Source organism: Hyla sarda, chromosome 6 (assembly GCF_029499605.1).
Source record: "Hyla sarda isolate aHylSar1 chromosome 6, aHylSar1.hap1, whole genome shotgun sequence".
Classification (NCBI taxonomy): domain Eukaryota; kingdom Metazoa; phylum Chordata; class Amphibia; order Anura; family Hylidae; genus Hyla; species Hyla sarda.
The window spans coordinates 261,928,905-262,047,264 of record NC_079194.1 but is presented as its reverse complement, the minus strand read 5'-3'; the positions used below and the strand labels follow the sequence as shown (position 1 = coordinate 262,047,264).

Genomic DNA, 118,360 nt, shown 5'->3' with positions numbered 1-118,360 from the left:
ATGAGTTGGTCACTAGGAGGCCACACCCCTCCTGTTAACCCCTTAAGGACCAAGGGCGTAAACTTACGCCCTTGGTCCCGCTCCCGTGATATAACGCAGGGTTACACGGTAACCCCGCATCATATTACGGCGGGCCCGGCGTCATAGTGAAGCTGGGACCCGCCGCTAATATCGCGCGGCACCGATCGCTGCGCCGCGCGCTATTAACCCTTTAGCAGCGCGCTCAAAGCTGAGCTAAAAGTGAAAGTAAAATGTGCCGGTTAGCTCAGGGAGCTGTTCGGGAGCGCTGCGGTAAAATTGCGGCATCCCGAACAGCTATACTTCAGGAGGAAGGTCTCTTACCTTGCTTCCTGAAGTCCGATCCCCGATTGAATGATTCAAGCCTGAGATCCAGGCTTGAGCATTCAATCGCCGAAAACACTGATGCATTTCTAAGGAGATGCATCAATCATTGTTAAAGATCAGTACATGCAATGTTATAGCCCTCCCTAGGGGCTATAATATGGCATAAGAAAAGTGTAAAAAAAATCACTAACCCTTTCAATGATCCCTTCCCCTAATAAAAGTTTATAAATAAAATATCCTGCTTTTTAAACCGCACGTTCAATGGTGTACGCGCAAAAAAATTCCAAAGTCCAAAATAGCGTATTTTTGGTCACTTTTTTTATATCCTGGAAAGAAGAATAAAAAGTCCGATCAATGCAAAAATGGTACCAACAAAAACTTCAGATCACGGCGCAAAAAATTAGCCCTCATAGCCCCCTGAACATGGAAAAATAAAAGTTATAGGGCTCAGAAAATGACAATTTTAAACGTATACATTTTCCTGCATGTATTTATGATTTTTTTTCAGTAGTAATACAAAATCAAACCTATACAAGTAGGGAATCATTTTAACCGTATGGACCTAGTGAATAAAGATAAGGTGTCATTTTTACTGAAAAATGTACTACCTAGAAACGGAAGCCCCTAAAAGTTACAAAATGGCATTTTTTTTCCTCAAGTTTGTCGCACAATGATTTTTTTCCCCCGTTTCGCCGTAGATTTTTGGGTAAAATGACTGATGTCATTACAAAGGAGAATTGGTGGCGCAAAAAATAAGCCATCATATAGAATTTTAGGTGAAAATTTAAAGAGTTATGATTTTTTAAAGTTAAGAAAAACGGAAAAAGCCCTGGTCCTTAAGGGGTTAAAGGGGTTATCCACCATAAGGTGATTTTAGTACATACCTGCCAGGCTATCTGGGTATTTCCTGTTGGAGTTTGGTCTCTTAAACTACACATCCCATAGTTCCATGCTTGTAAGTGTGAAGTTACATTCCTCCCTCCCACACATCAGCTACCACACCCATTACAGCATAAAGAAGCTCAAAAGATCAGTGTTTTCTAAACAGGGTGCCAACAGCTGTTGCTAAATTATCTCTATGTTGCTCCACCCTTTTGAAGCAGGACTGGCTCAACTGACTAGTGATGTAAGGTCTCAACTTACTGCAACCTGGGAAATCCCTAAACATGAGTAATTTGGGGGCGAAAATCGCATAATTGCGAGACCACCGTCACACACAGGTACATTATGAGCTACACTAACTTTACAGCCCCTGTAGCATAGTCATATAAAAAAAATCATAGAATACCCCTTTAAGCCCCATCCAAGTGCCAGAAGAGGGACAAAGCTTGCAAACTTTATTGGAAAATGTGCAACTTTTGTTTGCCAGGAAAGTGATGTATATAAATTCCCCCATTTATTGCACTCTAAGTAGTGATAGGCAATTGTGGAATAATAAAATCTACACCCCACACCTATCACACTCCTAAAAAAAATTGTGCTTTTTTTTTTTTTTTTTACATATTCTACTTTGTTAGTGGTAAAATTTTGTCGATACTTGCATCATTTCTTGGTGAAAAATTCAAAAATTTTATTAAATTAGCTTTTTTTTTTTTACTTTAAAGCTTTCTGCTTATAAGGAAAATGGGCATCCCAAATAAATGATATATTGATTCTCATATACAATATATCTACTTAATGTTTGCATCATAAAGTTGACATGTTTTTACTTTTGGAAGACATCAGAGGCCTTCAAAGTATAGCAGCAATTTTCAAATTTTTCACACAATTTTCAAAATCAGAATTTTTCAGGGACAAATTCAGTTTTGAAGTGGATTTGAAGGGCCTTCATATTGTAAATACCCCATAAATGACCCTATTATAAAAACTGCACCCCTCAAAGTATTCAAAATGACATTCAGTAAGTGTGTTAACCCTTTAGGTGTTTCACAGGAATAGCAGCAAAGTGAAGGAGAAAATTCAAAATCTTCATTTTTACACTCGCATGTTCTTGTAGACCCAGTTTTTGAATTTTTACAAGGGGTAAAAGGAGAGAAATCCCCCCCCCCCCAAATAAAATGTGAAACCCAATTTCTCTCAAGTAAGGAAATCATGTTTATATAAAGTGTTCGGCGGGCACAGTAGAAGGCTCAGAAGGGATGGAGCAACAATGGGATTTTGGAGAGTGGGTTTTTCTGAAATGGTTCTTGGGGGGCATGTCACATTTAGGAAACCCCTATGGTGCCAGAACAGCAATTTCCTCCCCCCCCCCTCCCCCACAAGGCATACTATTTTGGAAACTACACCTCTCAAGGAACATAACAAGGGGGTCCAGTGAGCCGTTACACCCCACAGGTGTTTGACGACTTCTTGTTAAAGTTGGATGTGTAAATGAAATTTTTTTTTTAACTTTTTTCACTAAAATGCTATTTTTCCCCCCAAATTTTACATTTTTACAAAGGGTAATAGGTGTAAATGTCCCACAAAATGTGTAACCCCATCTCTTCTGAGTATGGAAATACCCCACGTGTGGACATCAAGTGCACTGCTGGCGCACTACAATGCTCAGAAGAGGAGTCACATTTGGCTGTTAGAAAGCAAATTTAGCTGAAATGGTTTGGGAGGGGGGGGGGGGATGTCACATTTAGGAAGCCCCTATGGTGCCAGAACAGCAAAAAATAAAAACAGAGGCATACTGTTTTGGAAACTACACCCCTCAAGGAAAGTAACAAGCAGTACAGTGAGCCTTAACACCCCACAGGTATTTGATAAATGTTCATTAAATTGGGATGTGAAAAGGACATTTATTTTTTTATTTTTTTTACACTAAATAGCGGAGGTTATCCCAAATTTTTCATTTTCACAAGTGGTAATATAAAATAATTTCTCCGTAAATTTGTAAATGCATTTCTTTGGAGTAAAGACATACCTCATATTAGGACTTAAACTGCTCTGCAGGTGCACACCAGGTCTCGGAAGAGCAGGAGCGCAGTCAGGGGCCTTGAGCATTTACTGAGCTATTATGGAGCCAGAACAGCGGGACACCCCCTCAAGGAATGTTACATGGGGTACACGAAGTTAGTAAAGTGGAGTACAGTGGGTCGTAAAATGACAAAATAGGTTATGTTCCCAGAATGATGACCCAGAGCATAGCCAAAACAAAAAAATATGCCCGCCCCAAACCCTATGCTCTGAATCATCATTCTGGGAATGTGATGTGTGTGGCCGTCCCTAACCTGTTGCCTCAAATGCACACCCCGCTCAGGTGGAGAGAGAGCACTGCGCATTTGAGGCAGGATAAAAAAAAGTCCCCGTTGCTAGTGACTCAGAGGTCTTATCAGGTGTTTTTGTTTAAAAAAATTTTTATGAAACTGTTTTTTGGGCAATTTAGTTGTTTATGGGGTAAAATTTTGGAATGTACTCTGGACTTGGTACATTTGGGTCAACTTGTGAGAAATTAAAATGAATAGGGAAAATTTAGTGCTCCATGGAAGTGAAGCAGTTTTAATGCAGAGGCCCGGATCATCGGGACAAGTGTCACATAGAGTGGGGGTATCCTTCTGTATCCCCCTCTTGTGACATATCTGCATTTTTTCTGGGATTGTCCCTTCTTTCCAGTGTGGGGGACCTCACCTGGAAAGTGCTGGCACCTATAGCTCCTTGGGAACTCCGGCCTGCTCTTTCCCGGTCGCCAAAGACCAGGGCCTTTGGACTTCTTCTTGGAAACCTGTGTCAAAACTATCAAAAGCTGTGTATAACATACACACCTACACTGACTTTGATAAATGTCCCACATAGTGTTCTAAATAATGGGGGAGATTTATCAAAACCTGTGGAGAGGCAAAGTTGACCAGTTGACCATAGCAACCAATCAAATCGCTTCTTTCAATTTTTCACAGCCCTTGTAAAGAATGAAAGAAGCGATCTGATTGGTTGCTATGGGCAACTTTTCCTCTCCACAGGTTTTGATCTTCTCCATAGTCTCCCTTGGAGGGAGATTGGATGGGGACCGGTAGGTAAATCCCCACATTAGGAAGGTTCCACCAATAGGTAGATAATTCCCACCCCCAATAGATAGATGTATTCATCTCCCGATTAGGTAGATTCCCTCAGTAGGTACATAATTCCCCCTTTATTAGGTTAATTCCCCCAGTGGGTAGATACACAAAAGTTTGAGCCCCTAAGAATTTTTTTTATTTGCTAACATCTCTTATAAAGAAGTTTATATATCAACTGTAAACTTTGCCAGAATCTTCACATGAAGTTTCTACATTTTCTTGAAATTTCAATGTTTATTTATTAATTTGTTTATTTTTTGGGCAAATTTGCCATTAAAACAGGATGCAACAGGACTTAAAATGATGGATCCTGTTTGTGTTTTTTTTTCACTTAGAGATAAATGGCTACAGGATACATTTTTTCCTCTGGAGTACCCCTTTAAAGTGAACCTATTACCTTACTTTGGAACACTAAGCCACCAGCATGCCTTCATGCAGCTGAGGTTTTAGTGTCCCAAATCTGTGTCTTTTAAGCCCTCCTGATCCAGCTATCTTACAGTATTTAACTTTAAAATCACCAGGAAGTGTGTCCCAGATTTGCATCCTGTGCCTTCTAGCACATGCATATTGCACCGCTCAGGAGAGTACACAGGAGTAATAAAGCGCTGTGCTTCTATGCTTCTCGTGCATGTGCTGTAAAACATGGAATGGGACACTGGTCCAGTGAGATAAAAGTTAAGTACTGTAAGATAACTGGACCAGAAGAGAGAGGGGGTGGAGCATGTGAGCGGACTTGTGTGGCGCCGCTCTGTTCACCCGGCACAGCCAGCCTTGCTCTAACACGGTGATCCCGTGTACCTGAGGCTGAGTGCGGCTGCGAGGTCTGTTGAGTTTGGGAGGAGGTCGTGGTTGAGGAGGCAAGGTCCCTGGAGGGGGCTGGTGTGGAGGCTGAGTGGGGGAGACGTGGACGGTAGCCCATTAGGTGGCGGAGATACGGAGGGAAGGTGTGAGGAGCAGATCAGCCGGAATGGAGGAGGCTGTCAGACACGTGGGACACCGGGCTTCTGCTGCAGAGTGTCGGGAGCGGTGAGAGGAGCAGAGCTCCAATGTAGTGGTAAAATGAAGTGGTGCCTGGGACTTGGGATAAGTGAAAGTAATTGAGCATCTGAAGGTTTGGGAGACTGCTCGTTTGCTGCTTTTATTCTGAGGAATTTGAACTGTGATGGTGATAGGGATGACCCTTATGTTTCTAATGACTGATATATATATATATTAATATTTAAATGCCATTGCTGCTGGAAAAAATCTGTTCCCTTACCCTTTAACCCATATAAATCAGAATGTTAAATGCAAAACATTTCATCTTATCGCTTTGCCTGTAACTAAGACTAGAGCCTTGAGATGGAGACTATGGATACAAGACGTCTAAACATTGGACTTTGGAACATTGGACTTGATGCTGAAATCTTAAGCTAAGAGGACTTGCAAGATAATGACCAATCAGCATATAGAACGATGCATAATTTTACCTTGTACCCTCCCCTTTTTCTCAGTTTGTAAAAACCAAATTTACTTCCTGTAATAAACAGAACTCTTTTGGGAGCAGCAAAGCTTCATGCTAAGAGAGTGTATACCAACATACCCTGTGTGGTGTATATCTTTTTGTGTCGACACTTGGCAAAGTATATAGCAGCACAGTCAATCACATTTGAAAGACCCCGCTCGATCGATCCTTGACAATGGGATCCTGTTGAGCAATTTCGTGGTTCAAAACTGTGACTGTGTCCCTCCACTGCTAACAATCTGCATTAATCATTAAGAAACGCTCTCGATACTATTATTAACCTGCTATTAACCATTTAGACACGCTCTCGATACTATTAACTTGCTATTAACCATTTAGACACGCTCTCTCTACTGCTATTAACTATTAAGGACCATTCTCTCTACTGCTATTAACCTGCTATTAACCATTAAGGAACATTATCTCTACTGCTATTAACTGGCTATTAACTGGCTATTAACCATTAAGAAACGCACTTAATATTGCTATTAACCTGCTATTAACCATTAAGAAACGCTCTCTATACTGCTATTGACTCGCTATTAACCACTAAGAAACCCTTTCTACTGCTATTGACCTGCTATCAACCATAAACTACCCTATTCAGTTATAAATTGGAAGGGGGGTCCCATCTCATTGCTTGGCTTGCACCTAAGAGACTCTCTTGCTGTGTCTTTTGAGAGGAGAGAAGGGGTAGCGGACTCTGGACTCCCCTATTGAACTCTGGATAAAATAGACTGTTCTATTTTGTTTGATTATATCAGTGCATTGATTGGAGAAATCTCTCAATCTTCATAGTAAATTGTGCTAGTTAACCAGCATGGAAAATATTTTATAACCACGTGCAAAAGTTTTCAGAGTCTTTTTGAAACTAAAATCCCTGAATTGAAGGTTGTAAAGACTTTTCACTATAGCAGTACAACAGTTATCGTCACGGTAGCTCTGGCAGTTAGGAAAATGGGAGGTAAAAAAAAAAAAGACGATTTGGTGTCCTACCGCACGTCAGGTGGTTGGACATCGACACGCCAGAAGGAGAAGGGAGGGGGGCGGCAGGTGGAAGTTCAGTGGAATTTTTTTGTTAAATCCCCACGGGCTAACGAGGGGAAAGTTAATCAACAAGAATCCGCTGTACAAATCACTAGTCAGACCACACATAGAATACTGTGTACAGTACTGGGCACCAGTGTACAAGAAAGATGAAGTGGAGCTGGAGAGGGTTCAAAGACGGGCAACCAGAGTTAGGCTGGGTTCACGCTACGGTTTGTAACTACGGTTCCCGTATATGGCTAGGAGGAGGGGGTGGGGCTTAATCGCGGTGCCCGCACTCAGCCGTATTCGGGAACCGTATTTAATGCATGTCTATGAGCTGACCCGAGTGAACCGCAGTCTCCGGTCGGCTGCTTTTTCGGCCGTATGCGGTTTCCCGACCGCAGGCAAAAACGTGGTTGACTGCATTTTTGCCTACGGTCGGGAAACCGCATACGGCCGAAAAAGCAGCCGACCGGAGGCTGCGGTTCATAGACATGCATTAAATACGGTTCCCGTATACGGCTGAGTGCGGGCGCCACGATTAAGCCCCGCCCCCTCCTCCCAGCCATATACGGGAACCGTAGTTACAAACCGTAGTGTAAAAACGGGAATTGGGAGGACTACATTACCCAGAAAGATTATCAGAATTAGGGTTATTTAGTTTAGAAAAAAGAAGGCTTAGGGGAGACCTCATAACTATGTATAAATATATCAGGCGACAGTACAGAGATCTTTCCCATAATCTATTTATACCCAGGACTGTATCTATAACAAGGGGCATCCTCTACGTCTAGAGGAAAGAAGGTTTCTACACCAGCACAGATGGGAGTTCTTTACTGTAAGAGCAGTGAGACTGTGGAATTCTCTCCCGGAGGAGGTGGTCCTGGTGAACTCTGTAATGGAGTTCAAAAAGGGTCTGGATGTATTTTTGCAGAATAATAACATTGCTGGTTATGTATATTAGATTTATAGGGACAGAACGTTGATCCAGGGATTTATTCTGACTGCCATATTTGGAGTTGGGAAGGAATTTTTACCTTTAGTATGAGGGTTTTTTGCCTTCCTCTGGATCAGCTCAGTAGGGACTCATTAGGGATATAGGTTGAACTTGATGGACTCTGGTTTTTCAACCTCATGAACTATGTTACTATGTTACTTAAAGGAATAAAAAATATTTTTTTTTTCTGGGGAGGGTTGACAGAAGGGGGGCTGGGTATATACATATATATATATATATATATATATATATATATATATATAAACACCCAGCTTCTGTCAACCCTCCCCAGAAAAATATATATATATAAATTTTTTCTGGGGGGGTTGACAGAAGGGGGGCTGGGTTTTTATATATATATATATATATATATATATATATCTATATATATTATATATATTCTTTCTTTTCTTTTTTTTCCAGACACCTGAATGAAGGTATTGGTTTGGAATGTATATATAAACCCAGCCCCCCTTCTGTCAACCCTCCCCAGAAAAAATAATATATATATTATTTTTTATATATATATATATATATATATATATATATATATATATATATATATATTCTTTCTTTTCTTTTTTTTCCAGACACCTGAATGAAGGTATTGGTTTGGAATGTAAGGGGGCTGGCGGATAGGGTGAGATGAACGGCGGTATATAAAGTAATTGAGAAACACCTACCAGGTATTATTTGTCTGTTAGAGACACATTTGACAAAAGATAAAATACATATTTTGCAAAGGAAGTGGGTTGCAAAACAATTTCATTCAGTACATACTTGCTACTCTAGAGGGGTAAGTGTGCTAATTCAGAGGGTTGAAGGTAGAGGTGTTAAATTTAAAAATAGACAAAGAAGGAAGGTATGTATTTTTGGTGTTAAATTGGGAGGGAAAAAGACTGATGTTCGCTTTCGTCTATGTGCCCCCCCCCCCCCTCCCTTTTCATTAGGAATATTTCAGGAATTATATAAGTTTGCCAATGATGAAGGAGGTATCCCAATTATGGTGATGGGGGATATTAATGCAGTAATGGATGAAATGAAGGATAGAGTAAGGATAGGAAGGCCAAATCTGAATGGTGGAACAACAGGATTAAAGAGAATGGTGGAGAAATTAGGATGGGTGGATTACTGGAGAGAAAGAAACCCAGAATTAACATATTTGTGCTACAATAAATCTAAGGAAACATTATCGCGCATAGACACGATAATAGGAGATAGAGATTATGCCATGGGTAAAGGGTATAAAATACGAGTCCCGGAGTATGTCTGATCATACACCAGTAATGCTCCAAATGGTTAATAGAAAAACACACCAGATAAGTATGAGAATAGATCCAATATGGATAGAAGTATGGGGGGAGGATAAAAGCATACTTTGAGATTAATGATGGAATAGCTTCGGAGGGGATGGTTTGGGATGTTTTCAAGGTGGTACTGCGAGGTATTTGGAAGGAGAGAATAGTAAGGATGAAGAAAAGATTAAAGAAATAGGAAGAAGAGATGGTAAAGAAAGTAGAGGAAGCAGAACAGCACTTTGTAGCAACAGGGTTGTAAAAAGACAGAAAAGAATGGGAGAAGAAAGTAGAGAGGTATAAAGAAATATTAACATCGGGAGCAAAGAAGACACTGTTCCAGGCAGAAAAGAAGAGATATTTAGAAGGAGGGAAGCCAGGAAGGTGGTGGGCTAGGTTTGTAGAAGAAGGAAAAGGAAAAACGTTAATAGCAGCCGTTAAAGATAAAAAGGGGCGGATAGTGAAAGAACAGAAAGAAATTGTAAAAGTTTTTCTAGAATTCTATAAAGTTATATACCTCACAGGTAAAAGTAGGGGAGGAAGAAATACGAAAATATGTGGAGGAATGTGAGCTACCAAAACTAACAAAGGAAGCAGTAGAGATGTTAGAGGGGGAGATTACAGAAAGTGAAGTATGGAAGGTGGTAAAAGAGGCACCCAGATCAAAGGCTCCGGGCCCAGACGGGATACCATTTGAGTTGTATAAAAAGTATGCGAGTTTCTTAGTTCCTAGCTTAGTGAAACTATTTAAAGACATCCTAAAGAGAGGAATATTGCCCCCTCAATGAAGGAGGCAGTAATAGCGTTAATTCTTAAACCTGGAAAAGATGAATGTGAGCCGGACGCATATAGGCCAATCTTGCTGCTAAATACCGATACGAAGATATTGGCAAAAGTTCTAGCAGTGAGGTTGGCGAAGGTAATGCCCTTATTAATCTCGAAAGATCAATGTGGATTCATGAGTGAAAGAACTATGGCAGATAATGTGAGAAGATTGTTTGGGAATCTGCAGATGAGAGAGGAGGGGGGGGAGGGGGCTGCTCCATCCTGTCACTGGACGCTGTTAAGGCCTTTGACAGGGTGGTCCTACCTCTGGACAGTAATGAGGTGCTATGGGTTTCGGGAAAGATTTATGAAGTGGATAGGAATTTTAGGGAAGTGGTTCTAATAAATGGTGTGCAATCGGAAGGATTTCAATTGACCAGAGGAGCCAGACAAGGCTGTCCTCTGTCCCCCCCCATATCTTTGCCCTATATATTGAGCCATTGGCAATATGGATTAGGAACAACGAGAGGCTAGAGGGGTTTGGATGTCGGGGGACAGGACAGAATATCACTCTTTGCGGACAATATATTCCTTTATATTCAGAACACGCATCAGTCATTGAAGGAGATTATAGAGGAATTCGGGAATAAATCAGCATTAAGTATAAACTGGAACAAAACTGTATTAATGCCATTAGACAAGCAAATGTCCCATGAGAGACTTAAGATAATAAGAGATTGAGAAACGTTTAAGTATTTAGGAATAAATGTAGGAAAGGAAGTCCAAAAATATGCGGAACTAAATGTTTGGTACATCTTGAGAAAAATCAAAGTAAAAATAAAAATCTGGTTAGGTTTACCATTTAGTATGGCAGACAGGATCGGCCTATTGAAAATGATCATTTTACCTCAGCTACTGTTTGTGCTGACCAATAGCCCGGTGTGGTTAGGAGAACGAATTTTTAAAGTAATTTAAACCATGGAAATAGAACATGTCTGGAGGGGGGGAAAAACAAGAATGAAACTAAGCTATCTAAGTAGAAGGGTGAAGGATGGAGGACTAGCCGTTCCAGACTTTAGACTATATTATATAGCAGCACAGTTGAGGTATGTAAAGAAATGGAAAGAAACAGATGTTTTCCTGAACATGATAAAAGAAATAAAAGATGAGTGTGAGGATATGGGAGAATTCCGAGAATCCAAGTTGGGCGGAAAGGATCCCATAGAGAAAATGGTGGATAAAGTATGGGAACGAATGAAAAAAGTAATGAATGTGAAAGGTTCATTTGTATATACAAGATTATTTAATAACAGAAGAATTAGAGGGGCAGGAATGGCGGTTTTGGAGTAAATATAATTTGAAATTTGTAGCACAATTTTTTGAAGAAGAGAAACTCAGATCGTTTGAGGATCTGAGCGCACAGTATAAAATTCCTAGCAGTATGATGTCACTATTTAGGTATGCACAGTTAAGAGAGGCAGTCAAAAAAAATAGATAAGAAAGAGGAATTGAGAATTAATGACTGCCCGATAATGAAGGTGTTAAGGGAAGGCACGGGTACAAAAAATAATCTCTAAGATGTATAAAAAATGGTGGATGCTAAAAATAAGAGAGAAAAACATAACAGAAAGGGAATGGAGGGGGGTTTGGAAAGAAAACTTGAATATTATTAAAAATAGTTTACATAGAGTTACACAATTCTTTATAACACATAGGTTATATACATACCGCAACTGCTGGGGAAAATAGATAAAAGTAAAAAATACAAATGTCCAATATGTGAGAATGAAGGAATGGGGTTCTTTCATATGTATTATGAGTGTCCTGTGCTTAAAGAATTCTGGATAAAGGTGGTAAGAAAGATAGAAGGAAGGCTAGAACTGAAGGAAGGAGATAAATTGATATCTTGGTTATTAGGGAGAGAAAGAACAGCAGGAAGAAAGATGGACAAGATTCTAAGAGGGAAAGATTACTGGTGGCAAGAAAATGGATGTCTAAAGAAGCTTCCAAATATTGATGAGCTTAAAATTACAGTATGTAAGATGGTGAATTTTGAGTTCTGTTGGGCAGTTAAGGCTGGGTGCTTGGCTAAGTTTCACGCAATTTGGGATAAGTGGATTGAAGGAATGACAGACCGAAAAAGATTGAGTCTGGTGGAGAGTGTTTGTTTGATAAAGGTATAGGGGTGTAAGATGAAAAGGAAAGAAAAATGTTCTCATTTTACATTTTTTTTTAACCCCCTTCTGCCAAGGGGTGGGATAAGGGGGGGGGGGGGGGAATTATACATATTTGTAAGGGGAGGCGTTCTTTCCGACCGAAGCCAATAGTGAATACAAGATGGGTAGGTTGTACTGTCTTTTTTTCCTTTTTTTCTTCTCTTTCTATTTTCTTTCTTTTCAGTTCTGCATTTTGTTATGAGTTTTTTTTTTGCCCCCCCCCCCCCCCCCCCCGCTTCCCTTCTCTCCAAGTTGGAATGGAAACTGGGTGATTGAGAGTCCTTGCATTGGGTTAATTGGATCGAGTGAAATAATCAATTATGAGTGGTTTTCCTGATAAACTCATTTAAAGGATAATAAAAAAAAAGGGGGGTCAAAGTAGTTCTTTAGAAGTCCTCCCTAAAATGGTTGACCCTGTACTGTGCGTAATAAACACATCAGCGGTGGAGCACAGATAGTCAGGGAGGAGTGGGGTGTGAAGGTGCGGAGCTCCACGCTGGCAAGGGGAGGAAAATTGTAAATACTAAATTAGTGGGAGGGGGAGGTGTAAGGGAAAAGAAAAAAAAGGGGTGGGGGGGGTGGAAGAGAAGAGGGAAAAAGAAATGGGCGGAAAGGGTAATTGAATAAAGATATGTACGGTCGAGACCAGGAGAGAAAGCGAGGAAACGAGTAATGTGGCTGGGGTTGGATTGAGGGTTGGATTCAGAGGAGGGGAGGAGCCAAAATATCACTTTTCTATTTTTGTTTGGTTTTAGAGATAGGAAGATTTAATTGGGGGGGGGGGGGGAGGGGAAGGGGAGGAGAGATGGTCTTAGATAAACCAAAAGGTATACTTAGATGGCGATGGTCGGAAAGGGCACTGGAACCAGATTGGAGAGCTGTATAGAGGGGAGGAAGGAGGGGTAAAAAGGAAAAACTTTCAGACATATTGATGATTGATAAAGAAAAAATGGAAATGTGATTTTATATGGAATGTACAATTTTTGCTGGGGAAAAAAATCTAAAAAATAAAAAAAAGATAACTGGACCAGAGGCAGTTTTAAACCCCTGCTGCATGAAGATGGAGGTAGATAATGGTTGAAAGAAGGATCATCTGAAAATTGCTTTGCAGATGCAGCCATACACATTTTAGTCTACATTGTTCATTAAAGTTGTTTTAACTGGTCAAACACAATCATGGAAGAACAATGTTTCTGGAAATATTTTGATAACATTCTTTACCAAAATGTAAGACAAAACCTTTCTTCTGACTATTGGCTGAAAATGTAAGAATTTCTAGCTAATAGCTCAGGTAGGTAGTTAGGCAGCCAGGTATATAGTTATCTGTAAACAAATAGAAAAAAGAGAGAAGGCCCAAGGAGGCGCCTAGTGCATTACCCTAAAAATTTATACAGAGACCCACGTAGAGTGGGGATACGTAAGGGGTCTAATGAATGGCCGCTCACCTGGAGCGTATAATAATACGCATATAACCTCAGTCTGAGGTAATGAAGGATTCCGTGCAAGCCTACAGGTCTTCAGGATGGATCCAATAAGGAGATCCTGTGGGTGAGCTTAATATTGGAAAAATTGACCTGGCATCAGGCGCTTGGGGATCCAGAGAGATCTCACAACCAGTTCATGGAGGTGGATAGGAATTCAAGCTTTATTAGTATACAACAACGCGTTTCGGGGTTAGCATACCCCTTCTTCAGATTGACAGATTTGTACAGTACAGTGCAACAGAGAGCTTTTTATACACACATTGATTGAGAAACAAAATGGTGGCAAGGTCACAGGTTCAGGATGGGAGGTACAACAGTAGCAATAGAAGTGCAAAAAAACTGGGAACTTTATCTTTAGATTGACTCTTGTACTTTATACCTATATATAGGGATAACAGTAACTTCAAATAAAGAAAAGGAAATGTGCTTTATTAGATAATGTAAAGCAAAAGTGTAATACTTGATCCGGTTCATGTGTTAGATAGAGGCTTGATGCGCACTCGTTGTGAACATTGCCGTGCGCTCCACGGCTTGTAAACAACGGCCGCATGTCGCCGCTCTGTTTATAAACAGAGCGGAGATGCGGCGTGTAGGTTGCTACGGACGCGTCGCTGGGGAGCGGGTCCGGAAAGATGATATGTTACAGAGCAGGCGCATGGTTTAGCGCTGCTCTGTGTATGTCAGGTAAAAGGAAACTATATATGTGTGGAGCAAGGTTTTAACGGCACAGTTTTGCTAAATATATATAGAGATGAATGTATTACATGAAAATTTAATACATTTTTAACAAAATATTTTATTATAGAATAAGTTTGTATCAACAAAAATCAAAAGGGTGCATATGTAAATTAAAATGGGATGAATCAGTTAATAGGATAACGAGGGCTGGAAATATACATGCAAATAAATAAATAAATAGATAAATATTGTAATATATTTAATATGTAAAAATAAATATGTATAAAAAGTGATGAATAATGAATAAATAAATGGTATAGGAGACTTCATGTGGAAATGTATGAGAATATGATAATATGATAATATGAATATATAAGAAAATATAAAATTCTATAAAAATCTATAAAAACCACACATTAGTCCAATATATATATATATATATATATATATATATATATATATATATATATATATCACATAGGGTACGGAAAAACAGAGGGGGTTTTTATATATATCTCTCTACTTCCGCACAGCTATACTCACAGGTTACTCTCAATAAATTCAATAAATAAATTCCAAGGGGCTGAAGTGTGCGTAATTTGAATATCCAAAAATTTTCACGTTGCCTAAGTGTATTAAAACGCTGGGGAACATCTTTATTGATCTGTTCTATGGCAAATATCTTGAAGGCCGAAAAATCGCCCTCATGATATAGCGAAGCATGGCGTGACACACTGTGAAGCTGGTACTTGAGGGTTACATTGCTACGGTGCTTGTTGATCCGGTTTCTCAAACACTGCGTGGTGCGGCCTACGTATTGCAGGCCACACGGGCACTGTAAGAGGTATACAACATATTGGGAGTCACAGGATATATGTGATTTAATAGGAAAGATCTCTTTGGTGACCGCAGAGTGAAACTCTTTTGCCATATGCGTTAAATTTACACAGCATTTACAGCGCGCATGGTTACACTTAAAACAACCATTCTTTTGTAAAAAGTTGGAAGATTTATTTTGTAGAGTTTTTAAATTACTTGGGGCGAGTATGTTTTTTAGGGAGCGTGCTCGCCAAAAAGTGACTTGTGGTTTTGGAGGAAGAATTTTTTGTAAAAAAGGATCATTTAAAAGAATATTCCAATGTTTGGCAAGTATAGATGTAATATCTTTATTATTATTAGAAAAGGTGGTAATAAAATTACAACATCGTTTATCTAATGATGTATCTACTGTCAAAATTTTTTTGGTAAGACAGTCAGATTGTGTCAGTTTGTTTGCTCTGGTTTTAGCAGAAATTACGATTTTTTTCGGATATTTCTTTGCTTGAAATCTACTAACCAGTAATTTGCTCTGTTGGACATAGTCTGTATTTAAGGTGCAATTACGGCGGATGCGCTTGAATTGTCCAAACGGTACATTCTGGAGCCATTTCTTATAATGACAGCTTCTAAAATCTAAGTAACTGTTGCTGTCCACCTTTTTAAAAAAAGTCTTTGTATTGAGAGTGTTATCTTCAGTATAAAAAACGCACACATCTAAAAATTCTGCATGATTGGAGTAAGATTCATGTGTAAAAGTGAGTCCCCAATTGTTATTGTTGAGAAAATATAAAAACTCTGAAAGGTCAGAGCGAGAGCCATCCCATATGATAAAAATGTCGTCAATGTAACGTTTATAATATATGCAGTGGCTAAAAAGTGGATGTGTGTACATTTCAGTTTCTTCAAAGCGTCCTACAAATAAATTTGCGAAACTAGGCGCGAAGCGCGTGCCCATTGCGGTGCCTCTCTGTTGTAAATAGATATGATTTAAAAAAGTAAAATAGTTATGAGTTAAAATAAACTCTATTCCTTTGAGTATAAAAGTTTTTTGTTCGGCCGGTATAGTTATATCGTTTTCCAGATAAAAAGAGATGGCATTCAAACCTAGTTGGTGATCAATGATTGTATATAATGAAGAGATGTCCATTGTCACAAAAATAAAATGTTTTTGCCATTTTAGTGGTAAAATGGAGGAAATGAAGTCTGTTGTATCCTTTAGATGGGATTTTAAGGTGATGACATATCTTTGTAGTATGATGTCAATATAATGCGACAGGTTTGAGGTAATGGAATTAATGCCAGATATGATAGGCCTTCCAGGAGGGTGAACTGGGTCTTTATGTACTTTTGGAAGGTAATAAAAGATAGGGAGGGCGGGTTCTGGAATTAAAATGTACTCCATCTCTTGCTTGGTGAGAATATCCTTATCAAAATAAAAAGTAACTAGGTCTTTTAATTCGGCCGTAAATTTAACAGTAGGGTTAAAAGACAGTTGTTTGTAAAAATTAGTGTCTGCTAGTTGTTTTAGAGCTTCAATAATGTAATCGTCTCTATTTAAAATGACGATTCCACCCCCTTTGTCAGCGGGCTTGATAACTATATCATTGTTGGTAGACAGTTGTTTTAGGGCATATTTTTCTTTTCCAGAAAGGTTGGGGTTGGTATTTTGTGGTTTTAATTGTTCAAAGTCTTTAGCTACTAATGAAAAAAAGGTATCAATATAATTACCCCTATGATGGAGGGGATAAAATTTAGATTTCGGACGTAAATTGGTGTTAAGAGGGGGAAGTGAAGGGTAAATGTCAGGAGAACGGGGGCTCGATTGAGGAGATTTCGGTGGATTGGTTTGTTCTTCCATATTGAAATGGCACTTGATAGTAAGTTTCCTATTGAATGAATGTAAATCCAGGAATAGTTGGAATTCATTCGAATTATTGGTGGGGCAGAAGGAGAGACCTCTTTCTAATACCATTCTTTCTGTAGGTGATAGGGAGTGGGAGGATAGATTGAATATTTTAACTGTATTTAGGTCAGTGGGTTGGGTAGAAGTTTCCTTATTCTTTTTTCTTCTTTCTCTACGGGCTTGTCCGCTTCTACATCCTCTCTTTCTGAATTTTTTCTTTTCATTTTCGTTTTTAGAGCAGGAGCTATGTGGATGTGTTCTGTTGTAGTCAGAGTTTGGTTGGGCTGGAAGGGAGATGTTATCGTGGGGGGCAGGCCTAAAAAAACTGTGGTATCTATCATATTAAAAGAATGATCGGGGGGAATATTTGAAGTAAGAGGTGTGTAAAATTGATGATCCAGAGGTTGATTAGCAGTTGGAGAGATGGCATCATGGATGGTAAGTAGGGAATCTTCTGAAGATAATTCTGTGATAGAATCATATCGACCAGAGGGTAAAGTAGGTGGAGATGGTTTATCTTCTAATAATGCCAGTAGGTCTTGTGGAATGATTTGGGGAATGGGGTGAATTTGTACGTGGTGAGTAATAGTACGGTTTGGATGTGGCATGGTTATAGGTGTGGAGGGAGGGTGGGAATTGTGGTTTGTAATGGGCAAAATGTAAGACAAAACCTTTCTTCTGACTATTGGCTGAAAATGTAAGAATTTCTAGCTAATAGCTCAGGTAGGTAGTTAGGCAGCCAGGTATATAGTTAGCCAGGTAGGAAGATAGGTTGTTAGGCAGCCATGTATAAAGTTAGGTAGGTTGTAAGGCAGCCAGGTATATAGTTAGCCAGGTAGGTAGTTAGGTAGCCAGGTATATAGTTGGCCAGGTAGGTAGATCTCCCCACCCCTTTAGCGCCAGGTTTAATAGGGGAAAAAAAGAGAGATACTCCCCTGTCTCATGCATCGAACTCCTCTGCACTTCCGCCGAATGCATCCTTCTTCCTCCACAGTGCAGGCGCCAATGCGTGACATCATCGGCCCCTGCACTGCACATTGGGGGGCAGCTCTCACGTCTCCTGTCAGTGTAGGCTGCAGATGCAGCTCACACGGAGAGGAGGTTTTCAGCTGTATGCATGTGAGCTGTGCATACAGCTCAAAGCAGCACTTGCCTGCCTGGGTATCCGGGACAAGTGTCTTGGATCCCCAGTAGCAGTGGTGGGCCCTTTAACCGGATGACTCCTTGGAACCCGTCCGTACGGGCCAGCTGGTCAGTCAGCCCCTGCCCATATGTCAACTAAAAATATAATAAACCTTGAGTGTGAATCCAGCTGTTTACCCCCTGTGGATTGCTGCTGCGAGCACGACACAGGGAGAACAGCTGGAGGCACATTCTAGGGACAGGCAGTAGCACATCTGCAGCATCAAATACACAGCGGATGCACTACGTGGGACCCTACCCTAAAAAAGCTAAGACAATAGTAACTGATATATGGGCGGCCCCCAAGTGTTCAGGTTAACAAGAGGAACTCATTGCAATCCTGTATATATATCCTCTCACCCAGGGAAAATGTATAAGGGTAACATAGCAGGTACTGTATAAGCTATGGATGTATGTTAGATAAAATTGCAAGTGCAAAGCAACTGAAAACCATCTGTACAAACAACAGTAATACTCACAGTCTGGAGAAACCTGAGGAATGAAAGGATGTCCCTGTCTTTCCTCAGTTTGCTCGAGCTACAGCATCTGCATATACAGTAAAAAAAATGAGCCAGAAAAAGACAGCACAATACATAGCATCCGAGTTGGGTTACTGTATGGATTGGTCACTGTTTACTACTCCTAACCCCTAACCTGCCACCCTAAACAAACACTAAACAAAATGCTTAAAGCATAACTCTGGACCCTAATACTATACACTACCACCCCTTATTGTGTTTAGCCCTAGGTAGACTATAGCAGCATTGTCAGAAGAAGCATAATGAGCAGAACAACCATTGATTGCTTCTGCCTGTGATGATGTCAGTTTTTGCTAAACAGAGGGGAGGGGTGCGTGTGCTCGTCGCTGCGCAGTAGCACGTTGAACTGATTTTCCGATCCCACACTGGGTGCTGGTTTTTTGGGCTCCCACGAATAGATATTGATGGCCAATCCTGAGAATTTGCTGTTAAAAAAAATAAAAAATATAACCTGTTTAAATAAAGATAAACTATTGATATGCCAACATAGTATAACTGTCAATAAAAACCTTTTATATAATGTAGATAATAGCATTATATGTATATTTGTAATATACTTTGGTTAAAATTGTGTACATTTTTGGGTGAAAAAATGCTGTCCTTGCAGCTATTGCCTGTGTGTCTCTGTGAGGAGTCCAAATACAGGATGTGAGGACAGGACAAGCAGGGCTCTGTGCAGGCTCCTGGTTTCTCAATCATACTGATGTGTGAGCTGGGAGCGTGTTACAGATCCTCACTGCACAGAGCCCTGCTTGTCTTCAGTGCACCGACCCCTGCTTGTCCTCAGTGCACAGAGCCCTGCTTGTCCTCAGTGTACAGAGCCCTGCTTGTCCTCACCACTGCACAGAGCCCTGCTTGTCCTCACTGCACAGAGCCCTGCTTGTCCTCAGTGTACAGAGCCCTGCTTGTCCTCAGTGTACAGGGCCCCGCTTGTCCTCAGTGTACAGGGCCCCGCTTGTCCTCAGTGTACAGGGCCCCGCTTGTCCTCAGTGTACAGAGCCCCGCTTGTCCTCAGTGTACAGAGCCCCGCTTGTCCTCAGTGTACAGAGCCCCGCTTGTCCTCAGTGTACAGAGCCCCTCTTGTCCTCAGTGTACAGAGCCCCTCTTGTCCTCAGTGTACAGAGCCCCTCTTGTCCTCAGTGTACAGAGTCCCGCTTGTCCTCAGTGTACAGAGCCCCGCTTGTCCTCAGTGTACAGAGCCCCGCTTGTCCTCAGTGTTCAGAGCCCCGCTTGTCCTCAGTGTTCAGAGCCCTGCTTGTCCTCACCACTGCACAGAGCCCTGCTTGTCCTCACCACTGCACAGAGCCCTGCTTGTCCTCAGTGTACAGAGCCCCGCTTGTCCTCAGTGTACAGAGCCCCGCTTGTCCTCATTGTACAGAGCCCCGCTTGTCCTCAGTGCACCGAGCCCCGCTTGTCCTCAGTGCATCAAGCCCCGCTTGTCCTCAGTTCACCGAGCCCCGCTTGTCCTCCGGGCACGGAGCCCCGCTTGTCCTCCGTGCACGGAGCCCCGCTTGTCCTCCGTGCACGGAGCCCCGCTTGTCCTCCGTGCACGGAGCCCCGCTTGTCCTCAGTGCACGGAGCCCCGCTTGTCCTCAGTGCACGGAGCCCCGCTTGTCCTCAGTGCACGGAGCCCCGCTTGTCCTCAGTGCACGGAGCCCCGCCTGTCCTCAGTGCAAGGAGCCCCGCTTGTCCTCAGTGCACGGAGCCCCGCTTGTCCTCAGTGCACGGAGCCCTGCATGTCCACCCTCACTTCCTGTGTTTTGACTCGTCACAGAGACACACATGCAATAGCTGCAAGGACAAAAATATACACATTTTTTAACCAATGTATATTACAAATATACATATAATGGTATTATCTACATTATATAAAAAGGTTGTGTTGATGACAAGTACACTTGAAAAAAGAAAATACATTTACATGGTGTGTCCTTACTTTGCCTATGACTGGAATATTCAATGTACATAAAACTATATAAAAAGTAATACTCCTTCGGCAGATGAAAGTGGTAAAAGTCAATGCAATATAAAGACATCCTAGCTTGGGGCGAACTCAGCGACTGCGCATTGAGAGGTTTCCGGCATCTTAGTTACTATGTGGTAAGAAGAAGGAGGATACAGGATTTAGAGAGAGGAACTGGTATATCTGAAAAAACCACAGTGACACTGTGAAGAAGTATCATGAACAGAGAACATAGGAGAGAGATTGACGACTGAGCAGAGGGAAATGTGCATGCATGAGGAGTCTAACAAACTACAGAAGAGATAGCAAGGAGATCTGATAAGTTCTATTGCAAGGCCTAAAACCTGGAAGACATGGATGGCCAGAAGAGGCCAACCATTGACCATTTAATGGATGGAGCATTGGTCACATGGGTAAGAAAGACTCTACGTCTATTACTGTGTGCATGTGAATTATGAGCATGGATTGTTGTAAAGAATCATACATGTTCTAGATGTAAGCACTGCAATATCCATATGTTACTCCTAGATGTCTAGCCGTATGTCTCTAGAATCACCAGTGCACAGCGCAACAAGTGTTGAGTAAATTATTGAGAAAATCCATGTTGTAATTCTCAGACTTCAGCCGTTTTTACACATCAGCCCCTCCTTCAGTACATTATACAGCCATGTAGTTTATCAGCCATCTATGCATCCAGATGTTAATCTCTCAGTTATCTGGAAATACTGTATACCGTCACTGAGCTAAAAATGGATTGTGACTGTGTAACAGGCCAAACTTTGTAATGCAGTTTTCAGATGTAGCTGAACTTGGTATGTGCCGTGTAATCACAATAAAGTATTTGTGGATTTTCATAGGACCCTAGGTAAACCTACTGTATTATCTAAAAGTGAACAGTTATGACAGTACACAGAATTAACCATTACTGACAGTACTTGTCCATATGTATATCCTTTATCACGTTGTGTTTTTCTGAATAGACAGAAAAGCACTATGCAGCATCCCTTATCAATGGTTGCATAACATAATGGTTGAACAGATGACTTTACTTCTCTCGCCAAATGCTTGGTCATTTCAAACTACCCTGGGTGGTACAACATGCTTGACACTTGCAGAACTATCTATTAGAGCTCCAACCCTGTATATGTGACAACATTCTGGCACTTTTGGACCGCTGGGTCTCAGGGTTCCTTTCAGGCTCCAAATATTTTGCTCCTGCTTTCCTGCTGCTTTGAACCCATTGGCACACTGTTCAATACACAACCTCAGGCCTACTTACTACTTAGGCTATGTGCACACCTCATTTTGTTCAGTATTTTTACCAAAACTTGTAGTGGAACAGACACAGACAAAAACTATAATGGAAAATTTGCAGCTTCTTCTGTCTATGAAACTCACTTCTGGTTTGGGTAAAAATACCACAATGAGGCCCAAAATACTGTGTACACACATGCTTTATCCTCAGACCAACAACAGAATCATAATGCACCTAATGGGGTCTCATGCTCTCTCTGACCTAATATAGACTCCTTCCTGATTTACTAACACTGTCCCATACTTTTCACACTGCAAACTCATACAGTTTTCAAATGTGCCTGATTTATCAAAGTGTCTTAGGCTGATTGATTTATCTGTAGAGTGTCTGGTTTAAGTTTACACCAACTTTTCGTTGGCATTTTTCACACCAGAATAATGGCACATTTTGACATATTTAAGCTATATCTTTTTTTCCCCCCTTTGTCCCCTTTGTCACACCTGGCAGAAAAGTGTCAAAAAAGTGTGTAAAACTCATCGTAAATCTAGGGAAAAGTAGAGTATTAGACACTTTTCTACCAGGGTGTAGTCTAGATATAACACTGATCACTGAATTCCAGTGCAATATTCTGGTGCAGTTTAAACCAATTTATGATTGGTCTAAAATTAAAGTAGACATTATTCAGATATGCAACACTAATAAAAGATCCGAAGCAGCACTGCAACTATCACTCCAGCGGAACACAGCAGGTAAGACTCAGGCCAAGAATGCGGACTATCAGGATGAAGAGACTCATGGTGGCGCCTGGATAAATCCCAGTGACACAACTTAGGCAATATACAACTGTAGAAAACAAAAGAATCCTGCACTCATCGCATCAGTAAAAGTCTCACGACTCCAACTTGGATCCCTCAGTGGACGGGAAGGCAGGTCTGGCTTGGGGTGCTCAGAGGCTGACCCACACCAGACCTGCCTTCCCTTCAACTGAGGGATCCGGGTTAGAGCCTTGAGACTTCTGCTGATGCAGTGAGTGCAGGATTCTTTTGTTTTCTACAGTTGTACTGTATATTGTTCAGATATGTCAGATTTATGAATCAGCTACAGCCACTCTGATAAATCTGGAACATTTAAAAACTGTCTAAAAGTTGACCAATTGACCAAAAATAGTGTATGTGAACCAAGCCTTACTAGAACCTTAGGAAATACATAATGCAGGTCTTGACAAATTTGTTAAGAATCTAGCAGTCGGCAAAAAATTTAGGAGCGGGGATGCCTCATGTAACGTGCCGTTATGGCAGATTATATGATCAATTATATATAATTTGCCATCAATAACAAATCCTACGCAATCAAGTATAAATTAATTCAACAAAACATAAGCGTAACTGGATTAATCAGAAACAAAGTTTATTAAACATTTATGCAACACACACACATTTAAAAGACATGGTTAAAATCACAAAGAGAAACTTTGGCGCAGATCACCAGCGCACCATAACAGACAGGCAACTTGGAGCATGAATGCAGCTCTGCCCCTTTTGTCCTCTGCTACCGCTCTTTAGCGCTCCTTACCTGAGGACTCCACCAGTGCACTATTGTAACATAAGCAGCTCGGAGCAGGAATCTAGCTCCTACCCTTTTGCCCACCTCTACAGCCTCATAGTGCTCCCATTCTGAGTGCACATAGTAGCGCTGACAGCCGCGCTTTCAGCTACTGGTGTCATTGTTCACTGCATGATAATAGTGTACTATATAAAGCATAAAACTGTTTCTTTCTCACTAAGACTACTGCTTCTTTCCACCCCCTTTGAATGACCTTTCCACTATATAGCGCCCATCTATACCATTTGTTTTTTAACCTGGAGTGGTTATGTCATTTACCTAACAGCTGTTTGGGAATAACCTAATCCTAATTGATGTAACTCCTGCTTGCAATGAAACCCTGTGTGTATTTATTGTCTGTATCAGCACCTTGTCCTAACGAAGGGCCCACTCCGGGCCAGAAACATGTTGATATGTGCTTTCAATAAATTATATTTCACTAATCCTGTTTACAATCCTGTTGAAAAAGTTCAATTTTCTTATTTTACTTGTGTGTGGCCAAAGAGAAAGGTATGACCATCAAAGGTAATTGGCAGTATGAAGCTTGAGAGGTCCTGAGGGACAAGAAAAATTTAGATAACAGGCAAAAATGCAATGTTCACTAAGTTTACAAAGTGTTACTCATAGTGAGTACAGCCTAATAACAAGTAATAGAGATCCAAGCCACTGCTAACAAGTATAGCAGGACTTGAACTCACAGTAAAGCCCAAAGAAAATACATAGGCCTCAACAACACAACGTTTCGTCTGAATGACTTCTTCCGGGGCGTAGTCTTTTCACCTGACAGAGGACGGAGTCACGTCTGACGACTGACGGTGTCCTAAAATGGACACCGTACATGCGTCTGTTGTCGCAAGTGACGCTAGAACACATCACATGACGAGTGCGTCATGGACATGTACAGCTCCGCCCATCGGTAGATGTCATCAGGCATCAACGATGGGAGGGCCAAATCGTAGCTTGAACTGGGAAAGCCGGGAAGGACAGAAATGAGTGAATAAAACAACTGACTGTTGGATGAAGACAGGCCCAAACAGCCAAAATACAGATCGTAATAACAGAACAATTGATCCTATCAGGAACCTAAGTTAGTGAAGTAAATACCCAAATAAAAATATAAATGTAAGTGTATGTGATGGAATGAAGAGATCAATGTGTGAAAAAGGGGATGGGGGAAATAAATGAGTAATGTGGGCACAGTGATATATATGATGGGGACAAGAAAATGTGTATGGATGTAAATTGGTGAACCAAGAGCGTATATGCACATAACATCATAGTTTTTAAAAGGAGAGGGAGGTGGAAAGGGAAGGGAAGAAAAAGGGAGGGGTACAACATAGTACCTGCATGATAAAAACAAACATGCAGATACTATGTTGTACCCCTCCCTTTTTCTTCCCTCCCCTTCCCCCCTTCCCCATCAGAATCCTTACCCTTTTCAAAATTGATGAGGTTATATGCATATACGCTCTTGGTTCATCAATTTACATACACTTTTATCATACACACATTTTCTTGTCCCCATAATATATAAAGTGGGGGAAAAAAGTATTTAGTTAGCCACCAATTGTGCAAGCTCTCCTACTAAAAAGATGAGAGGCCTGTAATTTTCATCATAGGTATACCTCAACTATGAGAGACATAATGAGGAAAAAAAAAATCCATGAAATCACATTGCTGATGGAAGGAGGTTTTCACTAAAAATCTCCCGATACATGGCCCCATTCATTCCTTCCTTTACATGGATCAGTCGTCCTGGTCCCTTAGCAAAAAAACAGCCCCAAAGCATGATGTTTCCACCCCCATGCTTCACAGAAGATATGGTGTCTTTGGATGCAACTCAGCATTCTTTCTCCTCCAAACATGACGAGTTGAGTTTTTACCAAAAAGTTTCATCTGACCAAATGACATTCTCCCAATCCTCTTCTGGATCATCCAAATGCTCTCTAGCAAACTTCAGACGGGCCGGGACAAGTACTGGCTTAAGCAGGGGGACACATCTGGCACTGCATGAGTCCCTGGTGGCGTAGTGTGTTACTGATGGTATCCTTTGTTACTTTGGTCCCAGCTCTCTGTAGGTCATTCACTAGGTCCCCCCATGTGGTTCTTGGATTTTTGCTCCCCGTTCTTGTGATCATTTTGACCACGGGGTGAGATCTTGTGTGGAGCCCCAGATCGAGGGAGATTATCAGTGGTCTTGTATGTCTTCCATTTTCTAATAATTGCTCCCACTGTTGATTTCTTCACACCAAGCTGCTTGCCTATTGCAGATTCAGTCTTCTTAGCCTGGTGCAGGTCTACAATTTTGTTTCTGGTGTCCTTCGACAGCCCTTTGGTTTTGGCCATAGTGGAGTTTGGAGTGTGACTGTTTTAGGTTGTTGACAGGTGTCTTTCATACTGATAACAAATTCAAACAGGTGCCATTAACCTTTTAAGGACACAGGGAGTACCTGTACGTCCTGAGTCCGCTCCCTTTCTATAAGGCGGGGCCACGGCGTAGTGGATCGGGCTTGGCCTCTATCAACTGCCTGGACCCGTGGCTAATAGTGTGCTGCACTGATCGCGGGGCCGCGCTATTAACCCTTTAGACGCCGCATGAAAAGTTGATCGCCGCTTCTAAAGTGAAAGTAAACTACTCCCGGCTAGCTCAGTGGGCTGTTCGGGAATCGCGGTGTCCCAAACAACTGGAGGACACAAAGAGGGTCCCTACCTTCCTCCTGCGTGTCTCATCGCTGATTTTTTCCAGAAGTAAGACAAAATCTAACCGATATAAGTAGGGTATCATTTTAATCATATGAACCTACAGAATAAAGAGAAAGTGTCATTTTTACTGAAAAATGTACTGCATAGAAATGGAAGCCCCCAAAATTTACTAAATGGCGTTTTTTCTTAAATATTTTTGCACAATGATTTTTTTCCGTTTTGCCGTAGATTTTTGGGTAAAATGACTAATGTCATTACAAAGTAGAATTGGTGGCGCAAAAAAATAAGCCATCATATGGATTTTTAGGGGCAAAATTGAAAAAATTTGGATTTTTAAAAGGTAAGGAGGAAAAAACGAAAGTTCAAAAAGGGAAAAACCCCGGGTCCTTAGGGGGTTAAAGGGGTTATCCACCATAAGGTGATTTTAATACGTACCTGCCAGACAGTAATGGACATGCTTAGGAAGGATCTGGGCTTGTCTTGGGGCTAAATGGCTATGTTGTGAGATTACCATAACAATGTGGCTAGCTTTTGTGAACTGGTATTTCCTTTTTGAGCTTTTCTTTTTTGACTACAAATCCCATAATTCCATTTCTTCCCTCCCACACCCATTGAAACATAAATGAGCTGCATCCATTCAAAAGACCTGTGGTTTTCAATCAGGGTGCCTGCAGCTGTTGCATTAGTTGCAGATTGATCTCTCTCCCACCAAGCGATCCCTCCACCCATTGAAGCAGCCAGGCTCCCTGTCATCAGCTGACTAGTGAGTCAGGTCTCAGCCACATTGCAACCTGAGAAAAATCTGAGACAACAGTCATTTTGTATGCTAGTAAAGATATATTGGGGTGAAAATCACATAAGAATTGCGAGAATCCATCACACACAGGTACAGACACTATATTATAAACTACACTAACTTTTCAGCCCCTGTAGCATAGTCAAATAAAAAAATCCTGGAATACCCCTTTAATACAGATAACGAGTGGAGGACTGAGGAGACTCTGTGAGGGCCAGAAATCTTGCTTGTTTGTAGGTGACCAAATACTTATTTTCCACCATAATTTGCAAATAAATTCTTAAAAAATCAGACAATGTGTTTTTATAGATTTTTTTCTCATTATGTCTCTCATAGTTGGGGTATACCTATGATGAAAATTACAGGCCTCATCTTTTTAAGTAGGAGAACTTGCACAATTGGTGGCTGACTAAATACTTTTTTGCTCCACTATATCACTGTGCCCACATTACTCATCTATTTCCCCCATCCCCTTTTTCACACATTGATCTCCTCATTCCATCACATACACTTACATTTATATTTTTATTTAGGTATTTACTTCACCAACTAGGTTCCTGATATGATCAATTGTTCTATTATTACAATCTGTATTTTGGCTGTTTGGACCTGTCTTCATCCAACAGTCAGGGGGATGAGGACCAATCCCAGTACTAAGTTGACACTATTATTGCCCCTGTTATACATATATTGTATGTTGGTGGAGGTCCCACATGCACCACTTGGTAAAATCGTTCACCTATGTATATTGTTTTTGCATACCTTAATGCCTATTGCTTTTCTTTGTGCTTTACTGTCAGTTCAAGTCCTGCTATACTTGTTAGCAGTGGCTTGGATCTCTATTACTTGCTATTAGGTTGTACTCACTATGCGTAAACTTTTTTCTTGTCCCTCAGGACCTCTCATGCTTCATACTGCCAATTACCTTTGATGCTCATACCTTTCTCTTTGTGATTTTAAGCATGTCTTTTAAATGTGTGTGTTGCATAAACGTTTAATAAACTTTGTTTCTGATAAATCCAGTTACGCTCATGTTTTGTTGAATTAGATTATATGATCAGTCATTGTGTCCAAACATCTTTTTGTGTCACAATCATTTATGTCCCCTCACCTCCCCCTGTTTCTCAATGTCAATAATGTCTCTTCATCTCCCCATGTGTCAAAGTAATTACTGTCCCCTCACCTCCCCATGTGTCACTGTCATTACTGTCCCCTTAACTCCCCATGTGTCACTGTCATTACTGTCCCCTTATCTCCCCATGTGTCACTGTCATTACTGTCCCCTCACCTCCCCATGTGTCACTGTCATTACTGTCCCCTTATCTCCCCCACTGCCTTCCCTTCAGTCCAGGCCTGCCCCTAGGGCCCAGCTTCTGCCTACACATTATACTGTACAAACACTGTAGGATAACAATGGCCATCAGGACAAGTGACCATAGTGTGCTCAACCAGATTGCAGTTGCAACATCGGATTATCTCCATCTGTGTCTCTTCCTCATTTTTCTCCTTCATTGTGTCACCAAAAGCCAAATGTCAGAATATAATGCAGTATCCTGTGGTACACAAACTATGAATCAGGGTCAGGCACATCTGCTGACATAACTGGTGCCATTTGTTTAAATTACATGAAAATATACAATTCTGTCAATTCCTATGATATGTTAATAAAAATACAGTGATCCTCGTGTTCCTTTTAGTCATGCTGGGAATTGTAGCTGAAAAATAGCTGGAAAACCTCGGGTTAGATTAGTGTTGTAAAGCATGCGAGAGACACATATAACATTTCATTTTATTTAAGATATAAAAAGCAAAAACTTAATATTATCATACTCAGTTTGATACATAATTCCACATTTGGGAAGCCCTCTTAGCACTATTTATCCCAACACACTTTTAACCCCTTAAGGACGCCTCTTGTTTTTACCTAAATGACCAAGCCCAATTTTTCAAATTTGGCATGTGTCTCTTTAAATGGTATTACATCTGACATGCTTTTACTTACCGACACGATTCTGAGAAAGATTTTTCGTGACATATTGTACTTAATATTAGTGGTAAATCTTTGTTGATTCATACAGCATTTTTTGCAAAAAACTACAAAATATCTGGCTTTTTTTAAATTATTTTTATGGCATTCACTGTATGATAAAAATTATATAATTTTTATTCTGTGGGTCGGTACAATCATGGCGATACCCAATTTATATAGCTTTTTTTTTGTTCTTTTTCCTTTTCTTGACAAAGTCCCTTTTCCCCCTTTTTTGTGTTTCCATGTTCTGACAGACATAACTTTATTATTTTTTATCAAACACAGGACTAGCTGTACATTTTTTTGTGATACATGCTCTTTTTTTTCTTTTATTCCAATTTTTTTTAACCAAAATTAGCGACCAGGTTGCCGTTTCAGCTGCCATGGCAACCAATGGGACCCCGCAACCGCATGGCGGGACCGACATTGGTGAGCAGGGGGAGCCCCCTCTCAATCCCATAGATGCTGTGAACCTGGTGATGGCAGCTGGGGCCCCGGCTGTGACGGACATCGCGATGAGCAGAAGATCGCTAGGATGTATGCATTTCGTTCAGTAACATAAACATGTAGGCAACTGGGACGTATGCATACGTCTTGTGGTGGGAAGGGGATAATGCCCATTACCATTAATGTCTAAATCTTTGCAACAAATGTGAGTACACCACTAACTGGAAATGTCCAAATTAGGCCTAAAGTGTCAATATTTTGTGTGGCCATCGTTATTTTCCAGGACTATCTTAACCCGAAGCTTCTTCCACTCCTTAAGGATGAGATCACGGAGCTGGTGCATGTAAGAGACCACCTGCTGTTTGAGAATACCCCATAGATGCTCAATCGAATTTAGATCTGAAGACATTCTTGGCCAGTCCATCACCTTTACACTCGGCTTCTTTAGCAAGGCTGTGGTTGTCAGGAGGTGTGTTTGAGGTCATCATGGTGGAATTCTGCCCTTTGGCCCAGTCTCCAAAGGAAGGGGATCCTCTGCTTAAGTATGTACATGTTGAAATTCATGATTCCCTCAATAAACTGTAGCTCCCCAGTGCAAGCAGCACTCATGCAGGCACAGACCACAACACTCCCACCACCAAGCTGGACTGTAGGCAAAACACACTTGTCTTTATGGTTGCCGCCACACACACTTGACTCCATCTGAACCAAATAAGTTTATGTTGGTCTCATCAGACCACATCAGACATGGTTCCAGTTATCCTTGTCATTTGTCTGCTTGTCTTCAGCAAAGTGTTTTCAGGCTTTCTTGTGCTTCATCTTTAGTAGAGGCTTCCTTCTTAGACAACAGCCATGCAGACCAATTTGATGCATTGTGCGGTGTGTGGGATGAGCACTGACAGGCTGACCCCACCACCATCACCACCATCCTTCATCCTCTGCTGCAATGCTGCACATACTCATTCGTCTATTTCCCAAAGACAACCTGTGAATGTGATGCTGAGCATGTGCACTCAACTGGTTGACCATGGCGAGGCCTGTTCTGAATGAACCTATCCTGTAATCGCTGTATGGTCTTGCCCACTGTGCTGCAGCTCAGTGCCAGGATCTTGGCAATCTACTTATACCTTATGTCGTCTTTATGTTGACCAACAATTCTTTTTTTCCGATCCACAGAGAGTTCGTTGCTATGATTTGTCATGTTGAACTTCTAGTGATACTAGTTTAATACCTTAACACATCTTTAAGACACAGGCTCCCTATTCACACCTGAGACCTTGTAACACTAATAAGTCACATGACACTGGGAAAGGAAAATAGCCTTCCAGAAAAATGTTCCTTAACCTCCTGAGCGGTAATCCCGAGCGTGACTCAGGGTTAATTTTCCCTGCCAGGATCGGTAACCCCGAGTCACGCTCGGGGTAGAATTGCAGAGTTCCCGGCCGGGCTGCACGATATATCGCAAAAGCAATGCGATATAGCGATGCGGCCCCCCGGGAAAACATGCGATTATCTGCTCTGGTCGGCTCCCGTTGCGGGGGCCGGCCAGAGCAGGTAAAGAAAAATACTAAAAGTCAGTGTTTCCCTACCAGGGGGCCTCCAGCTGTTGCAAAACTACAACTCTCAGCATGCCCGAACAGCCAAAGGCTGTCCGGGCATGCTGGGAGTAGTAGTTTCACAACAGCTGGAGGCCCCCTGGTAGAAAAACACTGAGCTAAGTGTAAAAGGAAGAAGTAGTAAAATAAAAAAACCTTTTGCTCACCTAGTCCCGGTCCCTGCAGATGCCGTTCCCCTCCGTGCGGTCCGGGGTGTCCTCTCTTCACTATTCATCTTCTAGGACCTTTCACTTTTCAGCCAATCACAGGCCGCAGTGGTGTAAAGCCAGTGATTGGCTGAAGGGGAAAGGGCTTGTTCTGCAGGAAATAAACTAGGTTTGAAATCTGCCGGCAAACCTAGTGTATTTGCTGCAGGACAAGGTGAGAAGGGGGGGATGAATGTGACAAAGGGGGGAATGTGACAGGGGGGGAATGTGACAGGGGGGAATGTGACAGGGGGGGAATGTGACTGGGGGGGAATGTGACAGGGGGGGGAATGTGACAAGGGGGAATGTGACAAGGGGGGGAATGTGACAAGGGGGGAATGTGACAGGGGGGAATGTGACAGGGGGGGAATGTGACTGGGGGGAATGTGACTGGGGGGGAATGTGACAAGGGGGGAATGTGACAAGGGGGGGAATGTGACAGGGGGGGAATGTGACAGGGGGGGGAATGTGACAAGGGGGGGAATGTGACAGGGGGGAATGTGACTGGGGGGAATGTGACTGGGGGGGAATGTGACAAGGGGGGAATGTGACAAGGGGGGAATGTGACAAGGGGGGGAATGTGACAGGGGGGGGAATGTGACAGGGGGGGAATGTGACAAGGGGGGGAATGTGACAGGGGGGGATGTGACAAGGGGGGAATGTGACAAGGGGGGAATGTGACAAGGGGGGGAATGTGACAGGGGGGGATGTGACAGGGGGGAGGGGAATGTGACATGAAGGGGGGATGTGACAGGGGGGAGGGGAATGTGACATGAAGGGGGGATGTGACAAGGGGGGGGGATGTGACAGGGGGAGGGGAATGTAACATGAAGGGGGAGAATGTGACAAGGGGGGGAATGTTACAAGGGGGGAAGAATGTGACAAGGAGGGGGGAGAATGTGACAAGGAGGGGGGAGAATGTGACGGGGGATGTGACAAGGGAGAGGGGAATGTGACGGGGGAGATGTGAAATTCAGTTAAAAAAAATTGTACCGCTTTTGGTACACATTTCCAGACAGAATCATACCGCCAGGGAGGTTAACTTGTTGATGGCAGTGACCGGGAGCAACATGCTGTTAGGAGCTTTTACCCTGTGTAATTGCTTCCTTGTCCTACTGGGGGAAGAGATGACTGCTATCAGTTCCCTTGGGGAATGTTTAAGTTGCTGCCCACCGTCCTAATATGCTGCATTTCCTCTCCTGTGCTTAGTACTGGGAAAATAAGATGTTTGCTTCCATTCATCTTTGATAGGTAGGAGAATGTCTTCTATCTGCCCTATCTCTCTTATCTATCTAACAGTAGACATGGAAGAATCACTTATTGTGAGATAAGATGAGTAGCTTTTTTCCACACAGTATATACAGATATAGTATTAGTAGTTACGAATGTGGTGATACCTATGATGTATAGGTTTGTTTTCATAATAATAAAGGGCTTTGTTGGGAATGTAGCATATATATTTTTTTTTCACACTTTATATTAAAAAATATTTTCCTGTCAGTATACACTGTATCTCACAGGCTGCCTTACGTTTTAAAGATACAAACACTGGATCCGGCTGGGGGGAGTGAAAACCGGATGCTCTCATATCCCTGCTGGACATACAATGGTTTTAGGTCTGGTCACGAAACCAGATACGGGGCAAAAAGGGACCAATCAGAGTCACTATCTGACTCCAGTCGGCTCATTCAAATGAATGAGATACAGGCCGGGTCCGGCTGGGATACGGGAGCGCCCAGTTTTCACTCCCCCCCCCCTTCGGGATCCGGGACCGTATCTTCAAAACGTAGTGTGAACCCACCCTTACTTGGCAGACAGGTGGCTATCATCTGACCTCCTGCTGCCATGGCAACTATTGGTGCGATTGGCAGGGATGAGATTGTGGGGTTGCTAATGGGGGACAAGGGAGCCCCCTTCCATAAACCTTTGATTGTGATGCCCGTCCCCTGCAATTGTGGGACTTGGACATTTAAATCTTGGCGCATTTTCTCTGTGAATCATTCTGCCTGACGAAGAATCCGGTCCGGATTCGAAACTTTTATGTTGCACTATTTCTAATAAAATTGCCTTGTTTAAACTCACGGCAATTTGGAATCATTCAGGAAGGCGCCATCGGATAGTCTCTCACCTTTTGCTCTTTTATACTTCCATAAACCTTGTCTGAGACATGGAACTCTAGAGCAAGATGCTACACTTGGGTACATTGAGTACAGTTTTGTCTCCTTATTAATTGCATAAAAAACCCATAAAATCTGGAGTAACAGTTCCTCATAAGGTGCATTAATAGAACAGACTGGCAGAAGTAGGCCATTTTCCTCATTTCTCTAGCTCAGTATTTGTTCTGTAAATGTCCTCCTAATAAAACAATTTATTTACACAAGTTGTGGCGTCTGACAAAAAACCAAAACTGTTCCATATCTCTGTACAGAGTAGTCTATAGACAGACAGAAACACTTGTTGTTGTTATGGGTTGAGGAATAGTTATTTTAATTGCCCTATTGAAATAGCGCCATTTTCATTCATTGTTATCAGCAATAAGATCTACTGAAGAAATTGGAATTGTATTTATTGCTTCCATAGTGCAACATATGCTATTATTGGAAAACAATGTAGAGGTTGTTTTATATGCCCAGTGTATATATTGGCCCTCATTTACTAAGAGTGTTGTGTAGGTTTCTTTGTGGGTTTTAATTCCCTACAATTTATTTTCTGCGTCATTTACTAAGGTTTCCCTACATTTTCCACTTTCCCTACACTTTGCTTTTTTTACACATGCTCTGATCTGTAGGGTTTTCCTCAGCTCAAATCCACCACATTTTATGTGGAAACCTAGTAAATATGTTGGGTTTTTGTGAAAATGTCGGGAACACACCCCTTTTCGGAGACCATGCCCCTTTCCCATCGACCACGCCCCTTTTTCGGGTTTTCTTAGCAAAATGGAGAGTTAGTCAGGGTTTTTTCAATTCTGGCGCAAATTCGACAGAATCTGGCGCACAACCAGACAAAACATTTCGGGTTTGCAATAGTAAATGAGGGCCATTGTGTATATATATATATATATATATATATATATATATATATATATATACCTTGTGTGATTGCAATTCCACCACTGAAACGATTTCCTAATGTTGCTTTAATTTCCCATGAATCCTCTGGCTTTGGAGAGAGGGGGCATATGAACCTGGTTATCTAATTAGGCTGCCAGGTGATCTAATTAGACTCATAAGTGGGTTGAGGTCAGTTCACATTATGTGCAGTTTTGATGTGTTTTTTTTTTTTTTTTATCCAACTGGCTTTTAGAGAACTTCTATCAAACTTCCATTGAATGTAATACACTTGGAGCATACTGCCATTGTTTTCAATGAGATTCTGCTCCTCTGTTCACACATCCTACACACGTTCATTCTATTGATGCAACTTATTCGATAAAGCATTAGTCAATGGGACTTTAATTTCCAAAGCTTATTTCTGTGGTAAAATTCTGCATAAAGAGCAGATTCCTGGTGGCGCAAATCCGCTGAGGAAATGCAGCAGGGAAATTCCAAGCAGCATTTCCTCAGTGTATATGTGTCTTCACTGCTGTTCTCCTTTGTTTCTGATTGGATTTCCTAAGAAACTGAAGCTAGTGGTGTATTGGCTCATACATCGAATAGGATAGCATAAACCAGTGACATATTCCCCTTGATATATACATAGTTTGTAAAGTTAAAAAAGACAGAGTTTACCAAGCTATACCTAAAACCCTACTGTGTTGATCCAAAAACATGAACATAAAACCCCCCATGAGTCTGATGTCAATTGCCCCATAACAGAGGAAAAATTCCTTCCAGACTCCAATACGGCAATTAGCATAAATCCCTGGATCAATGTTCTATCCACATAAATCTAGTATCAATAACTTATAATAGTATTTTTTAAGAAAAACATCCAGGCCCCCCTTGAACTTGTTTATTGATTCAGACATCACAACATCATGTGACAGAGTTCCATAGTCTCACTGCCCTTACAGTAAAGAATCTCCAAAGACTTAGGGGGAGATTTATCAAAACCTGTGCAGAGGAAGAGTGGTGCAGTTGCCCATAGTAACAAATCAGATCACTTCTTTCATTTTTAAAGAGACCTGTGAAAAATGTAAGAAGCAATCTGATTGGTTGCCATGGGCAACTACACCTCTCTTCCTCTACACAGGTTTTGATAAATCTCCCCCTTAGAGATTACCCCCTTGTCATGGTTACCGACCTAGGTGTAAAAGATCCCTAGAAAGTTCTCTGTACTGTCCATTAATATATTTGAACATTTATTTGTATAAGGCTGGGTCCACACTACGTTTTGTCCCATACGGGAGCGCATACGGCAGGGGGGAGCTAAAAGCTCGCGCTCCCGTATGTTACCGTATGCGCTCCCGTATGTCATTCATTTCAATGAGCCGACCGGAGTGAAACGTTCGGTCCGGTCGGCTCATTTTTGCGCCGTATGCGCTTTTACAACCGGACCTAAAACCGTGGTCAACCACGGTTTTAGGTCCGGTTGTAAAAGCGCATACGGCGCAAAAATGAGCCGACCGGACCGAACGTTTCACTCCGGTCGGCTCATTGAAATGAATGACATACGGGAGCGCATACGGTTACATACGGGAGCGCGAGCTTTTAGCTCCCTCCTGCCGTATGCGCTCCCGTATGGGACAAAACGTAGTGTGGACCCAGCCTAAGACATATTTTCTCCAAACAAAATTATTAATACAGAGGCAAAACTATGTTCTTGTCACAGGCCTATATGACTCTCCTGATACATCCCATGACTTTGTTGGCCTTGGCAGCAGTTGCCCAGCACTGGTCACTGAAAGCGTACCTCTCATCAAACAAACTTTTGATATATTAAAGTTCATTCCCTATTGAATCATTTTCTAATTGGTTTCAATAAAATGTTGCCTCCTTTATGGTGTATTTTAACTGTAAAACATCAACCACTAGGGTCTCCCTAGCAGTCCTGCTGCAAGCCTTCTTTATTGATTTCTGACTCATGCTGGTCTGGCATGAGTCCAAAATCCCAGTCCACGTGACTAGCTCAGCGCAGCTCCCCGCCTGTCAATCAGACAGGCGGGAGCGAGCACTATGCTTGTTTCCCAGCAGGACGCGCTCCTGACATGGCCATATGTCAGTGCAGCGCTGCCTTGCTTACCCCCACCAGTGAATAAGCCGCAGCTGCCACTCCGCTACAGTAGAGCCAACGCAGAACCCTTGTCTCACGGGATACCTGTGGTTTTTCTCTCCCCCCCTCCCTGTGTGGATATCCTCCTATTTTAATATATATTATATATCAATAAAGTACGTGTATTTTTGCAAATATTCTTTTGAATGACTACAGTTTTTTTTCTGTGTACATATTATCATGAGGAGATCATAGAGCATAATGAATTTGGGGTGTTGTTATGTTTACTTATAAGAGCTTATCCATTACATTTCCACCCCTGTCAATCCGAGATATAAAGTGCTTATTATCTCTTATGTCCCTAGCCCTGCTGTTGATTTGAATTCACTTTGTATCTGTGTTTGCACATGCACTTTGTATTGCCATGGCTTTTTGTCCTGTTATATTCTGATATTCGGGTTTAGCCTGTCCCTCTGGTATCTTGTTATTTGTTCTCTGTTGGTGTGCGTCTTGTATCATGACCCTTTTATCATGACCCTTGTTCAGACATGTTTGTGCTTAGTGCGTTTTTGTGTCCCTCCATTATTGGGGTTTGTAGTTTTATCTAGTTCCTCCTAGTGTTAGTTCAGTTTTCTGAGCTTTGCCTTGTCCTTAACATAGGAGTCAGTTTGTTATGCATCTAGTGTGTATTAGTTCGGTGTATCCTGTTCCTTTTTACTGTAAACCTCTGTGACTTCCAATGACTCATACAAACAAGTATATAGACATGAAAATACCACAAAAGGTTATTGTCCTTGTAGCTCTTTTTTTTATGTATAATTTTTAACTTATTTTTAAACGGATTCAGTATTAAGATCATCCAATGAGAACAATAGATAAAGCAATAGATGATGTCATACATTTAGGGAGTGGTGTGCGAGCAGTTGAGCTGGTCATACACATAAGAAAAGCTGTCAATATTGACCATCAATATAATGTGTATGGGGGACTGCTGACTGTCCCCCACTGCCTTTTTGCAGGAGATGAGATGTATTCCCTTCTTTACAATTAAATAAACATGAATGCATGGGTTGGCCAAAATGGCTGTCCGTATGGCCTGCTGTGCTTTTCTGTGTCACTCGAAGAGCATGTCAGTGTCCTGATAGTTCAGAAATACAATTCACCCTTCTGGTCATAGGAAAACAGCTCCATTCTCTTATAACTTTACTGATCTGAGTGCAGATCCTAAAAAATAAAGTGAGCACCATATGATGTCTGTTCATATGTATCTTAATTTTATGAAAATGAGCTATTTGCACTGCTGAATTACAGAGATACTATGTAAGAGACAGAGATGAAGCGGAGATTGCCTTGGGTTTTATTGCAGGCCTTCTGCAGTCTGACTATGTGGGCCTTGGACCCTGAAAAGGTTGTGTACCCTGATACAAGGTGTTGGTAAAAATGAATGTCTTTGCTTATTATGAACAATTTTTTCTGTGCATTCATCGTCTATTTACCATGCAAGCTTGAATTTTAGGATCTCTAATTTCCTCATTTTAGATATCACTGGGTGGTTTCCATGTATGAAATCTAATAGCTATCTACCCACAGCCATCACAGGATTGTTACATAACTAGTTAGTTTGGTTGAATAAAAACAATAGCCAGATGGTTTGGCTCCTTGCCAATCCAAAAACACTATGGGGGAGATTTATCAAAACCTGTGCAGAGGAAAAGTGGTGCAGGTTGCCATCGCAACCAACCAGATTGCTTATTTAATTTTATTAAAAGGCCTCTAAAAAATAAAAGAAGTGATCTGATTGGTTGCTATGGGCAACTGCACCACTATTCCACTACACAGGTTTTGATAAATCTCTCCCTATATTCACAACCAACCCTATGTCAAGGCTTCTGCTCACATCTTCATAAAAGATAATTAGGTTGGTTTGATAACTTGTATCCTTAGTAAAACCAAATTTTGGGATTCCTTACACAGTTCAAGGCCTGGGCCCAACTTGTAGTTTGCAGACGATTACTCACTAGTCCTCCTAGTTCCTTTACACACTCCTCTAGTCTTGGCGCACACAGACATGTCAGTGACATAACGTGCCTATGTGCGCTGCCTCTGGTACGTCCTTGGTCCTGCTCTTCTGATATAACGCGGGGTTACACAGTAACCCCGCGTCATATCATGGCGGGCCCGGCGTCATAGTGAAGCCTAGACCCGCCTCTAATAGCGCGCAGCGCCGATCGCGGCGCCGCGCGCTATTAACCCTTTAGCCGCGCGCTCAGAGCTGAGCCGCGCGGCTAAAAGTGAAAGTGAAAGTTCCCGGCTAGCTCAGTCGGGCTGTTCGGGATAGCCGCGGCTAATCGCGGCATCCCGAACAGCTGACAGGACAGCGGGAGGGCCCCTTCCTGCCTCCTCGCTGTCCGATCGCCGAATGACTGCTCAGTGCCTGAGATCCAGGCATGAGCAGTCATGCGGCAGAATCGTTGATCACTGGTTTCTTATGAGAAACCAGTGATCAGCATAGAAGATCAGTGTGTGCAGTGTTATAGGTCCCTATGGGACCTATAACACTGCAAAAAAAATGTGAAAAAAAAAAGTGAATAAAGATCATTTAACTCCTCCCCTATTAAAAGTTTGAATCACCCCCCTTTTCCAATAAAAAAAAAACACAGTGTAAATAAAAATAAAAATAAACATATGTGGTATCACCACGTGCGGAAATGTCCGAATTATAAAAATATATCATTAATTAAACCGCTCGGGCAATGGCGTGCGCGCAAAAAAATTCCAAAGTCCAAAATAGTGCATTTTTGGTCACTTTTTATATCATTTAAAAATGAATAAAAAGTGATCAATAAGTCCTATCAATGCAAAAATGGTACCGTTAAAAACTTCAGATCACGGCGCAAAAAATGAGCCCTCATACCGCGCCATACACGGAAAAATAAAAAAGTTATAGGGGTCAGAAGATGACAATTTTAAACGGATAAATTTTCCTGCATGTAGTTATGATTTTTTCCAGAAGTCCGACAAAATCAAACCTATATAAGTAGGGTATCATTTTAATCGTATGGACCTACAGAATACATATCAGGTGTCATTTTTACAGAGAAATGTACTACGTAGAAACGGAAGCCCCCAAAAGTTACAAAACAGCGTTTTTTTTCAATTTTGTCGCACAATGATTTTTTTTCCCGCTTCACCATAGATTTTTGGGCAAAATGACTGATGTCATTACAAAGTAGAATTGGTGGTGCAAAAAATAAGCCATCATATGGATTTTTAAGTGTAAATTTGAAAGAGTTATGATTTTTTAAAGGCAAGGAGCAAAAAACGAAAATGCAAAAACGGAAAAACCTCCGGTCCTTAAGGGGTTAAAGTGGCTGTGGGCATGAGGTGGAATGACCATACTTAGGGCCGGACTGGGACCAAAATTGGCCCGGATATTTTAGCATAAGCAGCACATTTCTTTGGTAGGGGTCCAACTGCTGGGACCCTGACCGATCACCTCATTTCTAGTTGCTCCTGAGCTGTTGTAAAGTTACATTTCCCATCATGTCTGGAGAGCCTGAAGCATTATTACAGTTGTAGTTTTCCTACAGCTGTAGAGCCACGAATAGGGGTGCAGTTTCACTAATCATAACCGCATAATTTACCAGTAACTACAGCTCTGATAGGACAGTCAGGAGAATAAACAATAATATCAATGATCTGAGTGATGTCTTCTCTGTTGGTCCAGGCACCAGGACTTCTTCCAGCTACATCTTCTCTGCAGTGTCTGCAGGCTCCTCACTCTGTCAGCAGATACTCATCCTCTATATAAAGAAAATAATTAATATAACACTTCCAGACACTATCATACTAATCATCTAATCATACTAATACTGTCACACACTGTTTCTTCTCAGTTTGCCTGACTCCCACCCTGGCCGTGTCCTCTTCCAGACCCCTCTGTCCTCCTCCTCAAGACCCCTATATCCCTCCCAGATCCCTCGGTCATCCGCCCTTTCCCAGTTCCTTCATCCTTTTCCTCCCCCAGACCCCTCTGTCCCCCCCCCTAGACCCCTAAGTCTTCCTACCAGCTCCTCTCCCGCCCTCCCCGTCCCCTAAGTCTTCCTCCCTCTGTTCCACCGGAATGTCATCCAGGCTCCCCTTACCTTCTCCCCCAGACACCTAAGTCCTCTCCAGGCTCCTCTTCCCACCTCCCCCAGAACCCCTAAGTCCTCTTCAGGCTCCTCTGTCCCCCCTCCCTCAGACCCCTTAATCTTATTTTTGTTTTAGGCTTCCCTAGACCGACCCGTACCCAATTTCCCCCTGGCCCCCCACCCCACGCATTGATGTAAAGTATAAGTATGTATGATGGATGTGTATGATTGGTGTATGTATGATATGTGTATGTGTGTATGTATGATAGATATTTGTATTCATTATAGATGGATGTGTGCATGTATGACAGGTGTGTTTGATGGATTGTCATACATATCACACATCCATCATACACACATATCTGTCATACATACACACATCCATCATACATACAGACACCTCTCATACATATCCACATCTCTTATACATACACACACTTATCATACGTAAACACAAATCTATCATTTACACTTCTATCATGCATACACACGTCTATCATACACACATGCGCGTCTATCATACATATACATACCCACCTATACATATACACATCTATCATACATACATACACCTATCCGACATACAAATACACCTATCATACGTATACACATCTATCACACACATCTATTTTTTAAACCTCTATCATACATACACACGTCTATTATACAAATATCTATAATTTGTACACATACCTATCATACATATACACATCTATCACACACACCTGTCATGCATACACACACCTATCATATGCACATCTATGATACACACACATCTAACATACATACACACATCTATCATACATACACAACTCTATCATACATACACACAACTATCATACATATACGCCTCTATCATAGATTAACACACACACACACCTATCATACATATACACATCTATCATACACACACATTTGTCATGCATACACACATCTATTATACATATACACACACACCTATCATATACACATCAAACCCCCCCATCCATCCTCGGCCTTCCCTCCCCCCCCCCCCAGTCCACTCACACTCCTGACCTGGGGCCGCCACTCACACTCTTCACCTGGAGAAAAGCACCGCAGCCCGGTGCAAGCGATGAAGCAGGGTTGGGCAGTTGAAGGCAGAGTTAACCAACAAGGACACACGGCATTTAACATCCATTCGGTGCCGGCATTTGCAAGCAGGGACACAACCGTGGCTGGAAGTAGACATGTGTGCCTGCGCGGGTCATGTCTGCTCCAAGCAGCCACTGTGCCTGCCAGTGTCCCTGCAGAGCAACTGGAAAAGGGGCCAGAGCCGGGGATCTGTAGATGACACTGTTATGGGGGATCTGTAGATGACACTCTTATGGGGATCTGTAGGTGACACTGTTATGGGGGATCTGTAGATGACACTGTTATGGGGATCTGTAGGTGACACATTGTTATGGGGATCTGTAGATGACGCCATGTTATGGGGGATCTGTACATGATGCAATTATGGAGATCTGAAGCTGACACACTGTTATGGAGGATCTGTAGATGACATTGTTATGTGGGATCTGTAGATGATGCCATTTTATGGGTGATCTGTACATGATGCAGTTATGGGGATCTGTAGATTTCAATGTTATGGGGGATCTGTAGATGACACTGTTATGGGGATCTGTAGATGACACACTGTTTTGGGGGATCTGTACATGATGCAGTTATGAGGATCTGTAGATGACACTGTTATGGAGGATTTCTGGACACTGTTATGGGGTTCTGTAGATGACATTGTTATGGGGGATCTGTAGAGGACATACTCTTATGGGGGATCTGTAGAGGACACTGTTATGGGGGATCTGTAGAGGACACTGTTATGGGGGATCTGTAGAGGACGCTGTTATGGGGGATCTGTAGAGGACATTGTTATGGGGGATCTGTACATGATGCAGTTATGGGGATCTGTACATGACACTGTTATGGGGGATCTGTAAATGATATTGTTATGGGTGATCTGTAGATGACACTGTTATGGGGATCTGTAGGTGACACTGTTATGGGGGATCAGTAGATGACACTGTTATGGGGATCTGTAGGTGACACATTGTTATGGGGATCTGTAGATGATGCAGTTATGGGGATCTGAAGATGACACACTGATATGGGGGATCTGTAGATGACATTGTTATGTGGGATCTGTAGATGATGCCATTTTATGGGTGATCTGTACATGATGCAGTTATGGGGATCTGTAGATTTCATTGTTATGGGGGATCTGTAGATAACACTGTTATGGAGATCTGTAGATGACATTTTTATGGGGATCTGTAGATGACACACTGTTTTGGGGGATCTGCACATGATGCAGTTATGAGGATCTGTAGATGACACTGTTATGGAGGATTTCTGGACACTGTTATGGGGTTCTGTAGATGACACTGTTATGGGGGATCTGTAGAGGACACTGTTATGGGGGATCTGTAGAGGACACTGTTATGGGGGATCTGTAGAGGACATTGTTATGGGGGATCTGTAGATGACGCCATGTTATGGGGGATCTGTACATGATGCAGTTATGGGGATCTGTAGATGAAGCTGTTATGGGGGATCTGTAAATGACATTGTTATGGGTGATCTGTAGATGACACTGTTACGGGGATCTGTAGATTACACTGTTATGGGGTATCTGTAGATGACACTGTTATGGGGTATCTGTAGATTACACTGTTATGGGGGGGATCTGTAGATGACATTGTTATGGGGATCTGTAGATCACACACTTTTATGGGGATCTGTACATGATGCAATTATGGGGGTCTGTAGATGACACTGTTATGGGGGATCTGTAGAGGACACTGTTATGGGGGATCTGTAGATGACACTGTTATGGTGATCTGTAGATTACATTGTTATGGTGATCTGTAGATGACGCCATGTTACGTGGGATCGCTACATGATACAGTTATGGGCATCTGTAGATGACACTGTTATAGGGGACCTGCAAATGACATTGTTATGGGGGATCTGTAGATGAGACTTTTATGGGGGATCTGTAGATGACAAACTTATGGGGGATCTGTAGATGACACACTGTTATGGGGGGATCTGTAGATGACACACTGTTATGGGGGATCTGTAGATGACACACTGTTATGGAGGATCTGTAGATAACACACTGTTATAGGGGATCTGTAGGTGACACACTGTTATGGGGGATCTGTAGATGATGCCATGTTATGGGGGATCTGTAGAGGACATACTGTTATTGGGGATCTGTAGATGACATTGTTATGGGGGATCTTTAGATGACGCCATGGGGATCTGTACAAATGCAGTTGTGGAGATGTGTAGCCAGGATGTTGAAAAACTACAAGTCCCAGCATTCCCAAACAGCTAAAGGCTGTCTGAGCTTGCTGGGATTTGTAGTTTTGGAACATCCTGGTTGGGAAAGACAACTTCACACAGTGTTGCCGCTTCATACCAGTGTTTCAGAGTTGTTCCAGATGATGCAACCCTGGTTGTTCCAGATGATGCAAAACTACAACTCTCAGCATGCCCCGACAGCTTAAGGCTGTCGAGGCATGCTGGGAGTTGTAGTTTTGCAACATTCTTGTTGGGAAACACTGTGATGGAGGGGGGGGGGGGAGCAGTGTTTCCCAACCAGGATGTCACAAAATGACAACTCCCAGCATGCCCAGACAGCCTTTTGCTGTCTAAGCATGCTGAAAGTTGTAGTTTTGCAGTTAGAAACACTGCAGCTATGGAAAACTGTTAATTGGTACTGGAGCCCCGAAACCATTGTATTCTTAGTCCATAACGTTATGGAAAACTGATAATTGGTTCCTCAGCCCCAAAATGTCAACTGTACAAATAGTGCAAGTTTCTCAGCAATGTAGGTAGTCAGGTAGGTAGGTAGCACGCTAGGTAGGTAAGTAGCTAGGTAGCCAGGTAGGTATTCAGGTAGGTAGGTAACTTGCTAGGTAGGTAGGTAGTTAGGTTGCTAGGTAGATAGTTAGCCAGGCAGCCCCAGCCCTAGGAGTAGTCAAATATGTATAGACATAAATCAGCTTATAAAATAAAATACGTAATTTCACGCTGTGTGAACCTAGAAATGACCAGATCCAACAGCCTATGATAGCTTGTTGGGTCCTCCACAAACTGGCCCATAAAATTATCCTGCAACAAATTAAGATATTTTTGCCCCGATAAGTATCTGGATAGTTAAAATCTCCCTTTATTATCACTGTAACCACCTGCAGCCCTCACTATTTCTGTATGCAGCTGACCTTATTATACCGAAATTTTTTTTTTCACTTTTTACCTCCCTTTGTAATTCTATCGACAATGATTCCACACCCTAACAATCATCACCCACTATTAAATCATTCACACTGACTTTCATACCACTTCTAACATACAGACATACTCCTCCACCTTTCCTGTTCACTCTATCCTTATAAGACAGTGTAAACCCCTGCAGATTGACAGCCCAGTCATGTGAGGAGTCCAGCCATGTCTAGTGGCACTAACTTCATCAATGTAATTCTCCAGTATCAAGGCCATAATATTCATTTTCCTTACTAGACTTTTGGCATTTGTGAACATGCACTTTAAAGGGGTACTCCACCCCTAGACATCTTATCTCCTATCCAAAGGATAAAGGATAAGATGTCTGATCGCTGGGGTCCCACAGTATATTTAGAATGCTGGGTTCCCGTGGCGGGGGTCGTGACGTCACACCATGCCCCCTCCATTCATGTCTATTGGAGGGGGCGTGATGTCACGACCCCTGCAGTGGGAACCCAGCACTCTAAACATACTGTTTAGAATGCTCGTGATGCATGGAGATCACGGTAAAATCTAGGGGCAGAGTACCCCTTTAATTTGCCATCTAGTTTTACACTTTCAATATTAGTAATGTGATTTATTGAGTTATTATGGGTACATTTGTTTACACTGATGGTTTGTAACACATGGATCTCCTTATCCACTGCTCTTACCTACCCCCACAGGACTCTTCTCCACCCACCATTATATTTTGGCCACTCTATAACCTATCTGCATTTTATTATCTGCTTGATTTTCTGCTCTGTCCCTCCTCCACATCCGTAGTTTAAATACTCTGCCACCCTTCCAGATTCCCCCCTTCCATTCAGAGGCATATTATCTGCAGAACACAGTTTGTACCCCAATAAAAATTGTACCCCAATTTTGAGTGGAACCACAGAGTAACCTTCCTTTTTTGAAACCCGTTCTAGTCCCTCTAACTACATTATCCAACCTACTTTTCTGTTCCTCGTGATGGATGTCTTCACCCTCCATGTCTACCCCACTAACTGAGCAGCATGCTCTTCTCAAGACTGTCAGTAGCCCCCAGTGTTGCATTTTTTTTCCTTCAGATGTCTAATGTAAGCTTCTGTATACTCACCATGCTTACAGCCACAGTGGTGACAGGTTCCCTTAAAAATGGTGGTGGGTTCCATTGCTTACAAGAGCCCCATTGCAATATCATATATGGCTTGTGAGCCTGATAAAATTCCAAACAGCTCTGCAGCTGAATATGTATAACTCCAAAAATGACGAACAAATGGTATTTATGACTTCTAGATAAGAAATGAAATCAGGGCATTCACCGCAGTCAAGATGATATTCTTCTTTATTTCATACATAGAAAAGCATTAAATAACAGATAAAAAACGTCAACTGTCGCGCAGTGGAACTACCCCCGCAAATGCCTAATCCTGTCCGTCCCTTATCTGTTATTTAATGTTTTTCTACGTATGAAATAAAGAATATCATCTAGACTGCGGTAAATGCCCTGGTTTCATTTCTTATCTAGGAGTTATTTGATGGACTTACAGTGGGGATCAAAAGTTTGGGCACAGTTTGGGTAACCCCCCCCCCCCCCCCCCGCGTGGATTTCGAGGTGTGTTTAGGATCATTATCTATTTGTAGAAGCCATCCTCTCTTTAACTTCTGCTTTTTCACAGATGGAATCAAGTTAGCATCCAAAATTTGCTGAAGTTTTATTGAATCCATTTTTCCTTCTACTCGTGAGATGTTCCCTGTGCCACTGGCTGCAATACAACCCCAAAGCATGATTGATCCACCCCATGCTTAACAGTTGGACAGAGGTTCTTTTCATTAAATTCTGTTCCCCTTCTTCTCCAAACGTACCTTTGCTCATTCCGGCCAAAAATTAAAATTTTAACCTCATCGGTAGAGATGAGCGAACTTACAGTAAATTCGATTCATCACAAACTTCTCGGCTTGGCAGTTGATGACTTTTCCTGTGTAAATTAGTTCAGCCTTCAGGTGCTCCGGTGGGCTGGAAAAGATGGATACATTCCTAGGAAAGAGTCTCCTAGGACTGTATCCACCTTTTTCAGCCCACCGGACCACCTGAAAGCTGAACTAATTTATTCAGGAAAAGTCATCAACTGCCGAGCCGAGAAGTTCATGACGAATCGAATTTACTGTAAGTTCGCTCATCTCTACTCATCGGTCCACAGAACTTGTTTCCAAAATGCATCAGGCTTGTCTATATGTTCATTTGCAAAGTTCAAACGCTGATTTTTGTGGTGAGGACGTAGAAGAGGTTTTCTTCTGATGACTCTTCCATGAAGACCATATTTGTACAAGTATCTCTTTATAGTGGAATAGTGTACCACAACTCCAGTGTCTGCCAGATCTTTCTGGAGGGATTGTGCAGTCAAACATGGGTTTTGAATAGTTTTTCTCACAATCCTGTGAGCTGTTCTGTCTGGTATTTTTCTTGGTCTTCCAGATCTTGCTTTAACTTCCACTGTTCCTGATGACTGCCATTTCTTAACTACATTCCGAACAGAGGATATTGACATTTGAAAACATTTTGCTATCTTCTTATAGCCTTCTCCAGCTTTGTGAGCGTCAACTATTTTCAGTTTCAGATTTCTAGACAACTGCTTAGAAGAACCCATGGTGCAGATTAGAGTTGAGTGAACTTACAGTAAATTGGCTCGCAGTGAACCTCGCAGCTTGGCTGTTGATTACTTTAGTCTGCGTAAATTAGTTCAGCTTTTCAAGGGCTCCAGTTGCCTGGAAAAGGTGGATACAGACCTGGGAAACTTAAAACTGTCATCCCGGACTTTTCCAGGCAACCAGAGCCCTTGAAAAGCTAAACTAATTTACGCAGACTAAAGTAATCAACAGCCGAGCTACGAGGTTCGCTTCGAGCCAATTTACTGTAAGTTCGCTCAACTCTAGTGCTGATTGTTGGGGCAAGGTCAGATGAGTCTGGGCATTTATAACCTTTGAGATTTACATCACCTGGTCTTCCTATATGATGATTGAGAACAATCCATGACACTGGCAGGTCTCAGCTTTGCAAAGGGGGCAGTGCATGCCATAAATTTTGCAGGGTGCTCAAACTTTTGCAGATGCCATTTTTTTGTTTTCTGTTATTTTGAAAGTGTAAATGATGGAAATAAAATCTAACTTTTGTTGAATGTCTAATCTGTAATTTGATGCCTTTTGGAGATTTTTCCATCTTTCCTTGGCTTCTTTATGCACATTAATACAAATTTTTATCAAACTTTTGATCCCCACTGTATGCTATGTACCAGCGAGCACCATCAGTCTCTATTTGCTGCGTTGAATAAGAAATACGCTATCGCTCCAAGAGGGTATTAACTGCATTCAGCTGTGCCGAGTGATTCTTGTGTGTTGGAAATGGTATTTATGTATTTTTTTTAATAGAATTCATTAAACATTCTTCGATTAAGACCCCATTAATTCAAAATAGTTTTCCAAAGTATTTTACAGCATATGTTCAGTCTATTTTTCTAATTGTATACTTTTTTCCTCAGGACTTATAAGCATGGTTTAGTGAGCATTTGGTTGCCACAAAAAATATATATATTTTTGGAAAACAAACTAAATGTAGTCACTACTAGTTTTACAATAAATTGGCCTGCCATGCCATACACCAGGATACCCTTTTTAAGGTATTCTGAAGTAGCACCAAAATATGATGTCAATGGGGCCTAAGTGGCATCAACTTAAAGGGGTACTCTGGTGGAAAACGTAACTGGTGCCAGAAAGTTATACAGATTTGTAAATTACTTCTATTTAATAATCTTAATCCGTCCAGTACTTATCAGCTGCTGTAGACTTTAGTTCTTTTCTTTTTTAATTTCTGTCTGACCACAGTGCTCTCTGCTGACACCTCTGTCCATGTCAGGAACTGTCCAGAGCAGGATAGGTTTGCTATGGGGATTTGCTCCTACTCTGCACAGTTCCTGACATGGACAGAGGTGTCAGCAGAGAGCACTGTGGTCAGACAGAAAATGATAATGCCCCTGATGCCACTAGAAGGCTGCAGCAATCTCATTCCAATATGGTGCATTGTTGCTACTGTAATGTACATAAAATTTGGCATGCAACCATTGGAGCATTGCCATTGGATCAGTGGAGGATGTATTTCTCCTGCAATTATTCTCTCTCAGATAACCCCTCTAATAATGTTATTATTTAATAACCGTCATTTTATTCTTTTCTCAAACTTCAGATTCGAACCTTCGAGCAATCTCGAGCGTTTGACTGTGGACCACCATCTCCTATGAAAGATCCCCTTAGAGAGTACATGCAGTTGACTACAGGATGCTCCCTGCACTACATCATGAGTTATATGTAAGAGATGCAGCCATAATGTTTTTTTTCTATTCAATGTAAAAAATAGAGCTTTAAAGGGGTATCCCGTGGAAAACTTTTTTTTTAAATCAACTGGTACCAGAAAGTTAAACAGATTAGTAAATGACTTCTATTAAAAAATCTTTTCCAGTACTTTTTAGGGTCTGCATACTACAGAGGAAATTTTTTTCTTTTTGGAACACAGAGCTCTCTGCTGACATCATGACCACAGTGCTCTCTGCTGACATCTTTGTCTATTTTAGGAACTGTCCAGAGCAGCATATGTTTGTTATGGGGATTTTCTTCAGCTCTGGACAGTTCTTAAAATGGACAGAGATGTCAGCAGAGAGCACTGTGGTCATTATGTCAGCAGAGAGCTCTGTGTTCCAAAAAGAAAACCATTTCCTCTGTAGTATTAAGCACAGCTAATAAGTACTGGAAGGATTAAGATTTTTTTAATAAAAGTCATTTACAAATCTGTTGATAGATAGAATAATACTAGCGCTGGAATGGTTCCCTTAAAGGCCACCTAGATACACAGCTGTGGATCCTGGCTAGTCTCCATCCAAGATATATAAAACTAATACAGAGAAAAAGCGTGTGTATCGGCGCACAATAATGAGAATGAAAAGTGGGTTAATGTACTTACAACTAAGGTATTCGAGTAGGTGGATTAATGATAGTAGGATATTCGGCTGCAGTGGGTACTCAAGAAGATACACAGATATAATAGGCTTTGTTCAAGTAATAGTCGTGGTAAAGGTCTCCTTTAAAGTACAGATAACGATAATAATAATGATGATGAGCGTGAAGTAATTCTACAGTACACGTGACACTCGATATAGTTGATAGATACAGAAACGCGTTTGATCATTGTTTTGGCCCCTGTGCCCTGCTGTAATCCGTGACGTCACGTAGCAGTCCACAGACTACAGTGAATTTTGAACTACCTGACAGCGTGGTAGCACCGGTGAGACGCTTCCGGCCGGAGCAGATCTCCCGGTGCATACACCCGCTGACTATCCGGACATCCACTACCATCTCCTGGAACTCTGCTATCAGGATATACCCCCGCTACCCCCTAGGACCTCTACTCCGTGGGATCGTAGAACAGGAGGGACCGCTAAGCAGAGCGACTAGAACCAGATATCGACACAGTGTGCTCAGTGAGAGCTGCCCTGAAGGATCTCCTATTTACTGCTACAAATCGTGGAAACACCAATAACGCTATATTGTATCAAATCGAGCTTTTGAAGCCTGTGGTACAACATTGATAAGGTAGGAAGAATATAACAGTATTCTGCTTTGATGTGAGTTCTGGATCTATCAACTACATCGAGTGTCACGTGTACTGTAGAATTACTTCACGCTCATCATCATTATTGTTATCTGTTCTTTAAAGGAGACCTTTACCTCGACTATTACTTGAACTAAGCCTATTTAATCAGTGTATCTTCTTGAGTACCCACTGCAGCCGAATATCCTACTATCATTAATCCACCTTCTTGAATACCTTAGTTGTAAGTACATTAACCCACTTTTCATTCTCATTATTGTGCGCCGATACACACGCCTTTTCTCTGTATTAATTTACAAATCTGTTTAACTTTCTGGCACCAGTTGATTTAAAAAAAAAGTTTTCCACGGGAGTACCCCTTTAAGATTACTATACCAATTTGGTGCAGGAGCTATGTATTGCACCACAACACCAAAATAGAAATGTTGGACAGGATCTAATCATAACAATCATTGTCTCTTTATTAGTGACTCCCGTCTGTACCATGGAAATGTTGATCTCCATGGCCTGAAAATGAGACTGCGATCTTATTATGAGGTAGGTGAACACGGAGGGGGGTAATAGATGGAAGGGCAAGGGAACTTTTTGCACTATTATAGTGGTACTCACTGTTGTTGTGCATCGTCCATTGGGGGAGATAAGCATTTGTATCCCACTGGACTGACAGAAGAAAACCCCCTGGTTCACTCAGAATATTTTTAGCAAATACAAAAAAGAGCAATGAGTCATAGGGTGGGTCCTAAAGACAACAGTATGATGTGCGAAGAAGTGATGTTATGTAGACTAACACAAATACATGATGTATGTGGAATGGCTGCTACAGTACACTCCTGTATTGCACACATCATACTGTATGTACTACACATGACCATTATTATTTGTTCTAGGATGAACTTCAGCAACTGATCCTTATGTCACTACCAGACACCCATCTCATCTCCCAGGACCCGGTTTCAGGTCAGTTGGCACTCTGCCGGTCTTAGGAACGTAATATACATAACTATAAATTACCAGTACTGTATATAAATGTATACAATATGTACTACATCTTCATGTAGATGCCTCCATACAGGAGATGGAGAAGATGATATCACTGATGCTTGGAGCTGCTGTTCAGGTAACTAAAAGCATTGAGACAGATTGATTTAAAAAAAAAAATTTAAACAATGTTTTATTAAAGTTTTCATATAAACAACAGAACAATGTACATACAATACAGCAAAGTCACTGAGCAGAGCAGAACATCACAAAAGTAAAAATAGTAGTCGTAGCACATCAGTAGCAGCAACAAAACATTTCTAACACATATTCAGACACAGAATTGCATGTTAGGATACGATGGATCTAAGCCTATGACTCATGGAATACAGCGATATCTTCTTCGAGTCATGGTAAGCCCATTGGTAGCCATTTGTTAGCCCGATAGGCTGGTATCATCAACTAGACAGTAGCATAACGCCTCAGTATCAATGTAACAAATATATCCCGTACTAATACAGGAACATTTCAATCCATGCCTATACAGGATATTAGTCGCTGCTCCGCGAGCTCCCTAACCACAAGAATCTCCCCACTCAGCCATGTCGAGATCGTTGGACCTCATGTACCAACTGAACTACAACAGACAACACTATAGACAAACATCACAAGCAAGGGTAGAAATAAGATCCCATGATGAACATAGAACAATTACCTGGGGAAAAGAGGTAGAAAAGAAGTAGCGAAAAAGAAAGAAAGAAAGCAAAGAAAAGATAGAAGAGATGAAGAAGAGCCTCTCAGCACGTCCGCCCCGCCCCTCCACCGACTATGTAACTTTAAGACCACCCAGCGAGCCACTAATGTTTGCCCTGCAATACCATGAGGAGTCTACAAACTCCTTCATCAGATCAGGTAGCTCACTGGGTGCGTAAGCATACTCCATGAACAGTTGCCAAGTTTTGAAAAATTTGCCTGCTCTCTTTTCCGTATCCCTCAGTGTATCCAATCTATCAATAAACAATAGGATCTTCATAATTTCAATCACCTGCGCAAGCGTCGGAGGATCTCTCAGCAACCATTTTCTCAATAAACTTTTCACTGTGGCCAATAACATAAGATGAACCCCTCTGATTGCCATTATCGGACCCCCAGAGTCCTCTTGAGATGAAAGAGGCACATAATGAAATATCATAGCTAAAGGAGTAAGGGCGATATCTACATTCCAAACTCTCGCAATATAAGCCCTTACTTCTTCCCACAACGTTGTCAAGAATGAGCACTCCCAAAGAGCATGTAGGAGAGAGGCCTTGGCCAGACCACATTTGGGGCAACTTCTAAGATAATGTGCAGGGGCGTCACTATACGAAAGGTTAAAGGCATATGTAGCTCTATGTAAAATGCAGAAATGCATCTCCCTCCAGGACTCATTTAGAATTGCTCTCCTTACCTGCGTCAATCCTGCCAACAATTTATGACGTGCATCAGTGATGCCAAGTTCCTCCTCCCATGCCGTGAACAAGGAATTGGCCAGAGCATGTAAGGAGGCCTGTTTGAGTGTGAGGTATAATGTTGACAGAGAAAGTCTGTCCGAATGCAAATTCAGCAAGGTACAGAATACCGCTTCCCTGGATATATATTCCTCACTCCTGGGGAGGTTGGTCACATAGGAGCTCACCTGGAGATACTGCAAGTAATGCCCATGTGGGAGATCAAAGCGATGTTTCAGGGCCTCCCATGTGAGCACACCTCCTCCGTCATCAGAAAACAATTGATCCACAAGCGAAATACCCTTAGTCTTCCATACCTGAAAAGCGCCTCTGCCCACACCCTGAGGGAATGAAGGTGAGTCCCAGAGAGGCAATAGGCTGGACATAATGTAGGGAAGGGCGTATATTTTTCTGATCGCCTTCCATGCCGCGACAGTGTCTTTGAGGAGGAGATTTGTCTTAATTGGGTTCGGGAGGGCTGAGTATGGTACATGCAACAGAGCGCTAAGATCCCAAGGGGCCGCCAAGGCCCGTTCGAGTCTCATGTTAGAGAACCAAGATGTACCCTGTAGCCAGTCTCTGGAGTGGCGCAACAACGCCGCTAGATTGTATAAGCGCAGATCGGGCAACTGGATACCTCCTTCATGAAGTGGAAGGCACAACTTTCTAAAAGCTATTCGCGGTCTTTTCCCCCTCCAAAGAAAATTAGTAAAGGCTGACTGCAACCTGGATACGTCCACATGTCTAAATAACAGGGGTATCATTTGTAAGGGATAGAGCAATCTCCCGAAGCTCACCATCTTAAGGAGATGAGCTCTGCCAAAGAGGGTTAACGGTAGAGATTGCCATCTAATTAGTTCCTGCTCTATACGTTTAAAGAGAGGCATATAGTTTAGTTTATATAGGGAAGACGGATTATTACCTACCTTAACCCCTAAATACATGATGTAGTTATGCGCCACTTCCACCCCCAAATCACCCGTAGATTTGTGATTGCCCGTTCTCAGATACAATAACTGGCACTTGGACGCATTAACCTTATAGCCAGAGTATCGGCCAAATTTGCGAAGAAGATCCAGGACCTTCCCTAGTTGAGAATTGGGGATCCCATAAATAATATCATATCTTCAGCGAAACACGCTAATTTCACCTCTTGATCACCTACCCCCAATATCTGTATAAACAGTGGACTGCATTAGATAGACTGCCAATGGTTCTAGGGCCAGATCAAATAAAAGGGGCGACAGGGGGCGCCCCTGTCGAGCCCTCTTCTCTAACCTGACATTATCAGATAGAAAACCCAGTGTGTAGATTCGGGCCCGGGGTTCTGCATATAAAGAAGACAAAAAGGTACTGAATGCCCCTCTAAACCCAAATTTATCAAGAACACTGTCCAGCCACGCCCAGCTGACATTATCAAATGCCTTTTCGGCGTCTATGGCTAGGAGATCGGGCGGGTCTGGACAATATCTCCTCCTATGTGTAATTTCCAATGCAGCCAAGACAGATCTGATATTTGCTACCCCCGAACGGCCCTTAACAAAGCCAGTTTGGTGTGAGCCTAACAAGGAGGGCAAGAACCGAGCCAGACGGTCCGCCATTATCTTCGCCAACAGTTTAAGGTCTTGGTTAATTAAAGAAATGGGTCTGTATAAACCTGGGTTCTCTGGGGGCTTGCCTAACTTGTAAAGGACCTTTATATATGCAGTATTGCTAGACGGAATAACGGGATCTCCCCCTAAAATAGCATTAAATAAGGAGGTCAAAGGTTGAGCAGTGTCATCCACTAACGCCTTATAGAATTCTCTGCCAATACCATTGGGTCCTGGGGCCTTGCCACTTTTCAGACCTTTAATACAAGCAACAACCTCCTCCTGGGTGATGGGTGAGTTAAGCACTTCATTATCCTCAGAGGACAGATTAGGTAGCTGCAAGCCTGTCAAGAATCTACAGCCGCCTTCATTATCAGTATCCTCCCTGGCATATAAGTCCGCATAAAATTGCTGGAGGACAGAATGTATCTCCTTGGGTCCCGTCTGTAGCTGTCCCTCTCCGTCCGCCAGCGATTTTATATATTCGCCCTGCCTATGTGGCCTGGTCAATCTCGCTAACAGCTTCCCGGACTTATTCCCAAACTTAAAAAGGTCCACCTTCTTCTGATTCCTATGAAGAATATCCCATGGCTCCATGCTAGCCTCAAAAGACTGTTTAGCTGCCACCCAAGAGTCCTTATTAAGCTGAGAGGGAGACTGAAGAAACTCATTATAAGCCGCCCGCAGTCTATGGGAGTGTTCTGCATAACTTGCCCTGCCGACACATAGGCTATGATTCTGCCTCTGATGACCGCCTTGGCAGCATCCCAAAATAGCGATGGCCTATCCAGCGAATCAGCATTGGTCGCTGCATACTCTATCCACCACCCCCTCAGATTGTCTAGAAAGTCTGCATCTGACGCCAGGGAGCCCGGGAAAAGCCATATAATATCTGAGCCCTTAGGAGTGACCTCTAATAACGTCATACACACTGGGGCATGATCCGACACCACTATGTCTTCTATACTGACGTCTTCCACCCTAGCCAGCAGCCCCCGGGATATTAAAAAGTAATCTATACGGGACCATGCTTGTTGTGAATGTGAAAAATGTGTGAATTCCCTGCCCATCGGGTTAAAATATCTCCAGACTTCTGTCACAGCCGTGGAAGCAATCATGTCACGTAATGTGTGTACCTCTCTGGTGCCATCAGGATGTGGGCAGCGAGTACGCCTCCTATCTTCACTCGTGGACACCACCGTGTTCAGATCCCCACCAACCAGGATGTTGGGAGAGTCATCCTGTAACAATTGCGATTCAAGGGAGGAAAAGAAAGACGTATTAGAAGCATTAGGGCCATACACATTGTAAATAGTCAGAACAACAGCAGGTGTGTCCATCACAACTCTAAGAAAACGTCCCTGTTCGTCCGCCTCCTGCGACAGTATACTATGCTGCAAACGCTTATGAATGAGCAGTAAAACCCCGGCTTTCCCGTTATCAGCAGGAGACCCCATAACCTCGCCAACCCACATCTGTATCATGTGGATAAAATCATTCTCAGCTAGATGTGTTTCCTGCAGTAATGCTATATCAACATCTAGCTTCTTAAGGTGCTTCAGGATCATCCGGCGCTTCGCTGGGGACCTAAGTCCCTTAAGATTCCAGGACACCAATTTCATACTGGGTACAATTTGTCATGTGATATGATAGCAGATGTTATCCGTGGGGAGCGTGCGGAGCAGAGACGCCCAGAGGCCAAGAAAAAAACTAGCAGTAGAAGCAGAGAAAGAAAGAAAGAGGAAAAAACACCAGACGAGACTCAAGGGGACAAACAGACAGAAAACAAACATAAAACAAAACTATGTATTAGCGAAACCTATGTATTAGCGAAATAGTACACTCAAACCCCACCTCCTCCATCATAGTGCTAACACCCCTCTCTGGACTTCACTTCTTCCGCGTATCAATGGAGGCGCACTAACCCTCCCTATCCAACAGCCGCTCCCGAACCTGAAGATCTCCGTCCCTCCCTCCCCACCCCCGCTACCCCCTTAGACAGGTGTAATAGAACCTGCAAACCTCCCCCCCCCCTCCCCCACAGACTAACCAACCCAACTGTGTAATAACACATAACCGCCCTGGTAACATATGGAATAGCAGGTTCCCACCTGGCACACATGTAAATCCGAACAGGGGTACCTTATGCCAGAGCATAATATCTGTGTACAGCAGAAGGCAGTAAAAGTACAATATAACATTCCTGACTGCTATAATGAAAGTAGCAACTGCAAAATGCTGACAAGTACTATATACACAATAGAACCTATGTCACGATGCCGGCTGGCAGGAGGTGGATCCTCTGTGCCAGAGAGGGATTGGCGTGGACCGTGCTAGTGGACCGGTTCTAAGTCACTACTGGTTTTCACCAGAGCCCGCCGCAAAGCGGGATGGACTTGCTGCGGCGGTAGTGACCAGGTCGTATCCACTAGCAACGGCTCAACCTCTCTGGCTGCTGAAGATAGGCGCGGTACAAGGGAGTAGACAGAAGCAAGGTCGGACGTAGCAGAAGGTCGGGGGCAGGCGGCAAGGTTCGTAGTCAGGGTGGATAGCAGTATTACTGGTACACAGGCTTTGGACACACAAAACGCTTTCACTGGCACAAGGCAACAAGATCCGGCAAGGAAGTGCATAGGAGGAGGTCAGATAAAGGCAGGGAGCAGATGGAAGCCAATTAAGCTAATTGGGCCAGGCACCAATCATTGGTGCACTGGCCCTTTAAGTCTCAGGGAGCTGGCACGCGCGCGCCCTAGAGAGCGGAGCCGCGCGCGCCAGCACATGACAGCAGGGGACGGGAACGGGTAAGTGACCTGGGATGCGACTCGCGAGCGGGCGCGTCCCGCTGTGCGAATCGCATCCCCGACGGCCATGACAGTGCAGCGCTCCCGGTCAGCGGGACCGACCGGGGCGCTGCGGAGAGAGAGACGCCGTACGCGCTCCGGGGAGGAGCGGGGACCCGGAGCGCTAGGCGTAACAGTACCCCCCCCCTTAGGTCTCCCCTTCTCTTTGTCCGGTAACTGCCTCCCCTCGGATGAGGACACCGGGAAAGGATGGAGGGATTCCTCAACGGCAGGCAGTACAGCAGGAGTGGGAATGGGGAGGGAGGGCAGAGGGCGAGGCCTGGCACGGGGCAGTGTGACACCAGGACGAGGGCCATGAGGAGGCACCGAGGCTTGCCTGACTGGACTGGGAGGGGGGGAGAGGCACTTCTTAAGGCGGGCAGAGTCCATAACGACCTTAGGGAGACCGGATACAGGAGGAACCACAGGGTCACGGCAGGGAGTACTGGTAACCGGTTTAAGGCAGTCATTGAAGCAAGAGGTACCCCAGCTCTTGATCTCCCCTGTGGACCAATCCAGGGTTGGGGAATGGTGTAGAAGCCAGGGTAGTCCAAGGAGAACTTCAGAAGTGCAATTGGGGAGGACCAAAAACTCAATTTTCTCATGATGAGGTCCGATGCACATTAGGAGGGGCTTCGTGCGGAAACGCACGGTGCAATCCAACCTGGCTCCGTTGACCGCGGAAATGTGGAGTGGCTTGACAAGACGGGTCACCGGGATGCGGAATTTATTCACCAAGGACTCCCGAATAAAATTCCCAGAGGCACCAGAGTCCAGGCAGGCCACGGCTGAGAGGGAAGAGCTGGCTGAAGAAGAAATCCGTACAGGCACCGTGAGACGTGGAGAAGCAGAGTTAGAGCCAAGAGACGCCACACCCACGTGAGCTGGGTGCGTGCGTACGTTTCCCAGGCGTGGAGGACGGATAGGGCAATCCACCAAGAAATGCTCGGTACTGGCACAGTACAGACAAAGATTCTCTTCCTTACGGCGATTCCTCTCTTCCAGGGTCAGGCGAGACCGATCCACTTGCATGGCCTCCTCGGCGGGAGGCCTAGGCGCAGATTGCAATGGAGACTGTGGGAGAGGTGTCCAGAGATCTAAGTCTTTTTCCTGGCGGAGCTCTTGATGCCTCTCAGAAAAACGCATGTCAATGCGAGTGGCTAGATGAATGAGTTCATGCAGGTTGGTAGGAGTATCTCGTGCGGCCAGAACATCTTTAATGTTGCTGGATAGGCCTTTTTTAAAGGTCGCGCAGAGGGCCTCATTATTCCAGGAAAGTTCAGAAGCAAGAGTACGGAATTGTATGGCGTACTCGCCAACGGAAGAATTACCCTGGACCAGGTTCAACAGGGCAGTCTCAGCAGAAGAGGCTCGGGCAGGTTCCTCAAAGACACTTCGAATTTCCGAGAAGAAGGAGTGTACAGAGGCAGTGACGGGGTCATTGCGGTCCCAGAGCGGTGTGGCCCATGACAGGGCTTTTCCAGACAGAAGGCTGACTACGAAAGCCACCTTAGACCTTTCAGTAGGAAACTGATCCGACATCATCTCCAAATGCAGGGAACATTGCGAAAGAAAGCCACGGCAAAACTTAGAGTCCCCATTAAATTTGTCCGGCAAGGACAGGCGGAGGCTAGGAGTGGCCACTCGCTGCGGAAGAGGTGCAGGAGCTGGCGGAGGAGATGGTTGCTGCTGCTGTAGCTGAGACTGAATCTGCTGTAGCTGCGACTGGAGTTGCTGAGTCATGGTGGTCAAGTACGACAGCTGGTGATCTTGTTGGGCAATCTGTCGGGCTTGCTGGGCGACCAGTGTGGGGAGGTCGGCGACAACAGGCAGAGGAACTTCAGCGGGATCCATGGCCGGATCTACTGTCACGATGCCGGCTGGCAGGAGGTGGATCCTCTGTGCCAGAGAGGGATTGGCGTGGACCGTGCTAGTGGACCGGTTCTAAGTCACTACTGGTTTTCACCAGAGCCCGCCGCAAAGCGGGATGGACTTGCTGCGGCGGTAGTGACCAGGTCGTATCCACTAGCAACGGCTCAACCTCTCTGGCTGCTGAAGATAGGCGCGGTACAAGGGAGTAGACAGAAGCAAGGTCGGACGTAGCAGAAGGTCGGGGGCAGGCGGCAAGGTTCGTAGTCAGGGTGGATAGCAGTATTACTGGTACACAGGCTTTGGACACACAAAACGCTTTCACTGGCACAAGGCAACAAGATCCGGCAAGGAAGTGCATAGGAGGAGGTCAGATAAAGGCAAGGAGCAGATGGAAGCCAATTAAGCTAATTGGGCCAGGCACCAATCATTGGTGCACTGGCCCTTTAAGTCTCAGGGAGCTGGCGCGCGCGCGCCCTAGAGAGCGGAGCCGCGCGCGCCAGCACATGACAGCAGGGGACGGGAACGGGTAAGTGACCTGGGATGCGACTCGCGAGTGGGCGCGTCCCGCTGTGCGAATCGCATCCCCGACGGCCATGACAGTGCAGCGCTCCCGGTCAGCGGGACCGACCGGGGCGCTGCGGAGAGAGAGACGCCGTACGCGCTCCGGGGAGGAGCGGGGACCCGGAGCGCTAGGCGTAACAACCTAGATGTAAATATGAGGCCTATCCCAACATAAATGACATATAACGGCAGTATATATGTAAAACAACCGTGGAACAATAACTCCCAGCGTCCATGGATCGAACTGGAGCGGAAAGAATCCCATGACCCCACTAACTCTCTACGGGGCCAGTCACTTCTCCTAAGAGACATAGAAATATAAACCTGGTGCACCATTAAGTGGCTAACAATGGTACATCACCGGAAAAAAAACCTTCGCAAAATAGAATAACGATGAAGGAATTCAGGTCGGTGGGTCAGGAACACTGCTATCCTTGTCCGTCCTGCGCCTCTTCTGCTGAGGGCGTGGACTGCCGTCTTGTAGCTGTAGGGATGCCAGTTTCGCAGCAACAACTTCCGGTGAAGAGAAAGTCTCCAAATTTCCATTGGGGAAAAATATCTTGAGTTCTGCAGGATACTGGAGAATAAAGCGGATTTGTTGTTGCACCAGGGACGAGCAAACAGCAGAAAAGGCTTTACGCTGCTTCGCCACCTCCATGGAATAGTTCCCGAATAAGAGCACCTTGATACCCCTGATCAGCAATGGAGATTGCGCTTTCTTGAAGGTACGGTGAATCACCTCTTTGTCGGCATAATTAAGGTATTTGATTATGACTTGTCGGGGTTTCGATTCCTCCATAGGGGACTGCGCAGACAAATGTAGCGGAGGGACAATTCTGTGAGCCCTTTCAACAATGCAGGGCCCCGGCAGCCCTAGAGCTTCTGGCAGCTCCCTGGCACAGAATTGTGACAACTGATTAGGCATAATGGATTCAGGTAGTCCCACAATGCGTAGATTGCTCCTCCTGGAGCGATTTTCTAAGTCCTCAACTTTCTCTTTAAGGGCAATATTAGATCTGGTAAGTGATCGTACTGTTGCATTACTGGCACCAACTTCATCTTCCAAGCGGCTCACTCTCTGCTCTAGCTCTGTGAGCTGTGAGGCATGTGCTGTGACCACCTTCTGCAACTGCTACACGGTGCTGGATATGGCCGCCTCCACTGAGGCTCAGATCTCCGGCAGGAGAATGCGGGCAACAACTGCAACCATGTCAGTATACGGGACCCCCTCCACTCCCCTCTGCTCAGGTAAGGATGCCTGCTCCTCCATTTCTACCGGCCCCTCAGTCTGCCCGCTGACCTGAGTCTGTGGTAAGTCCTGGCCATGTTCAGGAGCCGCCGCCATTTTCTGGGACGCCATGTGCTGTGAGCCGCGTGAGGCAGGGGGGTCAGGTCCCGGGTCTCCGCTCCGGCGGAGAAACTTCTCCATGTGCTGCTGGTATACTCCGACACCGGGGCGCAGGTTTTGCCCTCCGTGTCCTCGGTATGGAAGCGGTGAGGGAGAGTTGGTAGCGGTGGGGGGGGCGGAGCTCTCCTAGGTGCGACCGCTCATACGCGCGCCGGAACCGGAAGTCGAGACAGATTGATTATTACCGTCTTATATTTATTGTCATTTGAAAATGGCTGAACAAACTGAACCTGGGAACAAACAATGGAGAAGCTGCATTTTTTCCTCTCAATCCTAAGGGCGTACATACCATCGGGGCAGACATGCAGCTGCTGTGGGGCTCTTGGAGGGAGGCCGGGAGGGGTTCTTATTTTGGTTGAACTTCCGTTTTCTATTGGTAAGAAACTGTGCAGAATTCCTCTCTCCAAGAAACTGCATTGAAGGGGTACTCTGGTGGAAAACATTTTTTTTGTAAATCACTGGTGAATGTTAGAAAGATTTGTAAATTTCTTCTTTGTAAAAATCTTAATCCTTCCAGTACTTATCAGCTGCTGTATACTACAGAGGAAGTTGTATAATTCTTTTTTTTTTGTCTGACCACAGTGCTCTCTGCTGACACCTCTGTCCACATCAGGAACTGTCCAGAGCAGGAGAGGTTTGCTATGGTAAATTGCTCCTGCTCTGGACAGTTCCTGACATGGGTAGAGGTGTAAGAGAGCACTGTGGTTAGACAGAAAAGAAATTAAAAAAGAAATGAACTTCCAGTGGAGTATACAGCAGCTGATAAGTACTGAAAGGATTAAGATTTGTAAATAGAAGTAATTTCCAAATCTATGTAACTTTCTGGCACCAGTTGGTTTAAAAAGTGTTTTTCCACTGGAGTACCCCTTTAACCCCTTAACGACGGATGTATATTTACGTCCTCCGCCGGCTCCCGCGATATGCCGCGGGGTCAAGCGGTGTCCCCGCGTCATATCGGGTTGGTCCTGGCGGCTATGAACAGCCGGGACCCGCGGCTAATACAGGACATCACCGATCGCTGACCGCCGCCTCTGAAGTGAAAGTGAAAGTAACCCGGCTGCTCAGTCGGGTTGCTCGGGACCGCTGCGGTGAAATCGCGGCTTCCCGAACAGCTTACAGGGCACCGGAAGGGACCTTACCTGCCTCCTCGGTGTCCGATCGACGAATGACTGCTCCGTGCCTGAGATCCAGGCAGGAGCAGTCAAGCGCCGATAACACTGATCACAGGTGTGTTAATACACGCCAGTGATCAGCATGAGAGATCAGTGTGTGCAGTGTTATAGGTCCCTATGGGAGCTATAACACTGCAACAACAAAAAAAAGTAAAAAAAAAGTGTTAATAAAGGTCATTTAACCCCTTCACTAATAAAAATCACCCCCCTTTTCCCATAAAAAAAAATAAAACAGTGTAAATAAAAATAAACATATATGGTATCGCCGTGTGCGTAAATGTCCGAACTATAAAAAAAATCATTAATTAAACCGCACGGTCAATGGCGTACACGTAAAAAAAAATTCAAAGTCCAAAAAAGCGTATTTTGGTCACTTTTTATACCATTAAAAAATGAATAAAAAGTGATCAAAAAGTCCGATCAAAACAAAATGGTACCGATAAAAACTTCAGATCACGGCGCAAAAAATGAGCCCTCATACCACCCTGTACATGGAAAAATAAAAAAGTTATAGGGGTCAGAGGAGGACATTTTTAAACGTATAAATTTTCCTGCATGTAGTTATGATTTTTTCCAGAAGTACGAAAAAATCAAACCTATATAAGTAGGGTATCATTTTAACCGTATGGACCTACAGAATAATGATAAGGTGTCATTTTTACCGAAATATGCACTGCGTAGAAACGGAAGCCCCCAAAAGTTACAAAATGGGGTTTTTTCTTCGATTTTGTCGCACAATTTTTTTTTCCGTTTCGCCGTGAATTGTTGGGTAAAATGACTAATGTCACTGCAAAGTAGAATTGGTGACACAAAAAATAAGCCATAATACGGATTTTTAGGTGGAAAATTGAAAGGGTTATGATTTTTAAAAGGTAAGGAGGAAAAAACGAAAGTGCAAAAACTGAAAAACCCTGCGTCCTAAGGGGTTAAGCAATGAGTCATTGAAAAGGGGGAAATAATGAAAGGCCCATTTCATTATTTGTATGGGCTTGCTTTCTTCTATGTACGCTACTGTTCCAACCCATGTAAAACATGAAAGTTAAATGCAAATTATCTGGCAAAAATACAAACAAAATCACTCAACAACATTTAGACAAAGACAGACGAGATGCATTAAACATAACTGACCATGATAAGAGCTTCGGGTTATAAGAATTCTTATTGTATATTAAGGTGAAGGTGTATTGAATATTATGTGTCATTCTTCAGATGTATCTCTAGAGATCACGGTCCAGATTTATCAAACTGTGTGAGAGAAAAAATAGAGAGATTTTCCCACAACAACCAATCACAGCTCAGCCAAGGAGCTGTGGTAAAGTGAAACCTGAGCTGTGATTGGTTGCTGTGGGAAAATCACTCTATTTTTTTCTCTCACACAGTTTGGTAAATCTGAGCCCACGTTTATCGACCTATTTGATCTTTATGTTATTTATTCCATTGAAGTCTTCCAACATTCTTCTCTTGGTGTCTTTAAAGGGAGAGGGTCGTGAAGAAATAATAAGTGGAATTCGTAGTCTAAGTCTTGATTTTCAAACCAACTTGGCAGCGAAAATTCAGGAGGTAAATTTGCTATATTTTTTAGGGTACTGTTTGCCTTTCACCTGATGATCTCCTTATTTGTGACCAGTTTCTTTACTCATTCTCTGCTGATACTTATTTTCTTCTCCCTTCGTAGATGACCCAGGACCCTCAGAAAATATTCTCTCTGCCAGGGCCGGAGTTGTGTCAGCTCTCTCATTCTGACCTGGCAGACCTGGTTCATGTGTTATCTGCTCACTTGAAGGACATCTTGAAGCAGAGAGATGATGCTCTGGATGTAAGACTAATGCTATTTGCTTGTGTGTAGTACAATAGTGTTCATCCATTTTTAGTAAATGGGAGGAAACCTATGAATACCTGTATAAGCAAGGCTGTAAAAGTGGACTAGAATTAGAGATTGAAAGTGTAGTGAGTACCGTATATACTCGAGTATAAGCCGACCCGAATATAAGCCGAGGCCCCTAATTTCACCCCATGAACCCAGGAAAAGTTATTGACTCGACTATAAGCCTAGGGTGGGAAATACATCATCCCCCCCATCTCATCATCCCTCCCTGTCATCATCCAGACCCCCGTCATCATCCCCCCCCCCTTCATCATCACCGCCATCGGCTGTCCGGGCATGCTGGGAGTTGTAGTTTTGAAACCTCTGGAGTTCTGCAGGTTGAAGACCACTGCGGCCTTTGTCATCATTCAGACACCCCCTTTTTAGTTTTCTATTCACCTCCCCTCGGTGGGAAGGAAGGGTGAGCTGGTCCCGCCATCTATGCTGCAGGGACCTTCCGGTGGGGAGGGCAAGTCGTAGGTGTCTGAATGATGACGAAGGCTGCAGTGGTCTTCAACCTGCAGACCTCCAGAGGTTTCAAAACTATAACTCCCAGCATGCCCGGACAGCCGATTGCTGTCCGGGCATGCTGGGAGTTGTAGTTTTGCAACATCTGGAGGTCCGCAGGTTGAAGACGACTGAGAAGGGATTAACCAGCGGAGAGTTCACTCGAGTATAAGCCGAGGGGGGCATTTTCAGCATGAAAAATCGTGCTGAAAAACTCGGCTTATACTCGAGTATATACGGTACATACATATCCAAGAGCTGTGTAAGAATAATTTGTAGTCATGGGAAATCTTACCTCTGTAACCAATGTCGACATATTTATAGATAATATATATTTGTTTGGAACCAAATAAAGGTATACTTACTGCTAACACTGCTGACAAGGATTAATAAGATATCTGATCTGAATAAGAGTCCAGTGAAAGATAAATTCTCAATAAAAGAGACACTAAATGAACCCGTAGTACCACACTTTTTTTCTAGGACTTTTCACTGATGACCTACCCTAAGAAAAGATCATCAATATCTGGTCGGTAGGGGTCCGACACTTGGCGCCCAGCCAATCATCTGTTTAAATTAATACATATGAGGTTAAAAAAAAAACTATAACCCTACTGCACTGATCCAAAGAAAGGCAAAAAAAGTTCAGCTTCCATTCACTTTATCAGCCACTACACAATGTACAGAGCTGTCTGCCTCTATTCTCTGTGTATGTCAGTGAGTGGCTTTGGCAAACAGCTGATCAGCAGGGGTTCCTGATCCACACTGATATTGACCCTTGAGATATTGATATCCTGAGATAAGCCAACAATAAAATAAGGCCCTGAAAACCCCTTAAGTCCTATCAATGCAAAAATGGTACCCCTAAAAACTTCAGATCACGGCGCAAAAAAAATGAGCCCTCATACCGCCCCATACACGGAAAAACAAAAAAGTTATAGGGGTCAGAAGATGACAATTTTAAACGTATACATTTTCCTGCATGTAGTTATGATTTTTTCCAGAAGTACGACAAAATCAAATCCATATAAGTAGGATATCATTTTAATCGTATGGACCTACAGAATAAAAATAAGGTGTCATTTTTACCGAAAAATGTACTACGTAGAAACGGAAGCCCCTGTTACAAAACAGCATTTTTTTAAAAATTTTGTCGCACAATGATTTTTTTTCAGTTTCACCGTAGATTTTTGGGCAAAATGACTGACGTCATTACAAAGTAGAATTTGTGGCGCAAAAAATAAGCCATCATATGGATTTTTAGGTGCAAAATTGAAAGAGTTATGATTTTTTAAAGGCAAGGAGGAAAAAACAAAAATGCAAAAACGGAAAAACCTTCGGTCCTTAACCTCTTAAGGACCCAGGACGTATGGGTACGTCCTGGGTCCCGGTCCTGCGATATAACGCGGGGTCACACGGTGACCCCACATCATATCGCGGCGGGCCCGTCGTCATAGTGAAGCTGGGACCCGCCTCTAATAGCGCCCGGCACTGATCGCTGTACCGCGCGCTATTAACCCTTTAGCCGCGCGCTCAAAGCTGAGTCGCGCGGCTAAAAACGAAAGTGAAATTTGCCGGTTAGCTCAGGGAGCTGTTCGGGATTGCCGCGGTATAATCGCGGCATCCCGAACAGCTGTAGCACAGGAGGAGGTCTTTATACCTTCTCCTGTGCTGTCCGATCGCCGAATGAATGCTTCAAGCCTGAGATCCAGGCTTGAGCATTCAATCGCCGAAAACACTGATTGATCCATTCCTATGGAGATGGATCAATCAGTGTAAAAGATCAGTTAATGCAATGTTATAGGCCCCTATAGGAGCTATAATATTGCATAAGAAAAGTGTAAAAAAATCATTAACCCTTTCAATTATCCCTTCCCCTAATAAAAGTTTGAATCACCCGGCATTACCAAGAATAAAAAAAAACACAGTGTAAATAATAATAAAAATAAACATATGTGGTATCGCCGTGTGCGGAAATGTCCGAATTATAAAAATATACTGCTTTTTAAACCGCTCTTTCAATGGCGTACGCGCAAAAAAATTCCAAAGTCCAAAATAGCGCATTTTTGATCACTTTTTATACCACAAAAAAAGTGAATAAAAAGTGATCAAAAAGTCTGATCAGAACAAAAATGGTACTGCTAAAAACCTCAGATGACGGCGCAAAAAATTTGCCCTCATAGCGCCCTGAACACAGAAAAATAAAAAAGTTATAGGGCTCAGAAAATGACCATTTTAAACGTATACATTTTCCTGCATGTATTCATGATTTTTTTCTGAAGTGATACAAAATCAAACCTATATAAGTAGGGTATCATTTTAACCATATGGACCTACAAAATAAAGATAAGGTGTCATTTTTACCGAAAAATGTACTGTGTAAAAGCGGAAGCCCCCAAAACTTTACAAAATAGTGTTTTTTTCATCAATTTTGTCGCACATTGATTTTTTTTCCAGTTTCACCGTAGATTTTTGGGTAAAATGACTAATGTCATTACAAAGTAGAATTAGTGACGCAAAAAATAAGCCATCATATAGAATTTTAGGTGAAAATTTTTAAGAGTTATGATTTTTTAAAGTTAAGGAGGAAAAATTGAAAATGAAAAAACGGAAAAAGCCCCGGGTCCTTAACCCCTTAACGATGCAGGACGTATATTTACGTCCTGCGCCGGCTCCCGCGATATGAAGCGGGATCGCGCCGCGATCCTGCATCATATCGCGTCGGTCCCGGCGCTCATCAACGGCTGGGACCCGCGGCTAATACCACACATCGCCGATCACGGCGATGTGCAGTATTAACCCTTTAGAAGCGGTGGTCAAAGCTGACCGCCGCTTCTAAAGTGAAACTGAAAGTGACCCGGCTGCTCAGTCGGGCTGTTCGGGATCGCCGCGGTGAAATCGCGGCGTCCCGAACAGCTGACCGGATACCGGGAGGGCCCTTACCTGCCTCCTCGGTGTCCGATCGACGAATGACTGCTCCGTGCCTCACGCCAGTGATCAGCATAGGAGATCAGTGTGTGCAGTGTTATAGGTCCCTATGGGACCTATAACACTGCAAAAAAAAAAGTTAAAAAAAAGTGTTAATAAAGGTCATTTAACCCCTTCCCTAATAAAAGTTTGAATCACCCCCCTTTTCCCATAAAAAAAATAAAACAGTGTAAAAAAATAAATAAATAAACATATGTGGTATCGCCGCGTGCGTAAATGTCCGGACTATAAAAATATATCGTTAATTAAACCACACGGCCAATGGCGTACGCGCAAAAAAATTCCAAAGTCCAAAAAAGCGTATTTTGGTCACTTTTTATACCATTAAAAAAATGAATAAAAAGTTATCAAAAAGTCCGATCAAAACAAAAATCATACCGATAAAAACTTCAGATCACGGCGCAAAAAATGAGCCCTCATACCGCCCCGTACGTGGAAAAATAAAAAAGTTATAGGGGTCAGAAGATGACATTTTTAAACGTATAAATTTTCCTGCATGTAGTTATGATTTTTTCCAGAAGTGTGACAAAATCAAACCTATATAAGTAGGGTATCATTTTAACCGTATGGACCTACAGAATAATCATAAGGTGTAATTTTTACCGAAATATGCACTGCGTAGAAACGGAAGCCCCCAAAAGTTACAAAATGGCGTTTTTTTTTCGATTTTGTCGCACAATGATTTTTTTTCTGTTTCACCGTAGATTTTTGGGTAAAATGACTAATGTCACTGCAAAGTAGAATTGGTGATGCAAAAAATAAGCCATAATATGGATTTTTAGGTGAAAAATTGAAAGGGTTATGATTTTTAAAAGGTAAGGAGGAAAAAACGAAAGTGCAAAAACGGAAAAACCCTGAGTCCTTAAGGGGTTAAGGGGTTAAACGGGTGGAAAACTTTTTTTTTTTTTTCAATGAACTGATGCCAGAAAGTTAAACAGATTTGTAAATTACTTCTATTAAAAAATCTTTACCATTCCAGTACGTTTTAGCAGCTATATGCTACAGAGGATATTCTTTTCTTTTTGAATTTCTTTTTTGTCATGTCCACAGTGCTCTCTGCTGACCCCTCTGTCCGTGTCAGGAACTGTTCAGATCAGCATAGGTTTGCAATGGGGATTTTCTCCTGCTCTGGACAGTTCCTGATACGGGCATCAGGTGTCAGCATAGAGCACTGTGGACAAGACAAAAAAGAAATTCAAACAGAAATGAATTTCCTCTGTAGCATACAGCTGCTGATAAGTACTGGAAGGATAAATATTTTTTAATAGAAGTAATTTACAAATCTGTTTAACTTTCTGGCACCAGTTGATTTAAAAAAAAATAAAATGTTTTCCACCGGAGTACTCCTTTAAGGTTGAAAAAAGACCAGATTCCATCAAGTTCAACCTATATATAATATAACAATAGCGCTAGAAGTGGATGTGGAAAAAAAGCCCAACTGAGCTGCTGTGCTGAAAGTATGAATTCCTGTATATCATAAAACATTCTAGAGAATATTTAGAAAATATGTATCAGTAAGCGCTTGAATGGGACTTGTGTATGACACAGCGTAATTTAAAATACCTGTGTAGTAGATTAAAAGAGTGTCACATATTAGCAATACGGATATTCACAGGAACGATGCATAGGCTCTGAGTAGGGGATGTGGGTGAGGAAAAATAGAAGAAGAAAATGGTAGTATGACTACTAAAATCAAAAATGTGTTCTTTATTCCATACATAATAACTTAAGTATTTCTTATGCATGGAATAAAGAACAAGTTTTGGAGTTTCCTACTCTATTAGGTACTGGAATGTAGTAGTGGAAGGAAGGTATCCCGATGAAATGGTGCAGTCAGCGGCGCTCTCCTCTCAGTAGGGAAGGGTTAGTAAATAATACCCGGCAAGGTACGGACTTAATAAAACAACAAACAGTTTATTTTACAAAGGCATGCGAACAACGCGTTTCGAGGGGCGGGACTCCCTCTTCGTCAACCTGACGAAGAGGGGGTCCACTACTTGATTCTACCTGACCGTCTTTCACCTGCTGGACACGGGATCAGTGCAGGCTGAACTCCTCCATACCACTCACTGTGGGAACAAGCGAGCTGTGGTGTTGTGCTCATAGCGCAACACATATAGGTGAGCACATTTAGACCTATTCCTCACTCCTTCTCCTTTAATAAGGATTAGATTGCGCATCGGTCTGTCAGTCTTTGTGTTTTTCATAATACTAAGTACTGGAATGATGCCAGAATTTCGGTTTGAAAGCGCTTGCTTTATTTCTTTTGACCTTATACTTGCGCAGTCTCCAGTGGGATATACTTTGCAAAGCTCACACATATTCAAACTTGTATATGATGTACACAGATAACCCATAACAATATGTATTGTATAGCTGTTCCAAATCCTCAATAATAAGCTTTATGTAATTTCTTTACAGCAACTATCAATCATCAAATGTGACCAAAAGACCAGACCAACTGAACCCAAGTCTCAAACAATGTTTCAAAATGTAATTTCTGACCCAAATGCTTGGCAGAATCACTCCCTGCGCATTGCTGATCTACAGAGCAAGCTGCGCCGTGTACGCCAAGAGTTGTAAGTCATGTGTAGAATGTAAGATCTTGTGTGCATCCTCTGACACCGATAACATGGGACCACATGGACCAACTCTGATAAAAAGGTTTTGGTAGCATTGTAGCCTTGCAACACTGTGAAGTTGTATTCAAAGTGTAGAATATCTGCAGCAAGTATTTCTGCTTGTTTGGGTTTTCTTTGTGTGTTCTTTTATCACAAGAAAATGCTTTACCATTTATGACCACTTGGTGGCCAATACTGAACTCTCTCATGCAAACTGCACAAAGAAATATTGTATCATGCAATGCTTGTTTCGGCAAAGGGTAAAAGTCTTATGTATGTTTCTGTGATACGTAGCTTGCATAATAGCCGTAAGGGATGTAGCACTTTACAGTATGAACAAAAACTGTGCTTGTGCTTGGGATACCTAAAAAAACATAAACACTGCTTTAGTGATCAGTGGGGGGTCACTTACCCATGCCTTGCAGCCTCTTAGTAAATAAGGCCACATGCAGCATTTTATGCCAGACAGACTCTACTGCAGCAACAAATGTCATTTTTTTCTTTTATAAAGGTGAGTTACCTTGCATCTAGAAATCAAATAAACAAGAAGAATACTTTGTTCTGCTATAAAAGCTGATGCCAAAGGGAAACGCAGCTTATTCCCTTCTCCCTACTGAAAAGAATACAGTGTGTATGAGCGGACTATCATTGAACAGATGTAGATAATCTTGTGACAACTGTAGTTGCTTATGTTGTTTGAGTCTCAGATTCACATTAGCCTAAAAAAACATTACACCTCTTATCACCCAGTTATCACCCAGATTTGAAGTTAATATATATATATATATATATATATATATATATATATATATATATATAGGCAGCTCAGGTTTCAAACCAACCCAATTGGCCATAGGTCCTCTTTAAGATGACCCCAATCTCATATAACAATGTAAACCTTCATATTACAGGTTTAGCTACTATGTGTGAAAATGAAGTATATCATTTCAGGATTTTCTCTTTGTGCTTTTCTTTGTGATTTTTTAAGGGAAGAGAAATCAGAAGATTTACTTGACAGTCAACAACAAGTTCAAGTGCTGGAGGTGGAGCTAAGAAAAATGCATCAGCAGGTGGAGTACAAAATGTGAACCGTTTTGTTTTACACTCACTATGATTTCCAGATGACTAAAAATTGTATGTTATAGAGGGGAGGGTCCCCCTTTATTAGCCAGAGGGGAGAGTGTCTAAAATCAGCACGTCTCTATTGAAATCAACTGGTCTGTTCACATATAACATGGTCACCCAATAATTTGAATTGCCATCCTTGTGATACTAAATTCCTCTGATGATAAAAGGCATTTAGAACCCATTTAAAGGCCCCATTTACACCAGGGTAAAGGTCCAACTTACACCACATTTTTGCATCCTTTTGAAAGGTATTGAGTCTTTTTTTTGATGTTTAGAGAAAAGGTACTTTTAAACAGGATGCAACAAGATACATCCCGTAGCTGCCGCCGTTGACTATGTCGTCTGGATCTTGTTTTGTTTCGAAACAGATCCTTTCAACAGTTTACATAAATGTGGTGAAAACCTAACCTCACTTGCTCCAGGACTTAAAAACAAATATTTTATATTCAATGGTACAAAAGATTTGAGGGGGCATTTATCAAGACTGTGCGGGTCTAAAATGCCACACCAGTGCACAGGTTCAATGTATTCAAGTGGAGGCGCAATAAAGTGTAAACTGCCATAAATCTGGTAAGCGGGATGACCATGCCCCATCACCAAACCCCACCCCTTTCCACTAAGCCCTGCTCATTAGTGAGCACTAGCGAAAACTGTCAATATTCATACAACATTTAGAGCTTGTGTAAAAATTGGGCGAATATTTGCTGTATTTTCTACTTAAATACCCCTTGAATTTTAATAACAATTTTCAGTGTATATCAGTGCTCAAATAACCAAATTCTTCTCTGTTCTCAAGGTCCGTGAACTCTCCCAATTGGCTGCACAGTCTCGTGGATATCGTGATGAACTTGATGCGCTAAGAGAGCGTTCACGACGCTCTGAAGGACAATTAAATTCTCTCACTGACAAGTTACGTGGCATGGATCTTGTCCAGCGAGCTTTGCAGGTTTGACTTCTGCACATATTTTTAAGGCTACATTCAGATCCCCGATTTTGCAATACTGTTATGTATCAATTTTTTCCCCCAAAACGGGAAGCAAAAACCTGACAAAACTGTATGCAACATTGTATATTATGAAAAAGCCATTTCACAGCCGCCAGCAGATCAATATAAGCAATAACTACTAAACAAGAGACAAACAATACTGCCACACTGTGACTACACATTACCCCCCCTCCCCCCCATAGTGACTGGGGAATACTATCATACTGATACTAAAGAAGAAACAGTATACACAGGCCAACATTACCCGTAGTGGATGTATGGAGAGTCATTCACTTTCCTTTTCTTCTCTATCTTGCTCAAACTGCCATGAAGATTTTTTCCAACCATGATTTGTCTCAACATAATCTGCCAGACAAACATCTTAGGGTCTGTATATTCCAGTGTATTCGCACCATTCTTCCCTCGGTGCCCTGCAGAGTAAGTTGAGGGGGTGGGCATAAGGTGGGTTAAATGGGTGTGGGTTTGTAAGTCACCCCAGTAGATAAATTATCCCCATCAGATAGATCCCCCAGTGGATAGATAATTTCCCCCATTATGTTATTGACCCAGTAGGTAGGTAATTTCCGATGTCCCCAGTAGGTAGGTGAATGTACCCATTAGACAGGTCCTCTCCATATGGTAGATGCCCACATTAGGTAGATGACCCCATTAGACAGGTTCCCACTTCTCACCAACATAAAAAAAAAACCTCTTCCTCCAATCCTACAGAAGGCTAGGCCTTTGTGGACAGGCTGCTCATAATGAATTGCGCACAATGACCAACGGCTCGCACCTCAGCCCTGCACTTCTGTAAATATTGTACAGGATCAGGGATCCCGGAAAGTAGTTCCTGCCCCTGTAGGTACAATCAGTAACACGCTAAGTATTGTAGTGCACTAGAGTTTACTTCCAGACTTCCCCCTCCAGTATAATACTGAGTGATGACTTTACATTCTCAGGGCACAAAACTGATGATCATCTGCTCATCAGACATTACACTTCTAGGAAATTTGTGCTCAACCACCACCCTGCACCCCCCCCCCCACTCTACTCCACCGTATACAGTATATACAGGAAAGTCATGAAATATTCTAATTTGATATATACTTTCAGGAGGCAAAAGAGTTTTCACAAAGTCTGTTGGAAGATAAAGAAGTGTTAGAACATCAACTTTCTGCAGAGAGAGAACGCTCAGAAAGACTGCGAATGTGCGAGAGGGAAAAGCAGTTACTTGAAGAGAAACTCAAGAGAGTTGAAATGGTATAAAATAGATCTAACAGCAGCTTTTTCTCTGACAATCTGTCAGTATTTCAGAATATTATGGTATAGAAACCTTTATGCCAACTGCTCAATTTACCATCTGTTGTTCTCTGTCATATAACACTGACTTAAGTTCCTGCATATGAATCTTTAGTTAAATAACAACAATATATTTAATTGGGTATTTAGTTAGAACTTGAAATCTCTTTAACATGTTGAATTTCTTTACAATTGCATGTTATTTTTTCTTACCCACATGTTTGCTGGTGTTTGTTCCATCTTGCCTGTGACTGTGCTGTCTCTTTTTAGGAGAGAGACTCAGACAGCCAAAGAGTGCAGAGTCTGCTCCATGATAATCTTACTCTCGCTGAAGAGATAAGAATGCTTAGGGAAGAAACATCTCAAGTTTGGGAGAGAGTGTATGAAACCGATGATGATACCATCCCAAAGTGGGAAATAAGACCTGTGATTGAGAGAGAGCAAAGCTGGAATAAACAGGACACTGAAGCTGAATGTAAGTATTTATATATTACTGTGAAATCTATAAGGAAGATAATCAAAAAGCGCCAAATAGACAGTATAAACTAAGATCAGGAAGTCTAAGAAAGTACCAGTGGGAGTGCGCTTGAGTCTCAAGCCCTCTTTGTCCCCTCTCATGACAAAATTTATACAGGAACTGAAAACCATAGGTTCTTTATGATGTGGTTGCTTAGGATTAGTACTGGATAAATATACAAAAAACCTCAAAGGAATAATGGATCCTACACCAAAAAGTACATCACCAACAAAACCATGCATATAAAGATAAAAAATGTAATCTAGTTTTATTAATATGAATGTAAAATACAATACATTTAAAACATGTAAAATAAAAAAGAGGGTGTACATAATCAAGAGCAACACACTGCTAGATAACAGAGCACAAAGGGGGTTCCTGGTGATGTTGCACATATTGACACAGTTACATTACAAATTGATGAAAATTAGTATAGTATCTCATGAAGACATCAGAAAAAATGAAAGTCGGCACTCACCACGTCTTCAGAGTATCTTCTTTTATTTAATACTCACATTATCATAACAGGACGGGATGACATGTAGAGGGGGGGGGGGGGGTACCACAAGGCGAGAGCACTGGTTCACACTCCTGCGTGCCTTGTGGTACCCCCCCCCCCCCCCCACATGTCGTCCTGTTATGATAATGTGAGTATTAAATAAAAGAAGATACTCTGAAGATGTGGTGAGTGCTGACTTTCATTTTTTCTGATGTCTTCATGTAAGTTTAAAGAGCACTATGATACGCTTCTTACTAATATAGGCATATTGTCCATTTTTGGCGCACAGGGTGTCCAAGGGTCATAGTAGTGCTGGACTTTATCTCTTGTTTGTATGAATATAGTATCTCACATAAGTGAGTTCAGACCTCACGTTTTAAAATATTTTATTATATCTTTTCATGTGACAACACTGAAGAAATGACATTCCGCTCCAAGAATACTGCACAGCCTGTATAACAGTATTTCATGTTGTTGTCCCCTTAAAATAACTCAACACACAACCATTAATAGTCAGGGTATCTACAGTTTTCCCTGCAAGTTCCCACCAAGCCCACCTTGCAGTACCAGGAGGTACTGAGGAGGTCAAAATGTAATGTTGATCCAAACATGCAATTATTTATAAATGAAAATCATGGAAATTGTCAGGAACGCCTAAACTCTTGCATACGACTGTATATAAAAGTCACACATTTTCTCAAATCTGTGACTTTCGACTAGAAAAGTGGCAGTAGATAGGAGGTGGCGTTACAAAGTGATGTTCTAAAGTCATTTATTGTTTTTTGCTTATGGGAGCCACATTTATCAAATTCATGTGATAGTATGATAAATATGTCACACATACTGTAAGCAAAACCAAAGCAAATAAATACCAACAATGATAAATCTCCCAAAGAGTATACTACAGTAAAATCCCCCTTAGTGGACACCTCCCAATAAGGGGCACCTCCCAATAGCGGACAGTTTTAAATTCCCTGGCAGAGTCCCATAAGACTTAATGAATTTGCACCCTCTGAATAGGGGACACTCCCAATAACAGTCATGGACACACCCAATAGGAGACAAAACACTCCCAATAGGAGACAAAACACACCCAATAGGGGAAAAAAGAAACCCAATAGGGGACAGTACTGGACAAAACACTCTTATTAGGGGACTGAACACTCCCAATAGGGGACAACCAGGCTTGTGTGCCGGCCTTACCTTGTACACAGGACCGCTGTCATGGGGTGCAGCCAATACCCCAGTAAGGGGCCCAGGCTCCCAGGGGCCCAGACCCCGATGCACCACCCTGCAGAAGCCCCAGCACAGAAGCAGAAGACCGCTTTTTAAACAGTGGTCTCATGCTTCTGTACATCCACCAGCCACATCATTCACCCCTCTTCTTTCCTGATCCCCTTGTGTTACTTCATACCCCCTTTTTTATCCTCTGTTTCACATCATTTCCTTGTGATCCTCCGATGTGTATTTCGTTTTCCCTTTATTACCCTCTGTGCAAATTCATTCACCCCCTCTTTACCACCCCCTGTGCCATTTCATTCCCCTTTATCCCCCTGTGTCACTTCATAAAGAGGGGGGTGATGAATTTACACAGAGGGTAATAAAGGGGGAATTAAATGGCACAGGAGGATCAAGGGGAAATTATGTGGCACAGGGGGTAATGGGGGGATAACTTGGCATAAGGCACAGGGGAATAAGGTGGGCCTTTTTTCCCAATAGGGGACATCTCTAAATAGTGGGCACTTTTTTATTCTCCGTGAGTGTCCACTATTGGGAAATTCTACTGTATTCACATCTATACATGGTTAAACGACATGGTATATCATACCTAATGGCAAAGATAGTTACATAGTTACTACGGTTGAAAAAGACATACGTCCATCAAGTTCAACCAGGGAATTGAAGGGTAGGGGTGTGGCGCGATATTGGGAAAGGGATGGGATTTTATATTTCTTCATAAGCATTAATGTTATTTTGTTCCAGGAATGCCTCTAACCCTGTTTTAAAGCTGTAAATTTTTCCTGCTGTGACCAGTTCCTGAGGTAGACTGTTCCATAAGTTCACAGTTCTTATGGTAAAGAAGGCGTGTCGCCCCTTGAGACTAAACCTTTTCTTCTCCAGATGGAGGGAGTGCCCCTTTGTCCTTTGGGGGGGTTTAACCTGGAACAGTTTTTCTCCATATTTTTTGTATGGGCCATTAATAAACTTATATACATTTATCATATCCCCCCTTAAACGTCTCTTCTCAAGACTAAACAATTGTAACTCCTTTAATCGCTCCTCATAGCTAAGATGTTCCATGCCCCATCTTAGTTTAGTCACGCGTCTCTGCACCCTTTCCAGCTCCACAGTGTCCCTTTTATGGACTGGTGCCCAAAACTAAACAGCATATTCCAGGTGAGGCCGTACCAATGTTTTATAAACTGGAATTCCCATTGCTCTTTATTCAGGCCATATTCACATTGTATTTCTGCTTCCCTGGTTGGTACTGAATCCTTAAGTCTTAGGGCTGCAGGGCAAGACTCCATCTCAGGAGTCGACCATTGTCCCCAGAGACATGGTAAAGCCATATAAGAGGGTTGTGGTCAGTTAGCACTGTAAAGGACTGCCCATATAGATATGGCTGGAACTTTTTAAGGGCCCAGACCAGCACCAGACACTCCTTCTCCAAGGTTGCATACCCTTACTCCCGAGATAATAGCTTGCAGCTAATGTAAATCACCGGATGCTCACAGTCATTGTCATCCACTTGGCTTAGTACTGTTCCCAGTCCAAAAGCAAAGGCATCTGTGTGAACACAAAACTGTTTGGTGGGATGAGGTGCAGTCAGTATGGGTTCAGTAACCAGAGTGTGTTTGAGTTTCTGGAAGACAGCTTCACACTCTGGAGACCACAGGACTTGTTTAGGCAGATTTTTCTTTATTAGGTCAGTCAGGGGCTTGGCTATGAAGCTGTACTCAGGAACAAATTTGTGGTAATAGCCAGATGTACACAACAACGCTAGAACCTGGGTCTTGGTGGGAGTGATGGGCCAGTGGGAAACTGCCTCTACCTTTGTTGGCTCTGGACGCTGGCACCCACCCCGTGCCCGAGATATGGGACAACCGCCACCCGGGTCCAAAGAAATCTGCCAGTACCCCTGTAGAGATTTAAGGTGGTGAAAAACTTGCCCCTGGTAATGCAGTCTAACAACTCATCGATTCGGGACATGGGGTAGGCATTTGTATTAGTCCAGGCATTGAGTCTACAGTAGTCCACCCAAAAACGAGTTTTCCTATCTTCCTTAGCTACAAGTACTACTGTAGAAGCCCAGGGGCTCTTAGTTGCTTTGATGATCCCTAAATCGAGCATCTCTTTAATCTAATCCCTCCAGATGGTACGATACCAAACCTTTTGTTGACTCTGGGATGCCCGGAGGTTCTCCGCCACAGATGCAGTTAGCTCTGTCAGCCAGTCCCTGAGATTGAGGACATACTGATGTAGTGGGGTCCTTTCCCCCTCCCCGTCTCCTTCTTAGTGGCCTTGAACCAAATCTAGGGGTGCTCTAACTCTTCTCCCATACAATTGCTCGAAGGGAGAGAATCCTGCAGACTCCTGTGGCACCACCATGTAAGCGTACAGGAGGTTGGACAGGAACGTCTCCCAGTCCTGGTACTGCATCGCAAATGTCCGAAGAATTTGCTTCAGGGTCCCATTGAAGAGCTCACAGAGACCTTCTGTGGTTGATAGGGGGCCATAAGCAAATTAGATCTTACACAGATCCCAAACCTGCTTGGTCAGTTCAGCTCAGAACTGAAACCCGTGGACCGAAAGCACCTCTCAGGGAAACCCCACTCTGGAGAAAATTCTAAACAGTGCAGTGATATCATTTGACAGGACAGAATTGGTAACAAAGTCTACGACTATGAGGATGAACTTTTTCCCGGTGTGGCTGGGCTTAGCGAGGGGCCCGCTAATATCAGCTATGAGGCTAAAGGGGTCCTTGATAATTGGTAAGGGGTGCAATTTAGCCTTGGGGTTGTCGCCTAGCTTGCTTGCTCGCTGGCAGGCATCACAGGTGCGCAGGTACATTTTCACATCCTCAGATAGCCATTGCCAATAAAAGTTCTTAGTCAAGCGATCCATGGTACTATTTATTCCGAGGATGCCAGCCAGGAGAATATCATGGCTTATCGTTGGCCAGAAGCACTTCAGCTGGCAACTTCTGCATAACCTCAACTCGGACCTGTTGGCTCATATTGCCCCAATCCATTTCAACTTGGGCAAGGAGAATCCAATGCACATTTCCGCAGGCCACTTGTACAGCCTCCATGTCTTGTAGCCCCTCAGCTTTCTTGCCATTGACCCACACATACTGCCAGTGGTGCTCCCAGTTATCTTTGGAGGCAGCTTGGACTGGGTCCACCTCATGTAGGTTTTCAAAGTCCTTCTCAGTTTCTAGGTAGAGGACCAGAGGTTGGACAGAAGGGGGGGGGGGTTGTTCTTGGGGTGCCAAGTGTTGGTGCAGAGTAGCTGGAAAGCTCCCACTAGGTCTGGGAGGGTTGGTCTTACTCAGGGCACATCTATTCTCAGAAGCCGGTGCCTGGTAGGGGGTTCTGGCAGATGGTGGTGAGTAGGATGGTCCGGCAGCTGTGGGAGCAAGCGTTGTGGGCCTGGGTCTGGGTTGGAACAGGGTTTGGGCTGGAGTAAATCCAGTACTTTATTTATTACTCTATTATTTTTGATCTGCTGGTTGCAACGGGCGTCCAAGTACTTGTCCACAAGAACTTCTGGTTCACCCACTGTTTTGAGTTCACGGTCTTTCACCCACTCGGTGACCACAGGAGAAGCAAACTCATAAACCTGCTCCAGCATTACTACTAACTGGATAACAAATTTTTACTCGGTGAGCCTCAGGGGTTCTTCCATAGCAGGGGAGCAGCCACTCCTTTAACCATTCATAGTCCTGACAGTCATTAGTGGGCATGCTCTCACAGGCAGTCAGTGCTCAGCTGGCAAGCTTACTCACCAGCATGGTGACCCACTCATCCGGCTCTAGACGTAAATTCCCACCCTGTCGTTCAACTACCTCAGTAACTTGTCAATATCATTCGATTTCTCTTTACATTCTTGGAATGCTCCTTATGGTAGCTTTTCCCTCCCTTCTAGGGGCCGGGGCTACCACTTCCTGTTGGCTCGTCCACCTTTCCCGCTCCAGCTTGTGCACATGATCCAGCACACAGTCCACCTGCTTAACAGTGGGTGGATCTCTTTAAAGGGCAAGTCGCCACTCTACCTGCTTCAATGTGTCCCACTGGCCAGGAACCTCAACTCGGACTTCTCCTTGTTGCTGGTCAAACTTGTGCAACTCCTCAATCATCATGGTTTTGGTCTTACTACTGGACATCCTTCCTCGAGCAATCAGAAGGTCTTTCAGAGTCTCCCTCTTTAGAGTTTCATAGTACCACTCCATGCTTACAAAGTGGGGGTCCCAGTTGGTGATTTATACATCACCCTAGTAGTGTGATCAATCCCACCTCTGCCAACCACCCTTGTACCCCAACTAAGTAGCTCTGTGGTGTCCCGAGATCATTCTTATGTCCCCTTTTTTCAGAGAAGACACCACATACCTCTGGTTCATGGGAACTCAGAACAAAAGCTGATCTATTGAGGTAAAACAACAGCTTTCATATCCTCCTCCCCAAGGTATAATGTAAAAAAAAGTTTTGAATCCCCTCTGCCTCAGGGAAGGTCACATGACATTCTCACATTCCATTGCCCTTATAAGGCTTTATAGGTAAACAACATCAAGTGCTGTTAGTCTGTTGTTGCCGGGCAGAGTCTCCACAGGGGATGGTGGGAGACGTTCAATTATGACACAGAACCATGGTACATACTCTCCTGATGCCATGTAACAATATTTATCTACCTCTATGCACTAGTACCTTTCAGTGCTGTTGTTGTTGTCACCTTACTTTTGGGCTGATCTTTTGGGTAGGCTAGCTTACATGCATTTTCATCACTTTGTAATATCATGTAATTCTGTTGGTCCCTTTGTGCAATATCACCAGGAACTTCCTTTTTGTGATCTGTTATCTAGCAGGGTGTTTGTCTAGATTATGTACACTCTTTTTCTGTATTTTACACGTTCTTAAATATATTGTATTTTGAATTTGTGGTGTCCCGGTGGGGAACACTGTTGTCCACTTGCCCTGTCAGGTGGATGTCACTTTATGGTGTCTGCTCCGGCCTCCAGCTCCAAGCTAAACTATCTTATATTTTGTGATTTATTCTGAATGTATTTATCATTGTTTAATGCAATTTTATTTTCTCTACCATGTCAGGAGTTAAGTGTATCTTTGTAGGAGGATTCATGGGGAATCACATGTGCACTTTGGCCAAGTAGGGCCTTCTGCCTTTCTCCACCCAGGACTGTCTAGATGGGGAAGAGTTAGTGTGAGTATGGAGAGGAGAATGAGCGTACGTCCAGTCCAGACCGCTGCTGTATGACCTGTTCTTCACCACATGAGGACAGGTCCATAACGACATTACTCTTCACTAGGATGCCGCCAGCCAGGTCGTCAGTCCTGTCAAGTCTAAGCTTTGGGGAGAACAGAAGTCTCACAAGCCCCATAGCCAAACCACAGAAAAAGTGAGTGAAGATCCTTCTGGGACTCCTGTCCACTAAAGTCCACCCTGGCTGCAACCACCTACTTTGGATTCCACACAGTAAAGCAGCGAAAGGAAGTGATTGTCAGCTCCCAAGTCAAGTGAAGCTTAATTCAGTTAAGTCTGAATCAGTCTACTCTAGTGATGTCAAGGCTAGGTAGTCAAGTCTGTCCAATTTAAGTTCAGACAAGTCTAGGTCACAATTCAGTTGGAAAGAACAACAAGTCCCAGATGGCTCATTGCTGCAACTGTGGTTCCCTTCTGCATCCTTTAGCCAAATTACACTACAATTGAACTGTACTGTCTGTACCATCTTGAGACAATTCCTATAGTAAAGTTACAATGTGAATTCAAGAAGAGAAAACAGATATGTTCGCACATCCACAATTTGTATTTTGATCTACTTGCTTCTCAGCATGAATCCAAAAACTAACAGGTTGTTAGTATACATTTTGATCAAAAGGTACAAGCCCACTCGCCACGTCACGGCCACCTATTTAGAGTGGGTTCCTAACGTCCCTAGCATAAAATGGCGTAGCACTTCGCGGCGACCGCCACCGCCGCAACACCAGTGCCCACAGGGAAGTGATTTTCCTAACCTTGCATTTGAGGTATTCTTTACTTGGAGCTTGGCAATGGCAACCACTTACCCTTGAAGTGTGGTGGGTTAACACTCCTGGGATCACAAACTCTTATTGTAGTCCCCCTACACCACAAGTCTACATACATACCACCCCGCTCACCACACATTTGTGTTACTAAAAGTGGATATAATTTTTGATCTTCATACACATGATTTTAAAGGATAAGTTAGAATAGTAATGTACATGACTCTAAGATGGATGCACGGAAGAAAGGGGTAATCCAGGATTAGAAAAACAGAGCTGATTTCTTCTTGGTATTGAAGCTTAGTGAATGGAGCCAAGTTGTAATACCACATTCAGCCTGAAGACATGTGTGGTGCTGCTAGTAGAAATAAGATCTGATTTTCTATTCCTAAATTAGGGTGCATACACAACACGATTCATTAATATGGTCACCGGATCCTGCTGGGGGATGTGAAAACCGGGCGCTCCCATACCCCAGCCGGACCCGGCCCCATCTTATTCATTTGAATGAGCCGACCGGAGTCAGATAGTGACTCCAGTTGGCTCATTTTTGCCTCATATCCGGTTTTGTGACTGGACTGAAAACCGTGGTATACTACTGTTTTCAGCCCAGTCACAAAACCAGATACAGGGTAAAAATGTGCCGACCGTAGTCACTATCTGGATGCAGGCCGGGTTTGGCGAGGGAACGGGAGCGCCCGGTTTTCACATCCACCAGCCAGATCCGGTGACAATATTAACGAATCATGGTGTGAATGCACCCTTACCCCTTTAATAAGTTCAGACAGGTGTTTTTCTGAAAGAATTCCTTAGTATTCAGGTTTAACTGTTATAATGTAATTTACACAGCAGTACAGCTCTGGAGTATTATACAGGAGGTAACTCAGGATCAGTACAGGATAAGTAATGTAATGTATGTACACAGTGACTCCACCAGCAGAATAGGGATTACAGCTCTAGAGTATAATACAGGATGTAAAAAAAAAAAGCTATTTTGTTTATGTCGGTTTGTATTATTTTTATATATATATTATTATTATTGTTGTTGATATTATTAATTTTGGTAGTTTGGTTTTGCTTAATTATTTGGGTTTTGGTATTGCAACTGAGCCAGGGAATTCACATTTAATATTAGTGTATATAGTTTATTAGTATGTTATGGTTATTATAGCAAAATGTCTGTAAATTTAGTATATATTTGTTTGTATGGAGGAATGAGTGTGGGGTTGACTGGTGTTGTATTTTATGCTATGGTGTTGGTTTTATGATTCATTATATTGATATGTTCTGTCAGATATGGTATGTTTCTGTTTTGTACTTATTTATTGTTTTGTTTAAAATTTTAATAAAAGATTTACAGGATGTAAATCCGGATCAGTACTGGATAACTAATGTAATGTGACCTTGCATCCACTGCAATTGATAGAATCCGGCACCCTTTCCGGCAATCTAATCTTTGTAGTGAACGCAAGATTGAATTACATTACTTATAGTGGAAGCAGCAGGTCTCTCAAACACTTACGGTCTCACCTAGTCACCTAAGGGGACTTTGAGAGTTGACTAATGTGATGCTCCAGCTCTTAGGCAGCCTTATGTCAGTGGTGCCATGTGGCCACCAGACAGCAGTGTAGGTGCTGACCCTGGGACTGAGCCTGGGAAAGCCTATGGCTCGTGTGCCAGAAGAGAGGCCCCCCACATGCCACAGGTTCGCCTTTGCTGTTATTAAGTCTCCTAATTTATTAGATGCATTCTTGTGTTCTTTTTTTAAACTGCTTTGTGTCTATATAACTAATACTGTATACGTGTGTACTGTGTATCACTCTTATTTTTTTCTTTATCTTACAGTTTTGGACTTTGGCACAGAGATGTCACAGGCCTTCCTTTGTCTGGAGAAAGAAAATCAGTACCTAAGAGAAAGACTGAAGGTTCTGACTGGAGATCAAATTGAACTGGAGAACACAGAACATCCTATAGAGCAAAAAAGGCAAGAAGATCGTATCTCAGACAAACTGCGGGACTTGTGTGTCAGAGAGGTGAGACCCCTGCATTAAAAAGAAAACTAAAATGGACAAATTGGAAGTTGCCCAAATTTTAGATGATATAAAACAGTACTTCTACATCTTGAGATGCGCCTTAAGATGGTGATACATGGTAGATTGGTAGATTGCTCTTGGCTATAAGCTATAACTTCCAATCACTCGACCTAGAATGCACGTTTTTTAATTGTGAACAGGGGAAAAAGCTGCTGCCAAACACCTATGATGTTGTTGTTTTTTTGACAAAAAAGGGTTGGGCAGGTTGACATCTAACACACAACTTTTAGCGGGTTTAGCTGACTATAATTTACTGTGTATGGCCAGCTTTACTACTGAGGAGTAGCTGGAGAACCAGTTTGATTTGTCTTCTTAACTGGTGTAAAAATAAAAAAAAGTGTCCAAAGATGAATTAAAATAAATGTTTTAAATATTTGACATTACTTCTATCAATGTGAGACCTAGGCTTTACCATCATGTAAGACTACTAAGTAAAAGTAATTGTCAATGGTTATTCTGCACAACATAAGAAGTCCTTGACCAGGGTACACTTGAATGTGGTTGTACAGAATCCAGACAATAAGTTCTTTTATAGCACATGGTTGCAGAGTTCAAGTTCTTTAGGATTGATGTGTTTAAAGGAAATCTGTCATCAGTGTAACCTGCACTAACCTGTTGGTACAGGCAGATAGTTTAGGTGACACTGATGACAATGACAATACTTACCTTGTCCCGTTCCGTGCTGTGGTTCTCCGGCTATCCTCTTCGCTATCTTCCGTTCCAGGCTTGATTTGGAGTGTGGGTGGAGCTTAGCTACATCACTGCTGCTGTTCTCTACTGGGTGCCACTGCTAGCAAACAGCAGCAGTGATGTCACTAAGCTTGTACTGACTGAACGTCTCTAAATATGCTTTAAAGGGGTACTCCGGTGGAAAGCTTTTTTTTTATTTTTTTAAATCAACTGGTGCCAGAAAGTTAAACAGATTAGCAAATTAGTTCTATTAAAAAATCTTAATCCTTTCAGTACGTATTAGCGGCTGTATACTACAGAGGAAATTATTTTCTTTTTGGAACCCAGTGCTCTCTGCTGACATCTCTGTCCATTTTAGGAACTGTCCAGAGAAGCATATGTTTGCTATGGGGATTTTCTCCTACTCTAGACAGTAAATTGAAAGAGATGTCAGCAGAGAGCACTGTGTTCCAAAAAGAAAATAATTTCCTGAATTTGTTGTAGTCAGCAGCTAATAAGTACTGGAAGGATTAGGATTTTTCAATAGAAGTAATTTCAAAATCTGTTTAACTTTCTGGCACCAGTTGATTTAAAAAAAAAAAAAAATTTCCACTGGAGTACCCCTTTGACCCCTTCCCGCTATAGAATGCGGGGTCACGCGCGGACCCCGGGTCATATCGCGTTAGTCCCGGCGGCCATCAACGGCAGGGACCCGCGGCTAATATCGGACATCACCAATCGGGTGATGCCCGGTATTAACCCTTCAGACGTGGCGATCAAAGTTGATCACCGCGTCTAAAGTGAAAGTTAACTTTGACAGTTAACTCAGTGGAGCTGTTCGGGACAGTCGCGATGAAAGCTTGCTGGACAGCTGGACAGTCCCTACCTGCCTCCTCGCTATCCGATTGCCGAATGACTGCTCCGTGCCTGAGATCCAGGCAGGAGCAGTCGAGCGGCGATAACACTGATCAATGCCCAGCTATTGCCTGGCAGTGATCTGTGTAGAAGATCAGTGTGTGTAGTGCTATAGCCCCTTATGGGAGCTACCGTATATACTCGAGTATAAGCTGAGTTTTTCAGCACAATTTTTCGTGCTGAAAACGCCCCCCTCGGCTTATACTCGAGTGAACTCTCCGCCTGTCAATCCCTTCTCAGTGGTCTTCAACTTGCAGACCTCCAGATGTTGCAAAACTACAACTCCCAGCATGCCCGGACAGCCATCGGCTGTCCGGGCATGCTGGGAGTTGTAGTTTTGAAACATCTGGAGGTCTGCAGGTTGAAGACCACTGATGAAGGGATTGACAGGCGGTGATGATGAAAGGGGGGATGATGACAGGGGTGATGATGACGGGGGTGTTAATGATGGGGGTCTGGCTGATGACAGGGGGGATGATGACAGGGGGGAATGATGTATTTCCCACCCTAGGCTTATAGTCGAGTCAATAACTTTTCCTGGGTTTTTGGGGTGAAATTAGGGGCCTTGGCTTATATTCGGGTCGGCTTATACTCGAGTATATACGGTATAACAATGCAAAAAAAGGGAAAATAAAGTGTTAATAAAGATCATTTAACCCCTTCCATAACAAGCCAGAATCACCCCCCCTTTTCCCAATAAAAAAAAAACTGTTTAAATAAAAATAAACATATGTGGTATCGCCGCGTGCGTAAATGTCCGAACTATAAAAATATAATGTTAATTAAACCGCACGGTCTATTTGAAAAATTCCAAAGTCCAAAATATTGTAAAAAGCGATCAAAAAGTCCAATCAAAACAAACATTATAATGATAAAAATGTCAGATCACGGCGCAAAAAATGAGCCCTCATACATCCCCATATGCGGAAAAATAAAAAAGTTATAGGGGTCAGAAGAGGACATTTTTAAAAGTATACATTTTCCTGCATGTAGTTATATAGGTTTGATTTTGTCGTACTTCTGGAAAAAATCATAAGTAGGGTATCATTTTAATCGTATGGACCTACAGAATAAAGAGAAGGTGTCATTTTTACCGGAAAATGCACTGCGTAGAAACGGAAACCCCCAAAATTTACAAAATGGCATTTTTTCTTCAGTTTTGTCACACAATTATTATTTTTTCCCATTTCGCCGTGGATTTTTGGGTAAAATGACTAATGTCACAGCAAAGTAGAATTGGTGGCGTAAAAAATAAGCCATACTATGGATTTTTAGGTGCAAAATTGAAAGCGTTAGAATTTTTAGAAGGTGATGAGGAAAAAATGAAAATGCAAAAACGGAAAATACCCTGCGTCATTAAGGGGTTAAGCACTTTTGTTGCTTGTGGTGATGTCCACAGTCCAATTACGTTATACTCTGCTGTAGCCTGCCTACACAGGTTGGTTCACTGTGGTGAGAATACTTGAACATTTTCAGCCCCATTCTCTTTTGCAAGGTGTATGCTAAAGTACCGTATATTGTATCACATAGCCAGACTCTGACTTGATGTTGACACTTCTCTGGCCAGGGTCAGACTAAATTAGGATAGAAAAATCCAGTCCTCTGGGAAGGGGGGGGGGGGGGGGGTATTTGACCTTGGATTGTAATGATTGGTTCTAACCCAGGAAAAAGGGTTATTTCAGGGAAAGACTCCTCCCACGGAGATTAGTAAAGATTTCTCTGAGAAACTATGTGGATAAGTCAAGTGACCAATGATGACATCATTTACAAATGCAAGAGTGCAGAGACAGGAATGCCACATACAAAATGACGAGTAATCAAAGTTAAATAGTTTACAGTGACCCCTCGACATACGATGGCCCTGACATACGATCATTTCAACATACGATGGTCTCTCAGAGGCCATCGCATGTTGAAGGCAGCATCAACATACGATGCTTTTTTATGTCGGGGCCATCGCATAAGCGGCTATCCGGCAGCACTGACTGCTTCAGCTGCCGCCGGGTAGCCGTTTACGGTGCCCCGTGAGCTCCGATGATGGTCACTCACCAGTCCTCGGGGCTCCGGCGCATCCTCTTCAGGATCCTCTGCATCGTCGGCGCTCTCCATCGTCGTCATCACGTCGCCATGCACGCCGTCCCGTTATCCAATAGGAGCGACGTGCGTAGCGACGTGATGGCTGCGACGGACAGCGCGGTTGCCGGGAAAGCAGAGGCCTTGCCGGAGCATCGGGGACACCTCGGGGATGCGGCGACAGCGATGGACGGCAACATCCCCGGCAGCGGTGACGGTCCCGAGCGGCGGGGACAGGTGAGTACAACTTTCTCTAACAGTGGTCTACAACCTGCGGCCCTCCAGATGATGCAAAACTACAACACCCAGCATGCCCGGACAGCCAACGGCTGTCCGGGCATGCTGGGCATTGTAGTTTTGCAACATCTGGAGGTCCGCAGGTTGTAGACCACTGTCCTATACTTTACATTGCACGGATCCCTCAACATACGATGGTTTCAACATACGATGGTCCGTTTGGAATGGATTACCATCGTATGTTGAGGGATCACTGTATAAGGTTGGAAAACACAAATGTTCATCAAGTTCAACCTACAACTCTACTGTGTTGATCCAGGGAAGGCAAAACCAAAAACAAAAAAACCCTAATGGAACCTTATGCAAATTACCCCATACCAGGGGGAAAATTCCTTTCCGACTCCAATATGGCAATCAGAATAAATCACTGAATCAACCTGTTTAATCCTGCAGAAAGTGCAGCGCTAGATGGCCCAGATGACATCCATCCCAGAGTTTTGCAGGAATTGGGTATGGTGCTACCCTTATTCCTTATATTTACCTATATTATATAATGACAGGGATTGTTTCACAGGACTAGCACCTACAAATATGCTGTCATTATTCAAAAGGGGGTCAAAATGGGATCCTGGGAACTACAGGGGTAGTAATTAAAGGGGTATTCTGGTAGAAAACAAATGTTTTCAATTCAACTGGTGCTAGAAAGTTATACAGTATTGTAAATCACTTGCTTAAGAGTAAGTTGTGTAGTTCTTTTTTCCAGTCTTACCATATTGCTCTCTGCTGCCTCCTCTGTTCGTGTTGGGAACTATCCAGGGCAAATCCCCATAGCAAACCTCTCCTCCTCTGGACAGTTCCTGACATGGATAGAGGTGTCAGCAGAGAGCACTGTGGTCAGACTGAAAAGAACTATACAACGTCCTCTGTAGCATACAGCAGCTGATAAGTACTGGAAGGATTAAGATTTTCAAATTAATTTAAGTAATTTACAAATCTGTTTAGCTTTCTGCCACCAGGTAACTTTCTGCTACCAGTTGATTAGAATTTTCTTTTTCCATCGGAATACCCCTTTAAGTTTCTCAACTCAGCATATTTGAAAGTGCCATATAGAATAGAAGGTGGGAACTGCCATTAAATTAATCATTGATCACTTGATTTCCAGCTAAAAAATATTGAATATCATTAAAGTAGTGGTCTCCTACTTCTGTATTCCAGTTGTAAATCTACAACTCTTACCATACTTAGCATTATGAAACAGCTGGTTGAAGACTACTGGATCAGAGCTCACATTGAACATGAACTCAAGAGTAGCATCATTCATCATAGATTGTTCAACTTATAGACCTATAAACACAATATGCCCTGCTATGGAGAGGGATCAGATAGTGGGGTATCCTCTTATGAATAAATTGTAGAATACAACAAGAGTATGAACCCAATGGCACAGGAGGAGTTAATTGCACAGTTCGTTACAGCGAGGTAAAGCCTTGGGTCTCTATGGGGTGCTACCATGCTAGGAAGTGCAGTGATATAACAAAAAATGTAAAGAAAGAATTCATGTAGGGTGAACCAGTGCACAGGAGAGATGAGACGTCTCAACTCTCCCCTGCATTGGTTCACCCTCCCAGCAACTTGGCCGCATGGTATGGTGTCCGCTGTGCTAATTAAATTATTCAATAAAAGACAAAAGTGCCCAGGCCTTTATCATAATATGGTTAGTGCTATGTGAATTCTTTCTTTACATCCATTGAATAAATTGTAGTCCATCTGTAATTTCGATAGTGCTATAACATAACAAAAGGTGTACTGTTAATACTTTACAAATCTTTATATTTGTTTTCATTTTTTGTTTCTGTTTATTTTTTCACTTTTTATTAGTTGTGTTGTATATAAACAGTAATTACATCATTATGATACATCACATATATCATATCACCCTAAAATCCCACCCTACCATACCCCACCCCATTAATCGAAAGATGTTTATTGTTTATTTTACTAGGAGCCAGATGGTGGCAGCTTAGTGGATAAATGTCATCTACCTGGAAATGAAGACAGGGATAACAAAGAAAGAGAAAAAGCAGAGGGCGATGTTGTAAAGGGACACCCAAAAAATACAGCAGAAACTAATTGTGAAATATCAGTCGAAGCGAGCAAAGGCATGGATCAATCAAAGCTACAAACTGGAAATGATAAAGAAAGTAACAAACATCTCAGAGACATTAATCATGTAATCCAAAGTCATGTAAAAGGCACTTCCTCAGAAATTCTACAGTCATCAAAGGAATTTTCAGATACTTCAAAAACTATAAATTTAGAGGAAAGTCAGAAAAAACTGTGTGATAAAGATATACAATCCTTAAAGATACAGCTGATAAAGAGCACTGAAGAGGTACAGTCATTGAAAACTCAGCTGGAGGCAAGTACAGAAGAAGTGCATTCAATAAAGACTCTGTTAGAAGTGAGTGCCGGAGAGATCAACTCACTACAAGATCAACTCACCCTTAAAAATGGAGATGAGCAATCTCTAAAGGCCAAGCTAGAGTTACATCATGAAGAAGTTCAGACATTAAAAACACAACTGGAATTGAGAACCATAGACGTACAATCTCTGACTGCACAAGTGGAGTTGAGTACTGAGGAGTTACAGTCATTGAAGACTCAACTGCAACAGAGTGATGGAGACATAAAGTCACTGAAGGCACAGCTAGAAAAGAGCACAACTAAGGAACAATCTCTGGAATTCATATCTGAAGAGGTAAAAACACTAAAGACACAGTTGAATCTAAGTGTTGGAAAGGCAGAGTCACTGAAAACACAATTGGATATGAGTGTTGCTGAGGTACAATCCCAGAAGAGTCAATTGGAGTTGAGAGCTGCAGAGTCAAGATCCCTTAAGGCACAGCTGGAGCTGCATACTGGAGAGCTCCAGTCACTGAAGACACAGGAGAAATTGAGTGCTGAAGAGGTACAGACACTGAAGACGCAGCTAGAATTAGGAACTGCTGAGGTACACTCCCTAAATGAAAAACTAGAATTGGGTACTACTGAGATACAGTCATTAAAAAGAGAGGTGCAAGAAAAAGCAAATGAGAACACAGTGTTACAGAGGCAACTCCATGAGAAGTCTGTGGAGATAAAATTAATAAATCAACAATTATCTGATATGAGAGACTCACACTTACTTAAGCAGCATCTGCAAGAAAGTTCAGAGGAGATGCAATTTTTAAAAAGGCAGTTAGCAGCCAGTACAAGAGACATGCAATCCATAAAGATGCATCTTGAAGAGAGAGAGGAACAGTCATTAAAAAAGCAGTCTCAAGAAAGCACAAGTGAAATAGAGATATTAAAGGGACAGCTGGATAAGAGAACTGAAGAGGTTCAATCTCTTAAAGAAAAGTTAGACAAAAGAGAGGAAGTAGATCAGCTATGGAAGAAGCAACTGGAGGAAAAGTCAGGAGAAATGCATCTGCTCAGGAAAAACTTAGAAAACAGAGAAGAGTTTGAACATTTGGTTAAGAGGCAGTTGGAAGACAAAACAGCTGAAGTGCAGATGCTGAAGAAAAACTTAGAAAAGAGAGAACAAACAGAGCAAATGCTAAAGAAGCTGCTTGAAGAAAGAAACAGTGAGACAAAACAACTCACAAGGAATTTGGAAAAAAGAAATGAGTTAGTGAAGTTAATGGAACAACAACTGGAAGAGAGAACAGGTGAGATACAGATACTTAAGAGAAGTTTGGAAAAAGAAGATGAACTAGAACAACTATTGAAAAAACAGTTGGAAGAGAAAACTAGGGATGTAAAGGAACTAAGGGAGAAGTTGGCCATAGAAGGAGAATTTCAGCAGGTCGCAAAAAAAAAACTAGATGAGAAAACGGGTGAGGTACAGGAACTTAAGCAAAACATGTCGAAAAAAGAAGAATTATATGAGTTAGTGAAGAGACAGCTGGAGGAGAGAACGGGAGAGGTGCAGGAACTCAAAAGAAACTTGGAAAAAATTGAGGGCATAGAACAGTTAGTAAAGAAACAACTGGAAGAAAGCAATGTCACCATTCAGTTTCTTCAAAAGCAGTTGCAAGATAGTTGTAGTGAGGGACAATTGTTGAGAAGACAGATTGAGCAGAGTCAAAGAGAAAAGCAGATAGAGTGCATGAAAGTGGAAGAAAGTAACCAGAAAGTGAAGAATCTAAAGGTACAGTTACAAGAAAGAAATACCTCTGTGCAGTCATTAAAGATCCAACTCAAGGAAATGAAGGAAAAATGTATCGAGCAGCTTCAAGGAAATGCAAATGAGACTGATGCAGTGAAGACTCCAACTGCTGAATCAACATCATTGAAAAGCCAAATAAATGAAATGTCAGACCAAATTGAAAGTCTAAGTAGAAAGATACAACAAAGTGAAGAGAAAGAGGGCACTTTACTCCGAAGGATTAAAGAAAGAGAGGCAGATATAGATGCCCTGCAAAAACAGCTTGAAGAAAGAGAAGAACACATATTATTCCAGAGAAGGCAGCTAGACCAGAGCACTGGGAAGCAGCAGTCTCTAAACCAAAAGTTGGAAGAGAGTGACTGGGAGTTGCAACTTTTAAAAAGACAAATAGAAGAAAATGAAGGGAGGAAAAAAGTGCATCAAAGACAGCTAGAGGAGCATGCAAGAGAAAGACAGTTGTGTCAAAGTCTTTTAAAAGAGAACGAAGAACAAATACAGTCTCTGATAAGACAGTTGAAAGACAAAGAAATACTTGAGGTTTCACTAAGGAGACAGATTAATGAAAACGTAGAAGAGATAGAGTCCTTAAAGGGTGAGCTTAAAAAAAGTGTAGAAGAAATAGAATTTCTTAAGAAAAACCTAGAAGAGAGAAGTGGGGAGAATTTTATGCTCAACAGACGTTTGGAGGAAAGAGAGCAGCTATTAAAGAGACAGCTGGAGGAGAACAGTGCAGAACTCCAGTTCCTAAGAAGACAGCTGCATGAGAGTGCTGAACAAGAAAAGTCATGGAAGATTCAAATGGAAGAAAGGGAAAGAGAGAAGCTGTCTTTGAAGCGACAATTAGATGAGAACATTTTGCAAGCTACTGAGAAGCTAATACAAGACAGTACAGAGATTCAAACGCTGAGAAGACAGCTGGATGAAATGACCAGAGAAAGACAATGCATGGCCAGTTCGAATAATGAAGTCAACAAGAAAGACGAACAGACGAAATGTCTAATGAGACAACTTCAAGTAAGTGCTGAAGAGGCAGAAACTTCTCAGAAACTACTGCAAGAAAAAGAAACAGACATACAGACACTCAAACATCTGTTAGAGGAAAGCACAGGTAAAGAGCATTCACTAATAAAACAGTTGAATGAAAGAGAAACATATGAGCAGTCTCTAAAGTGCAAACTGGATGAGAGCCAAAAGATGGCAGAGCTTCTTCAAAGACAGTTGCAAGAAAGTACTGAAGATATCCAGGTTCTTAAAGGTCAACTAGAGCAGAGAGATGGAAAAAAGACATCCTACAAGAGAAATGCTGAAGACAATAAAACGCACAGCAGTTTTCAAGACACAGAACCTCGGAAAAGGCACTTGGAAGAAAACTCTGGTGAAACAGTTTTGATGAAGAGATTGCTGAAAGAAGGTCAGGAGCCAAAATCAAGCAATCTACTAGAAGAAAACATTCCCCTAATTCCACAACCATCAACTGTTTGCAAATCTGCTTTTATTTTATGTGGTCTTGAAGCCAAAAATATTCAATCATCTTCTTCAATTCCCAAGAGTCGACCTTCTACCCTAGAAGCAATAAACCTTCCTGGATCGAACCTCGCCACTTTATCATCTACTCAGGGGACCTCTACCACAGATCAACCTTCCAACTCTGATCCCAGTTCTGCTTATCTCCCTCTTTCGGCAACAGAATCCCCAATGTCCTTGCTACTTATAGAACTGCACGGTGTACGAAGAGAGAGATTGGAATTGCAAGGACGTTATGACTCCCTTCTAAGAGACCTACAAAGACACGAAGGAGAGCTGGAAAGGATGCAAAGAGAACTAAGACGAGGTCGAAATGCCATGAGAGTTCTGAAACAAGAACATCGAGACCTACAGGAGAGGTAGGACAATATCTGTATAACTGACTCTAAAAGTGTAACTGTCCCTTCAGAAAACTTGTGACATGACAAAAGTTTTAATCGGTGGAAAGTTTGTGTTGATGCCCCATTGAGCTCTAGAACAAAGTGAGAAAGGCGATCAGCTGAGCTGTCTCCACGCTTCTAAATATGGGCTCCATAGAAAGTCTCCTAGAAAGGTTTACTTACTGCTACTGAAGTGTACGGTACTGTACATTACATATAAGCTCACCAGTGGAAACTATTCTAATACTGCTTTAATGTCAGTTGTTGTGATGGGTCCCTTTATCACACTAGAACTTGAGGCCATACAGACCCTCCTAGACTACGGTTTGTTTACTAGAATATACACATTATTATGAAAGGGTGTAGAATCTGCATATGATTTGCTTTGCACCTTTATCTGGTAGGTTTTCTCAACTGTCTATACAAGGGGAACAGATCCAGCAGGAACAGCAAAGAAAGTTGCAAGAACAGATGGATAGAGCTCAAGAATTTCAGATGGAAAACCAAAGACTACAAGATGAGAACAAGAGGTGAATGTATTAGAACTTTTGCTTTATACAATTAAATTCCCCTATTAGGCATTTTTTTTTACTGAAAAGGTTTTATTATGTGAAAAAACTTTTTTTTTAGTTAGTTTTTATTAAGAATTTTGAACAAATTAGGTTTTGCAACTTTCACATGTCACTGTACTTATTAAGCTTCAGAAGCACATTTACAATGGAATCAGAGACAGTCAACTTTGATTTAGAGCAGTCAACTTTGATTTAATTGTAGCTTAAATAATAAAACAAGCAGAGCAACCTTCTAAATCCTCTACAGAGGATTCAAGCTAACTTTCAAGGACTGCAATGTTTTATGTCAATGAATGACATGCAGTATGGTAACGGCTCTATTGACAGGAAGAGATGTCCATTGTCCCAAAAATTCATTTGATGATCAGCTTTACACATACTTTATATATCTACATGGAACTGATATTCACAGGATATATTTAGGGAAAAGTCATTGGCTGTCTATACCTCCCACCTCTCTTCTCACCACTTGTATTAACAAATAGAACTTTCCCTTCCAACTTAGACTTCAAGAGGAACTGTCTCGATTAGAAAACAGTTATACTGAAAAGACTTCAGAGCTAAGAGAAATGAAGAGACAGTTAGGAGCTGAGCAGAGACAGCGAGAACAGCTTGAGAGAGAGCGTATGGAGTTAAAGGAATGCGTACAAAGGCTGGAGATCAGCAATACAGCTCTGTCTGAACAGTGCCAGGTTGGTTTTGCTGTGTACTTATTGATGTCCATACTAGCCTATTATATTCAGACTAAAAATGACAGTAGAGCATTGAAAAGTAATAAAGTTTCATGCTTAGGGGAATTAAGTAAGTTTTTGTTGGTATTGTCATATAGGTCTTGTCCCAGGTGAAATTTACTATACAGGAGCAGAATAATAATTTGCTGTCTCAGATTAATACATTAACCCAAGATAATCGTGAATTATTGGAGAAAAGTCTGGAAAGTGGAGCTTTGAGGCAAGAGGAGGAGAGACAATACCGGTAAGGCTGTCTTATGTAATAACTAGCTGAATACCCGGCATTCCCCGGTTTTTCCTTCCTAATGCTTGTTGGGGAGGAAAATAAACAAAGGAGGAAGCTTTTGACTTCATATCCCGTCCTCATATATTGTTGTCATATCCCAACCCCATATCCTGTCCTCATATCCTGACCTCCAATACCGTCGTCACCGTCATCATATCCCAACCTCATACCCCATCCTCACATTTGCATGGGACTTTAAACAAAAACCCCGACCCTCACAAATGGGGGTAGTTAAGGGTTAAATTAACTATCCTATATTTTAAGTGGATATATAAGTAACATGTGACCAAGTATTATCAAAATATCTCCAGTCGTTTGGAAGTTATGGGTAACTTATAGTTCCCATTGACTTGTATGGGACTTTAAACATAAACCCCACCACTGGCAAATGGGGGTGAGTAAGGGTTGAATCACCTATCCTATGTTTGTTGTTGACATATAAGTAACATGTGTGCCATGTTTCATGTTAATATCTTTAGCCGTTTGGATTTGATGCTGGAACATACATACATACATACACACACACACACACATGTTGAGTTTTATATATATATATATATATATATATATATACATATATATATATATATATATATATATATATATATATATATACATATATATATATATATATATATATATATATATTGTAACAGTTCTCCAGCAATACACTAAGTACATACTTACTTTTTATACATACTTTCTTCATATGTTCTGAAAAGAAAAAGGGTTTATAATTTGTCATTGTTTCTATGAATACAAAATTGGAAGAGAATGGGGACATAATCCAAATCAGCACATGCCATCAACTGTCTTTACAAATAGTTGCTAAATAGGTTTCATGATCTAGAATATTAAGGAAATATTGATTTGGAATTTGAGCAAGTGAGCACATCCACTTATATTAAGACAACATATGACATATAACTGATATATATGATATTTGTTTTGTGATTTTCATGTGTAATTGACCTTCTGTCTCAAATGATGTTCTCCTGTCTGCATATTGTCTGCTAAATGACATCACTTGTGGTCTCAAAGTGACAAAGAACTGTCCTGGTCAAAGATATTAAAGGGGTATTCCCATCTAGGACATCAATGACATATCCACAGAATATGCCATAAATGTCTAAGAGGTGCAGATCCCATTAAGAGAACATAGAGGCTACACCCATTAAGTCAGAGGCACTTATAAGGAATGGCTTCTAGTCCTGGGCTAAATTATGAAAATGTATGTTTAATTTAGGAAACCTGGGGCAATGTGTCTCCTTGCGGAGGTTACCAACCTGGTGTAGGAAGTTCTTAAGGCCAGGCAATGCTCCTTAGTAAAAAGTATGCTAAGGAGCTTTCATTTAGATGGAAAATGATGTGCTCCCTAGTGCCATCTATTGGAGGTAACTTCCCAAATTATTGACCCCTTGAGCCTTGAAATATAATTAGGGATTATCAGACAGACCAGAATCTTCTCCATTGGAAAGATGCCTTTAACATGGGTCTTAGGGAATCATTGCATGATTTCCATATACCAGATGAGGACAATTTAGATCATTTATAGTCATATTTAAGGCTATTTACGGGATTGACAATTGTTTTACATGGAAGCTATATCCAATAGGTTGCACTAAAGAGGAATCTGTTTTCCTTATAGAAGTTATTAGATGGTATAAATAGTGTAGAGAAAAGCTGGTAATCTGCATAGAACTAGGGTTTCTATGACCAGGCACCACCCTTACTGATCACACAAAGATACAATATCAACAAGTTCAGATTCTTATATTTGTTACATGATATTTTGCTAAGGGTTATATCTGCAGAGAAATGCCATGTTTTTTAGGCTTTGAGAGTATGCAGCATGTTTATTTTTATGTAATGATATAAAATTTAATTTAAATAATAAAACACCACAATAACCTCACTTTACTTTGATCTTTAGAGAGAAATTGACAGAGTTGAAACATGAGAAGCAAAAACTACTTGACAAGATCATGGATCAGTATAGAGTACTGGAACCAGCTCCTGCAGTGCACAGGTACATTCTTATTCATTCGAAAATACAAACATGTTCATTTCCAGTTAACACATTTGCGCAATCACAGATATCTAAGGTCGCCTGCACAACCGTAATATTGCCTCCATAGTAACTCCATGTAAGAGAGGAATATTTACATCTCATGAGATCATAAAAACTCTTTAGGGAATAATATCCTAATATCACAGAATGGAATCAAAGCCCATACTTGGCTCTGGATATAGGACATCTGCATACACCAGTCTAAGGCTGGGTTCACACCACATTTTTGCAATACAGTTCCCATATACATTTTCAATTGTAAAACCGTACGGAACCGTATTGAAAACTGTATGCATTGACTCTCCATTGAAAACCATATGCCAAAGGATGCATGAGGTGGTGTCTGTTTTGCATCCTGTACGGTTTTGTCAGTTTTTTTCCTGTACCCAAAACCGTAGCCTACCACCCCTGAGAGAGTGACGGAATGCGTGAAGTCTTCTCTATGGACATGGGCTGACCAGGGTTGTTTTTCCTCCCTTCCTCTGTCTTTGGTCCCTGTTCACAGTGGGGGTAGTCCAGCAGATCTTGTGTTTATAATTTATCATCATGATTGTCATTTATATCATATGGATTTACTAATATTGTTTTGGGTTGACTTTTTCAAATCTGAGATCTCTAGCGCAATATAGGCGTTCCTTTTCTGGTATTATTACATTGCATTGTGCTTATATACATTGTCCATCATTAGGGATGAGCGAATTGAATCGGACAAATCTGAATTCGTTAGGAATTTCAGTTAAAATTCATTTTGCAACAAATGCGAATATCACCACGATTCTATCGCGCTCATAGCTTCATTAACCCCTTAAGGACAAATGACGTACTGGAACGTCATGTGTCCGCTCCCGATCTATAACTTGGGGCCACTGTGTCATGTCGGGCCCGGCCTCTAAGAACGGCCGGGACCCGTGGCTAATAGTGCGCGGCATTGATCGCTGTGCCGCGCGCTATTAACCCTTTAGACGCGGCGTTCAAAGTTGAACGCCGCGTCTAAAGTGAAACTCAAACCCTGCCGGTTAGCTCAGTGGGCTGTTCGGGAAAGCCGCGGCGAAATCGCGGCATCCCGAACAGCTTACAGGACAGCAGGAGGGTCCCTACCTGCCTCCTCGCTGTCCGATCGCCGAATGACTGCTCAGTGCCTGAGATCCAGGCATGAGCAGTCATGCGGCAGAATCGTTGATCACTGGTTTCTTATGAGAAACCAGTGATCAGCATAGAAGATCAGTGTGTGCAGTGTTATAGGTCCCTATGGGACCTATAACACTGCAAAAAAAAGTGAAAAAAAAGTGAATAAATATCATTTAACCCCTTCCCTATTAAAAGTTTGAATCACCCCCCTTTTCCCATAAAAAAAAAAAACAGTGTAAATAAAAATAAACATATATGGTATCGCCGCATGCGGAAATGTCCGAATTATAAAAATATATCATTAATTAAACCACTCGGTCAATGGCGTGCGCGCAAAAAAATTCCAAAGTCCAAAATAGTGCATTTCTGGTCACTTTTTATATCATGAAAAAATGAATAAAAATCAATAAGTCCTATCAATGCAAAAATGATACCGTTAAAAACTTCAGATCACAGCGCAAAAAATGAGCCCTCATACCGCCCCATACACGGAAAAATAAAAAAGTTATAGGGGTCAGAAATGACAATTTTAAACGTATTAATTTTCCTGCATGAAGTTATGATTTTTTCCAGAAGTATGACAAAATCAAACCTATATAAGTAGGGTATCATTTTAATCGTATGGACCTACAGAATAAAGATAAGGTGTCATTTTTACCGAAAAATGTACTGTGTAGAAACGGAAGCCCCCAAAAGTTGCAAAACGGCGTTTTTATTTCAATTTTGTCTCACAATGATTTTTTTTTCCGTTTCACCGTAGATTTTTGGGCACAATGACTGACGTCATTACAAAGTAGAATTGGTGGCGCAAAAAATAAGCCATCATATGGATTTTTAGGTGCAAAATTGAAAGTGTTATGATTTTTTAAAGGCAAGGAGCAAAAAACGAAAATGCAAAAACGGAAAAACCCCCGGTCCTTAAGGGGTTAAACTCCATTTAGTGCGGTCCGGGCTCCAGGGCATCTAAAATGGTGGATCCACAGGGATAACCTTGAATCACATGCAGGATGCAGCCTATCAGCAGCCAGTCATCCCTGTGATGTCTTAGCCCTATTGCGGCCAGTCACTTCAGCCTTTCACTGCAGAGAGATAGATAAGGACAGACAGTGCTGTGTTGCACAGAAAAGCTTTTTTCAGCAGCGATTCACCTCCTAGTCAAGTCAGCGTTCTGTTGCACAGAGAGAGGGACAGAGAGCAGTGTGTGTTTCACAGAAAAGCATTCTTACTGCAGCGATTTACCTCTCAGTCACTGTCTACAGCGTTCTATTACAGAGAGCAGTGTGTTGCACAGAAGAGCAAAATGGGGGCCTTTTTTACACCCAGGAGGGAGGGAGGACAAACTGACCGACTACAGAGACATCCTACGTAGTCAGTTGGCCGATGCATATTGGCGCTGTCGTCCATGCTTTCGCAGGTCTGACTTGGGGGGCCCTCTGCACTCACCTTCCACTGCCATGGCTGCTGGGGAGGGGTGGCAGGAGCAGTACCAGCTCCAATGGCAGCAACCTGAGTCCACAGTTGCTGGTGAGTAGCTTTCTTCACCCGCATAGTGAAGAAACTCACTAGGTAGACCTGGAGCAGGACCTGAACCAGTAGGTGGTGGCATACCTTGACATGACCATGCCAACACACCTTGAAGATCCGCTGGACTTCTGGGCAGCCAAACTTGACTTGTGGCCGCAACTAGCAGAATTTGCCCTGGAAAAGCTGTCCTGCCCGGCCAGTAGTGTGCCATCAGAGCGGGTGTTTAGTGCGGCAGGAGCCATAGTCACCCCAAGGAGAACTCGTCTGTCCACAAAAAATGTGAAGACTGACCTTTGTGAAGAGGAATCAGGCATGGATCAGCCAGGATTTCTACCCACTGATGCCTGATGCATCAGAGTAGATTGACCATGGTGCCACACCAACACTTCACAAATATGGATAGTGCAAAACAGATTTAAGGCGCTGCTCCACAGTTACAAACATTCCTCCACATCAGACCTTTTTTCACCCACCTTCATCACCGGGTATTGGTATTGCCACCCACCGCACCACTCTGTAACTGGGTCACTTTCAGGACTCCTGATGCTGCTGCTGACACCTCCAGGCTGTCTCATTCAGACACCATATGGTCTCCTCATACTGCCGCCAACTCCAGGCTGTGTCATTCAGCCACTATACGGTCTCCTCTTGCTGCTGCCTATTCCAGGCTGTGCCTTTCTGCCACTATATGGTCTCCTCTGGCTGCCACCAACTCCAAGCTGTGTCATTCAGCCACTATATGGTTTCCTCTTGCTGCTGCCAAATCCAGGCTGTGCCATTCAGCCACTATTTGGTCTCCTCATTCTGCCGTCAGCTCCAGGCTGTCATTCAGCCACTATATGGTCTCCTCATGCTGCCGCCAACTCCAGGCTGTGTCATTCAGCCACTACATGGTCTCCTCATGCTGCTTGTACATTACTTTAAGTTTAAAGAATTTTCAAATTTAAAGTTAAATTTGAAAATTCATCTATTTATCTTAGGGATTGTGAGGCAATATGGTCTCCTCATGCTGCTGGGACATTACTTAAACATTTTTATGGTAGCACTAACTACCTTAAATCTTCAATTTAAATCTGAATATTCATCTTTCAATCTTAAGGATTGTAAGGCCCTATGGTTTCCTCATGCTGCTGGGACATTACTTAAACATTTTTATGGTAGCACTAGCTACCATAAATCTTTAATTTAAATTTGAAAATTCATGTTTTAATCTTAGGGATTGGGAGGCCCTATGGTCTCCTCATGCTACCGCCAACTCCAGGCTGTGTCATTAAGCCACTATATGGTCTCCTCATGCTGCTGGTGGTAGTACTAGCCAGGGGCGTATCTAGAGCATTTGGCACCCGGGGCGGACCCTTTGTTTGACCCTGTACTCCCCTCCACAGTACAGGCGCTGATGAGTGACGTCACCGGCGAATGTACTGCGTGGGGGCGGAGGTCACGTCTCCTCTGTGTAGCTGCAGATGCGGCTCACACAGAGGGGACGCCTTCTCCTGTATGTGCGTATATCGCGCATACAGGAGAAGGCACCGCTGTCTGCTGGGGATCTGGGAAGAGTGTCCCGGATCCTCAGTAGTGGTGGCGGTGGGTCAGTCCGCCCTGGCACCCCCCTTGTGAGCGGCACCCGGGGCGCCCCCCCCCCCCCCCTTGGTACGCCACTGGCACTAGCTACTATAAATCTTCAATTTAAATTTGAATATTCATTTCATAATCTTAGGTGAGGCCCTATAGTCTCCTCTTGCTGCCACCAATTCCAGGCTGTGTCTTGCGGTAATAACTCAATTATGAATTATGGTCATTTAAAAAAAACATTAATTATGAAAAAAAATTCAGTTTGAAAATTATAAAAAATATCAAAATTATGAGCTGCTTAATTATAAACAAAGCCAATCAATACAATTCACATCTGAGTCGGACCATTTCCTCAGATATCAACAAGTTCTTTTTATGATAGAGAGGCTCCTATTGACCTGGCAACCTGAGACTCAAGCTGCCCAAAATAACACCTGGTGCCAAAAAATGTGAAATAGAATACAGAAATTGGGGCTCAGAGTTGTGAATATTAGGATAACATGTTTATTTCAGTATACAATGTATAAAGTTAGTATACTTGTGAACTGTGAATCGCAGGGCCCTTGTGAATCAACAGAAACACAAAATGGCTGTTCAATGGTTAATACAATAAAATTAAAATCATGGCAAATAAAAAGGGTTATTACAATAAAATATGGCTTATTTTTTTTTATTTTATTTTTTAGTATTTAAATTATTTTTTTCCCCACAAATAAAGAGAATAAACAGCTAGGATGGTAGAAATTAAGAGCTCTCATGGACAGAGAAAAGCATATCAACAGTAGGTCGGTAAGGTAAACTATCGCATGACTGTGAAATGTGGTGTATGAGCCGCGAGAGAAGGCTCACATCAAAATAACAAACAACATGAACATATACGAAAGTGTATCCGTCAGCTAGCATGCAAAACGAAAATAAGCAAAAGAAGGGAGATCGTAAGAACAGCAAACAAAAACGGGGGGGGGGAGTTCTGCAGAGGGGGGGTAACAAGGGGGGAGGGGTGGGAGGAAGGTGAGGAGGTGTTAAGAAAAAGAGGGAAAGGGGGGGGGGTCAGAATATAGACAAGTAAGGCACACTAACCTGTATCTCCTGGGCCGCCACCCACTCCCGACAACCGCGTCCACATTCACCCGCCGGCATGAGCAGGCCATGAAGCAAGACCAGGGAAAGCAGCATATGACCGTGAATATGATGGGAAGGCTCTAACTTCCGCTATAGACAGGGTCTCGATGAACTCCAACCAAGGGCTCCAGATCTTAGTGAATTTGTCAGTAAGTCCTGAGGAGTCTGCCATGAGTTCCTCCATCCGGTAGATAAAGAGGATCTCAGAGTACCAGTCTGACAGCGTCGGGGGTTGGACAGTTTTCCACCTCCTAGGCAAGACTGTGCGGGCTGCCATAAACAAAAAGTGAGCTAGTCTCTTCGATGGAGTTTTCCTGGACAGTGGCAAGATGGTAAGTAATAAGACTTTAGGGTCATTGGGGTACCTCACACCCGCTATTAGCTCTATCTGGGAGACCACTGACTCCCAGAAGGAGGTCAGTAAGGGACAGGACCACCAAATGTGCAGCATGGTCCCACGGTCCGAACCGGAGGACCAACAAAGGTCAGAAACCAAGGGGTACATTCTATGCAGTGCCACCAGTACCCTGTACCAGGAGGACAGAAGCTTGTAGTTAGTCTCCTGCGCCTTGCAGGAAATGGATAATTTATGACAAAGGGTAAAAGCTGCCGACCAGTCAGCAGGGGCGAAGGATGTCTGCAGCTCCCCCTCCCAGGCCGCCACAAAAGCCGGCGGAGTTAGAGCGGATTCATCCTGCAGCAAACCATATATCTGGGAGACAGCCCTGGGGACCGGGGAGGGAGAGTTGCACATCCGCTCAAAAGGTGTGAGAGGCCTGGCTAGATTCAGGTGGGTACGATTGGTCACAATAAAAGGCTGTAACTGGAGGTAACACATATGAGACTGCTTCTATCACTTTCCGGGACAAGGGAGTCGTAAGGACGGAGCAATGTGCCCTCCAGGAAAAATCCTATCGAAAGCAGATGAGGCTCTGAGAACCCCAAGAAGGACGTCCTCTGTAGACCTGGGGGGAAACTAGGGTTGCCCAATATTGGTGTCAAGGGAGACGGGTGACAGTGCTCTGTCGCTACTTCTGCTGCTGCAGGCGGAGCTGGAGTGTTCGGTGTGGCACCGAGCTGCGCACTCTGCCCGGGATGTGAAGCAGCTGACAGTGGGCCCTCGTCGGAAGTCCAAGGAGAGCCGGCAGATGGGTCTTTGGAGCACTGGGACACGGCCCGGAGTCCCTCCTTGCAGGCATTGGTGCTGTAATCTTCAGGGCCTTCGTCTCTTCCGTCGCGCGCGCCATCTTGGATTGCCCCGTCATACTAGGCCCCTCACTCTTCAGCTCCTGTAGGGGTCCGAAAAAGTTGGAGATCGGCACCACAGTATGGCTGCGGGTGCCCTGGGACTGGCGGTGACGGTTTGAGCGCCTGGTGCCCATAAAGTCAGCAGTGATCCCCCTGTAATAAGGCGGGGAAGACGGAGCTCGGGCGCCCTGCGTCTTCCTCTTCACATAGCTAGCCATGCCCCCGTCATAAAATATGGCTTTTAAAACACATAAAATAATCCTTTAAATAAGTGTCCACACATCTATAGGAATGAAAGCAATGGTTTAGCAATTTGTAAAAATTCCGTGATTTCTCTGATAGTCTTGGTTCGCTATTTCCACAATTATTTTGTATCCAGTTATAATAAATAGTAAATGTCTTGAATAAAGAATGCAGCGATATGTGCAAAGTTAGTTAGCAGTTGAAACAATTGACTTTAGAATGTAACAAATCTGGATCCTCAATGCAGAGGGCTCGCTGTTGGAGACACAGCCGTCTCCCAATTGTGCTGCGGCAGTGTTAAGTTCAATAAGAACAGCGCTTTAAAAGTGTAGTCAGAATGGGTACCTTCTGTAGATTGCGCTGATCGCTGGACGAGTCCTAGTCCCTGGGCAGAGGGTGCGCTGCTAGAGACTCGGCCATCTCAGATGTACAACCGCAGCAGTGGGCTCAGTCCATGGATACTTCAGCGGTTCTCCGTTGTATTCTTATGGAAAAGGTTGATGTGGCACTTGGATTGTTTATGGTTGAAGCTGGACGTGTTTCAGGTCATCCTTAGGACCTTTCTTCAGCAGCTAAACATATGTAATTTACTATATTAACCATTGAACAACCATTTTGTGTCTCTGTTGATTCACAAGGGCCCTGTGGTTCACAGTTCACAAGTATACTAACTTTATACATTATATACTGAAATAAACAAATGTTATCCTAATATTCACGACTCTGAGCCCCAATTTCTGTATTCAAGTTCTTTTTATGACGGGATGACATTAACACTTAAGGATGTAGTTTTGCAATATACAATAATACACAGGTATTATAAAAGACTGCAGATTTATTGGTTATAAGATTATAAACCTAAATGAGTAATAAACACAATGATATATGCAAATGAATATCAATTAGATGTATTAGTAAACATTACAAGCTTGTAAATTGACTACATACATGTAGTAGTAAGTAACTTGTTACAATAAAACAAACGCTACTAGGATATCATATAAGAAAAAGGGTACATATCACTGTGTCCAGAGGAAACCTTTTGATATCAAGATGGGCAATATCTAATCATAGACATCTCAATATGGAATGCTAAATATACTCGCCGCCCCCTTCTAACCAACTACAAATCACATGATTCCAAGAATGAGTAAATGCTTCTAAGCATATAAACATGGAAGAATATTTCCACCCCATTCTAAGATTACTAAGACAATTAGCAGAGTCTTATGATCTCGCTAGACTATATTTTAGGAGGAAGAACTTGAAACAAGTTTCCTGTGTGGGAAATATACTTATAACACTTAGTTTGGCGAGTAGGAATTCTATCAATATGTCTAAGTAATTATTTAATGCTTTGATAGATTATGAGTTTTGATTCTTCTGCAGTTAGAATTAAGTATCACAATATCCTAAAACTATAATCTCAATATGGAGATAATTAATTATTTTATTTTGTTAATTTATTTGCCAATCTAAATGGTATAATTCCATCAACATTATCCAAACTGGTCTTAATTAAATGGAATACCATTTTTGTGTAAGAACCTCATTTTGGCTCTTAGAAAAGCTGAACGGCCCATCTCATCATCATGGATAGCCATTGGTTTGGTACCGTGTGATCAGTGTGACTTGCTGGGATCTCACATGGCTTTTCCACCTTGTTGGACCTCTTTCCTGTGTCTTTGTGTGTTCTCTACAGTCCCTAACATCTGGTTTACCAGACTTTTTAATTAGTTAGACACACCCTCCTAAATTGTAATTCCCCAATGAATGTAGGTTGGGCGTGTACATATGGTAATGACTATGACATCACTATAATACCCAGGATGCATTGAGCATATCACCCATAATGCCTTTCCTGTCTTAAACCCACATTCTACACTTGACATATGGAGCCATAATTGAAAATTCAGGGATTATTTTTGACATATATAAGTAATTAAAACCTGTATTCTCATAGACATCTTGGGGCCTACCTAGACATCCAAATTTATAGAAGAGATAAGAATACCATAGAGGTCTCTTTCACACAGACGTGGGAATTTCTTTCTGTGTCTAGTCTAGGTAATTAATTGTTGTCATAATAACATTCACAAGACTGGCTAACTAGCCTTCTTATCTGTCTTATCTAAACAGCCATAAATATCTAAGGAGACAAGAAGTATTCTCTCAGACTGGCACTTTCGTTGAGATGAAACTTCAGAATTGTGGCCTACTTAGATTATACACAAAATGGTTGACATCATGCTGTTATGCTATGAAACAAAGTGATTCATTTTTGGGGCCTACAATAAGTATGACAACTGTGTCATTCTGCCAGATTATGGTATCCTCATGCTGCTGTCACCTCTAGGCTTTGTCATTGTCCCGCCATGTGACATTTGACTCCTTGTTGGATTTGGTCTTTTGTAAGCACACATTTTATTATTAAATCTTAAATTTAAATTTCAAAAAATCGATAGAGCGATAACAAAGAACTATAACTGATTAAATTAAACATTTGTACTTTCATAGTCAGGGGGGTGCTGAGAGGCAAGGACTGGAACAGATGGTATCTCACTGGGCGGAGGACCGCCAACTCGATTTTAAGATACAAGTACGAGCTTTTTCACTGCAGCCACTTCTTGCTTTATGCGCCCACTTATCCAATGGCACAGAAGCTGAATGTGCTCCTGTCCAAGTTGCTGGTACTACAGTCCCTCCCTTTTCAAGTGGACACTCAGAGTATGGGTATGCACGTAGAGGCAGGGGCTGGAACAGGTGGTAGCTCGCCTAGCAGCTGACCGCCAGCTCGATGCTCACCAGAATGGGTAATCAAAATTTTTTAATAAATTCTAATAAAATAAAATAAAAATTACATAAAAAATCTGCCACATCCTGACGCTCTACGGCAGTGATTCTAATAGTGATGCCTGTAATCTGCATGTCAGACTGAATAAGAGTATTATTTCACTAACACAGCACACTCCCTATGCATGTTAGGACAAGGCAAAGTGCTGTACACCCCTATTGAGCCACTCTGTAGGCCAGAAATAGCCGTTTTTAATAGCGATTCGCCACAAATAAACTTGGACCAAACCAATTTTTTTCAGAAAATTCGGCAAATCAGCCATATCTAATTTTTCAAAAATTTGCTCGTCTCTATCCATCATTATTTACCAGTCAAGGGCCCTTCTCATTTATAGAGGTATATGCACAGGCACTTTTGTTTGATAGGGAGGTACCGTCACTATCTCACCTATGTTCCTGGGTGATCATTACTTGGTCCCCATGTTGTAGTGTGGCTCTGCAGAGCTTTTCAAATTTTTTTATTTCAGTGTGTCTTGTTTTCTGATGTCCTTGTACATGCATTTTTGTCTAATAAACATTGCTTTTCATTCAATATAATTGATATTGGGTGTGAATCTGTTTTAGCATTTAGCTTTTTTGTGTGGTTTATACCACGGTTTTTGGTCCGGGTGAAAAACCGTATTGAAACGTATACTTTTTTTTTTTTAACATTGGAGTCAATGGGAACCGTATAGAACTGTATATGCGTACAGTTCCATCCGGTTTTCACCATACGGTTTTTGACTTTGCTAATTTTTTTTCTTGGAATTTCAATCAAACAAGTGAAACTTTATTCATAATAGAATGAAAAGTTAAAAACGTATATGTTTTTTGTTTTAGAAACGGATGCAACCGGACATAATTTTTCAAACCGTATACAGATTAAAATTTGTACACACATTGAGGGGCATTTACTAATCTTTTACTATGTAGTCTGGTTTTTACCCTGTTTTTTTCTACTTCATTTTTGACTATGTGCGACAAATTTACTAAATTGTTGCACGGCATTAATAAATTTGGCACACATAGGCAAAAGTGGGAAATTTACTTCATGTAGTAGAAAAAATAGTCTGTTCCTTTTTCCAGCTGTCTGAATAGGTTTGGCTGCTGGTTTCCTTCTGGATATTTTGTTTTTGAGTTTTTTTTTAGCTTTTTCACCACATCTAAATAATTCAATAACTACAGTGGTCCCTCAAGTTACAATATTAATTGGTTCCAGGAAAACCATTGAAAGTTGAAACCATTGTATGTTGAGACCATAACTCTATGGAAACGTGGTAATTGGTTCTAAAGGCACCAAAATGTCATCCAAAACAGGAAAAAGTGACAAAGAAAAATAAGTAGATAACTGATATAGATAAAGCAAATCCTTCCATATAAAAGTAATAAAGATCTGCTGGGAGCTGTAAATCACTGTCTATGTCAGTGTTTCCCAAGCAGGGAGCCTCCAGCTGTTGCAAAACTATAACTCCCAGCATGCCTGGACAGCCAAAGGCTGTCCGGGCATGCTGGGAGTTGTAGTTTTGCAAAAGATGGGGCCACCCTGCTTGGCAAACACTGGTCTATGTAGAGGACAGGAGCTTCTTCAGGGGTCCTGTACAGTACAGGCAATGTCCCAAACAAGTAATGGAGTCGCCCTCACCTGGTGTCCAAAAGAGCAGCTAACCCTGATACAGGTAAAGTGTACAGAACATGTAATACCAGACACCAGTCAGTGCATACACTTCAGTAATACAAGGGTTTTACCAGTGAATGCCCATTTTGATTGGTTGGTTCTTCCAGCCATTGACACGTTTTACAGATCTGGACTGTCTGTAGAATTGTATGTTGAGTCTGGTTTCAACTTACGATGGTCCAGAAAAGACCATTGTATGTTGAAACTATTGTATGTTGAGGCCATTGTAAGTTGAGGGATCACTGTAAATTGTAGTCATGGCTCAGAAGTGGTAAACGGCGTTTAGTGTGTGTGTGTGTTTATTACATTTTTTTAACACAGTTTTTTTCTCCCTAAATGTACTTACACTTTTTTTTTTTTTTGGTAACTTCTTCTACAGATCTGTGTATCCTGTGGACTCCTTCGGATTCGGTGGACTACTTCGATGACCAGCGTTTTTCTTTGCTTGATGTTAATAAAATGGTTAACGAGGGCTTGTGGGGGAGTGTTTTTTGTAATAAATTTTTTTTAAAACCTGTTGTGTTTTATTTTTATTTTACTTTACTAGACAGGCTTAGTAGTGGAAGCTGTCTTATAGACTGAGTCCATTACTAAGCCGGGCTTAGCGTTAGCCACAAAAACAGCTAGCGATAACCCCCAATTATTACCCCGGTACCCAACACCACAGGGGTGTCGGGAAGAGCCGGTACCAACAGGCCCGGAGCGTCAAAAATGGCGCTCCTGGGCCTAGGCGGTAACAGGCTGGCGTTATTTAGGTTGGGGAGGGCCAGTAACAATGGTCCTCGCCCACCCTGGTAACCTCAGGCTGTTACTGTTTGGTTGGTATTTGGTTGAGAATAAAAATAGGGGGACCCTATGCGTTTTTTAAATATATTTAATTATTTATTTAAAAAAAAAAAAAACGCATAGGGTCCCCCCTATCTTCCCGGCACCCCTGTGGCGTTGGGTACCGGGGTAATAATAGGGGGTTAGCGCTAGCTGTTTTTGTGGCTAGCGCTAAGCCCAGGTTAGTAATGGACTCTGTCTATAAGACAGCTTCCACTACTAAGCCTGTCTAGTAAAGTAAGAAAAAAACACAACAGGTTTTAAAAAATTTTTATTACAAAAAAAACTCCCCCACAAGCCCTCGTTAACCATTTTATTAAAATCAAACAAAGAAAAATGCTGGTCATCGAAGTAGTCCACCGAATCCGAAGGAGTCCACAGGATAAACGGATCTGAAATGAGAAGAAAACAAAAAAAATGGGTTAGTACATTTATTATCACCTGCTCACACATCTCCCGCCCCGCACGACTACAACTGCCAGCATGCCCTTACAGTAAGGACATGCTGGGAGTTGTAGTTGTGTGGTGCAGGAGATGTGTGGGCAAGTGACAAGCTTGTCCCCTGCCCCCAGCTGCAGGACTACAACTCCCAGCATGACCTTACAGTAAGGTGGGGCGGAGGCCGGGCACAGTGTTTCCCAACCTGGGACTTGTAGTTTTGCAACATCTGGAGGCACCCTGGTTGGGAAACACTGTTTTAGGCCAGTGTTTCCCAACCAGGGTGCCTCCAGATGTTGCAAAACTACAAGCCCCAGCATGCCTGGACAGTCAAAGGCTGTCTAGGCATGCTGGGAGTTGTAGTTTTGCAACATCTGGAGGCAACCTGGCTGGGAAACACTGGCCTAAAACAGTGTTTCCCAACCAGGGTGCCTCCAGATGTTGCAAAACTACAAGTCCCAGCATGCCTGGACAGTCAAAGGCTGTCTAGGCATGCTGGGAGTTGTAGTTTTGCAACATCTGGAGGCAACCTTGCTGGGAAACGCTGGCCTAAAACAGTGTTTCCCAACCAGGGTGCCTCCAGATGTTGCAAAACTACAAGCCCCAGCATGCCTGGACAGTCAAAGGCTGTCCAGGCATGCTGGGAGTTGTAGTCTTGCAACATCTGGAGGCACCCTGGCTGGGAAACACTGGCCTAAAACAGTGTTTCCCAACCAGGGTGACTGTTTTAGGCCAGTGTTTCCCAACTGTTTTAGGCCAGTGTTTCCCAACCAGGGTGCCTCCAGCTGTTGCTAAACTACAACTCCCAGCATGCCTGGACAGCCAAAGGCTGTCCAGGCATGCTGGGAGTTGTAGTCTTGCAACAACTGGAGGCACCCTGGTTGGGAAGCCTGCGCAACTTACCGGCTTCCGTAGGATCCAGCGCTGCACGACACTGCCGCGCGACAGTGCCGCGCGACAGTGCCGCGCGACGATCTCCGACAGCGATCGTCGCTGGAGCCTCGGAAGGGTAAGTGAACTTCTTCGCCGGTCCCCTTCAGCTGTTTAGTTTTGCAACAGCTGGAGGACTACAGTTTACAGACCACAAACCAGTGGTCTGCAAACTGTGGCCCTCCAGCTGTTGCAAAACTACAACTCCCAGCATGCCTGGACAGCCAATGGCTGTCCAGGCATGCTGGGAGTTGTAGTCTTGCAACATCTGGAGTCACCCTGGTTGGGAAACACTGTTTTAGGCCAGTGTTTCCCAACAAGGGTGCCTCCAGCTGTTGCAAAACTACAACTCCCAGCATGCCCGTACAGCCAATGGCTGTCCAGGCATGCTGGGAGTTGTAGTCTTGCAACATCTGGAGGCACCCTGGTTGGGAAACACTGTTTTAGGACAGTGTTTCCCAACAAGGGTGCCTCCAGCTGTTGCAAAACTACAACTCCCAGCATGCCCGGACAGCCAAAGGGTGTCCAGGCATGCTGGGAGTTGTAGTCTTGCAACATTTGGAGGCACCCTGGTTGGGAAGCTTGCGCAACTTACCGGCTTCCGTAGGATCCAGCGCTGCACGACACTGCCGCGCGACAGTGCCGCGCAACGATCTCCGTCAGCGATCGTCGCTGGAGCCTCGGAAGGGTAAGTGAACTTCTTCGCCGGTCCCCTTCAGCTGTTTAGTTTTGCAACAGCTGGAGGACTACAGTTTACAGACCACACACCAGTGGTCTGCAAACTGTGGCCCTCCAGCTGTTGCAAAACTACAACACCCAGCATGCCCTGACAGCCAAAGCCTATGGCTCTCAGGGCAGGAGCCCGGGCTGACATTACAGTGCAGCCGCCCAGGCTCCTCATACGGTCTCCCCGCTACCCCCCTTGTCTCCCGCCCGGGCTCCTCATACGGCCTCCCCGCTACCCCCCCCCCCTTGTCTCCCGCGCCGCTCAGCTCCCGCTGCTACAAGACTACAACTCCCAGCGTGTCCTCACTGTAAGGCCATGCTGGGACTTGTAGTCTTGCAACAGCAGACAGATGGGAGTTGTGTGGCGCTGGCAGGTGAGAGGGGGGGATGTAAATCACTGCAGTGTCCCGGTAGCGCAGTGAGGGTAGCGGGGAGAAAGTATGTCGGAGCCCGGGCGGCAGTAGCTTTTCCTGCTCCATGTTGGAGCTGGAGTAAATTTAGTCAATTTTTATGGCCGTTGCGACAGTTTATTGCGCAACTGCGACTGTCTCAGTTAATAAATTCCTGACCACTGCAAGTAAAAACTGAAAACTTGCGTAAATTAAGCGGGAAATTTTTTTTTGACTTTCTAGCTCTTGCTAGGGAAAGTCGCACAATTTATAGGGTAGGCGCAATTGCAACAATTTTGCGCCAAAAATAGTCAGAAAAAAATGACTAAACCCCTTAGTAAATGCCCCCCATTGTGATACAGTTTAGTCAGGTTTTGAGGAATCTGTTTTTATAAAAAAAAAAAAAAAAACTGATACGAGATTTGTATTGCAAAAACGTGGTGTGAACCCAGCCTTACTCTCCTGTTAAACCGGCTTTTTGATCTTGATTTTCATGGTAGTCAGAATGTGCTACTCAGTGGAGTAGAAAATTGTACTTGTATTAACAGGTCACAGGTTGGGCTCTCACCAGTGAAACCTTCTCTAGTAACCTGTCTATATACTGGACACAGCAGGTTGAACGCGATTGATAATCTGTCATGTCTTATGTATTACTTACAGTCACAAGAAAAGTAACTGGATAACTGATAAAATGAAGAGGCTTCTGAAATCCAAGGAGAAATCTTCAAGAGGCCCTGGAGACCCCTCACGCTTTCTGAACCCCCCTTTGGAGCCTTCATTGGAGCCAGACAGCCCCTCAAAATGTAAGAAATACATTTTGGTTTAAAAAGCAGAATTCTATAAATTGTAGACAATCTTTATTCAGAGGAGCTGAACTGCAATTCCAAACACAACCTATAGACAGGTGGGCACTTATTTAAAAAAAAATAAAATAAAAAGCAACAATGTCTTTCTAATCATGTACCACCCCTTTAAAGCTCTGTTAAGACTAGTGTTATAGTATACAAAAAAGAAGTTTGCAGCAGCAATCTTGGGCAAAAAATGGGGGCTTTAAGTGCACTTTTTGATCAAAACGTGCCCCCCATCCACCACGTAGAGGTGTGCTCACTTCGGATGGAACCCTAACACTCATTCCACTCACTTCTTCTGGGCATTTGGCCTCTGACTGGGTGACAGGCGAGATCCACTTTCAGTAAAAAAAGGGAGGCAGTCCTGCTAGGCTAGGTAAGAGTAAAAGATATTTGGTCAAAAATTTGAAAGAAGAGAAAGAGAAAATGTGTCTAAAATAGCATAAAATAATGACATTTATTCAGAAAATGATGTGAGGTCTGTGGCAGGGCTCTTGTCGCAGACTGGTCACTAGATAAAATGTTTACAATGGTATAAAATACTAAAAATATAAAATATAAACAGTGATATTGCACTTCAACAATTGGACAATGAGACCATGAAAGTGGGGCAATGGGACAGTGCAAACAGTATCTGTTTAGTTATACTGTAAAGTCATATTATAGGAGCCGGGATTAATCCAGATGAAAGTGCAGGACAAAAAAGTTAATAATCCAATAGGGCAATTTTCAGTAGCGCTGGAGCCTCCCAGATTGGGGCCCACTATAAACGTTTTTAGGTGCAGAGATACAGGCGATGCCCCCTCTACCCCGGTGGCACGGGTACTTAATGCAAAAGGGCAATCGTTATACAGTTCAGGCACTTTGTGCCTCTTACCAGCTACAGTGTGCACGGTCAGATGTGTCCAGCTGTGCTTGCGATCCAGATGCAAGTCCCTCTGTCCCAACGGCACTGGAGAAATGTAGGAGGGGTGATAGGATCCGGTGCTGGGGGTCGGAGATGATGGCTGGGAAGCAGCCTGTGGCAGTGCTGTGAAGCCCAGCGATCGAAGCAGCGTATGGCAGCCCTGGAGGTATCCTCTCTACCCCGACGGCACGGGGAGCAGGTGAGAGGGTAGGTGAGGACCGGCAGACTTACAGTCTTCCTGAACCTCCACCATTGAAAAAGAGGACGCAGCTCCCCCAAACGCGTCTGGTGTTAAGACAACCCTGCACATCATCTGAGACAATCGTTACCGCATTGCCGGTCCTCACCTACCCTCTCACCTGCTCCCCGTTGCGTCGGGGTAGAGAGGATACCTCCAGTGCTGCCGTACACTGCTACGATCGCTAGGCTTCACAGCGCTGCCACAAGCTGTTTCCAAGCCATCATCTCCGACCCACAGCACCGGATCCTATCACCCCTCCTACATTTCTCCCGTGCCACCGGGACAGAGGGATGTGCATCCGGATTGCAAGCATAATCGCACACATCTGACCGTGCACACTGTAGCCGGTAAGAGGCACAAAGTGCCTGAACTGTATAGTGATTGCCCTTTTGCATTCAGCCCCCGTGCCGCCGGGGTAGAGGGGGCATTGCCTGTATCTCTGCACCTAAAAACGTTTATAGTGGGCCCCAATCTGGGAGGCTCCAGCGCTACTGAACATTGCCCTATTGGATTATTAACTTTTTTGCCCTGCACTTTCATCTGGATTAATCTCGGCTCCTATAATATGACTTTACAGTATAACTAAACAGATACTGTTTGCACTGTCCCATTGCCCCACTTTCATTGTCTCATTGTCCAATTGTTGAAGTGCAATATCACTGTTTATATTTTTAGTATTTTATACCATTGTAAACATTTTATCTAGTGACCAGTCTGCGACAAGGGCCCTGCCACAGACCTCACATCATTTTCTAAATAAATGTCATTATTTTATGCTATTTTAGACACATTTTCTCTTTCTCTTCTTTCTAATTTTTGACCATAGATCTTTTACTCTTACCTAGCCTAGCAGGACTGCCTCCCTTTTTATACTATTAGTACTCTTTTTTTGGAACATGGGTATGTGCAACGCAGTATCCTCGGTATAGGTTTTCCCTCTTTTTTACGTTGAGCTCCCACATTTTTTGTATATTTGGGATCCACTATCAGTTTAAAAAACCTCCTGTGGACAGGGAGGTGTCCAACTTGCACTCCAAAAAAAAGCAAAATAGCCAGCACAACTACCTAATACATGGATGCACGCTGCTTTGGCAAATACAAAGTATACAAAAAAAGAAGGTAGCACTCTTGGTCAAAAAATTAAGGCTTTTAGCGCACTATTTGATCAAACGTATCCCCCATCCACCATGCGCAGGTGGCCTCACTTCGGATGGAACCCTAACATGCTCATTCCACTCACCTCTGCTGGGAGTATAACATGACTGGGTAACATGAAGGATCCACTATGAATAAAAAAATAAAATCTTGTGAACACGGAGGGGTGCACATTCAGTGTGTTATGGGTAGATCCATTTTCAAGGAGATAGTGGCAGTCCTGACCATTTAATTTAATAAATAACTTAGCATAAGATAACTGTCCGACAGTGTTTTTGTTTGCTGAATGTGGGTGGGGAGGTGGAAAGCAGCTGTCAAACTCCTTGAAATCCAACTTGCCTAACAGTATCCGTCACGTAAAAGTCGGAAGGCATCAATACACATTAGATTAATGAAATTGTCTTATGCGTATACGGGAACTTTACAGCTTCTACTAAAGTCAAGAGCAGCAGTATGAATGCATGCTCACATGTTCTAGATACGGCATGCACACCTTACACATGTAGTGAGCTTCAACTAGTGACAGCCGTCAGTAATACTACATACAGGTATGGAGATCTACAGATAATAAATAAAAATCATACTAATGTTATGACCTACAATTTTTATATTATATTGTTTATATATTATTTATTCATATTTGCAATGTTCACTTATTTCTGCATTTTCTGTGTTCTTTGACATTAATTCCTCAGCTGGAGATGGGGCTCTTCGACGCAGTAAAAGCTCGCTTAGTGTCTCTAGTCACTCATACCCAATGACACCTCCCCGTTTCCGTCGCTTAAAGCTGAGCTCCACCATTCGTAGCAGTGAATCCTTCAGTGGCACAGATGTTTCTCCCAGAGATAAATTCCGCCTGAAATACAGGGGGCAAATACATGATAGTGAAGAGGAAGAAACCTCATCTGAAGGAAGGAGAGACAGCAGAGGTGAAGAGGCAACTGAGAGACCAATAGAAACTGGTGGATCTGAGCACATCTAAAGAGACTGCGTTAGTCGTTCGCATACAGTATACCACGAAAAGGTCTGAATGCACAGACATCTATCTCCATACAGAATAAATGGACATGTTACAGTCTTTCAAACCACCAATGTACAGAGGCTACTACCGTATCAATTTTTTTATTAGCAATATAATTTCGGATAGTAAGATAAGGTGACCAGTGTTATAACCGATGCCCTATGCCAGTGTTTCCCAACCAGGGTGGCTCCAGCTGTTGCAAAACTACAACTCCCAGCATGGCCGGACAGCCAAAGGCTGTCCGGCCATGCTGGGAGTTGTAGTTTTGCAACAGCTGGAGCCACCCTGGTTGGGAAACACTGCCCTATGCAGATTAAATGGTTGTTACAGACAGTATCACGTTTTTTTGCACTATTTTTAGATATGAACGCATATTTTTTTCTTCTGTATTAAAAAGAAAGCTCTCGCTGCTATGAAAGCACTGTTATGTATATACTGTACCTGTTAAAGTTGTAAAGCTAATAAAGCTAATATATTAAATACATTGGTGTGGCGAAAAATAATCAAGTTTAAACGGCATAAACTAGTACTTGGCATCAACCCGAGTGTTATCGACTTCAGCTGAAATATTTGGATATTTGTTTAGATTATCGGTAATTCCCTGATGTACTGCTATAATCTGAATTTCTTCCTTTACAAGTAAAAGTGATTCTGGAAATATTGCAGGGTATAAGAAATGAAATCGCACTCCTCTGATATGCTCTTCTGTCACCTACAACATCTGTATCCTGAGCATTGCGCCACCGGAGAATCTCTCATAAAGATCTCTTTTACAGCCATCTGCTGGCTCCTAAGTAAAAGACTTTATAAAGCATTGGTACGGCCTCACCTGGAATATGCTGTTCAGTTTTGGGCACCTGTCCATAAAAGGGACACTGCTGAGTTGTAGGGTGCAGAGACGCGCGACTAAACTAATATGGGGCATGGATCATCTTAGCTATGAGGAGCGATTAAAGGAGTTACAATTGTTTAGTCTTGAGAAGAGACGTTTAAGGGGGGATATGATAAAAGTATATAAGTATATTAATGGCCCATACAAAAAATATGGAGAAAAACTGTTCCAGGTTAAACCCCCCCAAAGGACGAGGGGGCACTCCCTCCGTCTGGAGAAGAAAAAGTTTAGTCTCAAGGGGCGACACGCCTTCTTTACCGTGAGGACTGTGAATTTATGGAACGGTCTACCTCAGGAACTGGTCACAGCAGGAACAATTAACAGCTTTAAAACAGGATTAGATACATTCCTGGAACAAAATAACATTAATGCTTATGAAGAAATATAAAATCCCATCCCTTCCCCAATATCGCGCCACACCCCTACCCCTTAATTCCCTGGTTGAACTTGATGGACATATGTCTTTTTTCGACCGTACTAACTATGTAACTATGTAACTTGTAACTGGCGCCTGTGTTCTTCTCATGGCACTGAAAGAGGACGTACAGGGAAGTTTAAAGAAAAACTGTCAGCAAAGGCACCCACACTAACTAGTGTCACCCACACTGGCTGGTAGTGCGGGTGACGCTGATTAAAATGATGCTAACCTTGACCTGATCCGACACTCCGTTCGACCGTTATCTTCCTTTTTGGGAATATGGTATG

At 42.7% G+C, this 118,360-nt stretch overlaps 1 protein-coding gene across 3 annotated transcripts; it reads left to right on the top strand.

Moving 5' to 3' along the window:
• Positions 1-20,994: 20,994 nt before the first annotated feature.
• Positions 20,995-116,955, top strand: CCDC88B (coiled-coil domain containing 88B). Of its 3 annotated transcripts, none has more exons than XM_056527150.1 (20): positions 20,995-21,169; positions 49,186-49,307; positions 51,072-51,141; positions 51,492-51,561; positions 51,663-51,721; positions 63,991-64,074; positions 64,190-64,330; positions 70,295-70,452; positions 71,483-71,564; positions 72,419-72,568; positions 73,721-73,867; positions 74,177-74,381; positions 84,024-84,211; positions 90,168-94,258; positions 94,684-94,809; positions 95,357-95,543; positions 95,681-95,826; positions 97,802-97,897; positions 113,252-113,394; positions 116,438-116,955. In XM_056527150.1, the coding sequence occupies exons 1-20, from the start codon at positions 21,110-21,112 to the stop codon at positions 116,722-116,724; spliced, it is 6,612 nt and encodes a 2,203-aa protein (XP_056383125.1). In that variant the 5' UTR covers positions 20,995-21,109; the 3' UTR covers positions 116,725-116,955. The 3 variants fall into 3 exon arrangements, with proteins under 3 accessions (XP_056383125.1, XP_056383126.1, XP_056383127.1); XM_056527151.1 differs by lacking the exon at positions 20,995-21,169 and adding an exon at positions 31,545-31,564; XM_056527152.1 differs by lacking the exon at positions 20,995-21,169 and adding an exon at positions 32,624-32,640.
• The last annotated feature ends 1,405 nt before the right edge of the window (positions 116,956-118,360 follow it).

Bases quoted from the DNA above. Each gene is read 5' to 3' on its own strand.
- CCDC88B (XM_056527150.1), top strand. From the start codon at position 21,110: ATGGATGGCCAGAAGAGGCCAACCATTGACCATTTAATGGATGGAGCA. The intron at 51,722-63,990 runs GTAACTAAAAGC...GTGTCTTTAAAG, and splicing joins TGCTTGGAGCTGCTGTTCAG to GGAGAGGGTCGTGAAGAAAT. The intron at 113,395-116,437 runs GTAAGAAATACA...TTAATTCCTCAG, and splicing joins GCCAGACAGCCCCTCAAAAT to CTGGAGATGGGGCTCTTCGA.